Source organism: Ornithodoros turicata, chromosome 7 (assembly GCF_037126465.1).
Source record: "Ornithodoros turicata isolate Travis chromosome 7, ASM3712646v1, whole genome shotgun sequence".
Classification (NCBI taxonomy): domain Eukaryota; kingdom Metazoa; phylum Arthropoda; class Arachnida; order Ixodida; family Argasidae; genus Ornithodoros; species Ornithodoros turicata.
The window spans coordinates 51,913,719-52,027,042 of record NC_088207.1 but is presented as its reverse complement, the minus strand read 5'-3'; the positions used below and the strand labels follow the sequence as shown (position 1 = coordinate 52,027,042).

Here is a 113,324-nt window from a genome sequence, read left to right as displayed (position 1 = left end):
TGGGCTGCGTTAAGTGCGGACAGGTTCCTGAGCGCCAAGCTCCACTGCATGGCACCAGGCGTAATTTTCGAGATGGCAATGCCACCCCATAATATAAGTACGGATTTTTGAACTGCGCAAGAAATAAAAAACGAAACGTAAACGTGCACTTGCACCATCGAGGTAACGTAAAAAAAGTATATCGAGAAAATGCGAAATTCAACATTTATGTGCCCGTCTGATGCAGTGCATTAGGTATTCCGCACCTAATGAACTTCGAACAATTGATTTATGATTTTAAAAAAGAATGAGGTTCACTGCGTTCATAGGTTGTTAGGATATGAGCCGGATGCTATCAATCGGTGGCTATAGTCTCGATGGCGGGTAACAGTCCCATCATCGTCGTCGTCGTCGTCTCCACATATCGATATACGTGCCGCACGTGTTTTTGCGCGTTCATAATAGAAAAGAATAGAAGTGGAGAAAAAAATGGTAACTCTGTTCCAGCTGTTCCATGGTATCGCACGCTCATAAACGTAGAGGAAAAATGATAGCAAGGCCCAAAGAAAGTTATTTTTAAATAAGAAATAATAATTTAAGAAAGTAGCGAAGCAGAGTTTGCGTTAACACAGTCTCGGGACCTCTAATTATTAGACGAAATAAAACAACCTGCCAAATTCTGCTTCATTCGTTGGTAGAACAAGATATTGCAACTTTCTTTTGACTGACAAATTATTTGCCACAGCCTATGCTAGCTCTTGTAGGAGCCAGTGCGACGCAGTTTAGGGGCTAATAGCTTGAAACATGCCTGTAAGCTGTGGTGAGGCACCATCTACCCCTCAAACGTCCAAGTAGAAACACTCCTGTGTCTACAACGTTTTAGATCGGACGCGTACACATGTCCAAATAAAATCCCATCGTGACGCTATAACAGTTTTATTACATCTTCGGTCCATGATCAGTAGGCCACTTCCTCAGTGCTACGTAAACTTCGGGAGAAAACGGTATCAATAATCCCTGTACCACTTTTCAGCCTATTTCTTTTTCTTTCACTCCTCGAATGCCTACTGTAAAATAGGCGAAGAATATTCTTATTTTTACTTGCAAAGTGGGACCAATCGGCTGTGCAATGGACCGTAAGGCGCTTTAAAGGCTTCAGTTTTTCTTGCGCTGAAGGCGCTGTTGTATGTGGCACACCGAGTGTTTAAGCAAGCAGCAATCGGAACCGTTGAACCTCGATCGGACAATCGGTCTATAATAGGTGCGTTTTAGCGCACGTGACCAGAAGACTATTGGGCGGCGTGGTCCTGGTATAAAAGGTAGGTCTCCAGGAAGGCGTTCAACCATACCGCTAGCAAGGAAGGATCAAGCATGAACTTCGCTGTGAGTACTGAGTTCGATGTTGTGTTTTCAGTGAACCAGCAGCGTTTACAAGTTGTGTGTGACGACTTCGTCGGTGACGCTGACGTATCTTTTGCAGCTGTTTATCGCTGTCGTGTTCGCTGTTGCCACCATGGCTTTGGCTGGATACCACGGACATGGCCATGGCCATGGTCACGGCCACGGTCACGGAGGCTACAGCCATGCAATCAGCTACCACTGGGATAACCAGAAAGCTGGACACTATGGCGGACACGGAGGCTATGGCGGACACGGCCATGGAGGACACGGTCACGGGGGACACGGCCACGGAGGCTATGGTCACGGAGGCTACGGTCATGGAGGCTACGGTCACGGGGGACACGGTCACGGAGGCTACGGTCACGGGGGATACGGTCATGGTGGATACGGAGGCCATGGCGGGTATCACGGATAGAGAGGTGTGTTGGTCTTGGTCCCTTTTGGGATTGATAGGGTCCGGAGTGCTATTGCTAGTTCTTGTAACAGAACTGGAGTACCTTGAACCTCAACCTGATGCCTGTTTGACTTTTGGCTATTTTGACGGCAAAGGCTCGTTGCTTTTGGTGTGGCGCGTGACAGGACGTACGTTGTTTCTTTTCAGGTTATGGACTAGCGAAGTTGATTCAGCGAACTGCTTTTAGACTGTACAGCATCTTTTACTGTAGATAAATAAAGGAAGTCATTGTCGGAAAACAGTGTTGCCGTCTGCTTTACACGTCCTGCTCAGAAAATGTTTTCTAGTGTGACATTCGTGTGCATGTCACGACATGCTCCAAACCATCATGGATGCGGAGCAACTGCGGCTATGGACAGCATACAGAAACGGAAAGATGAAGAGAGGGTAGCAAGAAGCAGTGGAAGACATGCGTCCTGGGACGACTTCAGGGGAAACTGTGTCGATATCTGGAAGGTCTGCCGGAAAAACCAGGAGAGACCTCAGACAGCACGACCACTGCTAGGATTCGAATACTATACCACGTCCCAGTCTCTTCAGTATCACCACGAGCGAGCGAATGCCTCGACCATGCCGCTGGTAGGTGACGCCATCACCGAGCTGTGTGCCTGCATGACGTGGCGGCATGCTGCTCGGGGGAATCGCGCCTTATGGGCCGACTTTGTAGGAATCTGTGTCGACATTTGTGTTAGAGAGGAAAGAAAAACCATCCATATGGGATAGTCGATAGTCTGTGCCGGGATTCGAACCCGTACCTCCCAGCCTCCGCTGGAATGCCCGGTAAGGATCTGCACGTGCCTTCTTCAGGAAAAGCTTGTACTTCGCGTGAGACGTTCAGTACCAAACCCGGAAACTTTTTCTTTTTCAGAAAGAACATGACATAGTCACTTTGTAATACTGGGTTACGAAAAATCATTATCTATTAGAAATTATTATCAGACTTTCATACATCAAACATAAATGGTACGCGAACCGTGAGTTACTGAAGCGCAGAAGTACACGTCTTGTTCGAGTTTTTTGAGCCTAGGTGTATACCACTTTCCCTTATCTTCTGAATCATCTATTCGTGTGGTCATAACAGCGCGTACATGTCCATATTAAAATGCCTACGTGCTGGGTCTGTCTGGTCCGGCTTTCACGCGCTGCACAGTAGTTATCACATGACTCCGAACAACGAGAGACGGAACCTTGACCAGACTATGCAGACCACGCAGACGATTAAGATATGAACTTTACCTTGCCACTGCGTACGTACCAACCGGAAATGGCGTATAGACCTTACACATACGAGCGTTCTTAATTTTAAGGGAATGAGATTGTTTTTTTTGTTTTTTTCGTAGAATTTGGCCGTTTCCTGGACATAATTGGGGCGTGGCCCTGGTATATAAGGGCGTTATGAGCCTACTTTTTCATTGCACCTACTGGATCTAGGTGAAAGCACGAGGATCAAATTCACGATGCACGCCACTGTGAGTAAACACGCACTGGGCCCTCGGATTACATGTGTGGTGCCGATTCAAGTACATAGCTATACTCGGATGCGTGGGATACTGCGTAGTCGGCGGGGTATATTGTGGGTACCTTTCGGGTACTAAGAAGGTAAAACAGGGAAAGCGCCTTCGTAAACTTTTATGGAGGTGGCGCGAATTCATTTTTACCGATTTGCAACATCCCATAAGCCTGTCCTATGTCAAATTAACAGTCCCTGTAACGCTACTTCACTGAAACGCATGTTTACCAGGGCTATAGTGCGTTCGTTAGTAAGGTGTAATAGACAATACAGTTTGCGGGGAGTCTACTTATTTGATATACCAATGCGGCAAGAGACCGACAAAATATTTTCTTCAGCAAAAAAATCGGGACAGGCGTACGTTCAAGATATATCATTATCATTAGTGGTCTTTGTGAGCATCGATAATGCCTTTCTTTCTTTTTCTTTTTTTACCAATAAGCATCCTAGCCTCGACACTACAGTAGCAATGCTGCTAGCTATCTCATATATCATTCCGTCCTGCCTCCATAAATTTTTGAAGCTGTTGCATATTATGATTTGGAAGAAAATCATCGTGGCTACCTACCAAAATGATGTCAGCTATCATTCCGACACTGACGGCATGGCAAAGGTTCAAACGTACTCGAAAAGTTTGCTGTCCCCTGCTGCTAATCATGAGACATCGTTGCTACTTATACCAGATTGATTTTCTTTCCAGTAAGGTCTCTTTCGTAGTCTCAATTTGTCCTAAAGGCCTTGACGTCTTCCGTACCACCGTGGACAGTACAACAGGCTGCACGCCCGGGTACACTTGAGAACCCTTGAACACTGAAGAGATTTCATGCGTGAAGCCTGTCAGTTTTTCTTTATGCTGTCGCGGTTTCTCAAGTGTACCCTTTGAATGTACCCAACGCCACCCAGGCACAGAAAGCCTACTTAATATACCCTCTCACTGCTTTGCGCGTCAACATATAGAGCAATTCAACCTAGAAATAAAGCCCGACCGCTTAAACGACGCGACGTACAGTCCGTGACGTAGTAAGTGACGTGGTGTGACGTAGAGTGAGAGCCCGCCAATAACGACCGTGCTTCGGCGGCTCTGGCTATGGAGAAGAGCTGTCATCACCCGCATGCGCTCATCTCAGGCCACTTGTACAGCTCGCCTCAGACTTAACATGAACGCCATTCCGAACTGCGGACCCTGGTGGTGCTCAGTAGAAATAACGGTGGAGGGTGTTTTGGTCATCTATTTACAGTTAGAGGGATGGCCTTCGTTATGGAGGCTGTGATTGGCCGACTCTTGACGACTACGTCACGTAGTTTAAACGCCCTTTCACCGCCATCACCACCACCGTGTAAACGGCGAGGCTCTGTTTACTTTAGCATTGGTGTACCCCGCAGAGACATCTTCGTGTTGTCCGGGCTCAGGGTTTGCTTCGTCAGGGCTCTTGTCGACCAGCTGGACCACGCTTACGTTGCTTTGTGTGACACGTTGTCATTATTTGCAGCTCTTCTCCCTCGTCGTTCTGCTCCTTGTTGCTCTAGCTTCGGCTGGATTGTACGGCGGCTACGGCTATGGCTTTCCACTGGCTTTCAGCGTCGGTCGTAGCTACCACTTCGACAACCAAAGAGCCTTCCCGTACTATTTCCTAAAAGGGGGATATGGTGGTCTTGGGTACGGTGGTCTTGGCTACGGTGGTCTTGGCTTTGGTGGCCTTGGCTATGGTGGATTCCACGGTTAAATTGGCCCGCCTTTAAGGTAAAGCTTGTTCTTCATTCAAGTTTTATTACTTGCGCTTTGAATTTTATACGTGACGATTTGCAATTTAGTTAAGCGTCAATTAAATAAAACGATAAATAATATTTTCGCCTGTTTACAAGCTGTGCTTTTGACGTTATTGTGCGATTTATTTCACATACTCCGTTGACCAATTCCATTTCCAGTACTTACAAAGAAGATTAATGATGATACAGAAACAAATTATGTCAATAACGCACTTCGTCTTCAAAATCCTGAAGTTTTAAATTATATTTCGATGGTGCTTCCTGAACATTTAGTGCTGTGCATTTATGCGTACTTGTCAGAGAAAGAGGTAGACTAGACACAGGTTGCCGTGAGAGCCAGGCCAGTCGAACTAGAGCCCGAGCTGGCCGAGGCAAAGGTTTTTATTACCCGCGCGCCTAGGTTATTGGTGCGCGGGAATGGTAATGGCGATGCCGCTACAGGGCTCCCCCCCTAGTGAGGCGTCGGAAGATGTCGAGCGATACATAGCTGTGGGGAACCTGTGCTAGACGACGACGGAGGTGGGTCGCCTTGATGCATCGCCGACGGAAAAGGGAAAGTAGCGTCGTTCCAGAAAGGAACGTCCGGGAACGTTGCGTGTTCGAATCACGTTCGGGTCACCAATGTCAGAGAAAGAGGTAGACTAGACACAGGTTGCCGTGAGAGCCAGGCCAGTCGAACTAGAGCCCGAGCTGGCCGAGGCAAAGGTTTTTATTACCCGCGCGCCTAGGTTATTGGTGCGCGGGAATGGTAATGGCGATGCCGCTACATACTAATCTACTTCGTTCGTTTCGTTTTAGGTCTCCCGACGATTCAACTGGACCATGAAGAACAGCATCCTCTTCGTCGCTCTGTCACTGTGTGTATGAACGTGTGTATATATTAAAGCGCCTCAGCAGCCTGCTTATTGTGACGTCACATACGGTGCCATGCTCTTGTCTCACGTCACTGTCTATCGACATATACATTCGCAAACAAGAGGTACTTTGAAATATCTGGGCGCCTTCTGGGCCGAGGGAAATTTGTGCGGGGTGCACATTGTTGACGTTCTGAAATTTACGCTTGCACCGCGAAGGCACGTATAGCCTGCAATTGCTGTCCACGTTTGCTGTTCCTAATCTTCCGTCACCCCCGTGTGTCAACCAGGCGGATGAACACGAAATTGACAGCCGGATAGCTGATCCAAAGAGCGCATTGGTGCACTACTCCGCGCAAGAAATATGTAAACCGAAACCAATTAATTACACGGAAAAATCACAAAGTGTCGACGCGTTTTTTTTTTTTTTTTCTGCAATATTTTTCGCTGAAGGTCCGATGCATAGAAATAGAACAGAGGTTTCGTAAGCGTGCGAAGTAAAATTTAAAAGTTAGGTTGTTTATTTAATTGGTGAGCGTATGCAAATGAGCCGCTCACCACTCAGTTCATAGCCGATGTCCCAAGGATCTTTACCAAAAAGAAATTTCTTCGATGGCGCCACCTGTTCACGAATTATTCATCCGGGGGATTTTCGTGAAACACCCCGTATATAGCCCTATAGAGCCCTATAGGACTATACAGGCCTAGTACAGCTAGTCTTGCGTTCTGGGCCCGACATCAGAGGGAACTGTGCTGACAGTTGCACAAAAACGCCAGAGGAAAAGACACAGAAGCGGAGCGGTGCTCTAGCTGTAAATCGTAAAAGAGAAATATATAGTACGGTATTTGTTGGCAACCTTGCTGTGCTTTCTTAATTGTTACCTTTTCTATACAGCGACTAGAACGCCTTCTTCTAGCCATTGTACCTTTTTTTTTTCTGTTGCACTACCGGGGCATAGTTGCTTCCGCCTCCCAATTATACATGTTTACGGCCTACGTGCTTATGGGCCATCGTGGGCCACGTGCACTGGTGCAAGGGTGGTGAAAGTAGAGATTGGTGGTATAATTGTATGTTTTCGGAAATCTCAAAACGTGAGACGGCCTCATACAAGGAAAAAAGTTCACCACACCGGCTCATGTATTCGAAGAACGGGGACGCCATGAATAATTGTAGTGCAAGCGTGCACGCAGGGGCGTATCTAGAGCTACCTGCGCCCATGGCAACATGGTTAACATGATGTCCTTGGGGATGCGTTTTCGTGTGGTCCGCACTAGGTTTCACACTACAAGCTCTGTAATGGCGGGTGCTTTAGATCATTTATGAATGTGCCAGGTTGAGTGCCCGACCTGGCACATTCACACCCGACCACATAATGGCGCCCCTGCTCACCTGGCGCCCATGGCACCTGTCCACACCTGCCACACCCTAGATACGCCACTGCGTGCAAGTGCACGAGGTGCTCAAGTAGTTCGAGTGTTGTTTTTCTCGCTCGCGGGTCATATCTCTGCAGTTCTAGGAAATGCTGATTAGATAAGCAGCACTGATAATGTCCTTTCGGTAAATTATACTGTTTCGAATTTCGTATCTTCCACGTTACGGAAGGTCGTATATCGTCTCGCCGACGACGTGTCGTACGCTGCGCCTATACGTCTGCATACTCGACGCATGACTTGAATACGACGCGAACCGGTTCCTTGCACACGGCTTCACTTACAAAGCGTCTCGCACACCATGTCGTCGACAGAAGCACCGCGCAGCTTTTCACAGGTTTCACGAGTCTCTCTTCATATCGCACTAGTGATTTCTCCATGACAGAACTTCGAATGACTGTTGTGTGTTGATAGTTTTTGCGTACGGTGGCTATCCAAGCGCTACGTTCTTTTTCTTTTTTTTATGAACACATATTGCGAGGCTACGCTTTCACTCTGTTCTTACAGTGCCATTTCAGTCTGCGTTCACAGTCCATTAATAATGGCAATTATTACAACCACTGTTATGTTTGCAATTGATAACTGTCGTTACTATCATGACGTCTGCCCCAACCGAGGATCAGATTTATTGAGATAACACCAAAACATTGTTGCGTTTTAGTTTCTTTGTTTGTGAAATGTTGGCTGCAAATCAAATTAATGAGCCTTTTCCCTCTGGGACTAAACGTACTCTGATGAAGTGCAGGCTCTGCACGATGGTCTTGTCTTCTTCGATAGTCTTGTAGTCTTCTTGTTTGGTAGTTTTTGTTTTTAAGAAATTGCTCCTAACCGTCTTTACACTCTCAGAACTGAACTTCACCGCATAGCACGTTGTCCGTCAACCATTGTCACGAATGATATAGGATTACCGCTTCTGATTCGAAGAGCGAGGGGGGCATACGCCTTTTTGTAGCAATTTGGATATACACGTATGATAATTGCTACAAAAAGGCGTACGCCCCCCTCTCTCCTCAAAATCAGAAGCGATAACCCTATCATTCGTGGCAGTGGTTAGCGCACAACGTGCTATGCGGTGAACTTCTATTCTGAGAGTGTATACTCAACACGCTGTAATGGCACAGGTTATAGTGGCCAGTAGTCTCTAATAATAATAGTTTTATTCTAATGACACCATCTGGCACGTGGACAAGTATTGAGTTCCGCTTTCCAATCTCCAGTAATTTCCAGTAAGAACCAGCCCGCCGAACTATCCAGAAACTACCGGTATGCGTCTCCCGAAATATGTGGCCCTCCACAACCCAACGCTCTGAATTTTACGCCGAATAAAATCCTCACCGGCCACTACAACGCTCACGCAACAACAATGCCGCATCGGTCACATCGTGCAAAATCATTCCTTGCCACACAACTGACCGATCCCCTCCCCCGTCCACCCACCCATCCAAAGCGGATCGAACGAAAGCGCTGACTGCGCCCCCTGCCCCTTCCTCTTCCTCCTTTCCCTCAGCAACGCGCGAGGGTGCGTCATGGCGTCGTCGTCGTCTCCCATCTCCGACGCTGATGTACTACTAACGCCATGGGATACGCTCTCCTCAGCGTCATCCTCGTTTCACCTGACGGAGGTCGCTTAGCGATGCGCCGTTCGTCACGCTGGTCGTGATTGCAGCGTGCGAGAGATGCCCGGCATTGTGGTCTTCAAGCGGCGCTGGTCCGTCGGTTCCGATGATTTCGTCGTGCCCGGGATTTTTCTTCTCATTCTGCACACCATATGGTGAGAGGGACTCCTATGCGTGATAGTGCTTTCGTTTGGTTCTCATTTGTGGGTGCCAATTACCGCATAGTTTTGTAAATGACCGCTGGATATACTCCACAGGTGCGCGGTGGATGCGATGTGTCTCCGTGGATGCATGCTCATCGGATAGTTTTACGTGCGATTTATGGCTTACTAAGTGCTCTGTGTATGCTTTATAGATCCTACACATATGATAGTAGCTACGTACAGATGCCTTATGAATATGGTACATCCTGTAGGATGGCTGGCCTTTATTATACTCCTTGAAATACTCCGTATTCCTCAAGACATGACGGATATCAAGCGGAGCACTTATAAATATACACAGGGGGTGCTCTAATGTGGTTTTCGTAAATGTGGCGTCCTACTGATGCATTATGAATACAGAGCCTCAATTGCTGCTCCTCATACTGCTCTAGTTAATTATGTACCGCTTTATTACGTTAATGCACTTTCTTTTTATGTGCTGTTACGTAATGGGCCCTAAGGGTACATATGTGCATGGTTGCAGAATGTAGACTACCTACCGCTCTGGGGAACATACGTGCACATGCAATGTACTTCATGGTCTACGAGGTACCACGTGCACACTGGAAATACTTTCAGAAGTATTTGATGCTTCTTATCGATATCTTATGATATGATACGAATATCTTATGCGGGCTGCTACGTATTAGGTAGTGGGGGACGAAACATATGACGAAATGATATATATGACCCAGCAAAGCTTCCTCTGAAGTATGTGTTTAGCACAGAGAAAAGTCTCACGTTGACGGGGACAGCTTTGTCTTTCTACCTTTACTGGATTGCGGCGATTCGCTTTTGTATATGCGTTTATCTATGCGCTGCCTTTAATGTGAACAAATATTGAACCAGCTGTCGAGGCCACAATACCTAATCTGTGCTTCGTCGTCGCGATGTATTTAAGCACCCAGACGGATCGGATGAACAGCTGGCTTACACAGAACCAAGAAGTTAAAGCTCTGAAGGCACTCCGCGCCTTCCTACAAGATAGCGGCCTCTTTTAACACCTTCGTTGCGTCTCTGAGACAGAATCTAAACCATAGCCTGTATAGTGGCAGCCGCCCTGCTCCAAGGCGGTTTTCTTTCCCTTTTTTCCAGATAATACTTACTTACCAGCTGTCGAACCCTCGGTACAGCGCAAAGAATGTTGAATATGCGAGCGATTTTCCGGATAGTCTGCGTTGGCTCTTGAATGCATTGCGCGTAACCAGTTTGAGTGATCGGTTAGTGGAGCTGCCCTGGAACATCTGCTTACAACTGAGCGTGAAAATCCCACCTTAATGCACAGTATATGAATAGAGATAATCCCTGCTTAATGGCAATATTTCTTTTTGGCGGGTTACGACGAGAACGCACAGTTATTTACGCGTGTTGATAACGAGAAATTAGTTTCAGCAAAACATCCTCCGTGCTCTGTTAGGGACCGCCCGTCATTGACATATAATTCTGACGCATAGGACCGGCCACATACCGTATAGTATTGATCTATAACAAAGCGAAGAGGCAGCCAGAAAACAAATTTGTCACCTTGTAATTCAATGTTGTTTCTATCTACCTTTTATTCGAAGTGAGTTTTTATTTTTTATTTTGTGTAGAGAAGCGCGTATTGACAAAGTGATGTTACTTTTTCAAAGTGAGTGGCTCTCACCTTGTTTTCATTTGTCACGAGTAAAGGAACAGAAAAGCTGGTACTGCTATAAAAGTGACAATATGAGAGCGTGACATATATTTCATGCATGTTCAGCAGTACCTATATACGCCACCATTGTTCGGGTGAATACGTGGTTTATAGCACTCAGAAACGTACAAGCGAAACATACCTTTCATTTTATACGCTTCCATATTTGTGATTAGGTTCAGCAATTCGCTTACCGAATACCCTTAATTCTTTTCTTATCATGTGTGAGAGCAGAAAAATATAGTATTTTAGAAAGCCGCACTCGTTTTGGAAAATACAGCTAAGCTATCGAAAGCATTCGAGATTTCGGAAGTATAAAAACTCTGAAAATTCATTGCCAGCGTGGTTGTAACAATGTAACAACCTAACCTAGACGACTTTGTTTTAGCCATGTCCGTATACTACCCACGAAATATGGAGTCAAAATGTATTACAGGTGTTACTGAGTCACACTATCCATGTGCTTCCTTGTGGACTATTATATAGACTATTATATAGAGGTTCATTTGTTGACCGAAAGGTCAGATAAAAATACCGTATTGATAAGCACGTCCTTCAGAGACGCTGTTTTTCCACTATTGACCCGTAGCACAGATGTTTCATTGTACTCGTTTGTAGGATTGTTGTACACTGAAAGCTCGCCACTATATGTGATGATCCATCACGCTCGGAGTGAATGACCCTCCGCGTACCCTGTGTTAATAAAGAGGAAGAAAATTTGGAATTCGCGCTGAAGCTGGGCAAGCCTCATAGCAAACGCAACACGAAAAAGCTTTCATTTCTTCTGATATCAAATCGTAAACGAAAGAATGACTACTGACGGCGATTTCTCTTTCACTATATTAGAGCTCCCCTTCCACATGGTTGTTTTTTGTGTGCTATATGTGACTATGCGTGACATATGACATTAGAACAGAGGCTTCTCTGATTTCTGTTTTGCTTCGTTTTAGATTCAATACAATTGCACGTACGCCTTCAAACACCTACATCTCAACAGGGACCTGTAGCACTTTTACATGAACGCACAAGCAGCACAATGTACTAAAAGTCGAGTGCAATAGGGGTGGACGGGTAGGTGGAAGACCTTGAACACACTCTTGAAACTAAGGAACAGTGATAAGACACATACCGTCCACCCCTATTGCACTCGACTTTCAGTACATTGTGCTGCTTGGGAGTATTCGTCTCTTCCACATTACAGATAAGAGATAAACATGTGTGTGAGCGATGCAGCTTGTACGAGATAGCTTGTAATATAACCCGTTTGAATACAATTGTCAACACCTTAGCTACACCAACGGATTGAAAGTAGCACTATACGTACACTCTAAATCTTTTCACACCTTTAAAGGTGTAATAGCGTGCATGGCGCACGCCTTTTTAGGTGTAATTTTGGTAACATCATAATGGAGCACAGTTTCGCACAAATTTTCTTTACTCGAGTGTTGTCTGTCCTCCAAAAATTCAGTCTTGCAACATCTCAACATTGTTCAACAGTATTGTAGACACTTGCGCGTGCTCGATTATCGATAGCGATGCATATATGCATTAGCTCGTACATACGATATCCAATACACCATGAAAGCAAGATTTGCACTGACACTTGATCTTTAGTAATGCTTTCCGAATTTTGTTAAATATCATCCTGGAGATGCAATGTTACGCAACCAGATTGAATGTGCATAGCGCACACCTTTAAAGGTGTGAAAAAGTTTACAGTGTACATACGTTCCATCGTTATTTAATTTATGCTATAGCTTGCTGATCTCTTTTGGCTCATCTCATATGTTTTTGTGGAACAATAGGTATAAGAGCCCATTGGACCTTTAAAAGCGATAAAACCCCAGTGCAGGGGACACAAAGCGACAACACAGACGAAGCACTGACGAAGCAGTGCTTCGTCTGTGTTGTCGCTTTGTGTCCCCTGCACTGGGGTTTTATCGCTTTTAAATGTACCACCAAACAGCCCGGTTTTTATCGCTTTTTAACCCATTGGACCTACCCATCAAACCTTCAAACACTTCACACAATATTGGCCATATGTGGCTACCGGTGCGCGTCCCTATGCAAACAACGTCCACAATTCATTCGGCTGAAGTGCAACGCACATATCGCTCAACTTTATCATGTCTGATAGAAGTAGGCCGTGCTCGACGTTCTCTTCCCTTTTTTTTTTTTTTTTTTTCGCTCAGCGCAAAAGGAAGATGAAATTCCCTTCATTATCGCGTCAGACGTTCCTTATCGTGTGCAGGCTAAAAACAGACCCTTGCAAGACAGGTTTATCTTCAAAGGACGCTGCTCCACGCTGCAGCCAGATAGAGACACTGTATTGATACTTCAATTTCATAAGTTTGTCTGGTAGATGGATGTAAGTGCGCACAAGCAAAACTTCTACCGCCAGCCCAGTGATGGGAATTTTGTGACTTTATCTTACATTAACTTTTCGTGATGGTGGTATCTATGGCTACAGCATTATGCTTTTATCGTCCGTAGAATGATGGTTGGATATAGATTTCGAAAACCTATAAGCGTACCGCGCTTGAGGTGTTTTCCTACAGATGGTGTCACACAACTTCGTCGTATAACACGCTCAAGACTCATATATCACACTTTTAAAAGGGGTGTGTGAGTCTCTCTGTCCACACTCTTAAAAATGAACTTCACCGCATAGCACGCCAAGCCACCGCATAGCCAAAATGCCACAAAAAGGCGTACGCCTCCTCTCTCTTCGAATCAAAATCTGTAACCCTACCATTCGTGGCAATGATTGGCGCACAGTGTGCTATGCGGTGAAGTTCTGTTTTTAGGGTGCACTATATTCTTGCATGGATTGCTATCTCTTGCTTCTTAGATTTTTATCACAATATGACAGGGAAAGGGGGCGGGGCAGTTATTTACATTCACTAGTTTATTGTTATTTACAGTTATTTGGCGGCACCTAAGGCTTTATTTTTATACGCAAATATAAGGTGTGTACAAATCAACCGGAATGCGATTAGTTCTAAGTTCGTCTGCTTTGGTCGTCTGCTTCTCAGTTCGTCTGCTTTGGTCGTATGTACCTGTCGTCTGCTTCATTTTTCTGAACCGCGTTTTCTGAACAGTCGTCTGAACCGCGGACGTCTCGGACGGGCATGACATATGCCACAGCACGGTGTAGGCTGAACAGGTCTTAATTGTTCGCCGTACGAGCGAAGTCGACCCTGAAACGTCACTTCGAGGGATGGCGTAGTGTAAGTCTCGAAGTAATCCTCTTTGAGAATGCAACCTATTTTCCTCTTCCGGTTTACGGTCAGACGCAACATCCGTTCACAACATTGTGCTTCATGTGGCAGGATATGAAAGGTGACACGTTTCCTGGCAGCATCTACTAGATGTAAGATAAGAATGTTTCAGTTCCCGTTCCCTTCTGGGAATGTCGTTCACCGACATGGTGATTCCTCGTCTGCCTTATTATAATGATTCGCTGTGTTGTAAAAACGTTACATTTGGTTCAACGTGGGTGCTGGGATGTTGTCCCTATAAATATGTCCGCCGGGCTGTACGAGGTATACATCTACGAGATGGATGTGGGTGAAGCATTGTTAACGCAGATACTCTGTCAAAGAAAAGGGCAAGAATACTTTGCAAGACAGCGTATTCGATGAAAAAACTGACATAAAACATGGTTTATTTGAATTTGCCTCGTGTACGTTGGCTATTTACCGTTTATTGAGATCGCCTATACGGACACTCTAGTGCATATTTTGGTGCTTACGTAGAGAGTCTTCGATGTTCTTAAAGCGTAGGTTGGTATTTTACACCCTTTTAGCATCACTGGTCCCAGATCCTTGTCCCTAATTGTAAAGAGCGAGTGTGTCCAGGGTCAGGCCGACGTTGCGAACTGCCGAGGTTCACCGTGTCCCACGTATATTGTCCGCGTAAATACTGAAACCTAGCAAAGAGAGGTTTCTGTGCAATCGACTTTGACCCCATGCGGGTACACCCCTCTTTCTTCACCTGGAAAACACGAAACGAAGAAAAGAAAACTAAATAACGCGGACGCAAAACGCAAAACCATCTGCGCGCGTTTGTGGAATCCGTCACTGGTTCAACGTAGAACACGTTGCTCTTCTCACTTTATTCCTAGTCGTCAATAAACCATGCGTATACACGCAATGTAGATATCTCTGGCGATTCCTGGAAATACATTCCATATATAGTACGAACCAGAGGTCTTCCCAAAATATCTTCTCCGCAGGACACGTGGATTTCGTAATGAGGAACCCGACGACGGACCTTGAACTGGACGCGCGTGCAAGCCGGGATAATAATGATAATAGAAGGGCATCTTCTACGAGCCGGAAAAACCTCAACATCACATCATCGTTTCATGGGAAAGAGCAGGAACAAAAGATGGACAAACAAAAGAAAATGATATAATAGACTAAAGAAAAACGCATCAGAAGAGAAACAGAACGAGATTACGGAATAGCTGAATGGTCCAGCGCAAAGACCATACGAAATAATCATAAAAAGCCAAGAACAAAGCGTGACATCCTCAAAGACTTTTCCTCTCACTGAAAGGGAAGAAGAGGACGTGCACCAAAATTACATTCTAGTCGAGTCCATTATGATAATGTCGCATTCTCGTGTTGCTTCTGTCCCTGTTGCGACCCCCACTTTCTTAGAAATGCATGTCGATGAGAAAAGAAGGGTGGGTGCGCGATGTGCCGTTGGGATTCCTTCTGCTCCTCTGGTTTCGTCACTAATGCAAGGTAATGGTAAGAGCGCAGAACAGTAGCTAAAAACGGAAGTTCGACCGGATAAAACATGTGCTGAACAGGGCATTCAAAGGAAGCCCGCCCTCTGCTAAATCGCATTAGCGAAGGGAGGAGAACTAATCGTACATGTTACAGTAAAGGCGAAAACATAGTTGGGACGTGAAAGAAACATGAATAAGAAAGAACGTGTGATACCGTTCCAAATGCGGAAAAAGAAAAATTGGCTGCATCTCCGGCATTGTGCGAAACATGTTTAAATGGATAGTTCGCTCCCTATAGCGAAACTGGAAAAACGTGCTGTACGTGTCCAATAGACAATGAACAACTCCCCGTCAACCGTTTTCGTTCGAAATCGATGTATTTTCCGAGTTTTCAGTATTTACCTGTGGGCACCGGCAGCGTGGCCGGGTGCCGGGGGAGGAGCATATTACGGGAGCTGCGATCGGCTCGCGTGACGTCTCGTGACGTTGCTTCCAGGGAAGCGGGAACGCCCTCGTGTCGTCATATTGTTGCCAGAGTGACGTCGAGCGTGCGTTATTCTCCGCGGGAGAGCCTACTTGCGTGGATTTCGTTGCTTTCAGATGCCTACAATAAGTCATGCCACTCGAGCAGCCGGAAACTAATGCACGGACCTGATGAAATTCGAAATGCTGGTGGTGGTGGTGGTAGGGCTTGCCGTTGTCGGCCTCACGTATGTGGGCAACGTCACGACTCACGCCCTGGGGGAATGTGCGTCCTGGGCCGACTTCTAAGGGAACTGTGCCGACATATGTCTGAAAGCGTCTGAGGAAAACCCAGGAAAAACCGCAGACAGCACAGCCGGCACCGGGATTCGAACCCGGGTACCTCCCAGTCTCGACGTGAAAATGCACTACCGTCTATAACCTGAAATCAACGAATCCATGCTGGGAGAGCGAACTGGCACCATTATAGGGCCGTCGCGTGGTCACGGGTCACGTGGTTAGGGTCTATATAGCGACATTTGCTACAAACATGTGCAAACCGTTTTACTCGTCAAGACTGACTATGTCAGTCATAATTCATTTTAGAAATTGTGTAGCGCTCCTTTTCTCCAAAAGGTGTCTCTTCTTTCGCGATGCAAAAACACATACTGCGATATACGCATACAAGTAGATGAGGTAAGCTGTGTGGGATAGCACGTCTTGGTGCGCACAATTCATTTCAAACACGGAGGCATGTTGACGTACAGGTGTTCCTTTAACCAAAACGTGTGACAGTCGTAAAGAGAGCTATACATATGCAGCTTGCGGAAAGTCGTAAACTATGCACGTGCGCCCTTTACAGGTTTCCTCGGCATGTGGCCTAGGCGTGTCTTATGCGGACGACCTCGGAGTCGTAAAAAGGAAGTAAAACTTAGGTCTTGATAAGGTGACGTCCTGGAGTACGTTACTACAAAAATATTTCGCGAAAGGTTCAGCAAGTGGTGCCCACTACTTCCGTCTTGAAGAGTTCCAACGCTGTTCCCGTGTTCAGTCTCGTGTTCAACATAAGAACGACACGAAATGTAGTCCGCCAACCCTAGCAGAGTTACTCCGCCGGAGATGTTATATACTGCGGCTCTACTTGTCGTGACGTGTAGTGCCTGTTGCAGCCAATAGGAACAGGCGTAGGGCGGCACTTAAGCGTGCTTTCTGATGTTGAACAAGACTATGGTTGTCTCTGTTTTATAGTTTCTCACCTCCTCCCAATTTCCCGTTGCTTCTCTTATCGTACCTTAAATAGACCCCTAATTATTATGACGCAATAAACTTGTTATTGTAACGAAGCATTTAACGTTATCAGTAAGGTGAAGTATACAGCGTACGCATATTTTATCTTGAACACGTAACGAGAGCAATATTTATCTTCTCGTTAAGACGATCCTTATACGTTTGATGTTGTTTTATGAGCTGTAATAACTGCGTATATGACCCAAGATCTTGCATCTAACAGCAAATAGTTCAGTCAACATTGTGTATATTACAATACGCCCATGTAACTGAACTCTGTCGTATTTTCTTTATAACTTATTGTCATTCCCTTTCTGTTATAAACTTTCTCTTTTACTTTAGAAAGTCATTTTAATAAAACTGCAACACTGAAGTTACTACCAAAGTGTTCCATTACTGAAGTTAATACCAAAGTGTTCAGAATCCTTTCGATGTTCGCTTGTATAATACTTTCCAAAGCGCCTTTGTTAGAGCTCAGGTAGCCGGCTTGTGTATGCATAAGCTTTCGCTTTTTTTGAAAGAGAGCTGTCGTTTTATACTTGTATTGTTCAGCCAGCCGCAAAGCAGGAAGCACTTTCCGGCGAGCACTCTAACGTGACCTCGTTTTTTTGATGGCAGACATTGTCTTTTTGCTGCTCTCGCAGTCAGTTATATAACGCTTCAAAGAGATCCGGTTCCCCTGCAACAGCCTCCATCATTACTATAATTTGCCTTGATGTCGAAAGGATTAGAAAGTACTATATACTTCCCAGGTATGAACGAAGCGTATAATACCTTTTTGTGCGGTAGCCCGAATAATGTAAGGTAACATTTCGCTTGGAGGTTGCTTTCTCTACCGAGCGGTGAACATTGCCGACATTAACGAGTATAGAAAAGAGATACACGACTATACTGTAGCATGCCTAGGTCAAAATCGTGCCCTTTATTGCGGTCGAATGCCATTTATTGATGGGATGCAACATGCATGCTGTTGTGGATGTCAGTATATACGAGATGTCAGGGTGTGTTGTGGTTGACTGATCCGTATCCTGACACTTCTGCCATCGTTTTCGGTGGATCTGTAAAATAAACATTACATCTTAATGACCTGCTGCGAGGATTTATTCGTTAAAAGCTCTACGCTTGTAATGCTGTAAGGAACTTGCTGGCACCCACTGTCTTATGGAAGCAGCTTGGATGAAACGCTACATTTAACATTTTAATCTCCTTAGTGAAGGGAGTGTCTTTCTTGTAGTAACTTTTTTGCAGACGATGTTGCTTTTGCTCTTTTCCTTCTGTTTGTGCACTGATTGCCGTAAAAGTTTGTAGTTTTCGTGTTTTTTCTTGGACACATGCTTGTATATCCTTCAATATAAAAAACAAGTTGGCCATAGGAAAAGTGAAGGAAGAGAGAGAGAGAGAAAAAAAAGCGGTGCAATTCGTGCCGACGTGTTGTAGTAAAACGAGCAAAAGGTATCAGACGCGCATTCTCGCTGGTCTTTCGCTTGCCTAAAGTCCTGTCCACGAACACGAATTCCCACAAATTATTACTTTTAAGATTTCACGGAACACGATTGCTGACTGAAACGGTACCGCAATTATGCGCGCTAAATATTTATGACCTACACTACTAGAAAGTAGTGCAAACATGCGGCGCGTTTCATAACGTGTTACCTTGCTTGTTACTATACAGGATGTCGCAGGACGCATTGTGTCTTGGATAACAGACTTGCCATTACGCGGTCATGTGGAATGGACCCGAAATGTTTGGACGCATCATTAAGCAGATGACGTCTGGACACAATGCTCGTCGTCAAAGTGCAAGGCAAATCTTATTTGATGGCCCCCCTGGGCCTGTTAGCTGCTCGAGGCAGACAAATCTTACGTGTAACATCACGGCACCATTATTATTTTAACTGCTCGTGTGACGTCATCGTATTCCGAGACTGCTGGACGCTAAATCTCATAGTGATACTCGAATCACGGTTTCATACCGCCTGCACATATCGCTATATACCACTCTTGCATAGTGTCTTTGGTATCTAAGCGATGTTCAAAGAACCATATGATGGAACAGGCGAAAACGGTGCGCTATTCATGTTACGTGTATTTTGGGCGCTTTATTTTCTCTTCTCGGAAGCAGAGAGTGAGTGAGTTGAGGGCAGTACAGGGTGCGTCCTTGGAAAGAGGCGTAAGAAAATAAACGTGCAGGCTTCTGGAGGAAGCTTTTAGAACAGGGGTGTTACGCGAGCGGCCGAGCTGAGCATACAAAAATTAGTCGTTTCAACATTACGTCTACAACATTCTACACGCGGAAGGTGTATGGTGAGCTAGCACACCATACGGAAGGCGTTTTCCATCTTCTTCATCTCATGACGCGAGCGAGTACGAAGAGAAAATGTTTTTCTGCAGAGGGTTTTGGCAAGGAACAAGCTATATAGGATTGTGATCGAAGTGCCTCTTTCCGTCTTTTTCAAAACGAGCGACATTTCCCAGAATATTCCAGCGGAAGGCACGCAAAACGTCATAGCTTTCTGTGGCCACGTGAGCGCAAGAAACTTTCGCCCCGTGAACAGTCTTCTTGCCTTTTCTTCCGCTAGAATATTCCGTGCGCGGATGTCGCACTGGTGCGAACGTTCATCCAGACTGCTCCAGCCGAGTCATCTGAGAGAGCACATATATGACTAGGAATTCCCAATAAAGCTGTTTTATTCTTTGTTGAGGAATATCCGATACGCGTGTGTTCGATATATGCAGCAGCTGGCAACAATGACGCAGAGCAGCAGACTGTCGCCGCACAAGAAACGAGAGGAATCGACCTCTTCCAGCTGCTGTTCGTTCGTGAGGAGAGAGTGAATGGAGATTGCCAGGGAAAGCCCGTAATTGACGTGGAACACGCTGCCAATCAATTACGATGGCATGTCGAATATTGCTACACGTTCGAGAGGGCCGCCACTAAAAGTGGACGGAACTCGGTTGCTGTCTCGGTTATGAGTACTGCATATCGTTTAAAAAAGGGCGTGCAAGTTGTAACTTTCTCACTCTGTGCACGATTCGACTACTGCGAAAAATCTTAGCAAGAAAAAAGACGAGAATGACTAATACGGTGGTCTGTAAAAAACAGAAATGGAGCAAACTGTAAAGTAAACTGAGTATACTGCAAATACTGTAGGCGTTTGTTAGTTTATCATTTATTTCCTAATCCTTTAATCTTCTCTTTAGTTATTTTATTCTTCTTTTATTTATTTATTTATTTATTATACGTCAAAAGCCCGTAGGCAAGGCATTTATCTTTCTTTTTTCTTTACGGAATAGCAAGCCGACGTCCCGTTTGGCTGACCTTTCCTTCCATTTTTTTTTCTTTGTTCTAATAAATAGATCCTCCCCCCCCCCCTCTAGACGATCACGTGTTGGTGGCACGTGACAGGCTACGAGGCGGTATAAAACCACGGGCGTACCAAAACGATAGTTTGTTTTTTTACTACCGGTTTGGAAAGCTACCGCTTTGGAAAGAAAGGTGTTCCCACAATTAATACGTATACGAAGCTGCAAATAAAGAATATTAGGAAATTATTTACGAGGTACGACGTAACATGCTTTGAAACAGTTTCACATTCAAGCCCTATATGCTCTTCGAAGTAACCCTTCCGTGAACAATATATTTGCCGCTGACGTAAGACTACGCCAATCTGCAGCGGATGGGCTTGAAGCCAGTTCGTGGTTGAATTCAATTTGTGTGCCCTCTCTTTTCGACGACCTTGCCTTCTTTCTTTTTTTTTCTTTTTTAATGCGTTCTCTATTCCCCCTCCTCCTCTTCGCATATTTGATTCCAGAGTCGCGCCTCCCACACGAGCGCCTTGTCGTAGTTCCTGGTATAGGATTCTATTTCCAGCAATTTTTTCGTCGCTGCTTAGAGAGCTGCATACATCAGAGTAGAGACGGGCTGCAGTCGCCTACTAGCGTCCGACGGCGAGGTACATATGAGTGGTGCACGCGGAATCTCATTCAGATAAAGTCCGTAGTTCTGGAAACAAAATTTAAAAAAAAATCGAGGAACATACACTCTTAGAAAAAGGATGGAGCAGTTACCCCTTTTAGGAGGTAATAGTTGTCGCGTATGTTGTGCCTAAAAGCTTGCAAAGTTCTACCTGCTACCTTCGTAGAGTTGCCGCTTCTGATTCGGTGAGCGAGGGGGGCGTACGCCGTTTTGTAGCAATTTTGATATATGATAATTGCTTTTACCACACTTTTACGCCCTTTATCAGACGCTACAGCCTTAAAAATGAACTTCACCTCATAGCCAACCGTCATCTCGAATGGTAACGTTATGGTAACGCAAACGGGGGGCGTACGCCTTTTTTGTCACAATTATGAACAACATAAGTGTCACAAAAAGGCGTATGCCTCCTGTTTTCAACAGATCAGGGCAGATAACGATATCGTTTGAGGTGATGGTTTGCAAGGAACGTGCTATGCGGTGAAATTCATTTTTAAGAGTGTATGTTGACCTCGGTGGTAGCTATTGAAGTTACAACCTCTTCACAGCCTTTTTTCTTAGAGTGTATGCATAGCCGCTTCGGGATGACGTAAAGCTTGGCAGGCTGGCTGGCAGACACATTCTTCAGATGTCACGGGGCTGCACGACTGGCGACGGAAGGCTGGACGCAATACAGCGCAACCACGAGGACATAGTAGGAACCAGATAACACTGGCGCTGCATCTGGTGCGTCTGGTTCCTTCCTTGTCGTCGTTGTTGCGCTGTATTGCGGTCAGTATGTACCAACTTGCCCAACTTTCCGCGTTGACGGAAGGCTGTTCTTTCGAATTGTTGGAGGCATAATTAAAAGCCATTTGTATCAAACATGTGGCTTTATTGCTTCACAGAGCAAAAATGCGGATGATGCTGATTTATTTATTTATTTATTAGTGCCCACCAGCGGAAATAATCCTTATGAGTGGTGCACCTTAAACGAGAGAAAGGAAGATAATAAACCTAATGAGTAAAAACAAATAACACGCTGAATAATAAAAAAAAAACGATGCTATGCATCGGATAAGTAGCTAAGTAGACCTCGTTTCATTATATGTATACGCAGACCTTGAAAAATAACCAACATCATCATCTGGGGGTAACATCATGAGTGACAGACTGTTAGCAGTAAAATTGAATTACAAAATAATTGGCCTCAATTTTAGTTAGATTGCTTTGCATGCGTCAGTCGTAAAGCATTCTAAAAAATAAAGGTTTATTTTTTTATATATTTTTTAATGAATTCAGGTCAGACTGTCGTTTACCTGTTAATCATATACCTGCCGTATGCTTTGCGATGCTGCTCCCGGGAAGATTTTTTTCTGAAACCATTAATCATGCTGAAATCAATCAATCAATCTCAATGAATCAATCTGAAATCATGCTTATAATGATGATGACGACGACTGCGGTTACCTCTTTGCTGTACTAAGAACACCTACAATTGGTAAGCCGATTTGCATAAACGTCGACTTCTTAGGAAAAATGCTTTTTACTGCTACTGTACTTACATGAATCACGTTTCTTGTTCAGCTGGGTACAGTGGCCAAGCACGTGTGCAGACTTCTACGTATCTGGTATACTTAAATAATTTTAGCATTTTACTCGATCCTTTTCCTTAAAAGTACTTGTACTCTACTTAAAAAAAAACTTTTTTGTGTGTGTTTCCTACTCAGTACTCTAATTAGTTTTCGGAGGAAGACTGATTGACGGACATTGTTAAGCTGAGCTCCTACTACAAGTCAATAATGCCTATGCTTAAATTAAGAAATAGAAACAGTAATCTTATTGATGACTGCTACTAAATTACCTTAACTACTTTTCGAAGTATTTACAACTTTACTTTAATTACATTGCTTTCCAAGTAGTTGTACTGCATCCTAAGTACATTCTCCCTCCAGTATATAGTATCGTGTTTTAAATACGTATCGTCTTAGTAGCATAAATGTACATGTGCGCATCAATATCATTCAAAAAAAGCCGCACGCCAGCCACGCCGTATTCCTCATTTAGTGACTTCTTCGCTCTCTCTGCCTTGGGTATAAGTCGATGAATGAACAGAAAGAGAAAGGGCAAAAACCTATTCTTAACCTTTTACCCCAAGGTGGTACCCCATCTTTCGCGCGAAGGTTATATCTTTAGCGTCGGCACAGATACGGGGCGGCCCCATAGCGGAAGATGTAGATTAGAGGCAGCGAAGAATTATGTTATGTTTTTTATTTTTTGTTCACTTCCGACGCTTCTGCCGTACGGAAACGGAAACGAGTAGCGCTGTGCGTACAAGCTCAGTACCGGAAACGGAAATGCAAAGCCTAGCGTGTTGTATATAGTGACAAAAAGTGTAGTATAGTGCTGTTTCTAGAGCGTACACTCTAAAGACAGAACGTCACTGCGTAATACGTTTCAGGCCCACCACTGTGCAGTATGATGCCGCTAGCACTTGTGATTCCGGGGTGGTACGGTGCATAATGCGTTTGCGTGACAACTTCTGCTACGTCATTGTTGCAGGCAGTTGAAACCCATTCATCGTACACTCTTAAAAATGAGTTTCACCGCATAGCACGCTCCTAGCCAACCAACATTCCGAATGACAACGTTCTAGTCCCTGATTTGTTGAAAACGTGAGGCGGAGCCTATTTTGTGACACTTATGCTGTTCATAATTGTCACAAAAATAGCGCACGCCTCCCGTTTTCAGCAAATCAGGGAAGGTAACGATATCATTCGGAATGTTGGTTGGCTAGGAGTGTGCTATGCGGTGAAACTCATTTTTAAGAGTGTAGGCTAGAATGCTGTACACTTTCTAAACAGACCTTCATCACATAAAACGCTCCTATACCCCAGCGTCATCTCTCTCCGCATTTGTTGAAAATCAGAGGTGTACGCTATTTTAGGACAGCTTGCACTTGTTTAGTTCATTTTGCTTGGTGTCACTGAGCACGTTATGTGCACACCTTAAAACGGAACTTCACCGCATAACACACTTATAAGCAATTACCATTCAGCCTTTTCCTGATATGTTGAAAATGGGACGCCTTTTTTTTGCTATCAAATTGGATGTGTTCCAATAGACCTCTCCCTGTGTGTAAACAAATGACGTCATAGTGTTCGACAGCGCCACCAATTTGGTAGAGTTGAACTACGCTCGAAGCTACGGGCGAACAAGGTCGCGCCCGAAAGCCCCCCGTTCTTGAGGGGATTAAGATGGTCTCTGAAAGGGACGCGACCTTCGGCCGTACTTCTCTGTGAATAGGAGGCAGCGAACAAGTGCCCATTCGTGAAGCCCAGCCCTCCCCTTCCGATTTATTTCGGTTTCAGTCTGTCTACCAACGTCATGATGACGTTTCTCGGGTACAGGTCTATTGATGCAAAAAGGCGATGTTGCACTCTCCTCAAATCACAAGCGATAACTACGGCACAATACGGCACAATGGTTGGCACATGCAGAGTGAACAGTATCGTTGCCGCGGACGTTATGAAATAGATCTAATGAAGGCACCTGTTTTCTATAGGCTGGTTGTGCTATCAGTACTGCTCGGTGCTCTGGACTTCAGTGTGGCTTCCTGTCTAGAAGAGCTCCAGGAACATCTCTTGGGCTACGTGATACTTCTCTCTGGTTGCGTCCTCGTGGAAGCTGCCATCTGCTGCGTCTCAATGCGGGGATCCATCCTAGACACTCAACCCAGGGCGCCCATGCAATACCTGCTGTATGTCAGGCTAGGTGAGGCTCCCTATTATTCTTTCATTGTTCTTTCTGATATGCAAGAAGGTATACAGAGCGAGAGAACGACAAAAAACGCCATCCTGTGTCCTGAGTAGTCTTGCCTCCAAGAATCGGGATTGTCTGCTGCACCCCTTTTCCTGTTTTTGTTTGTTTGTTTGTTCGTTTTTCTCTGTTTTCTAGCTCTTTTTTTTAACCCACAAACGCGTTTTGGAGTAGCCAGTTCTGACTGGGTCCGGACTAACCTCTCGATATTTTTCTTTCTTTTTCCAATCCAATCCAATCCAATCCAATCCAATCCAATCGGGATTGTCAATGGGAAGTTTTACTTTTGCGTTTACTCCCGCTCCATGTTGGTATATATCGTTGAAGAGATAGGGATATAACACGTATATACATCGTACCAATAAAGTCCGTCGTCCCCTTGGGCAAGAGTTGCTGAATGCGGGTGCGGAACGGCCATCAGCACGTCTCTCTCTTTCTCTCTCTCTCTTTTTTTTGTCTCTTTCTCCTGTTTCTGCTTTTACCGCCGAGCACAACCGCGTGTTCCCTCAGGTTCAAGCTCTTGTGACACTGGCAGAGACGAACGACATGCGCTCTATAGTACATCGCGTAGGCAGAGAGTGGAGTGGTTATCGTCGTCATGGCAACACAGCCAGCAGCGACGTTGTTGCAGAATCTTATGGAGTTGGTCCGCGAGAATTACGCTTTCGCGTTCCGCTGGCGCTGTTAGCAGGGATTTGTAATTTCGTTTAAATTACTTTATGAGGAAACCACGCTTCTTGAAAATGAACCTTTGACCGTCTGTCCTTAATTGCCCGATATTTAAGGACAGACGGTCAAGGTTTGCGTGAAAAAAAAGCAAAAAACAAAGTGAAAACGGTTGTCTGGGAAGCACAGAAATGCGGAAAAAGCGTCTGTTGAAACACCCTCTTAGTCTGTGACATTTTGTCGACATTGCCCTAGATATTTACAGTATTTCATTAAGTTCGACGAATGAAGGGCCGTCGATGACCATCGAAATGGTCGTATTGTGCTGCGGTGATGAGTCTATTTCATGTGAGCGTCATATTGTTCGTCCTCAGGTATCCTCTTAGTAGAGGTGTCCTGGCTGGTGGTAGGAGTGGTCTGGGTGAGCAAGTATTACCACGACTGTCCGATGGGAGCAGCCAGGGAAGCCGTATTAGGTACGCATTCACGTATACGGTTACTGCCCTCTGTATTCTTAAAACAGAACTGTACCTCGTAACATGCTCCTACCTAACTATCATACACCGAGTGACATCGACGTGTGGAAAGCGCCGGGGCGCACACCTTTTTGTGGCAATTAACGTAGCGCCTCCCTTTTTCAACAACGTAGACGAGAGGACGATGTCACTTGGGATGATGGTTTTTTCGCGATAATGATGGATGGCGAAGTTCTGCTATGAGAATGGGGGAGACCCGACTGGTGACCCATTAATGTGTCACGTGTACTAACTTACACGTTGTTTGTTACACTTGCAGGAATTATAGTGTGTAACTGGTGCGTACTGTTGAGCGTCCTGGTGACGGTTTGGTGCACTTTTGATGCCGCTGGGCGGACATGGGTGAAAATGAAGAGGTACCAGAGGAGCTTGAGAGACGCCAAACTTCGCTATCGGCGTTCCGGCTCTTCGCATCGCAATTGGAGACACCGGTGAGTCCGCAGCACTTGGGAAGTCAGGCTAAGGGAATGTCAAACGTGGTCTCTGTTAACCACACGGAGCCTCGAAATATCCCGACGAGAACCTATATTGGATATTTGGTCAAAAAGCATGACACTCTGCCTTTCAGGAAGGCAGTCCGCGAATACCAGGACAGCTGGAACAAGAGGTGTCGGTTACTTTTCTGCTGTATGGGCACTAATGATAGGAATAGGGTGAGAAAAGCATATTTGTAAAAAATAAATAAATAAATAAATAAATATCTAAATAAAAAAGCGTATTCTACGCTAAGAGGTGTGGACCTTTCGAGTCGCTTGAATTGTGATATCATTGCCGCTGCTCTCTTTCATACCTGCCCCGTTTCAAATTTCAGAATTCATTTACGGAGATTGCTAAGCTCCTGTCCGACTTCTTTCGCGACTTGGACGTTGTTCCTTCCGACGTAGTCGCGGGGCTCGTGCTGCTCCGGCGATGTCAACGCCAGGATAGGTTAAGAATTGCTGCACAGGTAAGCGGGGACAACGACTGGACTCGTCTTTTGCCCGAATAACTTACTAGTTTAGGTTAGGTAAGGCGAGGGAAGAAAAATAGGACAAGCTAGTGAAAGAAGGAAGTCACTGAAAAGATGAGCCAGTTGTAGGACTGTGTTCCAGTCTCAGAACATCACTTTCCGTCGTGTTCAACTTTGTCCTAAATGTAAAAGGGAAGAAAAAGAATAAATCGTGGTGAATTTCTCTGATCTACCCGTTATCCACTCTTGGCTTTACAACTGTTATTCCTGTATATTTGCAGAAAAATAACGACACATACCAATTCCTGTCGGGTGTGGCGGTGACGCCCAATACCCAGTTCCTAGACATCCATCATCCGGTAAGTAGACACAGCGGACAAGATTACTCTTCAACAGTCGGCAGTGTCTTCCTGGCGGCAGAGAAGATGTGCCTTGACATGCACGAAAGAGTCTGTACACAATTTAGCCTTTGCGTATCTTTTCTTTACAGCCAGCACGGCAAGAAGTGCAGGATCTGGCTCATTACATGCAGTACGCGCTGGGCGTGTACGGCTGGCCCATGTTCATGATGACGCATGGCGGCACAGCGTGTTGTCAACTTTTACCCGGCCTTAGGTAAGGAAGCCTGCGGGCGCGTTAAGTAGCGGCTCCGGAACGCATGTAGCGCGCTCCTTTTTACTAAACGGGACATCTCCTATTGCGGAGTGTGGCGCTCCCCTACCCACAGGTCGGAGTGCTGCTCGCGCTCCGGTTGGACCCACTTTACCCAAAGACAGCCGGATTGGAAGACGGCTCTACCGCAATAGAACATTCGGTGACACCCAGAGGCCTGTAGAAGCGCTTTGCACACGCAACGCTCTCTTGGCTTAATAAACACGTTTAGCAGAGACTCTGGAGCGAGAGGGACACAGTGGACGGAGCGCGCTCTGGAGAGCCGCTGCTTAACGCGCTCATTCAGTAAAGTAACACGTTACGCGGGAAACGTGTGCACTCCTAAAGTAGAACATCACCACATAACACGCCGAGGGCCAGTCATTGCACAAAAAGCCTTTGTATGACAATATCTGCGCGTTAGGTGGCGGCTTCGCAGAGCGCGCTCCATCCGCACTGTCCGTCTCGCTCCGGAACCTCTGCTGAACGGATTTTTATGCCAAGAGAGCGTTTCGCGTGCACGTGATGCGTGCGCGTTACGTATGCAACGCGCCTCTAGGTGTTGCCGAATTTTCTATTCCGGTAAAGGTGTCTTCCGATCCGGTTGTCTGCAGCAAAGGTGCAGGTGGGTCCAACCGGAGAGGATGGGGGAGAGCGCGAGAAGCACTCCGACTTTTGGGTATAGGAGCGCGGGAGCGCCACACTCCGCAAAAGAAGATGTCCCGTTTAGTGAAACGGAGCGGGCTCCACGCTCTCCGGAGATAGACAACATAACTTCGCAAGTGTCACAAAGAGGCGTACGCCTCCCATTTTCAATAAATCAGTGGAGAGAACGATGTCATTCGGGATGGTGGGTGGTGAGGAGCGTGTTATGCGGTGAGGGGGTCGTATGTCAACGTGCGCCAATACGTTATGACACTGTCTTCTCTGCGCTTGAGCGGATGTGAAGAGAGGGGAGACCACGTGACTGGACAAAGTAAAGGGGCAACTCGTCAAAGCGTGGTCGCTTGTTTCTCCCTTATTAAAGGCCAACCAATGAGGGCACGGCCTTCAGGAACGGGGAGAGGAGGAATTTGGAGGGATGTGCTGTCCTTTGATATATTATTTGCATGGCGTGTACGAACGCATATGTTGTGATTCCGAAACTGATGTCGTAGGTTGTATTGTGTGTGTGCAATATTCAACTGGCATATGTACATTGCCGGGACACGTTTTTTTTTGTTTTTTTGTAGGTGTTGCTGCCTCGGTGCTAAAAAGCACCGCGAGAGGGCGCTAGTGCTGGACGACAACTGCTGCGGCTGTAACTATGCGGCGCTACGACGCATGGTCAAGCACCCAAACACGGATGTCGTGTACGCTACCTACCACGTTGACGTACGTCTCGTGCTTACTCCCGCATACAACTCTGCACAGATTCATATAACAGCTTCTTACGTACGTCTTTGTTAAAAGGTGTTCGGATATGGGGTTGCTGTCTTTTAATAGGGGTCGCCAGCTGGCAATTCTACCATGCATACAAATAGTTGCAACAAGTGCAGATAAAGAGTAAAGAAATGGCTTCGGGATTGCTCAGCATATATTGCTAGGCTGCCGGAAACTATAGACCATGGAAAACTTAGGAATTTAATTTCTATTCATATTTCTCGATCGCTTTCGTTGCCCTTTAGGTAGCGAAGCTGCCTGGGTTTCCTCGTTACCACTAACGTCTGACATGTTCGTATTTTTGTTAACGTTTCACCGTACTTCATACGAGCACGATCGTACATGCTGAGGTCATAGTACAAGTGCAGTTTCATCGGCCTATTTCCACCAGGATGTCCATAAATAAAAGCTGTGTTCGTGTCCATATCTCTAGGTGGGAGAGACGCCCTTCTTTGTAGCTGTTGATCACGAGAAACGAACCGTTGTTGTCTCGGTTCGAGGAACGCTTTCGCTGCAGGTGAGTCATCGTGCTGATGCATTTCTTTCGTATTCATGCGTGAATGCTAAGGTCGCTTTCCTCTTCTTCCTTTCTTGTTTGTTTCTGAAAGAAGCTGCGTCAGACGACGAACCCGCTCACAGTTTGAAACTTTATGGATTGCAGGACGTATTAACTGACCTCAACGCTGAGGGCGAACAGCTGCCTACAAACCCAGTGCACGAAGATTGGATAGGGCACAAAGTACGTTCTATCCTGACCACTCTAAAATATGTCCCGTTGCTTCGAACTCACTTAATCCGTCGACGTAGCGGCTTCATGCCACTTTAGCACACCAAATACTGCAAAGTCCATTGCAACGGCGTAACAGGGTTATGCATTTCAAAGGCCTGTGATATGTTTAAGTGAAAGATGCTGTTCCCTTGAAACCAATACAAAAGGAACGGAATTCATACGCTGCATCGTTAATGATTTATGAACGATAGAAACCGCTACGTACGCTATCCTTCTCAAGAAGCCCGACAACTCTGAGACGCCTCGGATTGGTGTGCTCAAATGACCTCCCACGATGATTGGGCAAATCGTTTGCGGAGACCAATGAGAGCGCTCTCCGCATTGTCGCCCTAGTTAAGGAGGAGAGGGAGAAGGAAAACTTAAATTGCAGGTTCTTTTGCTCACAGCTCGCGAACGACGCAACGGATGGCTTCCGTTCCTTTTGTGTTGGCATCAAGGTAACGGCATCTCTCAATCCGCGCAGGAAAAAAAATTGCGCTTTACTGCCCGTTAAATTCACACTGAGTCACTCACTCAAGCCGTGCGCATTTCGATTGAACTGGAAAGATACACGATGATGTGCTAGTGAATCCGGCAGCCATTTCCGTGAAGTTCCGTATTAAGGTCTTGGAGACACTATAATCACGCGGGACCTTAATTAATTAATTAATTGTAACTAATAAAACTGAGTTACTCCGTGCCTCTGTAACCCTGATGGATGCCGTACTACGCTGTGCGGGTAAGGACAATGCTGTCTGTCATTTTACAAATTTAGGGCATGGTTCAAGCGGCAGAGTACATCCGCCGGAAGCTTCTAGAAGAAGGCATCCTGGGTCAGGCCTTCAACTTCAGCATAGTAAGATGTCATCAATGTATATTTTACGCACTACCACACATGTGTGCTGTAGTGATGCATAATAAGTCGTTAGAAGAGCTGCTGACGAAAGATGTCCTTCTAAAGGTGCAAGCCACATCCGGGATTTCACGTGAATCCGCGAGTGACCGACAAAACCTCTTGCAGAGCTCTTCTACTCACGACATAGCATTACTACCTATCGCTGATGGACTGAGCATGATCTGATGGTTGTCAGCCGTTGGGACCGTGTCAGGACATAAGTTGTTGTGTATCTTACTTCTCGTAGGAGAAGGGAACAACTCAATACGAACTTGTCCTGGTGGGTCATTCGCTGGGCGCTGGAGCTGCCGCCATCTTGGCTATCCTCCTACGACAGGATTTCCCGAACCTCGTCTGCTACGCTTTTGCTCCTCCTGGAGGTCTTCTCAGGTGAATGGCCCTCGTTTGGTGTTGTGTGACTTGCACTTGCTGGTTGCTTTAGGGGGTGACGCAGAGAGAATGTGCTTGTGGTGGTGGCTGGAGTAAGTGATGAACTGTACAAACGTTCAGGCAATGGCCATTCGATTTAGTAGCCGTCTTGCTAGCTCTGATTCAGCCTTCTTCGTTTGGAGTTTGTACGTATTACTGTACTTGTGAGTTGTGGATCTAAGCAAACCCGAAGTGCCCTCTTCACTATCGTCACAGTACAGTAGAACAGGGCAGCAACACAAAGTTTGCTCGTTACGACTGCCTGGGAATGACATCTTGTTTGGTTGCTTCTCCTGCGTACACCGCGGCAATGCAGTGAAAGCACGCTTTACAGGAAGCGCCTCGGACGGACGGACACTGACGGACAGAACGCCCGCTTTGTCTATCTTTGTAACTTACTTGTGACAGACACCCTTATCGCTATTTTGCAGATAATAAGAATATAGCGACTATATTTTAATCGTATGTCGTTACACTGGTAAAAATTATCCTGCATACGTCATGTCGTCGTCATAGGTGCTTTTGCAACATAAACATTGCTTTGGTTTGAGTCTTGTCCTGTTTACTTGTGTTTTATGTATCTGTCCCTGCCATCCCCTCAAGCTCAAGGAAATGATATCATCAGCATAAAACTTGTTTTCTTTTCTTTGTTATGCAGTCTCCCAGCTGTGGAGTACAGCAAGGCCTTTATAACATCCGTTGTGCTCGGAAAAGATGTGGTGCCCCGCATCGGTCTGCACCAGATGGAGGCTCTGAGGACGGATCTTATCTCTGCCATTAAAAGAAGCAAGGACCCCAAGGCGAGTTACTAACCGTGCACGAAATAATGTAAGAGGGCTCTTATTGAACCTCCACCTCGAAATATCTTATAAACCGCTGCTGCTACACCGAGACACCGGTGAAATCTGGTTTTCGGCCAGGAGGCATTTCCCGAAATACCGTACGGTCCATTTCAGTGACCACGTTATTGTCCATGTCGCGTAATCATGTGTCGTCTCTCCGAATCCTGCCACGCATCTATACAAGTCTCGCACTGGAGTGTCTATAGTGAACGGTTCGAGTCCAATAAAACGTTCGCACGATCGAGTCTGATGCATTGACACACACACACACATAAAAAGACAATGATGAGATGACACATATGACACATACTATGACATATGGGACACTGGTCCCATATACATTATTGGACCAGTATATATTGGGACCCATATAGATTATGGGAGCTGTGACCTCAACAAGCCACGTGCAGTGGCTTTTTTGTTGCTGGTTCCAGCCGCTTAAACAGGCTAAAACAAATATTGAATAAATAAAATCAATAAATAAACATAACAAATATAAATGTGTAACTAACCTATTATGACTGCCTCAAAATTGAAAGACGAACTGCGCTACGAAGTTAGAACAGAATCGATTCTTTCTGTACACAGTGGAAGATCATTCTGGGCGGCGTGCTGTGCTGCTGCCCAGCTGCAAGTGAGGACGGTGAGGGCGGTGGTAGCATCAACGGTGGATGCCAGCAGCACGCCGAGAGAGACGTAACGTCACACCCGAGCGATGCCACTATCGCGCTAACGGCGCACCAACCCCTCTATCCACCGGGTAGGATCCTGCACATTGTCAGGAATCATCCCACAAAGTGAGAAGCGCCCATTTCTTCTGCATAGAGGACATGCGCTAGTGTCCGGTTACTAAGTTGTACGTCTCTTTCTTCCTACGCAGTCAGAAATATGAACCTACTTGGAGGTAAGTTGTAACGCTGATTTGGAGTACAGAATGGGAGCCAGAACCTTTTGCCCAGCAAATACTGCCTTGCGTAGTGATTACCTTATTTACGACAAAGGAGATTTATATTGCGACATGTTTATTATTCAGTGGTCTGTACGAAATCAGCTGAAGTTGTCCTTGCAGGCGGGTAGTACGTAAGCAAGATCCCGTCTACCAGGCACTGTGGGCCGACAATCGGGACTTCGACCAAGTTCTGATTTCTCCGGTCATGATTCAAGACCACATGCCTGACAAGCTACTCGACTCGCTCTGTAAGGTACGGGATGGACCATATTTTAGATCAAAGTTTTCATTTCCCTGATGGGGACGGCACTCATCCTTGCAGCGTGCATTTACGCTAAAACCGTGAAAAAAGCAAGCAATACAGTGCCCACTGCGTACTATAAACCAACCTCACTCAATAACTCAGTACGCAAAGTATAAATACCGTCAGTGAATACATATTACGGGCGTCCACAAATTTTCGAAAAAAAAAAAAAAACCTTCATAACTTCATAGTTTCGAATTCTCCTAAAGTAGGTGACGCAACCACGAACTCTGGCGTCTTGTCTGCTCGTTAGAGCCGCGTGCATCTTTCAGGTCTCTGCTCTCCGCAGAGAGCAAGTTGGTGGAATTCCAGAAGCTGTTGTGAAGGAGAGGGAAATCGACCCTGAAGGAACAATGATAGTGCACCTTTTTACATTGTGCATCTTTTACTTCTCAACACAAGAAATTGATTTTACAGTGTGAGATACGTGCATTGCAACGGCATCCCATCCCATGCCATCATCACTTCTCTTTCATTTAGTGTTGTTGTTGTTGTTGCAACGGCATGAATTCGTTAGGATTCTGTAGGCACGTGATCTAGTACCTATAGTGGCATTTTAGGCGCTGCCAGCACCTGTCGTTGAAAAAAGATTACTTCAGAGAACAGTTGGATGCCTTTAAGACATCCGCCTCATAGCAGAAAATCCACAATTCCTTGTCCAGCTTCTCGTACAGACCGGACCAACGAAGCCTCAACGTGGTGGCAGCATAGCTAACTCTCTGGGGCCCAGCGATACGCCCTTATCTTCTGGAGGACCACCGAACTCGAGTCCACCAGATGCGGTCGAACGTCGCGGCGTCGTCCTGGAAACCTCTTTTACGGACCTCCTACCTCAAGACGATCCCGACGCTCTGCACGGTTCCATGCAAGATCTCCTCGTGCACCAGGTTTGGAAATTTCGTGGTACACATTTCTGCGTGACTTGTGGACATGTCGTTCATGCTAGAGACGTCCTTCCTCGCGATAGAAACGATAGAAACCGAACGATGTTTTAACTTTATACACTGACACACTGTGTTTTTTGTTTTCGCTATTATCAAAATGCTACTTTCACTTCTGCTCTCAAAATAGTACTCAAACTGTCCGCAGTGTGTATGGAGGGTCGCAGAGCTTATATCAAGATATGCCGTTGGTTAACGGGTGCTATATCTTTAAACGTTTCAGACTACCAAAGAACATGCATGTACACGAGGATATAAGACACCTTTAACAAACGCGCATCCTCCGTGTCGACGTGTGATTTTGTTGCTAATTATGCTAACGGTTATGTTGTAATTTTGTTGACTTTCCAGGTACGACAATTTCGGCTCGCACCGCCATCACACAGGCACGCGGGAGGGGCGTACGGCAGCTTGTCCTCCAGACAAAGTTCCTTCGATGCTCAGCCGGTGCTCGGTAATCATCGTTGGGCGCCTCTTGCTTCTCCCGAAACTCTCTCCGAAGTCTCCAGCGTCTCTTCGGCAGGTAATCAGAGAAAACCAAGTATAGTTTATTTATTTATTATACCCTCAAGGCCCGTTGTGCATTACAGAGGGGAGTGGGAAAAGAAAAAAGGAAATACAAAACAGTAATAAATAACAGTGAACAAAGGTCCGTAATTCAAGACACTCAATTAAAATGTAACAGATTGATGAAGAAGTATATAATACAAGAGGGGCCAGTGAGTTTGCAGAGTTTACATCAAGGTGCACAGGTTGATATAAAACTATGTGGTGTTATTGTAAGTCGAAAAAGGAACATAATGTAGAGCGAAATCGGGAGTGATCTCGAATGTGTATGATGTCACTAGGAAGGTGGTTCCACTCAGCAGATGTGCGGGGGACGAAAGACTGCAGGCACGTATTAGTGTGGTATGACGTTAGGCCGATCTTGTGTTGATGGTCAATCCGAGATGAAATGTAAGTGGGAGGAGGTAGAAGTTCACCACGCAAACACGGCAGGTCATAGTAAAGTTTGTGAATAGTTAGTATGTGGCTCGCAATGTGCTAGGAACGTACGAGAGCGGTCCTTGTCGGGTTAGTCCACCGACTCATGATCATAGCTATCTTCAATGTGATGACAGGCATACCTTTGTGTGCCCAGGGTTGCACGTTTAATCCCTTGACTCTTAGCCGCGTAATATACCTCGTATCCGGTGTATGTAGGTTATCGTGTCTACAGGCGTTATGCATATTTTGTGCAGGAGGAGTGAACAACATTCAGAAGCGCTATCCACAGCCTTTAAGTTCCGGCCTGGGATCACCCGAAGACGTTCTTGAAGAGGAAGGACCTATACTGGTGACGAGAGCCACCGTCGAATCGTGTCCCATGTTTCATCCGGACCTCCTCCTCATTGCTCCCTCCAGTGTGGTTCATGAACAGCAGGACGACGCACTGCGAATAGCAGTTGGGGTATGGCTCCCTTTGTTCACGTTCAAACGTGAAAAACATGGTGACGGTGAAAGGTCATCGTTTCAAGTCTTGCGTCTACGGGCTACTTGCGACGTGCAGCGTATGATGCGGCAGCATGCAACGAGCAAGTCGCGACACCCATCTTGCTACATGCAATTTCCGTTAGATAGCAACGGACAACCTAGTAGGTCGTGAAACACACAGTTTCCGGTGCAATTTGCCGCAAAGGCGGCAGGTATAGCCATAGGACTGCCACTATATCGACGCTTCCTGGCACTTGTGGTCGTGGCTGTGGACGGGGCGGATCCAGACCCTCGGTCTGGGGGCGAGGGCGGTTTCTTTGTCGGAGCGCATAGTGGGGTATGGGTGGAGAGAGGGAAATCCAATGTTTAAACTGACGTTTGGATCCGCCACTACTATGACGCCACTGGGCTATGGGGCTATGGGTAAACCGCGGAAAATAGGTTTTGGATTAACTCTCTTTATTGCAATACAATGTCGTTGTATAGAGTTAACTATTCCGGGAATATTGCATATTCCGGTACGGTAGATAGAGCTACAGAGTGAAGGCCTCATGACAATGTCGTCACTGACAAATTTGAACTGCTGACTCCTAACGATACCGCTCATATGTATTTAGTGAGCGCTGCATCTGAATTAAGTAGACTTAGTTGTACAATGACCGACTACTTGCTGTTTGTCTTCCAGGAGGCCTTGCGCGAAGAATTGTGCGGAGGTGGTATGCATTCCGAAGGCTGCGACAGCACGTACGCCAGCAGCAGTACCACCGTCGAGCGACTTGCTTCCCCACGAGTAGAAACGTACTGTGCCAACACTACTGGAGAACAGTGTTCTTCAACGGATCACTATTGTTTCGCGGCGTCTGCGGAATCAGGCGATTCGCTGTATGCTTCGGGAGACTCCCTCCTGGCGTCTTCTAGTCCCAGACTCGATCCACCGCCCCGCCGACCTCCTCCCACGGAAAGTAGTCTATAAGGTGCCGCGAAATTACCCGGTGAAGACTTGCCTTCGCTCGTCACATATTGACGTGCCTGAAAGTGCCGCGAGTCCGACGAGACCGTCGTCGCCTAACCACTCAGGGTTTGCCGTGCTTGACAGGTAACATGCGACGCGCAACCCACGACACATCAACTTGCAATTTGCGACATGTAACTTGACGTGCCGACTTCCATCTTTCGAAGTGTGGCTGTGACTTCCACATCCAGCTTTGAACTCGCAACACCAGCACACACCTGCATGCGCGCAAGTTGTCGTGAAAGAGGCATCCATACCGACGGGCTTTCCTAACATCACAGTCTTCACCAACCCTGGCTGAGGAAGGTGTACACGAACGTGAGCATGATATTATGCAACACCATTCCTTACTTCCAGACGGTGACGATGACGAACTCCCTAAGGGTATATGGGTGTCATCTCATTCATATACAGTCGGGTATCATTTCCTTCAGCATTGCCATATTGGTCAACTGGACTGGTGGACCTTCATCCTCTGACGACGGTCTTGAAACTCCTCATGTATTTCTACGAGTAGTGCTTCTGGTACGACATATCCTGTCTTCTAGTCAAGCTTTCCGCATCAGGCATTCACGTACAAAAAGTCCGTCAAGCTGTATGATATGTGAGGATGATTTTATGCCACTGTGTTGAATCTAGTCATTATTTCGCTGCATTGTCGAGAATAAGCTTTCACTGGAGTGAAGTGTATCATTGTGATCTAGAAATCATCCTGATGACGACAGCGACTACCGTTATAATCAAAGTGAGGAACAGCGAGGAAGTGAAGACAACGAAGGGAGAGATTCTTTCCCGGTGAATACCTGTGAAGTTAGTGAAGTGTTGAGAACTCTATGCTGGCGCTGGATGAGGAAAAGAAATATGGATATCGATTGATTTTATTGCCTTGGCCGTTGTGGACATGCTGCGTTCTGTCCAAAACATAAAACGAGATGGCTATTAAAAAAAAGGTCATTCGAGGAAGTGCCCATTAAAATGATCTCTTCCTCCTAAATATCTCGCCTATTTTCGTGAAAGCATCTTACGTTTTTGCGATGTAGCACGCTAAGCGCTTAGAATGACGCTGCTAAAAGACAACTGCACACCGACAGAGAGTGTCGTATCATCCTGCTTCAGTGATCAAAACATTCATAGCTCATTTTTATGTCTTGGTCTTGTCAGGTGTATCATGTTAAAATAATACGCGACACAAGTAGCTTATCCTGACCGTCCTATCATTTTATCGTCATTGTTCTAGGCGAATTCATCGCAAAGTACATTGTAATATCGATGGAAGGTCACCAAACGACTTTACTTTATTATGGACTACACAACCGACGAAAACATGCAGCAACGTTGAGAACCGTGGTCAACCACAAAAGGAGAGATCCCGCCAAGTGTTGTTGACATCCCAGCCTCAGGGTGTGAAACTCAGTATTCTGCAAAGGGAACAGTTATGCTACAGTATAGTAGGAGGTGGCGAGGTAGTAGCACCAACTACACGGAGGACCTTGCCAGTCAAGACAATTACTATGACGTCACAGCGGATAGGTAGAAAGACAAGCGGAAAACTTCGCTATCGGAAAAAGTGGCGATCTTCACGCAAGGATGTGGTGAGTGAGAGATACAGCGGTACAGCCCCGCCACCTGTTGGAGGTCGTCGGAAGCGACACGTCGTCAGTGGTCTCTTCGTGTAGCCCACTGGCAGTGTTCTTCAACTATACGACGTTGTGCCATGGTTGTGCCAAATACCGCGCGCGACTGCAGCAGGAGACGCTCGTTGTCGTTCGTCGTTGATAAAGTATACCTGTTAGCCCAAGATGTGTTTCCGAGTGACTTGAAAAGACTACCTGTTTCACGAGAACTGATAAAAATTACCCTCGAAGACTAGTGACACGATCATATACATTACTGTTTTTGGCAGAGATGGGAATTTGGAGACTTTCTAATATTCAGCACATGAGAATAAACGACATCGGACTTGGAGTACATTCGATTTTTAGCGTACACAGCATTTCTTCACTCGCACTGTCATTAAAACATAATTAATAACAATCACTACAGGTACACATCTGCATTAAGGCTGTTAATTATGTTAGAGTTGGTACGTACGGTTTAGAATGAAGCCCAGCTGCAGCGTTTTTGCTACCACACCGTGATCGAAGACACACTAATCATGTACGTTACGAAACACACTAACATGCGAAATTCAAACGCCTACCCGAGAGCCGCCAGGTATTAGTGCACAGTAACTTTTTTACGCCTACAGTTCGCGATACAATTTTTTTTTTCTACACTTGTCGCGTGATATGTCTTGCCCTGTATGGCGTACACCTTTGTGGTGTAAGTTTCACGCCATACAGAAGGGTGTTTTTGTAGGACACCCTTCTAAATTATGTATTCCACAAAAAGCACCGTTTCAAAGGACGGATTCTGCAGAAAACACGATTTCAGTGATTGTGTTCGTTTTAAAACACATTCAGATGGGGGTGCCTTGCAAACACCGTTTTCAACACTGTTAGTACGCCTTTCAATTGAGCCTGCAGAATAAAAATAGAATACTACATTTTTTATTTTGCAGAGTAAAAAATGGTATTTCTTCACACACACACAAAACACCCCTTTTACACAATGAAAGGTGTAAAAACATTACTGTGTGCACATTATATCCTCATCTGATAAATAATGCCACTCAATCTGTGCATGCTTTCCTGGAGCCACGCTTAATGTCACACCCGTCGGCTACAAGAAGTTAGTAGCTTTATCTATGACCTTTCTTAGCAAACGACCGAAGGATACAAGACTGCATTCGTGCCAAACATTATAGCAGCAGGCATTTTGTGACGCGCTTGCTGTTTGTCTATTTATAAGCACCACAACAAGATCAAATGTCGCGAAGAAAACATGCAGGTTGTATCGGATATGGTATGTCTTCGATATGGGCTGTAGGAATAAGGACCCAAAAGCACACATCCTCTATCAAGTCCACTCTACATAGATAAGAAAAGTCACTGAATTCCCATCGCTGTTTCGTAGCCACTGTTTTAGATCGCTGTATGTGTGTGGTACGTACAGCCATGCATCTGTTCCTTGCCTTTTTAAGAGTTCAAATATATACACGGAGGACTTCTGTATAAATACTACCATTTTTTTACTACTCGCAATTTTAGAACGAACAGAGGGGGGGGGAGGGAGGGAGGAATGTAATTTTTGATGTTACGTTGTTTTAGCGAGTCACTGACATGTGCTGCAGTAAATATATCTCATCACGGCTCGTTTGGTGTTGTTTGACTGACATCTTTCGGTGCGAGCACTTTTGATACGTCCTACCCGTACTTGAGCTTTCGTGATCTTGCCGTGAATCAAAAAAAAAAAAAAAGAAAGAAAAAGTTTATATGTTTTCGCATGGCATTATATGCACCTAAGTGCGGTTATACAGGCATGCTGGTGGAATACTCCAGTCCATGTTTGATAAAAGCGCACGCGAGAGAGAACGTGTGTTGAGATGTGTCGCTCGTTTTTGCCTCAACCTCCTTCTATATTCATGTACAAGAAATCCGCGCCAACTAAGCAACAAAAATTTTATAATTTTTTAAAATTTTATTTTAGCGGGTGTTCTCTTTTATATTTGTTTCATCTTTGGGGGGTCTGTGTATGGGAGAATTTGTCGTGTGACAAATTCAACCTCTTCCTAGTATTTTTTCTTCATCAACATCAACATCAACAAAATTTTATAATATCGGGAAGGAGTCTTTCTTTTTTTTTTTCTGTTGCCACCTGGGGAGCGCAGTAAGTACTTCCATGGACGTTGTTCTTATTAATTTTGACTAATGAACTTTTTATATTATTTTATGAAAGAAGATCTACAATCAATGACGACATGTGTTTTTTTGGTGCGCCGGTGAAGCTTTTAGAGAAAGGATCGAGCAAATATGGAGCCAGGAAGTGATCGCCGAAAACACGGCAGATATCTGGATGTCGTTTTTGCCGCTTCATCGGAGACGGGCTTTCTTGGTTGCTTTTAATTGTAAGCGCTTCCGGCGCGTATAGTACAAGACAAGAAGAACGACGCACAAGAGTGACACCATTTGATTGAATGAGATTTTTTTATTGATTTTTTAAAATAAATACTATCACTGTTCCTTGCACTTTGCGCCTCTGCCAAACCTGGAAAGGTAAGAAAGTGGTATCAGTAGCTATTCAAGAAAAATAATTCAAAAGTTTTCCCAATGAATCGAAATATTCGCGTTCACAAGGTTCAAGCTTAAGGAGGTATATACTTGAATGTACACACACACACACACACACACACAAATAAAAGAAAGACGCACACACACATACGGTTATGTGACGCAGTCGTATCGTATGGAAGCATCGACGCCTATACGGAAAGCTTATATGTTCAGCAAAATTTCATGAAAGCGCACTGACAGCGATTGAAGCATGCAGGCGAACCTGTGCAGCTTAGCCGTAGAAACCATGGCCGTAACCGCCGTGTCCGTAACCATAGCCTCCGTAGCCATGACCGTATCCGCCGTATCCGTGACCATATCCGCCGTATCCGTGACCGTATCCGCCGTATCCGCCGTGACCGTGACCATAACCGTAGTGAGCTCTTTGGTTGTCCCAGATGTAGCTAAGGGCGGAGCTGTAGCCTCCGTGATGTCCGTAGCCGTGTCCGTAGCCACCGTGGTAGCCAGCGGAGGCCATTGCGACAACCAGAAGAGCGACGAGGGCACACAGCTACGAGGGTAAGAGAAACAGAGTTCTTTTATCACCGATATAATACCGAAATTCAGGAATGACTTCCACTCAGCGAATGGAGTGGCAGCCAAGCCAATCGAAGCCAAGCCAGAATCTAAGCTAAGTTGCCACTGGAGAGACTACCTTTAAAATTTCGTAGATATTTGTTGCGAAGGCTGCCAGAGCAAAGCACTCTGCGAATGGTGCTTGCACCCCACCTGAATCCACGCAAGTGGCGTTGACTTCTCGTGATTACGCTGCGGCTACTCCACGACCATCAAAATTTGATACTTATTATTTTACTTGTTGGACTACAAGGTATTAATACTTCTGGGTGTTATTTTGGATGCTATAACTACAGAGCGACGACCTCAGTGGGCTTAGTGATTAACGTGCCTACGCAGTAGTTGCAAGGTTGCGTGTTCAAACCACACCAAGGGTGCCGCTAAGCTCATGCCATGGTATAGAACTAGCTTGGACCCAACGCCTTCCGCAAGCTTTCCGACCCTTCAGAGCGTAATAAATAAGTTCTCATCGTCGGTGCACACGAAACGTCGCTTCCAGCTCCGTGGCGCGTTCCTGACAGTTGCTACACCAGATGTCGATGATCACGTGGTGTGTATCCCAAGCGTTGAAAACGCCACTAACCCCGCATGAACAAAGTTGTTTGCACTTTAAGGTCTGTCCCGAAACCTCCTAAGACTCCAACGAATAACGAGAGAATATTCTCTCTCCGAACTGTTTCGCTGACTCGAGAAAATAAGCTAGTCGGTTGTCGTCGCGGTTGCTGAGCGCAGGTATCCCATAGTATCCAGCAAATACTCACAGCAGCCTTCATGTTGGTACTTGTAGCGTTCGTTGTGAGCAACACGGTAACACTGCCTGTGCTCCAAACTTACCCCCGGTTTTATAGCTGGCCGGCTCAGTCGGTGGTCGTAACAAAAATAAAAAGCCAAATAGTCGCTCGTACCGTTTGACGTACATAATCGCCACTTTTCAACAAAATCTTCGTTCCACTTGAACAAACGCGCGCGTGTTCGAGTATACGCCGGACGTCGTCAACGCCCCTTGGCGTTGCCTAGCGCTCGTAGCGTTAAACCACAATGCTCAAACACTAACGTCATGAAAGAATGTCCACTTTGAGCGGCCTTCGACGTTTCATTGTCGCTGTTCAAAGAAAATTGGGCCAAACTGCGGTAGCCGCGGAGTCGATACCGGATCGCTGTCCTTAACGACCTTCGCGAGAAACGTTGCTTTTAGCAATGTTCCGGTTACGCGCTGTTGGATTACGCTCCTAGATTCCACGGATAGGTTCCATGCGTAAGATCCAGAAGAGGAAGACTCTTTTAGTTAACAGGGCGTGAACTGATATAACAAGAGCTCTGTCTGTGTGCGTGTGAGGGGCGTCAGGACTGCAAGGAGATGTAGAGCGTTATCAGCTGTGAGCGTTTTGATGAGGTATTTTCGCCTCGTCAAATATCGATTATCGAAGTTAGGTTAGGTTGGGTTAAGTGTACAGGTGAACCTTTCTAATGCTGACACCCACGGGATCATGGTTGACGCCACTGAAGGAAGGTGTACACGTCCACGAGAGCTGTTGGCATTCAAGCTTGCCGCAGGCGAATTCCAGGTGTCCGCACTATAGGGGAGTGTCCTTCTAGGAGAGCGAACCGTTTCACGGTAGTAAGGCAGTATGTTTTTGACACTCGGTGATTGAACACTCACGAATCCCAGAGAGTCTGTGTAAGCCGGAGTAAAGTGCTGCCAAATCCACATCTCTTTCACATTGTCTTCCCACCGTAACAATGTCATTGACCAGTTCAAGTACGTAATATGCAACGGTTCGTGGCCTCCGCAAGCGAGCATAACCGATGGCATAACCCTCCTACTGACAGGGTGACGTCACTGTGCATTGAGAGACTCAGTTGTCGCTATCACATTTCATGGTCGCGTGCAGATCTAGATTACCCCACCCACAGCATAGCGTTCCAGTGAATCCGCTTTATGAAAGCACTTACTTCGGTATAGATATTTGCAGTGCCGAGTTGTCTTGTGTGTGTAGAACTGTCTATGCGGGACTGATGCGTCTTACTGACTTTGTGGCACAACAGTGGTGATAATCGTGTATAGTTACAACATGTGTGTGGACCGTGCATACCAACATATGTGAGTACAGACAACGCAAGGTCATATTTGTGTTTCTATTACGTATGTTGGTGGAACCTAGTGACCACTCAAACAGGCAACTGTGCGCAAGAACCATCTTGTATATGATTAGAAATTAGGAATTGTCTAGACTCTAGAGGAACGAACCACATTTGTACAAGCACTTTTGTGCTCGTCACAGGGTTGTGCGACTGAAATAATCGGCCACGAAACTTTTGAAATATTGCATACGGAGAATCTGAAGATCACAAGCATCGTTCAGCGTATTGATTTTTTTTAAAGCTTAGTGAGCGCCATATTTCAATCGTTCAACGGCTATATTTTCGTTTAAATCCGCAATGTATAATCATGACCATCGAATCGATAGCGAATATAATTCCCGCATTCCTATGCTGTGCACGTACCAAAGTACGGAAAAGCGAATTTCACAGGTGCACGTCGAAGGTCGCAGACCTCTTCTGTGTGTCAATACCAGAATTTGGGACACGGCGGCCTGCCATGCCGTTGCTAAAAGAACCACTACGAACTACAAAGAAGTCAAAAAGAAGTTGGGAGCGCTATATACAAAGGGCGAAGGGAAAACAGTGAGGCACTGCCCATTCAATCAACAGGGCCTTCCGCATTGATGACTAAAGCGCCTCTCCACCTCCAGTGAAGAGATAGTGATCATATTAAAAGCATTTTTATTACTTTTTGGTTAGTCTTAGTCGTCATCGTGACGTAAAGTAAATAATTTTCATTCGCGTAGTCGTGTGCTACGCTCTTTACGGGCTGTCGCACAAAATAACACCCATCGTGCACTATCATAACAAAAATGTCATGATAGTTATGATGCTATGATGAGCATTAATTCTGCAGGTGGCACTAGTGATGGCGTGCCACGTCTCGAGCTATGACCCTGAGCGGCGCTGCTGGTCTGAGTTAGGAAGCCCCCAACGCCGAACTCTTAGCACGAAACTTTTCACGTGCACCTAAGCAATTCATACCATGAAACGAAGACCAGTTAGTAAGAGACAGACATGTACAAAATACTGCGCAAAAAATATTTAAAGTGAGATACTAAATACTCCGCGTGAAAAGTATTTAAAATAGAGTACTAAATACGCTAAGAAGTATTTAAGATACTTTTTAAAGTACTCTAGTACTAGCAGTAAGTGGAACGCGTATTCTCAACGGGGCCGTACAAATGAAAGGAATAAACTTCATCCGACATACTAAAGGATATCTTTTCTTTGCGATATCTTGGTGTCAAGTAATGTTTGGTGAACTTTGGTGAACTCAAGTAAACTTTGGTGATATGTTCTGACCCAAAACTTCGTAATCCGTCCTGTATGTCAGCTCGGGTCTTTCAACTTCTGGCACGTGTTTATTGCTTTAGTGACCAAGGAAATCAATGCCGAGATTCTCTTGCACCTAATCTCCTGGGGATCCACCTGGCAATATGAAGAGGAACCGTTTTCTGACGAAGGGGTCGGGCTATTGACAAGCAAGTCCAAGCGTGGGACCAGCCTATTGTACACGAGGATAAAATGACAGATGCGCAAATTTAAAAAAGAAATATGTAGAAGAACAAGAAAAAATTCGGGGTGGGCAAGTTCCAGTGAACTGAAAATCTCGACACACGGCGGGGGGCAAGTGTGCCGGATACGGCTTGACGAGGAAGGAAAGTATTTTGAGCACTGAGTAGCAAATACTGAAAAAAAAAGTATATTAAATACTTTTAAAATACTTGTCGCAAAAAGTATTGAGTACAGTACCAAATACCGGAAGAAAAATGTATTTTGAGTACGTACTCAAGATACGTAAAAGTCTGGAGAGAGGAGACCACGACCACTGACTCAAGGCGCCTTCGACCCAGGGAACACATTTCTTGGGTTGTGGGAAACTGGTAGTTTACAGGGTATATTGATAGCTCTTTTCCAGATCGCCAGTTGAGTATTTTGGCCGGAGCGTGAGGCACTAGTCTTGAGTATTCCGACGATGGCGTATGCTGAGATTGAGACGAGGTGGCAAAGGGATTGCCTGAGTTTTATGGACCAAACTGGAGAGCCACGCACAAGAGCCCAAAAATACCAATGTGAAAAGTGGTCGGGCTGTGCCCTTCAGTGACCGTGTTCTGCACAGCAGACCAGTGTATTGTAAAATTATGTAGAAACAAACATCGTATACAATCAAATTATGCGCAGTAAAGCCTGTCTTCTGCAGTACAATCTCTTCGGGACCCCTTTCACATTTCTGGGTCGTCATACACACACGGATTCTTTCTTTCTCTTTTCAGTGCCAATCAATCAATCAATGTCTTCAACCTTTTTTGTCCTTATTTGTTCTTTCTTAGTTCGTTCATTTCCCTCATCATCCATTTCAGGATCTTGTCTCGTGACTTTCACTTAAGAACGAGGACAGGAACCACCTCGATGTCATCGTGCCGATGATAACGTCACGCACGAGGACCCAGTCCAAGATGGAGGCTTCTCTCACACTTTTCTTTTACCACGCCTGGGTTCCGTTCCTGAAAGCGGAGCGTTGCGTCCCTCTTTTACTTTTTATACCTTTAGTTATTTTTTTTTGCAGTTTTTCTCTTCGCTTCGCTGTCTGACAGTGAGCCGACCTGCATTATTCCTCGGCCGTACATGTCATCGCGAGTAGGTGGGGAATGTTAAACACGAAAGGGTAGCACAAAAGGCGAAATCTTCCGTTTACAGCTATTTGCACGAATGCTTCTGCGCGCACATATGCTTTTGGTGTGACTTGTGCACGTGGTCGCTTCTCCAGTGGTGGTGTCCAAGAACTTTCGAAGTTTCGAAGTATATTTGCCTTTTCACTACCATTTCTTAAAGACGCTGTCATGTCAACGGATTTAAGCGCACGTCGATGGTGGCTGCTGCTGTGCAGGCAGCTGGAATGCGGTGAGTATGGTTCATTTTTTTATTATGGTCTTATTGCGTACCTTCCAGATTTGTAAGTGATTTAAATACTGTTACTCGAGTTATGCTCTCTTAAATACTTTCGGGAGTAATTTGGTAAGCATTTAGTATCCAAACTTAAATACCGTTTGGGGGAGTATCTTGTATTCATTTCGTAAGTTACTCCTAAGATACTTTTTTATCTATTTTTGATTTTTTTTTTCGGGAGACAGTAAGGACGAGAAAATTGCATACATGGATTAAGAGGGAGAGCATCCCCCAAGAAAGTATGGTGGGAAAAGAACATTGTCCATTACCAGTACGTCTTTTCATCTCCATTTTGTATTTATTTGTTTGACAATACTACATTTCACAAATTGTAACTTGAAAGTAACGAGTTACTTTTGTCAGTGTTTAGTATTCTACCCACATACTTTTCAAGGTTGAATATTTACAGTACTCTGCTCAGTTACCCTTTTGCCTGGTACTCAGTTACTTAGCTTATACAGTATTTTTGAATATCTTGCACACGCCTGGCGCCTTCACGTATAGAGATAAACTCGAGGTCAACGTCGCTTCTTTGCATCAGATCTTCCCATTTCAATTCTTTCTTTTTATATTTTGATTTTTCTACGGATATCCCGCCGTATAGGTTACTCTTCTTTAGATAGTAAAGAAAAATTAAAAAATTAATTCGCGATATCCCTCCATAAGAACCCAGGAGAAGGACGTTTCCATGATCTCTTACTGAATCTCAGTACGTTTTATCCTGTGACAGATAGCTGCGCTGACGTCTTTCGACCCAGAACACTATCCGCGTGATACCGTTATGACTCCGCGATATCATGATAACTGATAAAGATTTACTTATTTTGTATACTATCATTGATCTGCGCAGTGATTGGAAGAAGTTTCTCTGTGTCACGGCGGTGATGTCTCTGCACAGTGTACAGACGTCGGGTTTTGCGTGATGTCGACGGCATTGTGGCCCTTTTTGCCTATGGCTGCCCTGTTTCCGCTATATTCGGTGTTGTTCCTACACGTGCTGAGGCATAGTCCGCCCTTGGTGCGCCTAAAGTATGATGAGGAGTACGACTATATCGTTGGTAAGTGCAAAAGTCGCCTATACGTTGCTTGCATACAGTACTCACATCAACACGATGGTCTTATGAACAGCCTGTGAACACCAGTCGTGCGATCTCACTCTTCAGTGCCCCACTCTCGCCCTCAACGCATTAACCTCGTGCTTTTCTTTTAAAGTCATCTTCTGTAATCCATCTCATCCTTTTTTCACGGTTTGTTGGTCTATCCTTTACTACCCAGTTCTTTTCTTTTCTTTGTTATTTATTTTATTCTTCTTTCTTCATCTCCATTCTTCTTCTTTTCTTTCATTCTTTCTTTTATTTATTTTATTATTCTTTCTTCATCTCCATTCTTCTTCTTTTCTTTCATTCTTTCTTTTTCTTTCTTTTATTTATTTTATTCTTCTTTCTTTATCTCCATTCTTCATTCTTTTTCCTTCTTTTATTTATTTTAATCTTCTTTCTTCATCTTCATTAATTTTCTTTTTGTTGCGGAATAGCAAGCCGACGTCCCGTTTGGCTGTCCTTTCCCCGTTTTTTCCCCTTTCGCCTAATAAATATATCCCCCACGCCAACGTTCTGTGCCGTGGCTTCCCTAGAGCTAGCCTTTCAGAAGTTCAGAGCACGTATAAGGAATGTGCCCAGTGATCTAATTTGACATGTGCTATGTTATACTCGTGTTCCGGACAGTTGGTGGGGGCTCTGCCGGTGCAGTGATGGCCAGCCGCCTATCGGAGGATCCTACTGTCACTGTGCTACTCCTAGAAGCCGGAGGACTTCCCAATTTCTTCCTGGATGTTCCTTTATTGGCAGCCGAGATACAGACCACACCGTACGACTGGGCGTACCGCACAGTGCCACAGGAGGCTTCGTGCTACGGACTCAAGAACAAGGTAGACATCTTGTTCTACTGTAGCTGCTGAATCGATGCATTTGTCAAGCGAATAAGGATTTTCATGGGCCTTGTCCTTAACTGCATCGACTGCTATGTTAAGTTGGATTGTAGATCACTTGTCCGCTGCTGACGTTGAGGTTAAGACTCTGCACGCCTCTGAATATGAGGCTGTAAGGACCAAGATACGCAAAAGGAACTGTTGCTTGAAAGTTATTGTCACAAAAAGGGCGTACGCCCCTCGTTTTCGACAAACCAGGGATGAGAACGATGTCGCTCAGGATGATGCTTGGCTAGGATAGTGCTTAACAGACCTTCCTTCTTCTGTGTACAGTGAACCGTCGTTAGTATGACCATGGTCGTTCCCGAAAGTTTTGGTCATAACGCGGAATTGTCATATTAACTGGGGGGGGGGGGGGGGGGGATTTGCAGAGGTTTCACTGCGTTGTTCCCCAGGAGTATGATCGTAAAGCGCGTATGTCAGGTTATCGAGGGTCATATTAACCAGGGTTCACTGTATACCTCTTCGCATTGATGTCAATACACCAATCTGCGCCAATTCTCTTGCTGCATTAAACGTGCGACATTCATTTAATCGCAAGAATGATATCTGTGCAACTATACTACAGCAAAGTCTTTGGCCTCGCGGAAAGATACTGGGTGGCTCCAGCGTCCTCAACTACATGCTCTACGTGCGAGGCAACCGAAGGGACTACGACCACTGGGCGCATGACCTGGGCTGCGAGGGTTGGAGTTGGGAACGCGTTCTGCCATATTTCATAAAGTCTGAAGATAATCGGGACGCTTCCATCGCCTTCAATGGTATGCACCGGGAAGACTCGGCCGATATTAGTTCTTCCTTGCAATTTTGTGATCGCGGGTCTTAATAATAACGATTTTATAACACAGGCTATCATGGTCGTGGCGGTTACCTGACTGTGTCAACACCTCCGTACGCCTCCCCGCTGGCGCATGCGTTTGTCGAATCCGGCATGACTCTGGGGTATCCGAATATTGACTACAACGGTCCCCAACAAACAGGTATATAGATAGCATTTTCTTATCTGACAAACATTATCTTTACATGATAACTATGATTAACTATGATAACTATATAACATATGACTAACTAACTAGCTATACTAACTATACTACTAACTATGATTATAACTATGACTACTAATTATAACTATACTAGACTAACTAACTATACAGTGAACCCTGGTTATTATGACCATGGTCGTTCCCGAAAATTTTGGTCATAATACGGAATTGTCATATTAGCGGGGGGGGGGGGGATTTCCAGAGGTTTCACTGCATTGTTCCCCAGGAGTATGGTCGTAAAGCGCGTAAGTCAGATTATCAGTGGTCATATTAACGAGGGTTCACTGTATAACTATGATAACATGATTACTACGTTACATGCTGTGCTTGTCCCTCTTAGTCGTAAAAGCGTATCTATGTATATCACGCTTTCTATATACACGGGGCTCTCAGACAATAACCCATTATATTCATTAGCATTGTGATGCAGAAGTCGCGTCGTAGCGGCAGTTGGAACGACGACACAAGTGAATAGAAGGGCCTTTATTTGGCCGGGGTTGTGCTTGTTTCAGGAGGCCAACTTCTATTCGCGACGAGAACTCCCAGTGTCACCACCTGTCACCGTCTTGATAGCGTGCTTAGACAGTTTACTAAACCGCTATGGCGAGTATATAGTATTCAACCCAGGGTCAGTGATGACAACATCTCAGAACTGTAAGAAAGAGCTCTTGCGCAAGTGTGAGCATGAGGTTTTAATCTATGCAGCTTATAACAGTGCGAATAGGCATTAGTAATAGGCGTTAGTGCCATACATAATGTGATCTTTGTAGCGTGGTTTCTCCTTCACTTTGTCTTACCGAACAGTGTCTTTTATGCCACCAGGCTTCGCCATACCTCAAGGAACGCTTCGTCATGGTGCCCGCTGCAGTACCACTAAAGCTTTCCTGGAACCTTGCAGAGGACGTCCTAATCTGCATATCCTCGTCAAAGCACAAGTGACAAGGGTACCTGGACACTCTATAGTGTACTGTGCCACGTAAATAATTAACGTGGGAGTCTTTGTCACCAGGTGCTGTTTACCGAATGGAAGCGTGCGTACGCTGTCCTCTTTCGGTACTGGGGCTTTGAAAGGGCTGTGAGAGCAAGAAGGGAAATCATCCTTTCAGCAGGGACAGTGGCCTCTCCGCAGTTGCTCATGTTGTCGGGGATTGGACCCAGGTTCCACCTAGAGTCGCTGGGGGTACGTACGCGGACGCGATACGTGGTACCCTTTTGTGCTGTTGAGATTGGTATAACACCGATAACTATTCTTAAAGCACGCATGAAACGCGAATAGGTACAAAAATTCAGCACGAGATTTATTGTTGTTGTTTGTGTAAACGAATGCGCAGGACATTGCGGACATTGTGGGGAGTTTTAGGAGATCGTAAGAGCCCTCCGATTTCGTATCGCTGTAGTCAATCAGATAACGTGATGTCACCCACTGCAAATGAATCAGGCAATAGACCTCCCCGTGTTATGTAAACATTGCAGCGAGCGAACAAACAATGCAACATTGCGGTGGCGGGCGTCGGTCACACGTAGAACTATTCGCGTGTGCTGGCTGATATAATCACGTGTGTTTGTTTTGCCCACCAGTAGGCAGATCACGTCACAATGACGTAGTTCTCGGGGGTCTCTATTGGCTTGTCATGTTTTCGAAAACGTTATCGTGAAACTTCTGCGTTTCCCAGAGCGCTTGTGCTGTTCCGTACGGTGATTCGAACGATGCATCAAATAAGGCCAATCGTTTTGCCGTCCGTGGCTAAAGGCCAGTCCCCACATACAGCGCTTCGCTCTATAGCGCTAGAAATAGCGCTAGAAATCTAGCGCTGTTTTCCCGCTTGCCGTTCTCACATACAACCGAGCACATAGCGCTCTCCTGCTCGGGAAACGGGAAATCTCGTTGCGACGCGATGCACCGATACTGCCGTGATTGTTTACTATTCGCGTCGGGTATCCGCAGCACCATGGTGGGTACCTGGGAGGTACCCGGGTCCGAATCCCGGTGCCGGCTGTGCTGTCTGGGGTTTTTTCCTGGGTTTTCCTCAGACGCTTTCAGACATATGTCGGCACAGATTCCTTAGAAGTCGGCCTTGGACGCACATTCCCCCAGGGCGTCAGCCGTAACGTTCCCACCTCTGTGAGGCAGACAGCGTCAAGCCCTATCACCAGCACCACGACCACCAAAACCATGGCGGGTGACACTTTTGATGCTGTGATTATGATTATTACCATACTGTGATTACCATGCATAGGCAAATGAAACTCGTGGCCATTCTCACGTCGTCGTCATCGCCTTGCCGCTTCGAGTGTCCGGAAGCAAAACAAAACCTCAGCTTCTGCGACGTCACCGCTGAAAGAAGCTCACATTAGAAAAGTTGACGAGGTCTCTACTTCGAGAAGAACTGTTTTATAGCGGTTAGGAAAACATAGCGTTCTTTTGTAGCGCTGTGTAGCAAATCGCTATACGTATGTGGGAACTGGCCTTTACTTGCAAGCGTGACGCGCCATGCCATGGCGCCGTCTGGTAATTCGACAATCTTTTATAAAAACGTACCGGGTAGTACCTTTGTTTCGGTGCTAATACTAAAACACGACATTCTATGACTCCATGTCTCTGTGGTGGTAGTTCACTACAGTATGTGGATTCCATTATTACGACCATTGATTTGGTTGTCTTGACAGATAAAAGTTATCGAAGACCTTCCTGTCGGAGAGAATCTTCATGACCATATTGGAGCTGCAGGCATCAGTTTCCTGATCAACGACTCTGTTTCGGTAGTACGGAGTCGAGTTAATCCGAAGATAATCCACGATTATTTTATTAAAGGGAAAGGTAAGTTATCGCTTTTTTTTTTTTTTTTCAAATAGTACTCGAGCTTTGCGTTGTTCACATTTTCGATAGTACCACTGCTTTATATATACCTACAGTGTGTTAGCCTTAAAAAAGTCTACTCACGCCGATATGCCATGCTCTCCAATTAATCAATACATGTGAAGCGTTGTGCTGTCTACATGTAAAGCGCTGAAGCACATTCAATTCTGGTAAATTTTGAAGTGATTGGATACCGCGGCGCAATGTTATAACACGGGACGTCCCGTGCGCGTGTAATCACAACAGTCAAGATGGCGGTGCTGCGAACGGCAGTTGAGACGCTGTTTTCCCGGATACACAACACTATAGGGAGTTTTGGTATATCGTACGCTATCGTCTTTGCGTACGCAAGGGATAGCGTTGATGGTCCTGCGCGCACGCCCATAACAGAAAAAGAGCGTCGCACTGTGCGCATAATTAGGCACGCTAGCCCTTACGTACGCAAAGGCGACAGCGTACGACGCACTAAAACTCTCTACTGAAGCGGCTGTTGTTGCAGAACGCGCTCACTGCGATGCCAGCCGTTTGAGTGTTGCGCGTCGTGAGGTCATCTGGGGAGGAACGTCCTATAGCTGCATTGCGCAACACGGCCATCTTGATTGCTTTGATTATGGGAATCGCACTGTGCCGCATTATAACGTTGCACAGCGGTGTTTCCTCGTGGACGCTGCCGTATTGAAAGCACGGCGCCGTCTAGCCGGGGAGCACGTTGAAAACAGTTTACCGCGCAAGCCAGAGAGAAGGAAAGCATACCTGTGTATTCACACGAGCGACATCCTCACGGAAGATTCTAGTGGAATAAAAAGCAAAAAACGCTGCTTACAGAGACGAAGTTCCGTCCCGTGTTATGTGAGCATTCACACGGAGCGGAATATCGCGAGTGGCGTACTGCGCACTTAGCAGACGACACCGTCAGCGCCTTTCTTGTCGTCTGCTACAGAATATATTGCGATTGCGTTGCAGGATATCCCCCACGGTTAGCAGTGTACGTGAACACTGGACGTTGAGCGCTCGCGCTCAGAAAGCTATGACGTTTTTCGCGCCTTCAGCTTCTGCGGGGAATGTCGCACGTGTGAATACACGCTACAGGTCATGTGCTTCCTCCCTGGCATCCCTGCATCGGTTTCCTCCTTTCTGGCTTGTGTTGGCTGCAAAAGCGCTGGGTGTGAGGCTGACTGGCAAACGGCGGAGTAATCTTGCAGATGCATCCTGCTCAATCCGGCATTGAGTAATTGGTTAAAGGAACATCATTGAAGATCTCGACCTCTAAGCTTCCTTCTTCCCTGCGTATGCCCGCTTGTCGACCTTCCACTGAAAGAACCTACTTTTAAACGCCCCTATAGCTAAATTCATACTTCTTTTAGGTATGCTGACGATTTTGGGAGGAGTCGAAGGTGTAGGGTTCCTAAAGACAAAGTACACAAACGCATCCGACGATTGGCCGGACGCCGAGATTCATTTTGTCTCCAGCAGTCCCGCGGCGGATGCGGGTGTCACTATCCGCCGCGTGATGGGAATGACCGATGAGGTAGGAAATGATACACGACGGTAAGGTGTCGACCAATATTCAAAGAGCTCCGTCATGTGCAGACGCTCCTTCATTCTAGAGATGCACAAACAACAGTATATAGAACTCCTTTCTCTGTTACCTTAAGCTGTTTAATCAAGTCTACCGGCCGTATTTGAACCTGGACTCCTTCACCATGTACCCAGTGTTGTTGAAGCCAAAGTCTCGGGGATGGGTTAGGCTGAGATCTAGGGATCCCGACGCTTATCCCCTCATCAACCCAAGATACCTCACTGACGCCAATGATGTTCTTGTCCTAGTCGAAGGTAAGAAATGATGCTTGAAAGTTGACACGCTAGGAGTCGTACGAAATTTTTACAAAAATCGCGGATGACAATTAAAGACCACGGAAATCTGTATACAGCTCGTGGACAGTTTAATAGAGGGAGCCCCCGTGGCCGCTAGTCCCACTCGAAAGTCAGGAGGTCACGCCCTTGTTGATATAGGAACTAAACCTTCTACCATGTTATTGATCCACGCTATCCAGTGGTTCCACATAGCGCAGTCCTGACTTACAGAGTCGGCGCTGATGGTATTGGTGGTTCAGGACCGTTCAGGACCATGACTACGTATGTGAATAGAGGTCGATCCCTGACCGCAGAGCAGAACACGTCAGTGTGTGTGTGGACAGACCGACCTGAACTGGGACACCATGCCAGAAACGCTTTCGTACTGACCATAAACGCCTGTGGGTTCGTAGGGCATCTGCAAGCATTAGAAAGCACCAGGGAAGAAGCTCTGGCCCTAACTAAAACATGTAATTAACTGTCGTGTGGTCAGCGCGACCAATGAACAGCTTTTACAAGCCGTTCATCGACTGAGGAGACCCAAAGATTCCTGTCGGCTGTAAGTGTGGTTGAACCGGTAGTACTCCTGTTCAGCCCTTGTGTCGCTAAACGAAATCGTACTTGAATTGGAAGGCTTATTTCATCAATCTTTGACCGCTGACCTATAAGCTACTTGTAGACAATTGTGCATTGAAATTGTGATTGTTCAATTTACGGCTCTTTCATCCTACGCAGCAATGAAGCAGTGCATCGCTCTGGGTTTGTCGGAACCGTTTCGCAAGTTTGGAGCTCAAATTTTTCAGACGCAGTTCCCTGGATGTGAGCTCTACAGCATGTATTCGGACGAGTACCTTGCCTGCGCTGCTCGTACCTATACAGCTACCATTTATCATCCTGTGGGTACTTGCAAGATGGGTCACTACCATGACCCTGCTGCAGTTGTGGATCCTACGCTACGGTACGAGTCATCCTATAGAGCTAAAGCCCATATCAAGCTGCAGTAGCTCAAGTAACCCTGTCGCAGGCGACCAGAAGTGGGCAAATGCCCTCGCGATCTTTGCCGTCACCTCGCTTTTTGCCGGTAGAGATTTTTCATATCAGCTCAATATCTTTCTCGAAAAATTTCCCCACCTCAGCTCTCCCCAATCTTTTTCCTAATAAATCCCCACACCTCAATCTTTTTTTTTCTGGTAAGTTTTCCTTCCATAACCTTTTTACTGAAAAACTTCACCTCACCTCAATGTTCTTCCTGGAAATTTCCTTACCTCGAACCTTTTTCGTTGTTGACGGAGTAGTAGGCAAAAATATGCAAGGTGCTTCTGGGGATACACCACATAACACCGAGGTCGACCATCGCACAGACTCATTGTCGATTGTGATTTCCTTTTTGTGACAACGAACATGGTCGCATAAGTGTCACAAAAAGACGTAAGTCTCCCGTTTTCAAAAATTTAGGGGAGGAAACACCCCCTCCCTTCGAGATGAAAACCCTGGGAATATCCCTGGGCTGGAAGTGTGTCATCAGGTAAAGCTGTGTTCCGAGTTGTTGTAAAGTTGTGTGTGTGTGTATGGGTACGTTCGGAAACCAATTTGACAGTTCATATCTCAACACACGAATTAAAGTTTGTAATTAAAAGCGTGACGTAAGGACGTCATTACCTTCATCTGCCCTTGTGAGGATGGTCACCTCTGAGCGTGACAATGTACTGCTGGCTTGTTCGAAAAATACAGAATTGCAGAGCATATTTTAGGACGTCACATAATCATGACTTGACCTGAATTTCAGAGTGCGCGGTGTATCCGGACTACGAGTCGTGGACGCTTCTGTGATCCCAGAAATACCGTCAGGAAACACCAACGCGCCAACTATCATGCTGGCGGAGAAAGCTGCCGACATGATAAGAGGCGTCGAAATGGTCCCGTGGACAAGTCTCTTCAGGCGGTTTTCAGGCAAAGATACGCACCACGTACATCCAAGATGATAGCGCTGAATGTATTTGCGAAGCAAGTACCGTGCCAAATGAAATGCAGCAGTGTGTTAACAATGAGCCAGGTGTTCGTTGCAGCCTGATTTCTCCTTTGTTCCTTACGGGGCAAGGAAGTTTAATTGCAGCTGCGAAAAGACATTAAACTTGGTAGTGTTTACGACACCGTGCATGTTCACGTCGGGCGCTCACGAAAGCGTCACATTGTTCGGTGCACGTACAATGCACACGTTTTCGGAGGACAAGTCTTCAACGGTGCAGAGCTCAATCCCCACTTGCTATCCCAGGCAGCCGCACGGACCCATTTGCAGCGCGAGTGCGCCTGGTGGTACCGCTTGGGAAGTGTACGGAACACTGGTGTGTCGCATTTCCCCATTGCAGCGACACCCCACCAGCAAACAGGAGTGGACACACATGCTGAGACATGAATAGAATAGCCGGTCACCCGTTTCTTGTTTGATCTCCTCCTGGTATCCGCCAGGGGGCCACTCCGATGCAGAGATAGGAAAGTACCGTTTTCCATAGACTTTTGTCCCAAGCTGTACAAACGTATACAGCTCCGACGAGGTTCTGTAAGTTTTCCTTTTGTGTTAACCACTGGTAACGACGTGACATAACGTACAGATAACCCCACGAGCAAGGTGATTCAATATGAAAATGAAAAACTTTCGTTGCACAAATGCTTTAATATGGGCGTAGGTACCCGCGGGTGGTGAGTGGTGAAAAGGCTCGCCGTTGCCGGCCTTATACAGTGGTGGTCAACGCCCTGTGAGAATGTGCGTCCTGGGCAGACTTCTAAGGGAACTGTGCCGACATGTGTCTGAAAGCGTCTGGGGAAAGCTCAGGAAGAACCCCCGACAGCACAGCTTGAGAGTCCATGGGACGGTGTCCAATGGGACTGCACAAGATCGTGTCGTCTCCGTGGTGTGTTCACAGCGAACCATACCTCCTCCCATGCACATCCCATGCCTGCAAGTCATATATGCTCCTAAGGAGCCTTTGTGACGCCTTTCACGGACCCGGAACGTAAGATATATCACCTATGACTGAGGGGAGGGGATCTGCCCGGAGACAGAAATAGTATTATGCCAATGTGGACAGACCATTTAAGTTTCGCTTCGTGCTGTCCCACCGTTGTGACTCGCACATGTTGAACCCCCGGGCTTTGCTGCATTACTGACAGATATGTTGTCTTCCAATGTGTGTGTCTCACGAAGGTAATACAGCGGCAACATATTGACAAAGAAATTTGCGAGATCTCTCCGTTGCCGAAGAACCACCAATGCTGCAGATGAATATGCTCGTGTCAGGTTTTTATTTCTTTTTCTTCTCTTTACGGTTGCAAGATTTTAAAGAGGGCATTAGGGAAGTGGGGCGATCCCTGCCCAGCTCTTAGAGCCACGAATATCTAACGCTACGGTGCTGGTATAGAAAGAAGCAAATAGAAACTAGCTGCTCTACTAAAACAACTGTGGCTAAGAGCAGCGTACAGATGTACGCAGGTGGAGAGAAGGACACCAGCAAGAAGTGGGGGACAGGGGGTTAGTATGAGTCCTGGGTCGACTTCAGGGGATCTGCCTTGGAAGGTCTTCGGAAAACCCAGGGAAAACCCCAGACAACACAGCCGGTGGTAGGATTCCAACCCACCACCTCAGCACGACCTTCGCTACCACCGGGCGGGACGCTACCACCGCTCACGCCACAGTTGCTTCGCGGCGCTAGCAAGAAAAAAAAATACCACAAAATAAAAAAGCCTACTCTGCCTTTATCGGTCAGGAAACTTTATCAGGTTGGTTGCGAACATATCGTAAACTGGTCAATGGAGGAAAGATAGAAAAATACTGCGGATATAAAGAGATATTTAAACAATAGCTTCCAATTAAAAGGTCCATTAAAGTGGATCAGATAATATTGCAGGTTGATTGAGGCTTCATCCGGTCGCTGTCAGAGCACTTAAACGTCTCGAAGAAGGAGGGCATGTTCTGTAGCGCGAAGTCGCACAGCGCCCTTGCGGGGAGTATCGCTGGTGAAGTGTCGAAGTCGGTATTGCACCGAAGCTGACAAAGTCGTCCAAAGAACAACTTCCTGGCTAACGTGTCTGGAGGATTCGCGAAGCGGTACGCAAGGAGGACGCTTCGCGCTGTAGCGAAGAGAAGACTCCTCTCCTGGGGCACCAGAGTCCGCTTGTCTTTATGGAGGTTAGTGAACTGGTTCGTGTAACATGTCACGCTGCTGTTGTAGATGTCTTGTGCCTGGAAGAACAGAACCGTTCGGATGCCTATTATGTGAAACTCTGCCGCTATTGATGCAGACGTCTGTACTGCACTAACTAATCTACTGCGCGGATTCTTCACGAGGTTCCAGACGAACGGAGATGCGGGACGGATTTATCTAGAAAGTGCATTTAGGTAGCTAAGGATGAAGGGACAGCAGGCACAATCCTCATCTGCGTCTAACGTTCTCGCATGCGTGCGTACAGTTTCTCTGCCTCATGCCAGGTCCCAACCAATCCCTCAGAGAGGCAAAATAGGGAAATCGAACCATTGCTCGCGTAATATGTAAACACGTGAAAGTAAACGATGAGGGTTCATAATGTCTACCGGTTTTAGTAGCGCCTCCTCTCATCCGCGACCGTCTCCTCCAGCATTACCTTTGGGCAGACCTCAGCAAAACTTGCGCTCATGAGTGCGCTCACTCACGCTCGATTCGGCCAATGAACTAAGAGTGAGGGAGCGAGCAGAGAGTTGGGAGCGGGCCGTGAGTGAGCGTGAGTCAGCGGGCCGAGAGCTGAGCGGACGACGAGCGAAACTTAGCCGATAACTGGCGCTCAATGCATCACCCATGGCGCATACATTCCGTGGAAACTTACTGCGTTCTCTGCGCTCGTTCATGGACGACGCAACGGCAGATTCTTCGTGGAAAGCAATAACATGAGCGTGAGCAACTAACTCAAAACAGCACAAACGATGAGTTGAGCTAGAAGTAGTCAGCGAGCCTAGAGATGAGCGGCCGGTGAGTGAGCGAGAGCCAAACTGCCGAGGTCTGCCTTTGGGCAATTGATCGCTATGCATACTCACTCCCCTAATTCGTGATGAAACAGTTACCTGTCTGAGCCACAACGGCGTAACGTATTCATCCTCTCCGGTTATCACTGTGGAAAGCAACTGGAGGAAGGTGGACCCCACTGCCGAGTAGTTGATGAAAGAGTCTTCATCAATGTCGTAGAACGCTGGAGCCATAAGCATTGTTGTTGGTACTGTGATGACGTTGCGATCTGCCACATATTTCGCCCAGCCACGGATCAGGGATTCTCTATAATCTCGTCCCACTGATGTTCCCCTACGTCTCGGAAACTTATTGATTTCCCGTTTGTGGTGCCCTAACATTGCGACATAGTTCTTCAAAAAGTTGCTACCCATTTGGGGGGTGCGTAACAGCAGGCCTGCTGTATCGGGCAGGATCATCTCGAGTCCGACGGCCTGAACTCGAACCTGCGTCGTTCTCCTTGTGGGTGCATCCAACCACAGTTTTGTTGAGAGATCTTCGACCATTTGGCTACGAACGCGCTCGAAGAATGCCCGGAAGTAACGGATTCGGGACTGTCCCACGTAAGTGTTGGCAACTAGGGTCGTGAATGCGCTGTCGAAGGCTTCATACGTGTGGAGGAGGCAAGTATGATGTGGACTCAGGACACGATTGAAGTCAAACCGTAGCATGTTGCCAGACGCTTGGAGAATCACGTAGAGCGCGAGATGTAATGGACTTTGCCTGAAAAGCAACTCTGTCACTCTCCGCACACCTTGGCGGTTGATCATTAGAACCTTATCAGTCGGTTTCAGCTTTCTATTGTCATCTTGAATACCCCGATTAAGAGCTGAAATCCAGTCGCTTACAGTCAGTACGCCGGCTACTTCGGTTAAACTAGTAACGTCAACAACTTCTGTGACGATGTCATCGTCGAACCCAACGGCATCGTCATAGTCGCTATCGATTGCGAGTAGCGTGTACTGAAGGTTTAAGTCGAAGAAGTTTCTGTCAACATGATACATGAAGCCTTCCATATATATCTCGAAGTAAGTGTGTGTGGCGACTTCGTCGTCATATAACAGCTTCCTTCTGACCGAAACAGCCGGCGCCAACTTGAGCCTCACCAGACCATCGTCGTCGACGAACTTTATGGAATATATGGTGTCGATTCCCTTGGTCATTGACAAGCGCACAATAGAGTCCAGAATCGAGGCGTGATCGGTTTGTCTAATCCATTCCCGCATTATCACTCCCAGGGCTTCGAAGATTTGTGGCTGCAGCACTGGCATTGGGTGTCTCTCCCTGCGAGCAAAAGTCCAAGCAGGAAGCGTGCTATTTCTCAATAATATTGCAATGAACAAAGTGCACTCTGTTTACTCGATATGTTTTTTTTAATAGTCCATGTGTCGCGCAAAGAATATGCGTGAGCACCCCTGTCACAAAATTTGCGAATACATCAGTGCTGGCCACAATAATTACGAAAGTCTTCCCTGTGCAAGCATGATTTGGATACATCGTGGCGGCTGCCGTAGCCGCCAATATTTTCTTTTGTTCTTTTGTTATTGCCCTGTCTTGTGTAGCTTCGGACAAAGTTCACGGAACACGGCACTGTCGTATTTCTTGGTCGAAGTGGCCCCCTGGTAACGGTCAGAAAGATCGAATAAGAAACGGGCGACCGGATATTCTATCCATTTCTCAGCACGTGTGTCCGTTCCTGTTTACTGCCAAGGTGTCGCTCCAATGGAGCGAATGCGACGCCCCGGTGTTTCGTAAACTTTTGTCCCAAGCTGTACTAATGTGTGTGAACTAGGAATACCTCTGAAACTCGTAGCAGGACCTGTAGAAGGTGACCATGCCATGAAATCTGTCTTTGTTCGGATCCCCTAAGACGTGCTCGTAAATGGTTCGATTCAGGCTGCTCATGACAATGTTGCTTAAAACGTCGATGGACGACGTGCTTGTGGTGTGTGTTTCAAACCATGCGCCGCAGGAATAGAGATAGAAATCATAGCAGGGCTCGATCTTGTCAGAGTTCATTTTCTGGCTGATTCGCTTGGCTTCCAGACAGTCGGCACCTCGGCAACTGCGCCGATCTTCTCCGAGACGGACGAGATCCGCGAGTTGGCGCGAAAAAAGTAGAATGATGAGTATTAAAACGAAGGAGCCGATCACGCAAACTCCGAGGCAGATGAGAGCTAGGGGTGTGGACTCCTCTGCTGGTGCAGGTTCTCTGGCTGGTTCAGGAACTGGCTCTGCGGCTGCTGTTTGTTTTTCCCGCGTGGCTTCGTGCAGAAGAAAACACAACGTGTATACATGGTATGGTATACACGCATTTGAGTTTTGCCGAATTTAGAGCGCGGATAAATACGCACTAAAAACTTTGCGCTAACTATGCACCAAAAATCTTGGAAGTTTGTATAGTATAAACTGAACATACGCAATGTTTTTTTATCATACATGGCATCTATATACTGTAAGAAGATAGGGTGTGAAAAGGTGGTAACTTTTATAGCTACCACCTAGATCAACATAGCGTCTGATAAAGGGTGTAAAAGGGTACTAAAAGCAATTATCATATATCCAAATTGCTTCAAAAGGGAGTACGCCCCCCTCGCTCACCGAGTCAGAAGCGGTAACCCTATGATTCGTAGGTAGCAGGTAGAACTTTGCAACCTTATAGGCCCAACATATGCGACAACTATTACCTCCTAAAAGGTGTAACTGCTCCACCCTTATTTCTATAAGAGTGAAACGATTATTTGACAAAATTTGAGCATTATATTGGGGATCACACGATAAAATAAAGCCACCTTCGTTCGGCGAAACACACAACAAAGAGGGCTTGCGCCGCAGATGTGAATCAACTGAAGGCTTTGCTTTCGGCACTGCATCACAGTGCAGACGAAAGTGCGAACGCCGCCACTCTTCGTAACGGGGAACGTGGCTATAGGTGTACTACGGCCCACGGGACATACACGCGCAGCGAACGCACGGACGCCATACGAAGGAGCAAGCCCTTAGCCCTTGTCCAGATACGAAACCGTGCCGAGAAAAAAGAAAAAAAACGAGCATTTAAAACTTAACATTGTCGCAGAGACCGGGCAGGGTAGGTACATGTCTCTATATGGAGTGACATCGTCCGTGGTATTCCGAGTGTGTTCCGCTTCATTTAGAGACACGCATTTGAAAATCGGCGCTCTGGCTGATAACTATGAGGACGATGATTCGCATGATTTCTTCTTATACGCATGGGCGTACCCAGGGCAGGTGGGGGTGCAAGGGGGGTCGTGCCCCCCCCCCCCCCTGGAACTCTAAGGTCGCTCGTGAAAATTGTGCACTCTTTAGTCATACAGGTCGTAATGATTATTCTCAGATGTCATCATAGGAATATCTGAACACCCGCACAGTGCGCAACGTCGGCCTCCAGAAAAAGATGTGGTACGGGGATTGCCCGTTTTCTGGAAAAAATCCTGGGAACGCCCATGCTTGTACACGTACTGCAAAATGAGTCTACTTCAAACAGTCTACTTCATTGTCAGGTTCCTTCCTTACTCCCTACGATATCAACTCACCTTTTCGGCGTCTCGATCGTGCGGCTTTTCTTCTGAAGCCAAAGGTAATAGCTGGAAACAAAGACGAAATGTGCGAAGTATGGTTACACAAACCACATTAACCACAAATAATTTCTGCAATGATAACCAGGGAAGTTTGTTTTCATTAACAATATACCTTTCCCAAGCGCTTCCTGCTGACGTTGTGCGGCTGCGTCTGGGGGAGGAAGCGTATCTTCTGGCGTTTCCTTTTCCCTTTTTATGAGGCGAATGACAGACTTCATGGTTCGAGGGCCCGGTATAGAATGAGAACGCGCACGGTGCGTGCGTGCATGACTACTTTGACGTCATCTTCGCGTGTGACGTCCCCCCCCCCCCCCCCACCTCGAGCAACTTCATCTCTCACTTATACAGTATACGCCGGCAACCAACCAAAAAAAAAACTCCATTCCCAAGAAGAACGTAAAAAGAACGCACTTCACTTCTCCTATAGTTCGTTGTACAATCGCTGTATACAGCAGTGCTTCCCGAACTCTAAATCTGGGCCTGTTTCACGACGTTTGGCGGCGCTCCGAACCGTCATCCGCAGCGCCACTTGTAGCCCACAAGGTGACATAAACCCGCCATTTTTGTAACTACCCTCAAGCGGGTCATTTCGCAAGACCGCCATCTTAAACTGTATGGTGCTTCTTCCGCGCATTCCTCCTTAGTGCATCGTCTCAGTGCGTCTTAATACGGAGTCGTCATCAAATTTTTGGATGTGGTCAACAGTACGAGGCCTCATGTACAAACTGCCAGATTAGCGGATAAAAATACTCACCATGGTCGAAAGGCTCAAAACGGCGCACAGAAACAGAAAACGCGTTGTTCACAAAAGGTTTGGCCTCCGATCACTTGCGCGGCCATCTTTAAGTTCACGTGTGCCCGGACATTAGCTGCGACTTGTGACCAGGACCTGTCCAGAATGCATTGCGTTCGCCCCGCACGCTTTCGTCTATGGAGCAATGCATTAATTGGAGGGCACCATAACCGGAGGTCTTTCCGTGCGTATCCATATGTTTACACTGCGGTTCTGAAAAATCATGGCGTAAGGATTTCCGCAAACGAGATGACGTTCCAGCTACGACGGCATAAGGCAGGGAACACGCCGGAGACGACCGCTTAGTACAGACGCTCTGCACTATAGAGGAGGGCAGTTGGCGCTGCGGTCGCCTTGCGAAACTTTAGTGCAACAACCGCAGCAACCCCTATCGCGTCGAGACTACCCCGCCCCTAGCCTTTAGATTTCAGTGCATGAAGAGTAATAAGCGCACATCTTAAAGAGAGTTAAAACCGGGTGTCACGTTGTCAGTGAGTGTGGTGTGTATGTCGTCTTTTTGTTGTCCCGTGCACGGTGGTGTTTTATCGCTTTTAACGCAAAATCTAAATTTAATTTGGCCTTTAGTATCGTCAGAGTGAACCATCTGTGCTAGAAACCATTGCAAAAAAAAGTAACACCCAGAGGAGAGCTGGTGCAAGTGAGCTGGTTAGGATATCACAGAAATCATGGCGCAATAGAAGAAAAAAAGAAAGACGGCGAAGAACACGGACGACGACGACAAAATCCCCTCGCCTCCGCCTTCCAACAACTGCCTTTGATCGGCTAGCGCCGTTCGGATGCCTCGTCTGACCTAGAAATTCCACTTCTTTTATGCATGAAATTTTACGCAAAAACGCATGCCAGCACGAAGGACTGCTCCTATTGACTGCAAAGTGGAGACACTGTTACCGTAGTTATAACTTCTTGTATGTCAACCGGATCCTGCAGATGGTACACAGACGTGGTTTCCGGCCACTTCGTGCACCCATGTACTGAAATACTAGCACGGCACCTGTGCTCTCCGGATACTAGTGCCGATCATTTGCCGGCGCCATTTACGAACCCGCTGAGTATTACCTTTAATGGAGGGTCTACTAATGTACTCTCAAAACCCACAGTCATTAAAACCATTTAGTGTACATTTCTATCCAGTTCTATTATTCAAATACACGTTCGCGATTTCGACGCCACCATAGTTTCAAATCTGTTCTACGCAGTCACGAATCATTGTCGTCACACAGCCTCTCCGTCGCACTGATCGTTTTTTTCCTAAACGAAATGTCTTGCGCAAGCAACCATGACCATCTTCTGCACCAGCACTTCCCGGTCCAGGGGAGCAATGTGGACGTTTGTGGTAAGCATCGTTCCTTTAAAAGGCACATGAATTTCATATCGAATGATATTTGGCCCTCGTTTCTGCAAAAGAGGCCGGATGATATTCCGTGCCATTTCACGATACGCTGCACCTGCAACGAAAAGACAGACATGAGAACAGGGCTATCAATGTGCTGGGAATCATTTTCAGAGAAACAGCACGCACATTTCTCCTTTGGTCGCTATATTTGTTCGCCAGAAAGGAAAAAAAAAAGCAAGGAGGATGGAGCAAGGTGCAAAGGTTCAACCGCCCCTTCGTGGTGCAATCGTAAGCTACAAAATTGCGCATGTGGAATCGATAGGTAACAGCAGCATTCAGACGCCCGATCACTAATACCGACAAGAATGAGTGGATGAGCTAACGGTACCGGTGGACGACTTTAGAAAATCACTGCATAGTATGGGCAAGTTTTCGGTGACATTATTGCCGAAGGTGGTGAAGGTGTAGGTGGTGACAAACGCAAGAGAGGTTCCCGGAGCCAAAGAAGGTCTCCCGCGCGCGGTTGTGGAATGCTCCTCACGCTTACAAGATGCTGTTTCAGCCGTGGGACATGCAACCTTCCATTGTGTCTTTGTTGCTAAGTCTGTGGACGCTGAAGAGACGATTCTTGAAATCTCGAAACAATAAGTGACGCATGTATGTACGTCAAAGATACATAGCGAAACGAGCAATGAAATGACACCTGGCACTCCTCGAGAGGATACTTCATTCCTAAAGCAATACCAAGGAGGTACCATGTCGTAGGTCATACAGGTGTCATATAACTAGAGGTGAGTGCGGGTAAGCAAACTTGGACCCGCACCCGCACAGTACCCGCGCGTGTGTGACCCGCATCCGCAAGAATTTAATCTGGGCGACCCGCACCCGCAGTGCTGTCTGTATACCCGCATTATTTGGGACCCGCAGGGGGAAGTGACCATCAGCAGGTCCATTTTCACTGAACGGTGTCTTGTCAAGAGCGCCTTCAAAAATTCAGCCGTGAGCACTGTGACGTGACCGTGCAGATCTGCCGTGACGTCATTAGATCAGCGTAACGAAGCACCAGCAAAGTCTCATTTCTGAAAATAGAAATAGAGCGACGTCAACATCCTCCATCATTTTCGTATTCTGGCGAAGAGTTGAGGTGTTTCTAGAGGGCGTGTAGAACAGAGATCTCTATTGCGGACCAGATGTCAGCTCCGTTCGTCGTTCTTGCTCTAATGCTCTAATGCTCTAATTATAGGCTGCGTAGCGCAAGATATCGCCCGTTCCAAAGGTAAGCCCCAGTATCGATCCATCCATCCTTGCGCAATCAACCGCAGCCAAAAACGAAAACCTTGTAAAGGGAACTTTCACTGCTCCCATAAGGCTTTTGTCGATTCCGACAACCGCTGTGGTCTGAGGGAAAAAAATCATCTGGTGCTGGTCATCGATCAGTGCGTCTTACCCAGCGGGCTGTTGTCCTGAAGCGCAGCCTTCGGAAGTTTGACGTGAGCCGAATGAATAGGCACGACGTAGTCATCAGCAGTTCCCACGAGCAAGATGTTCTTGAACCGCTTCAATCCTTTTCGGGCAACAAAGAAACAATTTAACTCCGGTGTCATCAGAAACGTGGAGCTAACCTTTGTCCAAGCTGAGGCGATAGAGATAAGTCTCTTTGATGTCTGGTTTGTCTTTTAATGCCATTTGCTTCAAGGAATCAGTATTATCGAGCCTGTTCAGATACCACATACCTACAGTAAAAGGGACATCGGGTTAAACGCAGAGAAACAGTGACAGTTGGTGGCAGCCGCCAGGCTCGTTATCCAAACCAATCTTACCAAAATTTATGAGTCGTGAAGGGTTGTAAGCATTGCCTAGGTGAGGTCCACCAATCGACAGGAACGTATGCAGATTACGTATTAGTGGCTTCAGCTCTGGCATTGTGAGCGCTGAACGAATGATGACATTTCCCATAGAGAAGCCGATGAAGCTGTGGAGAATAGCACAACGTGTAGCTGAAACGTTAACGTTACAACGTAACAAGCGTTTACTTAGCTCCTAAGTTGCCATATCAGCGCTCCGTGGTATTCTTAATCTGTTAACACACAGAGAGATCTATCGCATACTCTCAGTACCTTATCCGATTTGGTTTCTTGGTGTGTTTCCTTATATGGTCTAGAATCTCCAGAGCTAATCGCCTGCCCAGAGTGTCGAAGTCCTTGAATGTGCCTTCTCTCTGCAAGGACATGGAAGGATTACCAACGCGAACGGCAGAATTGCCAGAGGACGTCACGTTCAGACGTTTCGTTCATTTATGCGATACTTCCGACACGTGTGGGAGAGTAATGCGAAGAGATAATACAGGGCTGACAAAGTGCGCCGCCGGAACACTGTATAGAGAGATCAATAAACCTCTACCCGAGAAACGTCATCATGACGTTGGTAGACAGACTGCAAGCGAAACGAATCGGAAAGGGACGGGTGGGTCCCACGAATGGACACTTGTTCGCTGCCTCCTATCGAAAGAAAAGTAGGACCGAAGGTCGCGTCCCTTTCAGAGACAATCGTAATACCCTCAAGACCGTGACTTTCGGGCGCGACCTTGTTCGCCCCCTAGCTTCGCTCATAGTTCAACTCTACCAAACTGGTGGCGCTGTCGAACACTATGACGTCATTTGTTTACAAACAGGCAGAGGTCTATTCATTTCTTTACAACTTCCTACCAGCTTTCCGTGGCAGAATGAAATGAAGCTCAACGTTTTCTGCCCAGCAGTATCGAGCCCCCGTTTGTACGATTCAGCCTGATCTTTCAAGCCCATCAGCTACACTTAGCAGAGAACACGAAACAGCATACATTAACCCAACATCTCCGCGGTGTCTTTGCCCGGGTAAGGCTCCTAATGAGGTCCCGATCTCAAACGGGTACACGTGTCACTGGGGCAACTCGTGCGTTGAACGTGGCATTTTAGCGCAGCTACGATGAACTGCCGCACAGCTGCAGTCGAGTACAACAGGACAACCACACACTACCAACCCACTATGTCACGACACCCCCAGGTAGAATACAGCCTGCTGTACGGTCTGAAAGACTGCAGGTTAGTGCCGGTGGCGGGACACGGGTTATAGAGCGCCGGTGGCTGTTGTGTCCCGCTACCAGCACTAATCGACTATCTGCTATGAGTGCACCCATTTGTAAACAGATTTTGCTGACCTCGTTCGATCTGGCCATGAGGAACCGCGTATTCGCCCCGGGATGTGCCATCTCCATGAACGCGCGAAATAACCTAAGGTCTGTGGAACTCCCTGCATAAACGTTCACATCCATCAATGCATGACACGATAATGTGCGCGACGCGTGCTTAGACACCACTTACCATACAATCCATGGACCATGATGATAAGATGCAGGCTGTCTGGGGACGATGATTTTTGTGAGCTAAACAGTGATTTCTGAAGTTCCTCCATGTCAGGACTGTGAACGGAATGAGAAGTATTCCAGTGTCTATAACCGAATGGTAACATGGTAACACATGTCAATGACTTACGTTTCCCATATGAGTGGCAATTGAATATTGTTAAGGAAGTCTTGTTTCAAAGCTACGAACCTAGAAATATACACAGAGCACCTTAGAGAGTAGCAGTTACAAAAATGACATCAGGAAGAGATTTGAACCGACGCCCTTCAATTTCCCCCCTAGAGATGGTATACCAGTTGCACCATGCAGGCTCCCCTCTCATCAACACACCAGAACGTACTAAGAAACACCGGGCCATGCAGCCGTCCACGACATTCTTTAGAGCACTTCTCCCTTTACACTCAGTCATCCAGACGAGCACACCCGTAGCGGGCGGCATCGTTGGGCGGGCCTCGTATTCATCCTTCTATGTTTGTTTCACTGCCCAGCAAACAAATGTTTTCCTTATTTCGTGATTAGCTTAGCACGGCATCACGACGTCCTTTCATCAGCAGTAACTACGGAGACGAGACGCAGTCTGCCGCATAGGCAGCCACCGGTTACCACAGAAAGCCTGCATTTGAAATAGTCTGCGATGATTGGTTGAAGTCCCAGTGCTCCTTGCACACGCGTTGCATCCTGGGAGATCACTGAAATGACGAAGGGAGAACTGCCCCTCACGTTTCGTTTCCGCTGACCTTGACACCTCGTGGTCAATCGGCCGAGAGCATAGAAATCATAAAGAGATAGGCTAGAAGGAAAGCTGGGAGCGAAAGAGTAGTGGAGGAGAGCAGAGGAGTTTTACGGAGACCAGACCTCTTCCCAGCGTCCAAGTCCGGGGGGCGCCATGATCGACATTGTGGATTCGGTCAAGACCTTCCCACGCGTGAAGACCGTAAAGACCAGACACACTCGCCGTCCTGGTATCCAATCCAAGTCGTGATTGCTTCCGCTGGGTTCGTGTGTCATGCCGTGGGGGAAGTGAGTTTGTTTTGTCTGCTGTCATCGTGTGTAGTTCGATTGAGTCTTATTCCGTAAGGAACGAGTATCGTACGGTTTAAACCTTGTACTGCGACATGCGAGGACGGCGCACGGAACTCGGGAGGCCTACCGTATCTACCATGAAGACTCCCTTGTTGAGATGCGCCCCTCTTCGCTGCTCGGTCTTCCTAGTTATTACGAGTTCTGTGGCCAAGAGAGGAGGGACCTTCTCCTCCTTTGTTATCATCAAGGTTCCCATAGTTCCATGATAGGCAAGCCTGAGCGACGGGCAAATACACGTAAAGAAAACACAACACGATTGTTTACGAATCTTTGCCCATCGCTCAGCCCTGCCTATCATGGAGTTTATCCCCAGCTAGCCTGAGTCTACGCCACTCTGTCTATTCCCATAGTTCAGAGCGGTACTAAACGCTGGGGTTTTCTGAAGTAATGAAAGTAGTGAAAAGAGGCAATAATCAGGATTCCTGCAGCTAGGTGGCGTTGCACAGAACCCTGGATTGGGGACAGTCACTGGATTGGGGAAAGTACCGTCATCCTGATGTTCGCCGCCGTGACCTTGGAACAACAATGGCGGCCGGCATTGTTGCTTCAAGGTCGAGGCGGGAATGGATGGCGTTAGTTACCCCAATCCAGTGGCTTTGACCCTCTATTGAACGTCTCCTGTCTCGTTGCCTTACTTTTTTTGCTGGAGCACGTTGGCGGGAGTGGAACTCAGACTGGAATATCGACTGGAGCTGCTCGTGGAAAGTGACAATTTGGACACATGACAAGATGGAAGAATGTTAACAAATCTTTCGTTGCGACGACAGTTGCAAACCTCCGTGTCCGGATGCGCCGTCAGAGCAAGTAATTCCATACTTCCCCGAGAGAGGTTCATGGTGAACTTGGTCGCGCTGTCGGGCTCGCTTTCAGAAATGTCGCCTAGACAATAAAACAATATGTGTAGACAACTTGTTTACTTAAGTAAACGCTATATGGTACAAGGTCGCCAGGAACTAGACTTTTGCGGATAGTACCATGCATGAGGAAGGCATTCACCAATATGTACGAGGGCAGAATGGCACTGAACGATACCCATTACGAAAGCTTAATTTATCTGTCTACTGTTATAGTCGTAAGAGCTATGGCATGCAGGCGACTGACTATTTGTTACCAAATTTTTGCGACACTATGAGCCACTTATTTACATCTTTTATAACATGAAAAAAAATGATCCATGGAAAAAAGCGGCAAGAAATGATCGATGGAAAAAACTGTGGGAAACGGTCGATTAAAAAAGCGTCAGGAAATGGTCGATGGAGAAAAGCGGTTGGGAATGATCGACGGAAAAAAGCGGTATCAATGATCGATGAAAAAAAGCGCGTGGGAATGATCGATGGAAAAAAGAGTAGGAAATGGTCGATGGAGAAAAGCGGTTGGGAATGATCGATGGAAAAAAGCGTCAGGGAATGGTCGATGGAGAAAAGCGGTTGGGAATGATCTACGGAAAAAAGCGGTAGCAATGATCGATGAAAAAAAGCGCGTGGGAATGATCGATGGAAAAAAGCGGAAGCAATGATCGATGAAAAAAAGCGCGTGGGAATGATCGATGGAAAAAAAGAGTCAGGAAATGGTTGATGGAGAAAAGCGGTTGGGAATGATCGATGGAAAAAAGCGTCAGGGAATGGTCGATGGAGAAAAGCGGTTGGGAATGATCGACGGAAAAAAGCGGTAGCAATGATCGATGAAAAAAAGCGCGTGAGAATGATCGATGGAAAAAGCGGAAGCAATGATCGATGAAAAAAAGCGGAAGCAATGATCGATGAAAAAAAGCGCGTGGGAATGATCGATGGAAAAAAAAGAGTCAGGAAATGGTCGATGGAGAAAAGCGGTTGGGAATGATCGATGGAAAAAAGCGTCAGGGAATGGTCGATGGAGAAAAGCGGTTGGGAATGATCGATGGAAAAAAGCGGTAGCAATGATCGATGAAAAAAAGCGCGTGGGAATGATCGATGGAAAAAGCGGAAGCAATGATCGATGAAAAAAAGCGGAAGCAATGATCGATGAAAAAAAGCGCGTGGGAATGATCGATGAAAAAAAAGAGTAAGGAAATGGTTGATGGAGAAAAGCGGTTGGGAATGATCGATGGAAAAAAGCGTCAGGGAATGGTCGATGGAGAAAAGCGGTTGGGAATGATCGACGGAAAAAAGCGGTAGCAATGATCGATGAAAAAAAGCGCGTGGGAATGATCGATGGAAAAAGCGGAAGCAATGATCGATGAAAAAAAGCGGAAGCAATGATCGATGAAAAAAAGCGCGTGGGAATGATCGATGGAAAAAAAGAGTCAGGAAATGGTCGATGGAGAAAAGCGGTTGGGAATGATCGATGGAAAAAAGCGTCAGGGAATGGTCGATGGAGAAAAGCGGTTGGGAATGATCGACGGAAAAAAGCGGTAGCAATGATCGATGGAAAAAAGCGGAAGAATGATCGGTGAAAAAAAGCGCGTGGGAATGATCGATGGAAAAAAGCGCGTGGGAATGATCGATGAAAAAAAGCGCGTGGGAATGATCGATGAAAAAAAGCGCGTGGGAATGATCGATGGAAAAAAGAGTCAGGAAATGGTCGATGGAAAAAACAGTCAGGAAATGGTCGATGGAGAAAAGCGGTTGGGAATGATCGATGGAAAAAAGCGTCAGGGAATGGTCGATGGAGAAAAGCGGTTGGGAATGATCGACGGAAAAAAGCGGTAGCAATGATCGATGAAAAAAAGCGCGTGGGAATGATCGATGGAAAAAAGCGGAAGCAATGATCGATGAAAAAAAGCGCGTGGGAATGATCGATGGAAAAAAGCGCGTGGGAATGATCGATGGAAAAAAGAGTCAGGAAATGGTCGATGGAGAAAGGCGGTTGGGAATGATCGATGGAAAAAAGCGTCAGGGAATGGTCGATGGAGAAAAGCGGTTGGGAATGATCGATGGAAAAAGGCGTCAGGGAACGGTCGATGAAAAAAAGCGGTAGGAAATGATAGACGAGGAAAAAGCAGTTGGAATGATCGATGAAAAAAGCGCGTGGGAATGATCGATGGAAAAAAGCGTCAGGAAATGGTCGATGGAGAAAAGCGGTTGGGAATGATCGATGAAAAAAAGCGTTAGTAAATGATAGACAGGGAAAAGGCAGTTGGAATGATCGAGGGAGAAAAGAGGTAGGGAATGATCGACAGAAAAAAGCGGCAGGAAATGACAGACGGGAAAAAGCAGTTGGAATGATCGATGAAAAAAGCGCGTGGGAACGACCGATGCAAAAAAGCGTCAGGAAATGGTCGATGGAGAAAAGCGGTTGGGAATGATCGATGGAAAAGAGAGCGGTAGGAAACGATCGATGAAAAAAAAAAGTACGGAATGGTCGATGAAAAAAAGAAAATTACGGTTACGGTTGTGTACCGCAAATTTCAGCGGTAGCTGTTGTCTGTGAATGTTGACACTATATGTAAAAACTCTTGACGAGTGACGAGTACAGCCTTGTGATCTGTGAAATGAGTGGTGATGCGTAATGCTGGGATCAGCGGGACAAAATTATTACTCAGATCGACAACAAAGCAGGACAGGAAACGTTGAAAAATCGCGACACTTTCCGGGACAACGTACACCTGTTAAAACTGCTTTTATTAGCTTTCGATTATTTTAACTTGCTTTGCATCACCGACAGACAGTCAACAGACAGAAGAAGGCAGAAAGAGACACAGAAGAAGAATATAGAAGAAGCGGAGGGTCTTGTGAATACAACCGCAGCGATTTCCCGATATACCTTCCCGTTACCACCTACCGCTGTAAGAGCAGTAGGAAATGATCGATGAAAAAAAAAAACAGTAGGAAATCATCGATGGAAAAACAGTAGGGAATTGATGGGAAAAAGCGGTAGAAAATGCTCAATGAAAAAAGCATTAGGGAGTGATAGATGCGAAAAGCGGTAGGTGTTTTATTAAATGTTACCGTCTCGACAAAGCGTTACATGTCACCCCATAAACGATGGAAGAGACGAATTTCTACGAAAAAGAACAGGCTTTTGCAGCTGAAAAATTGTAAGTCATAGGCTCACTTCCATCGTTTCCTATACTCACTAGACGAGAGGCTGCCCTCTCCGAATTGCAGATTCTAGCTCATATTAAGAGCGCCACACGTTATGCGTGAAATATTCGTATTATGTTAAAACATACTATTCGCATGTGCGTTTTATACTGGCAGAAAGGGAGACTTTCTGCGGAGAACAGTCCCCATCACCAGTTTCACAAAATAGCGCTAGTAAAGCAACGACGCCTTGTGCACATTACTTGTAGAACGTGCTTCGTCCGTCGCCACCTTCTTCGTCGGATATCTATATCGTTCTTCGAAAATAATGGGAATGTTTTTGTAGTTGCCGTCTACTTCTGTGCATTCTACTTCCAGGCCAGGTAGCGCCCTAAGGTATTCAGATTTGCGCATTTGCTGCGCTATCTTCTTGTAATAATCCGGGCTGAAACAAATCAAACAAACAGAAAGTGCATCACGCAGTAAATATCGACGTACACGAGTAAGATCGCGGCCGGTGCCGTTCCTCGAAGAGTGCGCGTGTACACTACGGATCAACCTTTTACCTCACTTGAGGGTCGTAGTAGATAGTCTTCGGATCCTTGTTGACGATAAGGTACGCTTCTGCCATACGAGCCAACCTCTTCAGCTGCAAGGGCATATACAGGGCGTTCCTCACTTCAGCCCTTCCAAGGGCGATCTCCAAGTATTGGTCCCAGAGGACGACGAGGAAGACGCACATCTTGCGTGTCTCTTCGTCCGCGAACTGGATAGTGTCTTCCCTGTCCAGGGTAGCGAAGCGACTCAATCTATCGCGAGCCTTGCATAGAAGAAAAAGTGCACTAGATCAGGATGCAGTGCATCAGGATGCAGTGCTGATCTAGTGCAGTGTACTAGATCAGCAGTGCACTAGATAAATGTTGAGGAGATTCCGCAGTGATGTCCTCATTTGCCTGAGTAGTACTTTGTGTACGCGCCTAGCTGGGTAGTTCTCAGCGTTTTTCAGGACTGTTCGTACAACATACCACACAACAACGTACGGACAACGTAGCTCAGTGTTGCTGACGAATTTCTCAACGTTCGTGCAAGCGGGTCCTGTTCTTAACCTAAAACGATGCTTGCATTGGGACGAGCTGCAACCCTACGCAGATATACCCTGAAGGTCATTCGTGCAAAATGAGGACGTGGATGTCGCATTTAACCTTAAAATATCCACGATAATGGTTCCAAAAACACGACAAGCAATCGCGGTATTTCTTTAAAATAGCTGACATCCCACTCCTGAACTAGGATTTGACAGCTTTTATCCTATCGTTTATGTAGCGTGCTCCCTACATGCTAACACTCGCAAAGTAATGAAATAATAATAATGAAGTAATGCAAAATTTCCCTCAAACGCCAACACTGGCGAGCTTACCTTTACCGACGACATGTCAGTTAAGTCTTCAGTTGCTGAAACATGTGCGACCTTATCAGTATTATAGAAGCAACACGGGAGAGAACGTATTTCGGCCACTGCACCCAATGATTGTGCTCTGGACACTTACAAGCATGCGTCCTTACCATATATCGTGACGTTTCCAAATACCGCTTCTCTGAAATTATCAAGGCGTCTCTTCAGCTGAGTCGCGGCCCTCGTGAGAAGCGTTGCAAGCTCTGCCGTGATGTTTTTCTCGGGTTTATTTCTGCAGCAACAGCTATTCTGTAAATATATTGGACATACACTGTGGTCAGACGCAGAACATAAGGCTGCTCGATAAATTCCAAGAATTATGCAATATTGCGAAAGATAATATATTTTATAATATAGGTTCTTGTCACATTGACCAATTACATCAAAGTAAACTGCTCGTAACTACTCTGCGTACCTGATAGTCGCAGAGGCAGACTTGACCAACCACCTGTTTCAAAAATGAGCTGTTCAATTTCCTGAAAATCAAATGAGCAATGTTGGATGACATGTCGCACGTCATCTCGGCCTTATACAAGGACCAAAGAGAAGGAACTTCTCTCCATACCCCGAAACTTCGGGCTATCGCGAAGAACCGTAACAGACAGCTAATAAGGCGTTCATTCAGAAGACACTTGCTCTATATCGGGAATGCAGATCATGACGAGGGACGCATGGATAGCGATTGTGAGGACACTCAGGTTGCCAACCTCGAAGACGACCGGCAGGTAATGATGCAGCCCGACGGTTGGGTCGAAAGACAAGGTGAGAACACGTTCGGCAACCAGTTCGTATAGTTCAGGATGTGATTGGACCCTGCAATCAGGACGTGTTGATGTAGTCGGAATCGGTCGCCAGCTGCTTATAAATAGCGTTAAGTATGCATTGTAACAAGACATTAATAGATCGCATGAACGTGTTGGACGGTCTGTCATTGGTCGAGTGTCGGGAACGGTTCTTTCGGGCCTTGTCGCTGGCAAGGGGCTATGTAATGCAACGTAAATGTTCGGAGCCGTATCGGTCTGCTTGCTCGGGGCGACATTGGGATAGGAATTTGGTACCGTAATGTACCGTAAAACAAAACACAACCATATGGACCATCCCTGTTGCTCGGCCATAGGTGTTTGCTGCATCATGTATCAAGAATTCGGCGGAACGCGGTTGTTTTTCGTTACTTTTACAGCTTAGTTGAGTTTGCCTTCTTGGCGTCTTGCGTGTACCGTTCTACAACAATATAACACTGAATTCTCACTACGATAATTGGTTCCAGGGGCCCAAGTGAAACAAAAGACAAGCACTCTGGTCTATCCACCTTGCTAAAAACGTATTTGAGTGTCCTTACCCATTTTCAATCTTGGAGACGTACAGTGCCACTTTGAGCTCATAATACGTCCCCTGAAGCTGAACTCGAACCTGTAATGCAAGAAGATGAAATTTGTCGAAAACTATTTGTCTGGGGAGTGCATGGATACCAGAACAGACCAGACTGACATAGAATTTGAATTTATGTCTCCGCTGCTATTTAGAGAATAGGGAAAAATTGTCCGAGATGACGTCACGAACTCTGGGCTCCACCTTAGGGACTGTATCAGCACAGTACGACATAATTATTGCGAATACATAGGGCAGTCGCTACCCTTCCGGATCAAGTCTGATACTGACGTGCGTGAGCTATTTGAGATCGCCATGGGCGCAAGGGGTGGCAGAGCTCAGGCTCAGTCATAGCCACATGACTGAGCCGGAAGTGTTGCTTTGGTATAACGTTGCTTGAATGCTTTGTGGCAGCGGTGAAAATTCAGTTGCTTCACCCTCTATGGTCTTACCTCATCCCTCGGATAGGTATGGACCTCGAAACGCACTATTTCGTTAATGTCCGTCTGAAGAGTGTCGCATCTAGCTGTGATGGGAAAACACTTGCTTACGGAGACTCCATCGCGCATTTCTGCAAGGAAACCTTCATTGTGATAAGCCTACACTGGAATGCATCAACTTTGTGCTGGAACCGCCCAGCAGGAAGTGAATCGCCTCAGATGCATCTACCGGACTTACTTGAAGGACCGAGAAACACTTGGGAGTAGTTTTTGGAGAAAGCTTGAAGCGAGGTTCGTACCTGATAAATTCTGTAGGGGGATAGGTACCGGTTGAACTGTACTGAGGAGTGTAGGTTAATAAACGAACCCATCAGTGTCGAGGTAGAAATTGAACAACGTGTATAGCTCCACAGCAAAGTCGATGACTGCTTCGTTTCGCATAGCTTTGGCCAAATGAGTTGAGCTTTAACGGTCTGAAAAGAATAATCAGTGACACCGTACAGCAAGCTCGAATCACAACCAGTAGGAGTGCTGCTATTTACAAGAAGCGGGAGAGGATGCAATGTCCCTATGAATTTTCTGTGTGGCGTCTGGTGCTCGAGGCACTGTTCTCTTCTTCTTCTTCTTCGTCCAAGGAGATGGAGGAGGAGGAAGCACTGTTCGTCGCCACGTTCATCCGATTCATCCTCTTCTAGCCGATGGCGCTGGGGATCTCCTGAACTGGGCTAGTGCCCTTATGCAGGGGCATCATATATACTCGTAACAGCATGACTACAAGTACGTCGGAAAATGTTCTTTTTACCCCATTGCTGGGTTGCAAGTGTGGTGAAATATAATAATGGATCTCCTTACAGTGAGGACCGAGGTCCTACCACGGACCACGGACAAAGAAGACACACACTCACACAAAAAACAAGAACGCTGGAATATCGTGTAGCACATGGACTTTCACATATTTCATTAGACCTGCTTTGTCAGGAATAGAGAATACCATGTGCACAGGAACCTACGTCCAGAGCAGCATACCTGAGCGTCCATATTTTCAGACGCATGTTGGTTGCTATTGAGCTGTCTGCCTTTTTTCTTCCTCCGTAATCATATCGACATAATAGGCCCAGAAAATAGAAACGCAGTACTTGTACACAACATTGCACTACTTGGCAAATTAAAATTTGGGCTGCTGCTAAAGCAACGATCTTCCTTTACGGCTATGAGCGCCAGAGGAAATATCGTGAAAGAAACGTAACGACACGATGTCGCACACGGGTAAACCATTTTATTCAATTTTCTTCACTGAGCACATCAAAAAATGACTGCATGCACTCAATGACATGTCCCCGTGACAAGTGGCAACCCAACATGATTATTATAGGAGCGTGTTGTGTTATTATAGGAGGGTATTGTGTTCTATCACAGTAGAATGCCATAATTCGATAACGCCAAGATGCGGCAAGGATAAAAGAAAACAGATGCAGATATGGTACAAGTAAACTTGTATGCACCACGTGTAACGTCCAGGAATGCACGCTCCAGAGTTGGCCGCGGATATCAAATAACATTGCACGTTCTTTGGGGCTCCATGCGATCGCCGTAGGTGCACTTGAAGGTCTCGAAGAAGGCAGCTGCATTCTGCACCGCGACATGGCATATTGCCCTCGCGGGGAGTATCGCCGGTTTGCTTTCGAAGTCACTGTAACACTGAAGCTGACAAAAGCGTCCAAAGAATAACTTCTTGGACAGCGTGTCCGTGGGTTTGGAGAAAGAGTACGCGAGGGACAGGCTCCGTGTCGTAGAAAACAGAAGACTCCTTAGCTGAGGAGTCACCACGCGCTTGTCCCCGACGAGTTTGGTGAACTGATCCACGTAACATGCAAGGCTGCTGTTGTAGGCTGCTTGTGTCTGAAAGAAAGTTGAGCACCGATGAATATCTGCTCCGTACATGCGCTCTTTACATGCCGACTATCAGCACGGAAACTTGGGGACAAATTGCTTTTCGACCGGGGCACCACTTCCTGCAACGGTAGCTTCATTAGTTTCATGAAGCACAACTGCGTCGACGCTGTTTTTTAAGGAGGACCTTAAGAGAAGTGACTCAGGACGAGGGCCGCGGGGAACAATCTGTTCGAAATATCGGCGGCTCTTATCGTGAGGCACCCCTTCCTTACCGGTTCCCTGAATTTTCTACCCTTCTAAGGAGGACCTAGTTATCCTCACTCTGGGACAGCAAAGGGGTAGGTGGTAAAGCAAAGCTACCTTTTCGGGCCACAGGGGTGTAACATATTCGTCCTGTCCGGTTATCGCCACTGAAAGTAACTGGAAGAAGGTCGATCCTACTGCCGAATAGTTTATAAAAACGTCTTCGTCAATGTCGTAGAATGCAGGTGCCATAAGCATTGTTGTGGGTACGATGATGACGTTGCGATCTGCAACGTATTTTGCCCAGCCAATCATGAGAGCTTCTTTATCTTGTTGTTCCTCTCTCACTTCGCTCCGCATGGGAAACCTATAGTTTTCATGTTTACGGTGCCCTAACATGACGACATAGTTTTTCAAGAAGTTACTGCTCATTCGTGGCGTATTTAACAGCAAGCCTGCTGTATCAGGCGTGATCATCTTGAGTTTGACGGCCTGAACTCGAACCTGTGCAGTTCTTCGAGCGGTTGTATCGAGCCATGTTGCCGTCGAGAGATCTTCGATCACTTGACTACGAACACGATCGAAGAACGCGTGGAAGTAACGTATTCGAGGCTCTCCGACGTGCACATTGGCAACTAAGGTCGTGAAAGCGCTGGCGAAGACTTTGTGCGTGTGAAGAAGGCAATCATGATGAGGAGCCAAGAGATGATTGAAGTCAAACCTTAGCAAGCTAGCAGACGCTTGGAGAATCCAGTAGAGCGCGAGATGCAACGAATTCTGCTTGAAAAGAGTCTGTGTCTGTCTCTGCAGGACCTGGCGGCTGATCATTATAACTATGTCGCTCAGTTGTAACATTCTTCTGGTGTCTTTAATGTACCGGTTGGTAACTTCAAGCCAATCACTTACAGCTAATACGCCAGCGACCTCCGGTAAATTGGAAAAGGGAACAAGTTCCTCGGCGTCGTCACCTTGGAATTCGGCTGCCTCGTCGAATTCGCTGTCGATGGACAGTATCACCTGTTGGGTCTTTACGTCGAAGATGTTTCTGTCTATATTATCCATGAAGCCTTCCATATAGCCCTCAAGTCTGGCGCGCGTGTCAGCTTCGTCGTCATACAACAGTTTTCTTCTGATCGAAACAGCCGGCGCGATCTTCAGCCTAATCTGCCCGTTGTCGTCAACGAACTCTATGGAATAGAATGTGTCTATTCCATCTGACATTGTCATGTGCATCATAGCGTCGAATATAGAGGAAATGTCGTGTGCCCTGACCCATTCGTGTACGGTCAGCCCTAGAGCTTGGAAGACCTGTGGCTGTAATATTGCCACAGGGTGTCGCTTCCTGCGAATCAAGTGCGATAATAAAAAGCGTGAAAATTGTATTCTCAGAACCCAAAAAGATCACTTCCTAAATTCTACTGATCTACATTGTCGTGTCCTACACGGCACTATGTGCACGTACCTGTGAAACTCGTAGCAGGACCTGTAGAAGGTGACCATGCCATGAAATCTGTCTTTGTTCGGATCCCCTAAGACGTGTTCGTAAATGGTCTGATTCAGTTTGCTCATGACAATGTTGCTTAAAACGTCTATGGACGATGTGCTTGTGGCGTGTGTTTCAAACCACCCGCCGCAGGAATAGAGATAGAAATCATAGCAGGGCATAATCTTGTCAGAGTTCATTTTACGGTTGATTTCTTTGGCGCCCAGACACTCGTAACTTCGGCAACCGCGATGTTCTTTTCCAATGCTCACGAGACCTTTAAGTTGACTCGAGAACTGTAAGATGACAACGACGAGAACGAATGAGCCGAAGACACACACTCCAAGGCAGATGAGAAGCGCAGGTGCAGACTCTGCAGGTAGTTCTCGGGATGGTTCAGCGGCTGGCTCTGCGGTTGGTACCGGCTGTTTGGCTTTGTCCTCAGTGGCTTCAGGCGGAAGAAAAAAGATTGCAGGGTTTTAGGCAGGATTTTCTGGGCTCGCACAGGGTTGCATTCTCATAGCGACAGTCCAGACCCGACCCGAAGCTAAGAAAACACCGCTGCAGGCTTTCTTACAATCATCACAGCCACTGCGCAAAAACTAAGAATTATAATTGTATTTTATATCCAGTGGTTTCGCTGTCGTGACGTCACAGTCTGATGCCATACGAGCGCGGGGAAGAGGGGGAGGCGTCTCCGCCCGTTCATGACCATTGAGAAACTTAACGTCACCAAACCTAACCTAATCAATACATATCTACCTTTCACTAGATGGCGTCCTGTGTCCCTGTTAGACCACACATTCTATACCGCACACTCTTTCATGATTCTGATATATCCATATCCTCCTTTGGTACCCTGCATTATTTTACAAATCTTTGGAAGACATAAGCGAGTCATCGGGATTACACACAACGAAATTTTGCACGGTGGAATACGCTCACGGTTGAACTCACAGCAGCACACACCAACAATTTCGAAACCAGTCGACGGCTCCCTTTAAAGAAAACCCCAAGCTTTCACACTATACTTTTCGAGGATATAGGGATCCTTGACATCAAGTATGCAGAAACGATATTAACTTACATTTTTTGTGCTTCGCTGCGGCTTTTCTTCTGATGCCAAATGCGACGACTGAAAATGAGTAAACTCTCAGAAGATCAATTAAGACATATCGATCACAGCTGTACCTTTTCCAAGTGCTTCCTGATGAAGCTGAGTATTTCTGTCAGGCGGAGGACGCCGTGGGTCATCAACTTTTTCTTGCCCTTGCTTTTTCAGCTTCTGGCTTCTATCAGGCTTCATGGTTCGGAACAGAATGAGTATGCTACTTCTTCCTCAGCCACAAAGGAAATGGCCCTTAGCCAGTATGCTCTCGATGCGTGCATGCAAGCTTCTTCATCTTCCTCTTCTTCCAAGGAGATGATGGCCGTGAGCCACTAAGGGAGATTGGCCAGGACAAAAGGGACAAACGATGTTTGTCTGTGTCTATGTCTGTGCAGTAATGGCAGGGACTATGGCCAGGTCAGACCGAAGTAACTTATGACATATATATGATGTACGATGACTAATACTTGAATAAATGGGTATGCATGTGTGTAGGAATATGCGTATGACGACTATACATGGCCAAAAGTATGACTGTATTAATATGTGTGTACGTGAAAGTGCTACTGCTTTTACATCATCATCAGCTTCTTCTTCTTACCATGGAGAATTGCTATTAGCCACAAGGGAGATTGGCTATGAAGTCACCGTCCTCGAACGGAACAAGGTTCGTATTCTTCATCTTCTACTTAAAATCCATGGGTGGCGCATAGCTCAAGCATAGCAATTGGCCTTGGAGATGGGTGGGATGGTTACTTAGGGGCTCGAAAAGCGCTGAGATGCGCTTAGTGGTTAGCGTGCGGGCCAGGTCACGTCGAGACTGGAGGTACCCGGGTTCCAATCCCGGTGCCGGCTGTGCTGTCTGGGGTTTTTCCTGGGTTTCCCTCAGACGCTTTCAGACATATGTCGGCACAGTTTCCTTAGAAGTTGGTCCAGGACTAGGGTGTCAGTCGTGACGTTGCCCACCTCTGTGAGGCCGACAACGGCGAGCCCCTTCATCATCACCACCACCGCCACCACCACCACCACCACCACTGATGAAGAGATGAACGAGATGACGGAACAAAGAATGAATGAGCGGGAAAAGCGATCAAGGACAAGGTTCAACAGTACCTACCTATTCGACCAGCTCCCGTGGCATAGTGGTTAAGATGATCGCTTTCCACGCCGAGACTGGGAGGTGACATGAGCTGGAATCCTGTCATCGACTGTGCTGTGTGAGGTTTTCCCTGGGTTTTCCGAAGAATTTCCAGACGAAGGTCGGCACAGTTCCTTCTGAAGTCGGCGCAGGACGCAGACTAACCCCCCGTGTCCCCCACGTCATCCTGCTGTCCTATACGGTAAAAATGAAGCACACCTGTTCACTTATTTCTTCTTCGTTTTCACGAAGTACTGTTCGGTTCAACCATACAACCATATATACCCATGGGTGTACCGGAGGGTCCAAGGTCAATTGTAGAAATTGCCCTTTTTAGGGACTGGTCGTCATGATTTTTACTCATATGTCGTCATAATGAACCCCTACCCACCAGATCCGCTCCATATGAAAGGTTTCAAGTGTCTTCTTGCTATTATCCAGTGTCGATCGATTTGAACATACCCCCCTCCCCCCCCCCCCCGTAGGAACTCTTTGCCCACCACCCCCGTGGGAAGATCCTGGGAACACACACGCCAATAACTAAGGCGTCTTGGGCAGGTGAGCATCCAAATGGGCGCCGCTGACCCAACTGCCCAAGCAGCCAAGCCCTACAAACCTGCGATCGCACCAGCAGCTGACATGCGTCGATGGTAAAAAAAAGAAAAGAAAGAAAAGAAAAAAAACAACGGAGAAACCCCACACGAACAGGTTGTTACTTGTTGTCCCTAGTCTCGAGATTTTTGTTTGTTTGCTTTTTATGGACCTATGCCACCGGCTCGCTTTGTGGTCTATGCCGTTTCAAGGAGTTAAGATACGGAATTTAAGAGCGCGAATCTTCAAGCCAGCATGCCTTGAATAGGCCTTGTCTGAATGGTTCAGTTAGGCCTGCCCGACTCCGGCGACACATAGTAGCGACACCTCTCACGTCGAGACTGGGAGGTACCCGGGTTCGAATCCCGGTGCCGGCTGTGCTGTCTGGGGTTTTTCCTGGGTTTTCCTCAGACGCTTTCAGACGTATGTCGGCACAGTTCCCTTAGAAGTCGGCCCAGGACGCACATTCCCCCAGGGCGTCAGTCGTGACGTTGCCCACCTACGTGAGACCGACAACGGCAAGCCCTTTCACCACCCACCACCACCACCACCACATAGTAGCGTTGTATTATGTCTCGTTGCTTCGTTGTTGTAAGCATATCCAATTCAAAACCATTCTTGCTCTCGAACCCCTTTCCCAAAACCCAAACCCAATCACCACGGCCCTATTTCCCAAGTCACTACGATCGGCCGGTTTCTTTCGTCTCTTGTTCTGAGACACGTGCTCAGAGCTGCTCTTGTTTAGCTCCTTTACCACCCCAGAATTTTTTGAAAACCTCTGAAAGAGAGAGAGAGAGAGAGAGAAATGCAATAATGTGGAACGCTCGAACTACACTATTTTGCCTGTCATCCTTACACATGGGCCATGCTCTCTGTCGTTCCACGTTTGGGAGATTATGTACTTTTGGAAGGGTGCTCTCATCGCACCACAGGTATAGTGGACTAGAATTCAGTCCACTATAACACGGGTGCTACAGGTGCTACAAAGGATATGTCTGATTTGTCTATAGGGGAAACGTCTCTTGAGTTTCAAAAAAAAAAAGAAAATAGAAAACATCGAAATACTACTGTGTACAACTCAACCAGTGAAAAAGCGTGATTATGATTACGATTGAAAATATGAAGACAATAATCACGATTTCAACGAGATGAAAAGACGAATATGTTAGCACTCGTTGGGACGTTGTTCAGGTTTGTTACGGCAAGAGTGTTGGCAACAAACCTCAAAATGGCAGCGCGCATCGCCTGCACGAGTGTGCGAAGATGTGTTCAACAATCAACGAGATTTGGCGTACATAACTCATTTTCAACTTCTGAATCATGCCGCGTCAGACGTGCACCAAAGGTGATTCCAGAGAAACAATATGATCCCGAATCAGTTTCATCTTTCGATAATGACTTCTTTGGCATCACCTCGGAGGAAGGCACCGTCACAGTGGATAACGTGCTAACCGACAAACACCAAAGGCTTCAAAAGTTCGCACACCTTACACGGAGTCGATATGCGAAAGTGTCTGACGAGAAAGTACGCGATGCCACTTTTGGGATTATTCGTTACGACGCTGATAATTCGCCGAAGTATCACGGGCAATACGAGGATGATACTCTTCTGGACGAGGCTGGGTTCCAGTTGGTAGAGGACAAATCTGCTCGAAGAGTAACGCATGATACGACGGTTGGCTCGAAAGATGAACCGGAGCAGACTCTGAGCGAAGGTGTGCAGCCGACCGACTCTGTCCCTTTAGTAGAGGCGCAGGTCGCACCCAGCAAGAAAAAAGAAAGGAAGACAAAAACGAAACCAGCAAGAGCACCGGACAATGATTCAGCAGGAACGCAAGCGCCACCGCAAGTTACTGTAGATATGACAACTTATACGCTGCACAACAAAAATTCAGTTGAAACAGTGAGCGACTGCACATTAGACAGCCCCGATTATGTTCACCCTGTCAGCAGCTCCACAGCCCCTGGTAGCAATAGCTCAGCTGCTGAATTGAGTATTGGAGTGCATGATAAACGAGCTGAAACTAGAGAGAAGCTGCAGAAAAATGCAAGCAAAGCAGCCCTAGAACAAAAGGTTGAACATGCAACACATCCCCGCAAGCAAATTAGAGAGAAGCGCAACACATTAAAGACGCGTACCGAAGAAACTGAGTTTGAAATTGACGATAATGCAGTTGAGGGATCACATAGTACCGCTTTTGATGTATCTATACCGGTGAAACTCACAAAAGACACCATTCAAGAAGAGTATAAGCCCGCACTCGAGCTATCTGCCGCAAGAAAGGAAAAGTCCGAAGACGAAGAGCCACGAAAGACAGCGTATGAATATCTGAAGGGCAAGTCGCCACAAAGTAATGACACCAAACTAGACAGCAAAGGTTTCCACATACTCAAGTCAGAAATCCGTCCTCAAATTCACCACCTTCTTAGGTCTGAAGTGGTCGCGTTGCTGCACAAGCGTGTCCTGTACAATGATCACGACATTGTAGTTCTCGACAAGCCTTATGGCATGGTTATGCACGGAAAGGCGGAGGGCTTACCGCAGAGCTGCATTTTGACGTCGCTTCTTCCCGACTTGGCGGAAGCGCTCTCACCGCGCTGCACCAAAATCGACAAACTTTACACCGTACACCGTCTGGATAGAGATGTCACCGGGACGCTGCTATTGGCTAAAACGCAACGAATGGCCGACACGCTGCAGTCACTTTTGGAGCGACGACAGGTCACCAAGACATATTGGGCGATCACTCGCGGAGCTCCCGCCAACAACGAGGGCATTATTGATATCCCCATCGCGGAAGGAAGCGTTGGAACGGCTCGTAGAATGGTGCTCTGTCCCAGGCTCGAACCCGAGTTTGAACACCTTGTTCCAAAGTTCAAAAAGACGTTCCAAGCGGTAACGAAGTATCGGGTCTTGGATTCGAGTACCAACGCTGCGTACTTGGAACTAAATCCAGTAACTGGGTTTCATCACCAGTTGAGAGTGCACCTCGGATTTGCACTGCGTTGTCCGATCCTCGGGGATCATAAGTATTCGCACCTGCGTCATTTAGCACCGCAGAAGTTACCGGGAGATATGTTGCAGAAGTTGGGCGTGCGACAAGCGAAAGTTCGCGACGTACCGCTGCACTTGCACGCCAGGCGGATTGTTGTACCTGAGGTGCTAGATGGGAAAAACCTTGTAGTGATTGCAAATCCACCATACCATTTTGCGAAAAACCTCAAGCGGTTGAAGTTGAAGAAAGACTGAGAAAATAGGGCTTGTAGAACTGTGGAAGTTTAGTAAAAAGAATATGTGGATGTATGTTACTTGTACGTTGGCAAATATGATGATGCATAGTTGAATCCTCTATAGAGTTTCTCTGTTTTATGTGTACTGTGTAGGAGAATGTCCTTGTAGACATTGCCTGTGAAGTTGTACGGTGAATTGTGGTAGAAATTGAGTACAATACTAGGTACTTTTACAAACAGAATTACCAAAACATTAGCTTCATTATTTGCGGGACGATGTAGGATGAAGTACAAATTAAACTAGTGGTTGTACAGGACAGCAAGCTGACTGAAAGCACACATTAGCTGCAGGCCAGTATTCCCTGCATATTCACATGTTGGGTATATATCCTTCGTTCAAACAAATTATATAACTTGTTAGCTACAAAGCGGGAACAGTGCAAACAAAGTTTTTTTCTTCTGAAAGAGCCATGCAAGGGCACATAACGAGTGAAAAAAAAGAAAAAGCGAATCGCGCAGCACGCACGCTGTAACCATAACAACCCGGACCACAGTGCTTTTATTACTGACAAGTGGCGCCACCACCAACGCTGGCCAACTTCCTGCTTTTGGGTGGATGAGGAAGGCGGTGTCTGGTGTTTATTTCTGTCAAGCTAGGTCGAGATGAACTCTTCCTTGAAGTGACCGACTATATTAATCCGTTCATTGATCCGTGAAACCATTAGGTGATTGTGGACGGCACTCGGTTGGGTTCCAGCAACATGACGTCCAGTCAAGTGCGCGACCAAGTGGAATCTTATTTCCGCAGCTTGAACTACGCGTCCTCACGCATAATGCAAGACGTATCACTTATCAAAGAAGACCACAATGAAGACTGGGACCATCTGTCCGAGAGGGAAAAAAGTGAAATCGTGTGGGAACGGTTGGTGTGCTCCGAAATCAAAGAGAAGTACAACTCTTGCCCGAGAGAACTTGCCGATGTCGAAGTCTTTCCCGTGATCGGCCTCAGCACCGGAGACAGGATGGTTATGGATGAAGAGAACGCCGTGTCGTGTGGGAAATCGGGGGTAAAGACCTTTTGATATTCCGCGCTCGGTCTCTCTTGCTTTGGTCTCGCCTTTCATTAACTGTGGTGCTGGCTGTTCGATTCGAGTGTCTAAATTTCTTTCAGAACTTCCTGTCCTGCGGCTTGCCTCTCTCAGACACTTTTGTAACGCTTACTCCTGTACTAATCGCTGCGTATAATTCATTTCAGTGCTGGAAGGATGAGCACTCTGCCCCTTTTTGCTGGCAAACTCAGGTACGATGCGACGCGACCCGGATTTGAGTTTCCTTGACCTAATTTCGTTGACCCCTCCCATTTTCACAGTTGGCAGTAATAATTCTTACTTACGGACACTAACAACGCCTCACAAATCCTTATCCTTTCTATATATATATATATGTTGTAGTGCATTGCTTATCTCCAATGTGATTTCACAGAATGTATTCAAGGTATGTTTTTCTTTGCTTCAGAGCTTGCTTAACTTACGCGTTGCAACTGGTGAAGATGAGCCCGACATGGCGTCCATGCCTAAAGTGCCAGAGATGCGACTCCCACCTGTATCTAAGTCGCACGAATCGATGAGCTCCGTGGCTTCCCGCATTTCGTCCAATCCCCCTACCCCTGCAGAACGCAAGGGGCGACGAAGGGCTCCTACGCCACCCCAGTGTCCCCCTCCCGATCCTCCGAGGCCTAAGCTGGCACCTCCGAACCCTCCACAAGCTACGAAATCAACTGTGCCTGCCGCGACAGTTACCGTAAGCTGTTTGACTATTCCCTTTTCTCATGTCCCTGCCCTGTAAGCACCAGCAAAACCCACGGTTCACCAGTGTTGTACGTGCAATTTCCAAGGTGGGATTACATAAAGAATTGGAAGGTGAGGGCCCAAAGGAACTGACGTACTACTTCTTCTGCTCCATTACCTCGGTTTACAAGTTCTTATAAGTTTGTAATATTCATAGTACAGTTTACAAGTTTCTGATGTAATGATTAGCGTTTCTGTTGAAGGGGTTCTGACCTTGTGTCATTTGGGGTTCATTACACCGTAAACGCATTGTACTACATGCCAGAGTACTGACAAAAAATAGCTATTCCGTTATTATTGTTATTATTATTATTATTAATATTATTATTATTATTATTATTATTATTATGTTTTACCCCAGTCCACCCATATAACATCCTCTTCAGAGGTTTTTGGGTGTTAATAAATTGAATTGAATTGAACTTAGTGAGATGCGAGCCCTTGAACACACACAATGTGTCAAGCCCGCTCTGATGTCATAGGAGTGAGATCCACAGTCATTCCCATTGGTCGTTGTAAGCACATGACCTCTTCCATGCCGGCAGACCATCGTAAACACCTGCAGAGCTGGATGAGTTTCAGTGTTTGTAGTGCCGATTTTCTACATGTCTATTGCCCCCTTTGCTCTAAAACTTGGAATACAGTTTCACACCGCTGTGAATAGTTAACTGTCTTTCACATTTATTCGGCATAACGTGTGACAAAGTGTCACAACCACTTTAAGAGGTAAGCTTGTGCTGTCAAATAGAGGCGTGGAGTCGGATTATGCTTCCCGTGACTGGGCATCATGACTAGCGGATGTGTCCCCCTCCCCTTTTCACGATCCTGCTTTTAAGGGACGGTCTCGTACCCCCTGCCTCTCTCATAAAGTGTACCATTCGATTGCCCTTTATTGAAAGTGGAATACTGCGAATTTACGCGACAAAAACACACCACAGTTATTAAATAAACGAATTAAATTGATAAAGATTGCAGAGCCCGCCGCGATCTGTGTTGGCAACAATAAGGCCGGCCACGTCGCCCTGCGGGAAAGTCCGTGATAGGATACAGAAATCGTCTGCTTTTACACGCGCTAGTGCATCGGCGTGGGCAGACGACTTTCAGAAGTTACTGGGCACCGCGGCAACTCTCGTACGTTTTCTCTCAGTTCTCGGATCAAAAATGCACTTGCTAAGAAGTGGCAAGCATGGTGGTTTAGTTCGTTCAACGTTTTGACAAATGCCTCGAAAACGACTCGATTATTCCGAATGAAACTTTGACGGTTGTATGTGTACAGTACTCGTGAAGCTGGTTTTGGCTAAGTTTCAGAATCGCCCCGGCTGTACGAGACCGTCCCTTTAATAGTATGTAGCTGGAAGGGTGGCATGAGGAATACTACGACTGTCAGATTAATCCGTGTCTGCGGATACTAAGATGCAATGATTGTCAATTTCTTTGTAGAAGACTGTCACCGAGGATAGTCCAAAGCCACCTGCGAACAAGCCCCCTGCTCTCTCTATACCCAAGGTGAAAGTTTTTCCGCCAGAAGTGCCAAAGCCTACCGTGCCTGCTCCTCCACCCCCAGTGGCTCCCCCTAGGGCAAATAGGTTGGCTTCGCCTGCAAAAGAAGTGTCTGCACCTGAAATCTCACAGTCAGCTGTGGGCACTGCATCGAGCGTTGCTGTAAGCCCATCGCTGAAGGCAAGTTATATTGAATGAGAGGATATGCGAATGAGCTAGTAATTGTTTTGAAGGCGTGCCATCTCAATTTCTCCTCCACTTCTCTTTCCTTTAGGAAATACCAAAGACAGGATTTGACTTCTTGGACAACTGGTAACGGTTTTCGCATGAACACGCCGTGTCTGCATAATCCAGTACACATCACGTGTCGCCACAAAAACATTTGTTTGATGTCGTGTGTAGTTGACCTTCCGCTTATCCAACACTGACGGTTTCCAGCAAAAGCATCTGGGGAAAGTGGTGGATATGAATGAATTAAACTCCAGAGCGAGCGAGTTATTGGTTATCAACAAAGCATGTGTTTATTTTGGAGGACATGGAGCACTCTGTCCATTATCGTTTGCATAATATTTAGCTCCTGTAAACTCCTACTAATAACATTAACTCGAGAAACGTTATCGCGGGAGCCGTTCTCTGTGTGGTTTGCACATTCTCAAGTGTCACACCACTGGGTTGTTCACTGTCATTGGATTCACGCTGCTATACGGTGGAAGTGGCAATATTAATGACACGTTCATGCCTAAATGCAGAGGCATTGTTGTGGTTGTCAGTGTTGACATCCTCCAGAATTGTAGTCTCGTCCGCAGCTGTCAGACGTAGTCTCCACACTGAGAATGTAGCTCTGCAAGTGAACAGTTATCATAACTCAGTGGATCATCTGCAGTGCTCTGGGCTGTTTAATGTGTGGCACGTGGGTGCAATTACAAAAGGCTAACTTGCATATGCTTGTCGCCCCCCCTCCCCTGGAGAAACTGAAGTTCAGATAAATTTAGCCAAACTGCAAGGACTGCAATCTATCCCTCCATGTTCCTTGTGCAGATAGCATGGGATAAGTAAAGCCCAGATAAAGGGGGGTTCGTCTGTACAACCACGCTTCACTGTACGCATCTTGACAACGAACAAACTTCATCATTTGTGGATTTGTGCCCTTAGGGCACCATATCATGCATCACCTTTTTGTGTGAAATTTGTGTGTAAGTTTCCGATGCTGAGATGTACATATTGCGGGTATTTATGTATTTTACTGGTTTCATTGTAATGAGTAGCGTATTAGTTATGGCTATTAGCCCTTGTGATTGTGGTGAAAATTTAGGTCCAGGATGCAGATTTCGAAAAGTCTAAGGAAACATTTGCTATGCGTGACTCGGCTTTTCGAGGCGCGTCTTACTTGTAGACCTCGCCTTACCTTGGAATCTCACCCTGGAATGCTTCCAATTGGTATCACCTGATGAGCATACAAAGTAGTCAGAGGAGCACATGGTGAAAGCTTTGTTACTATTTTCTAAAATTGTGAGCCATATTATTGAGTCACAAATTAACCATCTTTGAGCGGTGTCACAGAAACGTACATGAAAGTTGGACAGGTCAGAAGGAGCCTGCTATGACGAGCAATAAATGATATACAGTAGACTCTCGTTAATTCAATCCCTGATAATTCAAACTTTCTGTTAAATCAAACAAATCTGGAATTTTTATCTGGCCTTCTATGTCGAAAAACTGGATAATTCAAACTGTACCTTCCCTTAATTCAAATTTTTCACCCACTCTTTGAATTTCCCTATCGACAAAAAATTAAAAGAAAATGTGCTGACACTTTGACAAGCTGTTTGCATGCTGACGGGGTACCCATTCTATGCTGAAAAGGGCTACAGAAGGTCCTGGTCTGCTATTTTGTGGGTGAATCCTACCAGTAAAGGTAGAAACTGATGTCATAGTTTACTGTAAACGATCTTTAAATGTAGTGGCAGTGGGATTGTACGTTGTGAGCTACAGCAGTCACGACAACCCATTGTAGATCATTGTTAGCTACCTCCAGCACATGAGACAGCATGACCCCATGACATATTCTCTTGTAGCTCATATTTTGAGGCATGCCTGATAATTCAAAAAAAATTTCTGTGGTCCCCAGGAGTTTGAATTAACAAGAGTCTACTGTAAGTGCAAGCAGGATGATGTATCAAAAGCATGGCATAAAAGTGTGAGTGTGGCCCCAAATATTAGAAATCACAAAGGCGTCACCTACCACTAGTGCCTGCGCACTTTGCTTGTCATGGAAGCACACTCAAATGGTGTATCAGTCTAGTTTACGTTGGAAAAACAACTACTTTATTGCGTTTATAAATAAGCCAACAGAAAGTAGCAATTTTTGGTTGTCGGCGGCTATGTTGATAGTTAGCGTCCTCCAAGGCATAAAACAATATGCACAGAGACCTGACAGACCTCCAGTTTGAGAAAAGATTTCTTTTTTCGAGAGCCAAAGAGCATTGTGCAACATACTACTATAGACTATGCTTACACTTGCCCAACTACTTATGTCTTGGTTTTGGGCTATTCCCAACACTTCCCTAAAAATTGTTGTAACACTTTAACAATTTCTACAGAATATTTTTGCATCAACATTTAGCAGGCTATTATTACTGCACCGACTGTTTTGTGCCAATGTTTATTTTATTCGACCGACCAATAATGTTCGCCAGTGTGAATGTATGAAGTAATTTACGAGGAAAATGAAAAGCCTTTAGCAGGACATGCTGTGTGTAAAAGTGGTAATGAAGTGTTTCCTCTAGTGCTGTGGATGATATGCTGCATTATTGATGATTTGCAGTAATTTAGATGCAGTTGATTCTGCAATACTAATTTTCTGAAGAACAAAGTCGCCCAGGGTGCATACTAACCCCTTTGTTCTCCACTCCACCTTGCTGTCCTCTCTCCACCTGTTCACGTCTGTACGCCATTCATTGCCACTGCTACCGGGAGCCCTGTTGGCTACCACGTCTACCGCACCCAATCAACAGATAAGATTCTGACTCTCGCACGCTGTCATTGGTTCCGGTAGGTACGGTATCTTGACGGTGACGTTACCTGGGGTACACTAAAACTCAGTCCTGACGTCGCCCATCTATGTGAGGCTGACAACGGCGAGCCCTTTCACCAGCACCAGCACCACCACCACCACCACCACCTACACTAAAACTCGTTAGGTATAAAATACAAATAACAATGGCGGCCCCCAGAGTGTTGTAAGAGAGCTACTCGGATAGGGAACGTTCTGGCGATGAGGACTTCTGGATGGGGGCTCAAGGTCGCTCCATGTCATTCGTTTTCTTAGGATATGCGGCGATGTCTGCGACATAAGGCGGATAGTTGGAAATTTCAACATTAGCTGGCGGTTGAGTGTGGCAAAGGGCCAGTGACGTTTACGCGGACCGTGGCGAATCATCTAGAAGGAGGGATGAGCTGGGCCAAAGGCGTGACTATGGGGCAGAAGAAGAAGAATCGCCCTTGGTGGCCAGAGAGGGAAGAAGACCAAACCCTGGCCAATCGCCCTGTGTGGCTGGTGGCCACTGTTCCTAGTGGTGGAAGAAGAAGTGGACAATGGCCACTGCCCTCCTGGCTGAAGAAGAAGATATTGTCATTCCGTGTTGCAAGCCGAGTCGAACTGCTGCGTCTTTGCCTACTACCATTCGTTGCTGGACAACAGCTTCGTCAAATGAAGCACACCACAGACGTCAACGAAAATGCAGCATCTCTTCCCCTGGAACCAGTACCTGACGCGGTTCAGAATACGGTATGAAATGTAGCTTTCGCATTTTCATCTTCAGACGTACGTCCAACTGCCCTCACTTCCGCTCGTTATAGAATGACCGCGATTTCGCTGTCAGCCGGTTCTTGGCGACCGATGGTTCCGTAATCAGATACTGTAATGTCTAACCTCAGATAGTATTAGCAGTAGACGACAATCATGGCAGACGACTTTCCGTGAAACATTTTTTATGCGATTTCCGGTTTGCTGCAGAACGTTCACAATGGTTGCGTTGCTACACGACTACCGCAAAACGGCTTTCGCTGTCGCACGAAAGCGATTGGATGAACAACTGAATGAGCTATGAGTAACACTGGCATACCTCGTTAACCATATAGCTCTTCACGGCATATTTTTCTTTTCTTTTTCTTTTTTACTCTTTTTTACTCGCGAGGGCTCGGGTTGACAACCAGCCGAGATCTCGTTTTCGTTACTTCTTTTATTCGTTTCATTTCGAGATAGTAGTGCTGAAACAGCACTATATGACTAACGCGAACAGAAAAATATCCAGCACGGAATGCCTTTCAATATGATCCCAATATTCAATACAGTATATAATCCGGTGCCCATGCGAGTTACGTTTTAGAACGGTGTCTGAATGGCTCCTTGTGGACTTGCCCTACTGCCCTGGCCTCGTAGTTCACGATACCGACCCTGCGGGTCTGTGTTCTATGTGGTTCAGGAACGAGTTCACGAAACCTATTTCTAATAATTTGGTAAAAGCTCGATGCTGAGCGCGTTGTGAATGTTCGATTTATCGTAGAGGGACCGGGGAGACCTGTTAACGGGTAAGTTCTCTAAAAAAGAACGAAGCAGAGCATCCGCTTGCACGAACGTTGAGGCTATTCCTCAGTGCTGCACTCAGTAGCAGCTGCACTCAGTCTGCACAGCACGTCTCGCGGAACGCGTGTCGCCCACGTCGTTCGTCAGCTCTACGCCGGCAGCTATACGGGATAGAGCAGGATGCAGCTACCAGGTCCCCCAAACTCACCTCGGAAAAGCGTGCAACGAAGAAGGCCGCCACTAGATACCCCACTGTTGCCGTTCCGGATCACTTAAGCGCGCTAAGTTTAGCGGCAAAGTGTTTTTGTTGTTTCTGCGAATGAATCTAGACTCTATATGTCCAAATAAAACGCGTATAACAACTTTCTGTGTCGTGTTTCACGTTTTGGTCCCGTTTTTAAACGTGTTGAGCGATCGGAAGGATCTAGTGCACGGCTGCGTGCATCACATAGCGTACCTGTCGTACCAGGCGCCGCCACTGGCGCCGTAGGCGCAGTCGTCCATTTCTCCTTCGGTGACTTGGCCTGGCTTGGACTGTGCTTCAACTGGATCTTTAGCGCGCTACAATCAAACGCAAGCCAACGTCTGGTAACAATGGGGTATCTAAGGGCGGCCTCCGGCATTGCACGCATCGGGATAGGAACAAATACATGGGAAAATGGCGACCTTGGGGGACCTGGCAGCTACAGTATATAGAGGGACGCACCAAAGGGTACAGTGTCTTCAACAGGAAATGAACGCGTTTGTAAGCGACATCCGTGTTTGTGAACGAGGCCCATATGGCAATGGGCCTCGGGGAAACGCGTTTCACTCCCATATGGCACCTGTGGTCGTAGTTTGCCGTTGCGCCGCATGCAAATCATGTACGGTCACATTGCAGGCACCTTTGCTCCTGCAATGCTGTAGCATTTCGTACGCGTTTGGCAATGTGGCAAACTGTACATATAACTTTGTAATTGTGTAGCCAAAAGATCGCACTAAAATCCAACATCGGTTTCGTCAGCCTGACGGACGCACTTTCGTTAACAGCGAAATCCGAAGTAAAAAATGCGACAGCTTTCCCTGGCCACCCATATACTAACGTTCGACGAGGTTTATGCCGTTCCTGGATTTGATTTGTTCGGGCAGTCTTGTACAAGATATTTAAAAAAAACTATTTAAGTAGCAGGCAAATCGCGCTTTTATAAACTGGAAGGTGGCGATCTTCAACGTTCACAAAGAACAATGCAGGTGTCGGCCCCGAATTGGCGGACAGGCATCACGTGATACTGAAGAACAACGTAACGCATTTGAGACAAGTTACTGTTACCGTTGACTTTTCTTGAAGAACAACAGCAATTCTTGAAAAGTTCGGTTAAAGCGCGGTTAACGGTCGTAACGACCGAGTTCCGTGCCTAGAGGTGGTCTGTGCCATCCGCTTTTGCGTAGCAATCTCTAAAATTCTACTGCTGAAAAAAATGATCAATTTACATCAGAACCATTAAATGTCTGAGGCATCCAAGTTAACAAGCTTTCAGAAAACCATACGGTTTTACCGCCAAAGGTATTTCAGAAGATACTAAATACTGTACCTTCAAAGTATCGAAGTAAGATACCAAGACATTCCCAAGAGTATAACTTTAGTATTTTACTCCCAAATTGTTCCCGGAAAAGTGGCACGTGAACGGGTCAAAGAACTTCGGGATAGCCTTCCTCCGCAGCATAACTAATGATGGTTCATTCTTACAGTCCAGAGATACAGCGCGCAAAGAAGCCAAGCTCGAAGCGTCATGGAGCACAGTCGGCTACTTCGTCGCTCTCCTCCTCATCGTCGCTAGCGTTGCTCTCATTCGATCGCGAGAATCGCTTTTCGAAAAGAATAGACGGCACATCCCATGTTCCACGTCGGTATGTCTCCGAGAAGCCCTGTCTCTTAAGGATGCTCTCGACCAAAGCACGCACCCTTGCGACGACTTCTACTCTTTCGTCTGCGGAAAATGGACTCCCAGGTTTCCTCGAAGTCCTGGCGTGTCGCGCGATACACTGGAGAGCGTCAACCAAGGGGTATTGAAGGCAATCGACGGGGGCCGAAACGACTTAGGCAGCGCTGTGTCCAAAGCGGAACGCATGTTCAAGATGTGCATGACCAGCAGCCGTCAAAGTGCTGCAGACGTCGAGGATCTGAAAGACTTCATGAGCAGACGAGGTCTGTCGTGGCCCGACGATGTGCAAAACCCAGGACGTCATCCTTTAGACATCTTATTGGACCTGGCTATAAACTGGAATGTCGGTCTATTCTTCTCGGTCCGCGTGAAACATGTTTCCAAGCGACGACCGCTAATTCAGATCGATAAAGGCAGCGTATCTCCCACGTGGATGAATTTCTTGGACAGCATACAGAACGCGAACCGCTATCTCTCATACGTTCACGGCTACTATCTCTATTTTCACAACGCGTCCCCTAGCGCTAGCGTCATCGAAGACCTTAGACGAGACGAGAAGTTGGTACTGCAGAACCTCTCCTCCTGCTTTTCGGGTCGCAGAGAACTTTCGTTCGTAATTAACCAAATAACTGCGTTGGCCACACCAAAGACTCCCTCTTCGTCGTGGCTAGGGCTCTTGAACAAGCACTTTGATCCATTTATTGTTTTCAGGACGACAGATCGCGTGTACGTTAGCAACGTAAAGCTCCTTCGCGTTGTCGATATGCTTATATACAACATTAACAGTTCGCGCGTGCGACTCAATATCGCCTGGACATTCCTTCAAATGTACTCCTGGCTAGCGTCCGTGGATAACCCAGTGAAAGACATTCCAGACTCCAACCTTTTTCTGAAATCCAACGTGACCTGCTTGGCACTCGCGGAGCGGACGTACGGCCTCGCTGTACGAGCTCGTTTTATTCGGGAGATATCTGAACGGGACCGCTCCGAAGTTGAACGAATCCGATATACGATAGATCAGAGCTTTATCAGTCATTTCATCTCAACGGCATGGATAGACGCGACATCCAGGGTCGTGGCACTACGGAAACTTCGTACCATGGATGTGGGTCTGTGGCCGCCGGATATTGTCTTCAGCGGGCTCGGCCTCGAGGACATGTTCGCCAGGTTTCCGGAACCACAGGGTTCACTCTTGAAAACGTGGCTCCGTTCGCAAAAGGCGCGCAGATCGCTGTTAGGCCACAAAGACTATTCTAGTGTGTTCAATTTCGACACCGAGGTGCCGCTGAGGTACATGTACTCGATCAACGTGCTGGCAGTTTCCCTGTCTGCAACTGGAACTCCATTCTTCGTGGACGGTGGTACATCGGCGATGAATTACGGTGGATTCGGAGCGCACTACGCCGCGGCCGTCGCAAGAGCGTTCGACAGCTTGGGAACCCTCTACGATGCGGAAGCTAGAAATGCTCTCTGGTGGTCTCAGTCTTCGTACAAAGACTACGAGCGCCGAACAACGTGCAGGTTAGTGGTGTTTGTAGTGACCGATTCCACTCTGTCGTTGCACAAGTATCTACTGCTTCGAGAGCGAACTTGAAAAATTTCGACCTGCGAAGAACGTTGCTGCGTGTAAATCCAGTAACGTTACAAAGACTAACTTTTCCCTTGGCGACAACGACAACACACACACAGAGAGAAAAAAAATTAGTGAAATAGGGAAGTTTGTGGAAGATTCATACCATAGTAATGATCTCTAAAGCTCTTACAAAATTCTTCTGAGCTTGCGCAAACAGTCATGCTCAAGTCTTGCAAACTGGGCAGTCTTGCAAAGAATGGCTGGGAAGCAAGCGAGCTTCCGACTCGAACACACGCTGAGAAAATGCCGAGACTAGGAAGAATACTTATGTGTGTCCGTTTTTCGTCGTCTCCCTAGTTTCGGGTTTTTTTCATCGTGGCTTTTGGCCCCGTCTAAAGCACGAGAGTTTCGTCTCTGCCATTTTAGACACATTCATTGGCGTGGCATGTTCTTGTGCTTGTGTTGGAAGAGGTCCCTTATTGACCATACGCTAGTCAAGTTAGACCCCGTGGTCAAATTGCATACTAATATATAGGCACATATTTCTCTTAAGGTCTTCCAGCGACATGGCGGTGGAGCACAGTCAATTGCAGCACCTGATACCTGGGTTAGAAGCAGCGTTTGCCGCCTACAGGCAGAGCAAGTCCAATGTCCTGAAGGTCCCCCAGTGGCGTGCCAAGAACCTGGAAGAGTTCCCCGACGATCAAATATTCTTCATCAACTTCTGCCACGCCTTCTGTGCAAGCACTCCTACCGCGTTCCAGAGGGCATCCTGCAACGTTCCCTTGAAGAACCTGTGGACATTTTCAGATGCATTCCTTTGCCCTTTGAATTCGACCATGAACCCCGTAGAGAAATGTGGGTTCTTCGATGCCCAAAAGGTCACCATTTAAACATTGCCGTGTTCCTGCAATATGTCTTCACTCGCGATATACCACGGAGACGGAGATGACATAGAAAAATGCACATGGTACCGCTATCAATACGCAGTATCGTAAAATGCGATGAGTATGGGACCCATATCAGTGTATGAGTAAAGTGTGAGCATGGAACCACTTTGTATTCCTCAATTTCGCATTGGACAGATTAGACGGAATCGCGGTACAGACATACCGCTTCGTACAACGTCACGTCAAGTTTGTAGTATATTTGTAGTGAAAGGGAGAGAACTGGGTACATCTATTCCAATTTGTACTTGCATTGCCCCCGTCTCTAAGCGTTCGACTGGCGGGCAACGAGGGAACCACCTTCGGACTCACAGAGGGGTGGCCTATAGTACCCGTACTGTATGGCTTGACGCGGTGACGAGAACAATCCCACTTACCGCTCCGCCCAGGTACATCGCGAAATGAGCCACAGAACAGACCTCAACACAGCCTTAACAAGCTCGAACTATAGCAACTAGTTCGAGCTTGTCCTGTACTGTCAGGTATTCTTTGGCCCATTTCGGAATATATCGTGCGTTAGTTACCTACAGAAACCCATGGCTTTCTTAATAAACATATCCCCCCCCCCCCCCATGGCCTAGGTAGCTTCCCCACACGCAGACGCAGTGTGGCAGAGCACGGCTCAAAGATAGCTGTCCCGAGCTTTGGGTTCGTCACTTCCAAGGGACTTCGGAATATCATGCCGTGACCTTGGAATTTTGTAACTGCTGGTGACGGCCACAAGACACTATTGCATCATGTCTCTGCGGGCCTTAGTCATCGGCATAGTGTAACCTTCTCTTTGTATGCATCAGCGTGTTTAACCTCGAAACCGGTATATATAATGCAGAGGTCGAGGTAACTAAGTTCCTTTTTTTTTTTGTAACTTGTAACTTGTAACTCGGTACTTTTGCGCCGTGGTAACTTTCAGAGGAACTAGTTTCTTTTTTAGGTGACTTTGCCAAAGTAACTTAAGCTAATTTCCAAGTTACTTTTAATTCGCTTTTCACTCACGTCCCCATATTTTCTTATTTTTCTCCGGTTCTTTCGTGGCATTTTTTGCCATAAAACGTGATATTCAATCAATGACAGTATTCTATTCAGGAAGTAAGAACCGCTACCATTGAAATGAAACTGAAACATTGTGCGACCACAGGGTGTAAGATGCGATCTAAGCGTGTTCTACGTGTAGTGCTATTTTGTGTCCGAAGTGACTTGGGAGTAACTCGTTCTTTTTTTTAAGTAGCTCTGTAACTGAGAGTTACATTTCAGGCTGAAGAACTTCGTTATTAGCTTAGTTACATTTTTCACACGGTAACTTACCTCGTAACGAGTTTTTTGACGGGTAACTTCTCGATCTATGATATAAGGAGCCGCCTCACAGAGATGACCGAAGTCCTACGGTGGGCTGGTTTTGGCTAAGGACTAAGCGATTTTGACGTAGTGAGGCGGCACTAGCTTTCCGAATGCCACGAAACACATCACGACGCGGCATTAATTCATCGGATACGCCAAGATGATCGCCATTGCCCGCACTATACCGCGATCTTTCGAGTTTCGGTATTGGGGGTGTATCCAAAAGGGGGTGCCATTGGGGGTGTGGAAGGTGACTGAAAACTTGGTTGGCTTGAGTTTGTGCTGCATGAACTTGGGAGTGCTCACTTTTACTGTAGTCACTATTATCCTTCTCAGCAATGAGCGCCATGCATGCGGTAATAAATTATCCTTCGATGAAGTTATCCTTCGTCGTTTAGTTACTATTTAGCGGTGTGTTCGACAACGCATTTCGGCTTGCGACGCGGAGACGTATGAGGTACGAACACACTTCAAGGAAATTGGAAATTTGTTTATACTGCAATAGAATGTCGTGCACGGAAAATAGCTAGACGTCATAGCACGAATAGACTAATGAAAATAGATCACTATAAATCTAATACTGCGAGCTACCGCAATATAATTATCGTACAAAAAGTGTCGTTATGCACGAAAGCCGTTCAATTTCCGTGCAGTTGTAGTAGCGCAAAAAATCAACATTACTTAAGAGCGGGATGGCGCATTGTTCCCTGGACAAAAACAAAAGTCCAGATTCAACGGATGAACAGGACATGAGACAGGACAAAATGAAGTAAAGTTCTTGCGCGGTACGAAATTGCGTCGTGTCCACTTTGGAATGCTGCTGAAATGCGATGCGCATCGAGGTGTAGGACAGGTGTGACCCAAACGACCAGGAGAAGGCTTCCGTCCTCCACTTATTTTCTTCTTCTATGGCCTCCAGTCGTAAGAAGCTCCGTATGGACGTCAGGCAGTCCATGTACCTTTTCGTCACCCTTCTGGTTCTTTCGTCCCAGTTCATTGCCTGTTGAGTGACCCGTATCATTTCCCTAGCCACCAGGAGTCCAATAGTGGGATGGTTGATGTAAAATGGGAATGCCTCCTTCTCGCCGAGTTTAAACATGGCAGGACTCTGGTACGCGGACGGAATGAAAATCCAACTGGTTGACCCTGCCTGAAAGTGTTGGAGGGAGAGGTTCGAAGCGATCTGATTCCTAGCCGCGACAGTGCCGAAGGTTGTTGGGAGCCAATCCAGGAGCAGTCTAGTTTCGAATCTTTTGATTTTGAAGTAAACGATCAGGAAGCTATTATCGCCAACTTGGAGCCCGTCGTAAGTACTTTGCATGTTATGGAGTGCCGAATCTTCGTACGTGACGATGTCGAGATTATTTAGCTCTCTAATAATCCCACGTGCGCTGGCGTCTGACGTCCAGTTAAGTCCACCTCCTTCCATTGGGAAATTCTTGATGGAGTCTGCAAGACGCTTGGCTTCCGCCGCCCTAGCGCTGTAATGCATCTTTCGTGTCACCAGATACGGCCACGTGTGAAACAGAGTCTGCTGGGTAACCCTTAGACAGGCGGTGACTATAATGTCTGGCGGTGCAGCAACGAGGTGTTGTCGTAGGTTGAAGAGACTAAGAACGTTCGTTAGCAACTGCACGGCGAAGTATAGGCTTCTAGCGGCAACAGTCCCGTTCTTCATTGTATCTAGTATCTGGACAATGGCGGGGAATCCGTACGCCAAGATACTGTCTTTCTCCGTGCTCAGTGCGAGTCTTTGCGGAGCCATACTGTTTATCATGGCGGTGATTTCGCTCATCTTGACAGGGTTAAATGCTTCCGTCATTTCTGCGATTCTTCTATACTCTTCGGACCCTTCGACGGAAACACGCATGAGAAGGACGTCGAACGTTCTGTCCCACTCCACCATCTGACGCACGTGAGAGTCAGTGTCCTTGCCCTCATAAATTACGCTTGTCACGTCTTTCACGTAGTCTTCAATGTGAGGAATGAAAGAGTAGCTCAAGTCCTTGGGGACAGCTTCGTGAATAGTGTTCTCCATGTATCCCTGTATCGAACGGGTGGCTTTGACGTAGAGGTAGGGCTTTCTGTCTTTGTTTTCGAAGTGAAGACTGAAGACAGAAGAAACACCTCTCGATAAGGACACGTTGACCAGGTACTTTAGAATCACGCCTGAGTTGCTGGCATTTAGGAGTAGCGGTATTTCAAGCTCTTCGCTGGCGTACGATGTGATCTCCTGAAGAGTAAGGTTGCTCGACGTCATGAACTTGTAGCACGTCCTGTAAAGCCTGCTCAGGAGGTGCATACCGTGTCTATCTGTTGGTTCAGGACTTCCTTCATATAGAGCGCTGTGGATGCTGCGATGAAATTCTTCAATGACATACTCGATGTAGCTTACATGTGTGTGGTTGCGCATCCACTTGTCGCAGACATAGCTGTAGAAATCGGTGCAAGGGTTTATTCTCGTGTTGAGCATGGAAGCCAGGTTGTTCTTCACTTGGATGCATTTGGAAGAGCTGCAATCGAATATGGTGGCTGTTTCTGGCTTCAAGAGTGACAGAATGACGAAGATGATCACAGTTGGAATTGTCAGGATGAGAATAACCGAGGAAGAAACGGCGATAATCTCCGATTTCGTCAGCGGTTCACGCTGTACAGTGCGACCGCCGCCTGGAACCAAAATGTTCATTGATTGGCACATACGTACATCGACAATGTATCTCACAACCAAAAGAACACGACTTTAAGATTCAAAGAATGAAGCCAAAACCTTCGAGTTACTTCCTATACCTGCTTTCAGTAGCGACGTCATTACAAATTCTAATAAACCAACCTTTCCTCTTTGTGCTCATCGATACCCATATCTTCGTCAGGCCCGTAATCAGCGCAGACTGCTTCCTCTGCGGTGATTTCTTTTCCTTATCTGCGTGGGCTGGGGACACCACTTCAGACTCTTTCTTTGCTCTCTTGGAGGACCTTGCAGCGTTAGGCTCGTTCGCATCTACTGGCGTGTCGGCACCGGCGGGTTTAGGCGCAACGTGTTCAATGGCATTTTCCAAGTGCTCGGGAGAAAGGGCGCTTTTGTTGTCTTTCGGTTGTTCTACCATATTCGATGATACTTTCTTCTCTGCACGGTGCTTGCCATGAGTCCAGTTTAAGATTCTGAAGATGCTTGTCCTTGGGGCTAGGAGTTGGCGCTTTTCTTCGTTCTCCGGCTTTTCCTTTTCACCTGGAGGACTAGCGGGCGCGACCGGACTGATTTCTTGCATGCCCGACATCATATCGGCTAATGCAGGGTCAATATTGTTCTTAGACTTAGTTCCCGGGGATAAGTATTTTGCATCTACAGCGTGCATTGATGGTCGTCTATTTGCAGCGACAGCGTTCCACTTCATGTCCTGCAGGTCTATTCTGGTTCCTCGACGACTGTAGAATTTGGGGCTAAATATGTCCGGATGGGTGTCTGACTTTCCATGAGCGTCCGTTTCAGAAGTCATGCCTGGTGATGGAATAGATGGCGAGATGTTGGCGTCTTTTGAGGCGAAGTGGGTTGCATTGACTGGATTTGGAGAGGTGTGGGATGCTTCGGCGGGTATTGGTGAGAGTGATTTCTTTTTTACCTTCCGCGACTTGGTTGGACCCGATGTGCCACGCCGCGCCTTCTTATGTTCCTTGGCAGATTCCATAGCTTTCGTCCTCTGGAAGGTGCAGGAAAAATGAGAAAGGCGTTGTCCAGGCAGATGGTTCTGAAGTACGGGAGGATGGATTTCCCACGAAAAAAGTTGAATGAGCACTAGAGCGGGCAGGTAGAGACTACGGCGAAGGCCAATAATACTGAAAAACAGAACAGCAAAACGATGGCATGCGCACGTTGCGTGTGACACGGTTCTTCTTCTTCTTCTTCTCTCCTCCATGGAGAATGGACATTAGCCACAAGCGAGATTGGCCAGGTCTATGAAATTGACTATCTAACCCATTCCATTCCAATTCCATTTCGTGGAATGGAGATTTGCGATAATTCCATTCCTTTCAATTCCTCGGAATGAAAAGGTATGGCCAATTCTCACTCCTGGAATGGCTTGGCAACCCCATTCCTTTCCTTTGATTCCATCAGTAAAAGAAAAGGGACCGGTAACCGTGCTGGGTAGCCCCGCAGTGCTATAGAGGTGACATTACCCATCAAGGGAAAAAAAAGAAAGACAAGGTTATTTCGCCTTTGACCGTGTGGCACCCAGACCATGTAGAGGAATACCATCCGCCATCGACAGCGCACCCACTAGAACGGTTGTTGTCCGTGATTATTCTGAGCCAACAAGTCCACTCCAATTCCATTTCACTCCTAGGACAGTTTCCGCCATTCCATTCCAATTCCATTCCGGGCTCTGATAAATCTGGAATGATTCCGGAATCATTCCAACCCCGGAGTGGTAACTCCGCAACCCTGATCTAGACTATGCCTATGATATGACAAACTGGACGGGGAATGTGATGGCGGAGGTGGTGAATGAGAGCTACTAAGTGTGCGCTTGAGAATACTCATTGCATGATGATGATGATGATGATGGTGCAGGGGTGATGGTGGGAGAATGGGGGATGATGGAGGGTGGGCTGTATAAGCGGCGCGAGTGGGAAAGCAAATACGAAGGACCCGCTGGCATAGATCTATCCCAATTGGACGTGTGAGAGGCTCCAAATGAAAGGAGGGCTGACAGGGACAGGGGGACTCCCAGTAGACGGAGAGGGAGACTGAAATAGGCTTCTTGAAGACTATAGCGTAAAAACTACAGTGTAGGAGGAAGTGTTCTACTGCCTCGTCCTGGCCACAGTGGGGGCACGCGGGAGATGAAGAGCGGCCGGCTCGACGGAGGAAAAGTTGAGGGGCAGGTCGAGGCAACGAGCGCGCGTCAACGAGACTTCTGACTGCCGAGATAAACAAGAAGCTGGCTGCCACGAGAAAGACAGGTGGGCGAACCGAGGACGCAAGATGGGACCAAAGGAGAGCCGTAAAAACTGTTTGTCTCTGGCGACACAAACATGTGCAAGGGGAGGGCCGGGATAAGGTCAATAACCGCGCAAGAGATGGGCATTTATTATTATTATTACATTTTCGCGAGGGCGTTAGCAGTCTCGTTTACAGCAAGCCCGTGGTGGCCAGGAACCCACGTAATAATGATATCGTTACATGATAATCGCGTACATGCGGGGGAGCAAGAAGAAGCAGTAGGGAGAGCAAGACCTGGGAGGGGGTCGCCAAAGCGGGAACAACTGAAAGTGAGTCTGAAAGCAAGAGCACCCTCTCACGGGAGGGTGGTATCCTCCTGAGGGCTAAAAGTATTGCAAGGAACTTGCTATGAAATGGAGGGCTACGTGAAATCCGGGAACCGAACCTTGGACTGGAAGTCGAGCTGAAGGAAAAAGATACCGACCCCAGATCGCTACTCTAAGACAGAGACTGTTCTTCATCTTTCGCTGTTTACGCTATGGTAAACACAACTATATTGCCTTTCCACACATCAAGCGTCCTGGAACAGCTGGCCGCACCAGTGCGACCTACGTTTCCATTTTTTTTCTTTCTATTTCTATTCGTTTCTATATTTCCTCTTCTTCGTCCTCCTCTGAAAAGATGGCCGTAAGCCACTAAGGGAGATTGGTCGGACAATTGGGTAAAATTGTCGAGCACTTGGTCCTGCACTGCTTTATCTAGTTTATCAGTGATAAACTAGATAAAGCATGAAGGTTGCAGGATCAAAAGCTCGACTATTGGTTGAGATCACGTGACATTCATTTCTGATCTTCACGCCTTCTTCACGTAACGACTCCTGACAGGCGTGACGCAAAGCACTCGAATGCCGATAACTTCGACGATGATAGGGCCCCAGACTGCTTAGCGCTTTGAACTGTGGGAACTTCGTTATCAGAGAGGAGGAAAGAGTCCCCAGACTGTGCCGAGTTCTCGGTCCTCGAGGTGACAAGTTCCTCGAAAACGAAACGTGAGGGTGGTTCTTCCTTCATGACAATAATCGCAAGGGGTGCAACACGTGCGCGAGGAACACTGGGGTTTCCTAAAATCTTCCATCGAATTATTTCTGGGTTTCAGATCTCAGCCCCTGACTATGCCTCCACTTCGTGTCTGCTATCACTTCTTATCGGCTAATGGTAGAACAGGCGAAGCTAATTAGACAGAAAGACGATAAGTCACAGTGTGTAGGATGTAAGTTTCCGCTTTTTAATTAACAATGAAGCAACGAAATACTTCCTATTCCTGACTTTAACGTCGACCTTCAGGAGTCAGAGCCGTGCGGTATAAATGCCGTTTTCACCGCTTCCGGTTTGGTTCCAAAACGACACCCGATTTCACAGCAGCCACGCTCTGCTCCAACCACTGTGCCGATTGATACAGTAGTGTCGTCTTTTGTGTGTGTGTGTTTGTGGCAATTCAAATCGCCACAAAAAGGCGTACGCCTCTCGTTTTCAACAAACCACACTCTTAAAAGTGAACTTCATCGCATAGCACGCTCCTAGCCAACCATCATGATGGTTGGCTAGGAGCATGCTGTGTGGTAAGGTCCCTTTCGCCACCACCACGACGACGACCACCACCACCTCATTTTTAAGAGTGCAGGAAAGCGGAAGATATAATTCTGTAATGCGGCTGGTTCAGAGCGTCTTTAATCGCGGAAAGACCGGAAGTCTTCGTGGCACCGGAAGTTGTGGCGGGAAGCTGTGTTTGTGTTTACCCGACCTCTGCCAGCAGCCCGACGGCTGTGGCATATTATCTTGATCGTGCGGGCTCAGCTCCGCAGAAACGTGATGGTGTATGGCACGGTTGGCTGTGAAGCCGGTTTCAGTCCTTAGGTGGGGATTGGCTGCTTGCAGTAGCCGAGTGGTCGTTATCCAATAAGATGGTTGGTTGGCGGCGTTTTATCCAATAAGAACTTGGTTGGCAACTCTAGGAACAACCAATAACGAGACTGTTTCCGCGTACTTAAACTATTTGACTAATCGCACCATTCAACCTTCTGCGTAGTTCGTACTAAGGCACATCGCTCTCCACGGACAGCACTGTTGGCTGCGCATATCGGTATGTATCTTTCTAATGATTTCATTAACTTGCTCCATTCTTGTACTGAACTTGTTGCAGCATCTCTAAGGTACGGCCTTGAAGCTCAATCATGAAACTGTTCGCCCATTGCCTCGCATTTCTTGCGCTTCTAGGTAAGCAGTGCTAGTTTTTAAAGCAGCTACTCGACAATTAGCTATAGCTGATTATAGCTCTTATATAATTCATGTTTATAATATCTGCATGCAGTCCACCCGCCCGCACCCTTAAATCTTTCTGACATCGAATGTGAGGCACGGCAACACCCGCTTAGTGACACAACAGTGTTATTTTCGAATTGCAGTTCGGCTGTGAACGTAAATTAAGACGGTGACATTCGTAGTTGATGTGCTCGGGGACGCCTTCCCAGTTTTCCACAGGGTTTAGACGATTTCGTAGCGCCTTAAGACTTTTCATGACTAGAGCGGCAAATGCATGTTTTTTTCTTCTTCTCTTTTTATCGATATCGTTTCCCGTCTGGACGACTAAAAAACACTTTTGGTCTTGGTTTGGGCCCGATCAGAAGGGTTCTATGGCTCATATAAATGCATGTTTTGCTCGTTGGTGCACATTTCGCATGAAAACGCACGAAAAGTGCATATTTTGTCATATTTCAGGTGTGACAGCATACTTCTTTTTTGATGGGTGTTTTTTTTTGGGGGGGGGGAGGGGGAGAAGGCGAAGTCTGAATCTAATATTGTTCATGTTTCGGTGGGGTGAGGTACGGTGTTCAGCTCGTACCCTGGCTGCGCTCCATCTTCCATTGCGTGCATGGCCGATGGGCTGTACTTCATCTTCGTCACATTATACCGTTACGAAGACTGGCACCGTTTCCATTTTAATCGGCATGGTGCAGTGCCAAACGCAAAGCGATGAAACGAGGCTGAGCATGGGCAACACAAAAAAACATGAATATACGTGTACGTTCGTGTTTTTCATGTTGCCCATGCTCAGGCTTGTTTCGTCATGGGTTTCGTCCATCGGCTAGCCTCCTTTAAGGTACTTTATCAATCACGACCGCAACGCCTTCTCCATGATCTATATCTGTGGCGCAAGTGTTCGTTGTTTCGTACAGGAGAACGAAGGCGGCTTTATTTTACCGTGTTATCGCTAACAAAACACTCCCTTTTTTTTATTTAAATAGGCATTTGGTGCATTGCTTTCGTACCAGGAACAATGAAAAACGTTGCGCATTTTGAGGATTTTTTGCTGCATATTTCCAGGATGTTCAGGGTCCTGCACTCAACGCAGGGAAACATCCCACATCATCATCATCCATTCATCTATGTTGTTGTTGTTGTTGTGCATGCATATTTCGGCCTGCATATATGCCATATACCAGAGGCATGGCCGAGCGGGTTAAAGACGTCCCGCTCGTTCAAAAAAAAAAAGAAAAAAGAAAAGGAAATGTTAGCTATAGGTTAGCTATTGGCTGGTTGTTATCATTAGCCGTTTCCCTGCCTCATGCAAGTGGAATACTCACGGATGTTGGCGCTTCCGTTCAGTCAATCGACACGCGTAATAGCAGCACGTCGTCAGTCTCTCCAGTCCAGTGAGTCATTTTAATTTCCAGGTTTACAAAGAGTAAAATTTTAATCGTAATCAAGTTACATAATGCGTATACTGTTGCAGTTGGGGCGCCTTATATAGCGAAGTATATTTTCAGTGCGTTTCATTTAATTATTGGATCACGCATGTAAGGAAACTTGCCCACGTCATGTCCTGTCGCGCAAATCGGGTAACACGTGTACATGACGTTAGGTCGACAAAGTAAACTCGCATATGGATCTTCCTTATCATCTCAGATATTTTAATTAATTATGTAAATGATGTACAAAAAATTTCTCATGTCATCCTTAGTTGGTAATGGGGCAGAAGATTCATATATGCACATCTTAATAGCAATCGTGTCTGTGTACAAGGCACAAAAATGCTGGTTACGGCTTCATGTCGACTGCTGCTGCATACCCATACGTAAGAAATGGGATCTGCTGGGATGTAGTGTAGATTGCAGTTATATTTCGCTCGGACCATTTTCTCTTATACTTCCTTACCAGTTTCAGGGAACGTCAATCATGAAAATATTCGCTGCTTCGATCGTGATCCTTAGTCTACTGAGTAAGTGTATTTTACTGGCTCTAGTTTTCCACCCACAAAAGCGTTTTGGGGTAGCCAGTCCTGACTGGGTCCGGGCTAATATCTCCATATTTTTCTTTCACTTCCAATTCCAATATTTTATTACATCAATCCGCAAGGTTTGTTAATCACAACGACCATAAATTATGCCAGATGTAAACTTCTGTTCGAAGCGTTTTCTTTTACTTTTTTTTTATTTTTGAAAGCGAACAAAACATTTGTGTTAATTGCTACAAAGAGGCGTACCACTCCGCATTTTAAACATAAAATGTCATTCTTCAGGCATAAAATTGCCTGCTGCAACGTACCACGAAAGTGTGTCTCGTCCTGCAGGTACAGTGACTGCAGACTGTGACGCCGCCACCGACGCTGCGGCAAACTGCATAGATAACATCAAATCTGTGTCTCCGTTCAAGGATATTGCACCGGGCACTGTTAGAGGAAGGACAAAGAATCTACTCAAATGCTGGTATGGAGAGTTTGATTCTTAAAACGCATTCTCAAAACGATGGTGGCAGTGGTGGTGGTGGTGACCGTATGGTTCTCGTATTTGTCGTATAGTAGGACTGGCCAATGCCACCTAGATAAAGAGAACACCCTTCCCCTGTTGAATTCCTCCCCTTACGCCACGTGGAGTCTAACAGTTTAATGAATTAATTAATAATAATAGGGTGTAGATATACACGTAAGGCACGTGGACATATGGTGGCGGCGGAGCTGCTTGTTGTATAGTCAGTACGCTCAGGCGGGCAACGTCACAGCTATCGTAGGGGGGGGGGGGGTCGAAGGTCCTGGGCCGACTTCACAGGGAACTGTGCCGACATTTGTCTTTAAAGCTTCCGAGGAATACCCAGGGAAAACATCCAGACAGTACAGCCGGCGTTTGGATTCGAACCATGGGCATCTCCCCCGGTGGTGGTGGTGAAAGAGCTCGCTGTTGTGGACCTCACAGAGGTGGGCAACGTCACAACTGACACCCTGGGGGAATGTGCGTCCTGGGCCGACTTCTAAGACTCGATCGCTTAAATGACGTGACGATGTCATTATGGGCCCACCAACCACGACCGTGCTTTCGGCAGCCGCATGGGTAGCCACTAATGGCCAAAGAAAGCCTGCGTGTGACATCGGTTGTGGCGATGGGTTCTCGCAGTCTCGGCCTGGATACCAAGTCGGGATGTCGTCTGCTTCAACCAATAGCCACAGTCGATTTCAAGCGCAGTATTTCTTTGGCTACTAGTGGCTGCCCATGTGGCTTCTGACGGCACGTCTTCATAGCTGCCGAAAGCACGGTTGTGGTGTGGTTGGCGTTAATGACAACGTCACATCGTTTAGGCGATCGAGTCTTTTTGTTTTGTTTTTAACCTAGGTGACGATGGTCTAGATCGCGTCGTAGGGTGCATGAATACTAGCTCCCTCTGTGTGCAGAGGGAGCTAGTGTTGAGGCATCCTACCACCTATACTTTGTAGTCCTATGTTCATATACTGACTACCAAAACCGAACGCCCGTATGGGCTACGTGATCACAAAAGCGTTGAGAGTCGTTTAATGAGTCCACTGAACTGCCATCTTTCATCGGCGTGTTTGATCATCTGCTTGACCTTTTCTGCTTTATACCTTACACGTTACAGTCGAAAAGGTCGGTGGGAGACTTTTGGAGTTTGGCATTTGATGTACAATTTGAGTGTCATTCGGGCACCAGTCTGAACTACTGGGCACGGCCTATTCCTTTTTATACCGTACGTAGGCCCGTTTGCGTAAAAGTTGAGCTCGAGTCTCAGACTCAATCTCAATAGCTTCGCCATCGCTTCCAGCACGAGCAGCGAGCGCGTGCTCAATAAACTGCCGAGGCTATTGAGATTGAGTCTGAGACTCGGAGTCAGTTTTTATGCAAACGGGCCCTTTCCTCCTGATCTTCATGACTGGTTCTTCACGGATTGTCTGGGACGCTTTAATTGAATTAATACGACGGGTTTCCTAAGCATAAGACAGGTATAACAGCACGCCTGCTGAGACGAATAGCAATTATACCTTACTGACATTCGATAATGTATTCTGTTCGTGTCTGCTTTTTAGTAGCCTAGTAGCTACCGTCAGTTGAGAGGAACACGTCCCAGAGTTACAGTCGACAAAATGTTTGTTCATCTTAAGTGAACTACCTTAGTCTTGGGTATATAAAAGTGCTTCGTTGTTTGTTTGTTTATTCGTATCCATCACTGGCATTTTCGTATCTAATTTACATTGTGAGTGTCATAAGTAACGGGAAAGCATCTCTCATATGTAGCGCCATGGAGTACATCGAAGACTGCTTAAACCAGAACCTCGTAGGTGAATGCTCTCACGTGAAGGATGCAGCCTTGGCCGATGCTAGACGCACCTTCCGAGAAAAGCTCGGCGCCATGTCTTGCAGGACGGAACGCTATGGCGACGAATGCCTGACGTTGACGCCTGCTGGCTACAACTAGGTGCCTTCCTCAGCAGTACCAACTCCGGCTACTCACGGCTGAGCAAAGATACTCATGTAGAGTCTCGAAGTAAAATAATTCTTGCGTTGATATCCCTGTTGTGGATGTTTCTGTGAATCACTTGGGTTTCCCCGCTGCAAAAGTCGTTCCTGGTGATGGAATGGATGGCAAGAAGTCTGCGTGGTTTGAGGAGCATTGGGCTCCTAGCTTCGGCGGGTTTTCGGCAGAGTTGTACGTAACGCGTTACTAATATAATTGCGTTACTAGTAATCAATTACTCTTTTCGGTAAATTTTAACGTAATCAATTAATTTTGTGAGCAAGTAATTTTCCAAGTAATCTGATTACAATTTTCGGTCATCAATTACTGAGTAATCGATTACTTTTTTAACCTTCTGTCAACAATGGCAACACTTTTCAGCAAGCCAATCTGATCTTCTGTTCCACCACGAGTTCGACTGAAGCAATGACGCAGAGGTCACTGCAACGGCCGTCTCTAGTCCACACGTGTTCCATGCAGACCACAGTAATATGATAATCCCTTACAACCGCGACCTACTGGAGCAGCAGTAAAATAGGTGATCGTATTGATAAATTGTCCGGCTGAACATAACAATAGTAACCAAACGAAGCGGATGTTTCGACTTCTATACGGTCGTCCTCATCTGAGACAAGAGGCGAGACAATTTAAAAGTAACGGGAAAAGTAACGCGTTACATTTTTAATCGGCAACTAATTAAATTTTTGATGAAATAATTTGTAACGGTAAAGAATTACTTTTCGCGCAGTAGTAACAGGAATTGTAATAAATTACTTTTTTCGAGTAACATGTACAACTCTGGTTTTGGGGAGGTGTCGGATGCTTCGGCCAGTATTGGTGACAGTGGGGTTTGCTTTTTACCTTTCGTTTCTTCCCATGTTCTTTGGCATCTTCCACAGCTCTTGTCCTCGGGAAGGTACAGTAAAAATGATAAGCGCGTCTTGATGACAATCCAGGCCGATGGTTCTGAGGTAACGTTGGATGGACTTTCCACGAAAAGTTGACTGACCGCTAATGCAGGAAGGTATGTGCAAATGCCAATAAGCTTTATCTATATTCCCAAAACGGAACTATAGCATGTGCACCTGTGGCACACAGCCGGAT

General features: G+C 46.5%; 11 protein-coding genes across 13 annotated transcripts; 6 read left to right on the top strand and 5 right to left on the bottom strand.

Moving 5' to 3' along the window:
* Positions 1 to 8,882: 8,882 nt before the first annotated feature.
* On the top strand, positions 8,883 to 38,957 carry LOC135401504 (diacylglycerol lipase-alpha-like). Of its 2 annotated transcripts, none has more exons than XM_064633947.1 (21): positions 8,883 to 9,167; positions 24,901 to 25,109; positions 26,195 to 26,296; positions 26,616 to 26,787; positions 26,925 to 27,009; positions 27,168 to 27,302; positions 27,587 to 27,664; positions 27,796 to 27,920; positions 29,189 to 29,330; positions 29,812 to 29,895; positions 30,040 to 30,117; positions 30,923 to 31,003; positions 31,290 to 31,432; positions 32,130 to 32,271; positions 32,902 to 33,110; positions 33,194 to 33,217; positions 33,383 to 33,515; positions 34,229 to 34,453; positions 34,859 to 35,030; positions 35,749 to 35,957; positions 36,666 to 38,957. In XM_064633947.1, exons 1-21 carry the CDS (start codon positions 9,073 to 9,075, stop codon positions 36,951 to 36,953), a joined length of 2,931 nt encoding a protein of 976 aa, XP_064490017.1. In that variant the 5' UTR covers positions 8,883 to 9,072; the 3' UTR covers positions 36,954 to 38,957. The 2 variants fall into 2 exon arrangements, with proteins under 2 accessions (XP_064490017.1, XP_064490016.1); XM_064633946.1 differs by having other exon boundaries at positions 33,371 to 33,515.
* A 2,478-nt stretch (positions 38,958 to 41,435) lies between these two features.
* LOC135400640 (neuropeptide-like protein 31) lies at positions 41,436 to 42,552 on the bottom strand. The gene is made up of 2 exons (XM_064632471.1): positions 42,541 to 42,552; positions 41,436 to 41,714 (listed from the first exon to the last, which is right to left on the bottom strand). The coding sequence occupies exons 1-2, from the start codon at positions 42,550 to 42,552 to the stop codon at positions 41,436 to 41,438; spliced, it is 291 nt and encodes a 96-aa protein (XP_064488541.1).
* A 4,180-nt stretch (positions 42,553 to 46,732) lies between these two features.
* LOC135401503 (glucose dehydrogenase [FAD, quinone]-like) lies at positions 46,733 to 56,836 on the top strand. The gene is made up of 12 exons (XM_064633945.1): positions 46,733 to 46,786; positions 47,682 to 47,889; positions 48,556 to 48,758; positions 49,387 to 49,579; positions 49,667 to 49,798; positions 50,684 to 50,805; positions 50,871 to 51,041; positions 52,529 to 52,679; positions 54,083 to 54,246; positions 54,374 to 54,551; positions 55,308 to 55,530; positions 56,359 to 56,836. Exons 2-12 carry the CDS (start codon positions 47,754 to 47,756, stop codon positions 56,552 to 56,554), a joined length of 1,869 nt encoding a protein of 622 aa, XP_064490015.1. The 5' UTR covers positions 46,733 to 46,786; positions 47,682 to 47,753; the 3' UTR covers positions 56,555 to 56,836.
* A 1,017-nt stretch (positions 56,837 to 57,853) lies between these two features.
* On the bottom strand, positions 57,854 to 63,480 carry LOC135401502 (neprilysin-1-like). The gene is made up of 5 exons (XM_064633944.1): positions 63,314 to 63,480; positions 63,157 to 63,207; positions 61,401 to 61,866; positions 59,662 to 60,886; positions 57,854 to 58,809 (listed from the first exon to the last, which is right to left on the bottom strand). Exons 1-5 carry the CDS (start codon positions 63,417 to 63,419, stop codon positions 58,459 to 58,461), a joined length of 2,199 nt encoding a protein of 732 aa, XP_064490014.1. The 5' UTR covers positions 63,420 to 63,480; the 3' UTR covers positions 57,854 to 58,458.
* Positions 63,481 to 65,123: 1,643 nt separating this feature from the next.
* LOC135401501 (protein FAM135A-like) lies at positions 65,124 to 77,740 on the bottom strand. The gene is made up of 20 exons (XM_064633943.1): positions 77,634 to 77,740; positions 77,459 to 77,564; positions 77,330 to 77,400; positions 77,104 to 77,222; positions 76,623 to 76,693; positions 75,920 to 76,096; positions 75,699 to 75,759; positions 75,394 to 75,532; positions 75,248 to 75,282; positions 74,397 to 74,650; positions 74,094 to 74,275; positions 70,465 to 70,708; positions 68,876 to 68,935; positions 68,705 to 68,802; positions 68,542 to 68,633; positions 67,466 to 67,566; positions 67,169 to 67,320; positions 66,971 to 67,081; positions 66,796 to 66,912; positions 65,124 to 65,460 (listed from the first exon to the last, which is right to left on the bottom strand). The coding sequence occupies exons 2-20, from the start codon at positions 77,530 to 77,532 to the stop codon at positions 65,264 to 65,266; spliced, it is 2,355 nt and encodes a 784-aa protein (XP_064490013.1). The 5' UTR covers positions 77,533 to 77,564; positions 77,634 to 77,740; the 3' UTR covers positions 65,124 to 65,263.
* Positions 77,741 to 78,350: 610 nt separating this feature from the next.
* Positions 78,351 to 82,112, bottom strand: LOC135400070 (endothelin-converting enzyme homolog). Its single transcript, XM_064631802.1, has 5 exons — positions 81,902 to 82,112; positions 81,798 to 81,845; positions 80,690 to 81,158; positions 79,345 to 80,569; positions 78,351 to 78,990 (listed from the first exon to the last, which is right to left on the bottom strand). Exons 1-5 carry the CDS (start codon positions 82,014 to 82,016, stop codon positions 78,640 to 78,642), a joined length of 2,208 nt encoding a protein of 735 aa, XP_064487872.1. The 5' UTR covers positions 82,017 to 82,112; the 3' UTR covers positions 78,351 to 78,639.
* A 2,639-nt stretch (positions 82,113 to 84,751) lies between these two features.
* LOC135401499 (uncharacterized) lies at positions 84,752 to 86,897 on the top strand. Its single transcript, XM_064633939.1, has one exon. The coding sequence runs from the start codon at positions 84,776 to 84,778 to the stop codon at positions 86,795 to 86,797; it is 2,022 nt and encodes a 673-aa protein (XP_064490009.1). The 5' UTR covers positions 84,752 to 84,775; the 3' UTR covers positions 86,798 to 86,897.
* A 457-nt stretch (positions 86,898 to 87,354) lies between these two features.
* On the top strand, positions 87,355 to 92,923 carry LOC135401500 (uncharacterized). 2 transcript variants are annotated; one of them, XM_064633941.1, is made up of 5 exons: positions 87,358 to 87,845; positions 88,034 to 88,078; positions 88,294 to 88,578; positions 90,066 to 90,305; positions 90,400 to 92,923. In XM_064633941.1, the coding sequence occupies exons 1-5, from the start codon at positions 87,540 to 87,542 to the stop codon at positions 90,439 to 90,441; spliced, it is 918 nt and encodes a 305-aa protein (XP_064490011.1). In that variant the 5' UTR covers positions 87,358 to 87,539; the 3' UTR covers positions 90,442 to 92,923. The 2 variants fall into 2 exon arrangements, with proteins under 2 accessions (XP_064490012.1, XP_064490011.1); XM_064633942.1 differs by lacking the exon at positions 88,034 to 88,078 and having other exon boundaries at positions 87,355 to 87,845.
* A 677-nt stretch (positions 92,924 to 93,600) lies between these two features.
* On the top strand, positions 93,601 to 99,257 carry LOC135400639 (endothelin-converting enzyme 2-like). The gene is made up of 3 exons (XM_064632470.1): positions 93,601 to 93,912; positions 96,439 to 98,153; positions 98,759 to 99,257. Exons 1-3 carry the CDS (start codon positions 93,601 to 93,603, stop codon positions 99,096 to 99,098), a joined length of 2,367 nt encoding a protein of 788 aa, XP_064488540.1. The 3' UTR covers positions 99,099 to 99,257.
* Positions 99,258 to 100,968: 1,711 nt separating this feature from the next.
* LOC135400069 (uncharacterized) lies at positions 100,969 to 104,343 on the bottom strand. The gene is made up of 2 exons (XM_064631801.1): positions 103,318 to 104,343; positions 100,969 to 103,154 (listed from the first exon to the last, which is right to left on the bottom strand). Exons 1-2 carry the CDS (start codon positions 104,168 to 104,170, stop codon positions 101,089 to 101,091), a joined length of 2,919 nt encoding a protein of 972 aa, XP_064487871.1. The 5' UTR covers positions 104,171 to 104,343; the 3' UTR covers positions 100,969 to 101,088.
* Positions 104,344 to 109,051: 4,708 nt separating this feature from the next.
* Positions 109,052 to 112,271, top strand: LOC135400068 (uncharacterized). The gene is made up of 4 exons (XM_064631800.1): positions 109,052 to 109,135; positions 109,641 to 109,701; positions 110,053 to 110,188; positions 112,001 to 112,271. Exons 2-4 carry the CDS (start codon positions 109,659 to 109,661, stop codon positions 112,179 to 112,181), a joined length of 360 nt encoding a protein of 119 aa, XP_064487870.1. The 5' UTR covers positions 109,052 to 109,135; positions 109,641 to 109,658; the 3' UTR covers positions 112,182 to 112,271.
* The last annotated feature ends 1,053 nt before the right edge of the window (positions 112,272 to 113,324 follow it).

What these genes read in the sequence shown, in the direction of transcription:
- LOC135401499 (XM_064633939.1), top strand. Translation starts at nt 84,776, where the DNA reads ATGGCAGCGCGCATCGCCTGCACGAGTGTGCGAAGATGTGTTCAACAA.
- LOC135401503 (XM_064633945.1), top strand. Translation starts at nt 47,754, where the DNA reads ATGTCGACGGCATTGTGGCCCTTTTTGCCTATGGCTGCCCTGTTTCCG. An exon ending in GCTACGGACTCAAGAACAAG is followed by an intron (nt 48,759 to 49,386) that starts GTAGACATCTTG and finishes ACTATACTACAG; the next exon opens with CAAAGTCTTTGGCCTCGCGG. An exon ending in CAACGGTCCCCAACAAACAG is followed by an intron (nt 49,799 to 50,683) that starts GTATATAGATAG and finishes TTATGCCACCAG; the next exon opens with GCTTCGCCATACCTCAAGGA.
- LOC135400069 (XM_064631801.1), bottom strand. Translation starts at nt 104,170, where the DNA reads ATGGAATCTGCCAAGGAACATAAGAAGGCGCGGCGTGGCACATCGGGT. An exon ending in GATGAGCACAAAGAGGAAAG is followed by an intron (nt 103,155 to 103,317) that starts GTTGGTTTATTA and finishes TTTTGGTTCCAG; the next exon opens with GCGGCGGTCGCACTGTACAG.
- LOC135401502 (XM_064633944.1), bottom strand. Translation starts at nt 63,419, where the DNA reads ATGAAGTCTGTCATTCGCCTCATAAAAAGGGAAAAGGAAACGCCAGAA. An exon ending in GCAGGAAGCGCTTGGGAAAG is followed by an intron (nt 63,208 to 63,313) that starts GTATATTGTTAA and finishes CTTTGTTTCCAG; the next exon opens with CTATTACCTTTGGCTTCAGA. An exon ending in CGCCGTTGTGGCTCAGACAG is followed by an intron (nt 58,810 to 59,661) that starts GTAACTGTTTCA and finishes CTGTTCTTCCAG; the next exon opens with GCACAAGACATCTACAACAG.
- LOC135401504 (XM_064633946.1), top strand. Translation starts at nt 9,073, where the DNA reads ATGCCCGGCATTGTGGTCTTCAAGCGGCGCTGGTCCGTCGGTTCCGAT. An exon ending in TCCTAGACATCCATCATCCG is followed by an intron (nt 27,665 to 27,795) that starts GTAAGTAGACAC and finishes TTTTCTTTACAG; the next exon opens with CCAGCACGGCAAGAAGTGCA. An exon ending in AAATATGAACCTACTTGGAG is followed by an intron (nt 33,218 to 33,370) that starts GTAAGTTGTAAC and finishes AATCAGCTGAAG; the next exon opens with TTGTCCTTGCAGGCGGGTAG.
- LOC135400070 (XM_064631802.1), bottom strand. Translation starts at nt 82,016, where the DNA reads ATGAAGCCTGATAGAAGCCAGAAGCTGAAAAAGCAAGGGCAAGAAAAA. An exon ending in CGCAGCGAAGCACAAAAAAT is followed by an intron (nt 81,159 to 81,797) that starts GTAAGTTAATAT and finishes TTCCGCCTGAAG; the next exon opens with CCACTGAGGACAAAGCCAAA. An exon ending in TCCTGCTACGAGTTTCACAG is followed by an intron (nt 80,570 to 80,689) that starts GTACGTGCACAT and finishes CTTGATTCGCAG; the next exon opens with GAAGCGACACCCTGTGGCAA.
- LOC135401500 (XM_064633941.1), top strand. Translation starts at nt 87,540, where the DNA reads ATGACGTCCAGTCAAGTGCGCGACCAAGTGGAATCTTATTTCCGCAGC. An exon ending in CTTTTTGCTGGCAAACTCAG is followed by an intron (nt 88,079 to 88,293) that starts GTACGATGCGAC and finishes TCTTTGCTTCAG; the next exon opens with AGCTTGCTTAACTTACGCGT. An exon ending in TGCCTGCCGCGACAGTTACC is followed by an intron (nt 88,579 to 90,065) that starts GTAAGCTGTTTG and finishes ATTTCTTTGTAG; the next exon opens with AAGACTGTCACCGAGGATAG.
- LOC135400068 (XM_064631800.1), top strand. Translation starts at nt 109,659, where the DNA reads ATGAAAATATTCGCTGCTTCGATCGTGATCCTTAGTCTACTGA. An exon ending in CGTGATCCTTAGTCTACTGA is followed by an intron (nt 109,702 to 110,052) that starts GTAAGTGTATTT and finishes CTCGTCCTGCAG; the next exon opens with GTACAGTGACTGCAGACTGT. An exon ending in AAGAATCTACTCAAATGCTG is followed by an intron (nt 110,189 to 112,000) that starts GTATGGAGAGTT and finishes TCTCATATGTAG; the next exon opens with CGCCATGGAGTACATCGAAG.
- LOC135401501 (XM_064633943.1), bottom strand. Translation starts at nt 77,532, where the DNA reads ATGCGAAACGAAGCAGTCATCGACTTTGCTGTGGAGCTATACACGTTG. An exon ending in GGACGAAGCACGTTCTACAA is followed by an intron (nt 70,709 to 74,093) that starts GTAATGTGCACA and finishes TTTATTGTCTAG; the next exon opens with GCGACATTTCTGAAAGCGAG. An exon ending in TTGCCACTCATATGGGAAAC is followed by an intron (nt 68,803 to 68,875) that starts GTAAGTCATTGA and finishes TTCCGTTCACAG; the next exon opens with TCCTGACATGGAGGAACTTC.
- LOC135400639 (XM_064632470.1), top strand. Translation starts at nt 93,601, where the DNA reads ATGGGGCAGAAGAAGAAGAATCGCCCTTGGTGGCCAGAGAGGGAAGAA. An exon ending in CTGACGCGGTTCAGAATACG is followed by an intron (nt 93,913 to 96,438) that starts GTATGAAATGTA and finishes TCATTCTTACAG; the next exon opens with TCCAGAGATACAGCGCGCAA. An exon ending in GAGCGCCGAACAACGTGCAG is followed by an intron (nt 98,154 to 98,758) that starts GTTAGTGGTGTT and finishes ATTTCTCTTAAG; the next exon opens with GTCTTCCAGCGACATGGCGG.